The sequence below is a fragment of the Trichosurus vulpecula genome, chromosome 8, assembly GCF_011100635.1.
Source record: "Trichosurus vulpecula isolate mTriVul1 chromosome 8, mTriVul1.pri, whole genome shotgun sequence".
NCBI classification, from domain to species: Eukaryota; Metazoa; Chordata; class Mammalia; order Diprotodontia; family Phalangeridae; genus Trichosurus; species Trichosurus vulpecula.
The window spans coordinates 95860156-95969625 of record NC_050580.1 but is presented as its reverse complement, the minus strand read 5'-3'; the positions used below and the strand labels follow the sequence as shown (position 1 = coordinate 95969625).

The 109470-nt window shown below is 37.5% G+C and overlaps 1 protein-coding gene and 1 pseudogene across 2 annotated transcripts; both read right to left on the bottom strand.

Annotated features, from left to right (window-relative positions):
• Positions 1-1949: 1949 nt before the first annotated feature.
• Positions 1950-107623, bottom strand: PDZD8 (PDZ domain containing 8). Of its 2 annotated transcripts, XM_036737160.1 has the most exons (6): positions 106425-107623; positions 66259-66384; positions 48100-48202; positions 19598-19642; positions 9766-9928; positions 1950-6928 (listed from the first exon to the last, which is right to left on the bottom strand). In XM_036737160.1, exons 1-6 carry the CDS (start codon positions 107315-107317, stop codon positions 4773-4775), a joined length of 3486 nt encoding a protein of 1161 aa, XP_036593055.1. In that variant the 5' UTR covers positions 107318-107623; the 3' UTR covers positions 1950-4772. The 2 variants fall into 2 exon arrangements, with proteins under 2 accessions (XP_036593055.1, XP_036593056.1); XM_036737161.1 differs by lacking the exon at positions 19598-19642 and having other exon boundaries at positions 106425-107537.
• Positions 75969-76491, bottom strand: LOC118830238 (annotated as a pseudogene).
• Positions 107624-109470: the final 1847 nt, after the last annotated feature.

Genomic DNA, 109470 nt, shown 5'->3' with positions numbered 1-109470 from the left:
GTGTAATGTGGGATTTTACATGTGAATTAAACTATGTGCCTTTTTCCAAAGTAACAGCACATTCTGTGTAACAGTGGAGACTTGTTTACATATGGTTTTCTAAAATGTGCAAAGTGTATTTAGAGTACTGTGTATCAGTGTTGTGGTATACATGTGAAATGATGATAGTGGCTAATTTTACAGTTTTGTGATCGTAAAGCAAACAAAAGTAGCCAAACCTTAGTTATTGGTTGTTATAAAACTCTATGTTATAGACAGAGCAAAGAGCGAGTAGTTAATGAGCAAAACATATCTGATTTCATTATTTCTTATTCTCTAGGAGAGTTGCCAGTTACACTCACTACCCTTTACCTTATGGAGAGTTCATCAAGATAGTTCTATCTGATTAAAAGTTCCATTTCTCTGTGTGACATATTCAATAGAACAAGTTACCTGTCGTTTCTGATGTTGTACAAAACAGCCCAGGCGAAGCTTGGTTGGGGCTAAAACTGAAGGTCATCGTCATAAATTCTCTAATTGTGCACGGTTATACACAGGAGTGGGCCAAAAAAACCCATGAACTTTTGGGGGTTATGTGAAAGCAGCACAAAAACGAGGAACTGTACTTCAGCAGATATAATTAATTTTCTTAAGAGAACTAACTAGTCAACAGGACTTCTATCACTTACAGTCTGGGGACAGAAGATAGACATTTGAAGAGTATGAAAAATTCCAACTGAGAAAGCAAGTTAGTTAATTAAAAATAATTCTAATATTTCAGATTGGTAAGACCTGAAAAGAGGGGTACATTCCTAATTACTTACCAGAACAAAAAGATGCACCTATATATGTATGCATACATATGTATATGTTTACATATCATAATATATGTAAGCAAAATACCTTTCTCCCCACAACTGTTCTTGGAACAAAAGTAGGTGTCATGTTTGTAACTGGTTAAAAAATTGTGTTGATGAAAGTACAAGCTCATGACGAGGCAGCAGTGCACTTGTCTTTTTTTCAGAAGGATGAGCATACATGTTAAATTCATGTTTCAGTCAACAAGAAATAAATGGGCTCTGAATTCAATACTATGCCTATTTGCATTTGTTTTGGACACTGGGACAACTGAAGATTTTAAAATGAGTAACTTCATCTTGACCACACATATTTCCTTCTGGAATCTCTCCCGCATGAGGGTTTCTGGATTTGGATTGGTTTATCCCATGGTTTTAGGTTTCATACAATCGGATCATTAAAATTTGATCTCTTTAATAAGCAGCAAAGCTAAGACAAAGGTTGAGGCAAAAGACAGTTACATATCTGAATGGTCATGTTCACTGGTATGACTTGGTACAAAAAGATAAGTATTTATTAATTGATGGATGATTTTGTGATTACAATATCTAACTTTTAATAAAAGGTAATGCTAATCTGAGGGGGAGATGCAATATAAATTTTTAATTCAGAATAGGACATTTCTTATGGCGGTAAGGGCATAATGATATTAAAAGTGAAGATTGGAGATAGGGGGAATGATGCAAAGTTTTTGAGATCTTTTGGATAAACTTTTTAGATACTAACATTCAGAACAGGAAAAAAAAAATCCAGGCTATTCGTAGCTAAACTTCTAGTATTTAGGAGTCCCTCCCCTGTTATAAAATGTCTTCTTGCAACCAGAGGAAATGATCTGCATACTTCAATAAGAGTTAAGGAATATAAATATCATGCAAGATTGATATTTGGAGGCCAAGCAAATTAACAATTAAGTTACAAAAGTTCTGAGTCCAAAGATTATATAGCTTATCTGAAAATATTAAAATTTCACTTTTATTGATTTGGGTTAAATAATACCTTAGGAAAATTTAGCTAAATATTCTCCTTACTTGCATATAGTGGTGATATACAGAAATCATCCAGGACTTCCTGGATTTAGACAGTAATACATTGTATATATTTAAAAAAAAACCTTTTAAGCGGCTTAAAAAGATAGCTTTATTTAAAGAAATCAGACTTTATAAATGTTTGTTTTCATGACAAAATTCTAGTAGGAAGCAATCTCTGAAATATGTAACACCTACCAACTCTCTAGATGTCACAAAAATAAAAATATTCTTGTTTTCTGTGGTAGTCTTTATTATTATTTTTTTAGCTATTGATAACATAGCACGGCAGCAAAGATTACACATCAGTAATGTAATGTATTATAATTTCTCCCTCTGGAACCTCATGTCATATAACTTAGGTTAACTGGATTGTTGCTTTACCCTTTTCTTGAATATAGAACAGCAGTCCCCTTCTCCTAGTGTATATAAAAAACATTGCACTACATTAAATCTATATTTTACATATATCATTAGCAGCATTATATAAATAAGGTTTTATCTAGACTTTCCAGAGTCATTCTTCTACATGGTTACATACTTTCAAAACTTGCATGGATTTTCAGGAACCCAAAGTTTTCTGTTATTTCTACAGTTCCCTTAAACCAGGCAGAGATCTGATGGAATTCTTGGATGTCAATTAAAACTACCATGGTATTACCATAATCATAGTCACCAAAAAGACCCACAGCCCTGTTGGTCATTGATGGTAAGCTATTTTTAGGAGCCAAGATTTAGTAACAGTGTAGGACAGAATTTTATTTTGAATTTGAATTACTGAGTAATTTATAGTATATGTGAACTTTTAAGGAAATTTGTGTCTGCAACAGTATATGTACCTTTTTAATTACAGAACAGGCCTTTTAAAAAATTGGAATATTTTTCCACACACTTGGCTAACAAAGAATTTCATGTCCTAAACACCTTGCAATTATTAAAAGTCTCATGAATGAGAGCAATTGCTCATTGTGAGAGTAAAGTAGCAGTCTGTAGATTTGTGTTTCCCCTTTTCCCTTTCTCCTGGATAACTGCCTTATTAGGCTAACAACAATAACCATCTTGCATTTGTGTACTTTACTGTTAAATATTCTCCCATACACAATGTTTTCCTCACAACAATCCTGTGAGGTAGATAGGGTAGGTATTATAAACCCATTTTACAGATGGGGAAACTGAGGCACAGAGAGGTTATGTGACTTGCCTAAGGTCGTAGAGCTTATTGGTTGAAATGCTTGGACTAAAACTCGGGTTTCGACTCTTGGGTTAGTGCCTTTTCCATTGGATCATTCCAGTTTCTTCCAGCCTTAAAAGCTATCATACATAAACTATTTGTAAATTATTAACTTGTTTTATAGTTGACTAGTTTAATTTCCATTCGTTCTAAAAACCAATTCTCTTGTAAAGTACCTACCCACAGGGAAGAAAATATGCATATATGATTTCTATGTATGCAAAAAGATAAAACATTCAAAATATTTTAAGACAGCGGGGGGCGGGGAGAGAGAATGAATGAGAATACATATACATCTCCCATTAATTACATGGTAGTAAGGGATGGATAATCTGAATCCAGAGTCATCTCATCATTTCTTTTTCAGAGAAGCAGCCCCAATTCTATTTATCTATATTATATAAAAGCATTCTGAATGAGAAGACCCATTCTATTGGTCTAAATGCAATTTTGTGATATGGGAGACAAGCAAGGAATCAAACATGTTTTTGTACATCCTCTTTCCTAAAGCTTTCTTCAGTATAAATACAAACTTGTTTCTAAAACAAAACACAATTACCAACCCAACTGCTTTACAATCTTCTGAAACTTGACATCGTATTACACATTTTATTTTCTGCAGGATAAAGATTTTTAAGGTTCTAAATGTTTAGAACTTTAAATGCTTTTTAGCAGATACACCGATCTATAAAAGGTAAAGCATCAATATTTTGGAAGGTTAAATATCAACGATCTATTGGTTATATTTTTCATAATTTTAAAATTCTTAAATTGACAGGCAAAAAAATATTAGTGACTGGCTAGGAATTCTCGACCAAATGCATCAAATTGTACCTATTACTTTCTGCATTTCAACAGTGCAAGCTCTTCAAAGGAAGCACTGAATTGGGTCTTAGCATCACCATAATTCAATTGTACAACTTTTGAAAAGAACATTTTTTTAAAAAACAAAAGCATAGAAAAGCAAGCAACATCATATATAATAATATCTTTACTAAATCATCATAGACAAAATAAAAGCCACAGTGTTTGCTTTCATGTAATGTTTGGCTAACCCTCCCGCCATCCCCCTGCAAAAAGAAAAAATAAACCCATTCCAAATCCACCTCCAACATCTATCCCCCATTGTTCCCTTACCACACCCACCCCCCTGCCAAGAAAACATTCTACAACCAATTTGAGACAAAAAGAAATACAACATGATCAAAAATTTCAAAACCTGTTCCCTCAATGATTGCTGTGTTATCAGTTTGGGCATGCAGCAAGTTCATAACTATCACCATGATGTAAATTGAAACATTTTAAGAATTCTGACTATTTAACAGTAATTCAGAAACAAAAAGGAAAACAATATCAACATTAAATTTTAGTTTAGTTTCCATAATAGAAAAAGTTAGAAATAAATTAGCAAAAATAAATTCCCAGTATTAACCCCAAAACACATTATAATACAATCCAAATCAACCAATTTAGCCAAGTTAAATGGTCATACTTTTTGCTGGAAAAAAAACAAAACCAACTATCATTTTTTTTTTTTGCTGTTAAGATAGGCAAATAAAAGTGGAGAAGCAGGCCACACATATTATATGAGTGTTTAAATGGGGGTGTATCTGATGTATTTTAGTAAGTGTAATTTTTTTCCCACAATTGTTTAGAAGGTTAAATAGGCAAACAGTGTACTACAGAGGGTCAGAAGTGTCAAATAATTCATCTGATATGCTGGTAAAAGGCTGTGCCTCCATTAGTTCGCATATTTCATTATCGAGGTCTTCTTCGGCATCTTCTGTAGCCACTTTTTTGGTTTGATATAAAGACAGAGTTTCTAGTTCTAGATCTTCAATACCTGCTCTGTAGTGTATCATAAGAAGTGTTAGAGCTTGCAGTCTTTCACCTGATTTAGTCAAGGCCGTCGAAAGGAGCGCTTTTTTCTTTGAATCGGTCGCCTCTTTCTCTTCTCTAGCAAGTGAATTGTTGTGTTCCAGCTCCTGGTCAATTTCATTCTGCAGTTTATCTAACATGAATTCTAGCTTCTGGAACCTTTCATCATTAGGCAAACCCCTATAAAGGTCACGACCAATTTCTTTAACTGCAATGAAGACACTGTCATCTAGGCCGCCTTCTTTCCTTGCCAATTTGATTCCTGCGCTGTTTACCCGCTTGGAAGGACTATTTGGACCACCAATCTCTGTGTCACTGCCTTCATTGTCAGAAGTGTTTGGTGTTGGCTTGGGTGAGGGTTCTGCCAAGTCAGCAATGTGTTCAGCTTGGCTTCTTCTAACGCTTTGACGCAAGCTTAGGATACGAGAGCTAGTGTTCCATAAATGCCTTGTTATACCTGTACTTTTACCGACTGATTTATTAGAAGACATTCCTAACATATTTTCTTGTCCTTCTAGCCTAAAGGTTTTCAAGATTCGGTCCACTCGCTTCTCAGGTCCTGCACAAAGTGGAGTTTCAGCAAAGCATTTTTCTTGACATTTTTTGTGGCAAACATAAGCACAGAATATGCACTGGGAAGCTGCTTTAGTCCAAACTTTCTTCTTACAGTAGTCACACCATGTTGGATTCTGGAATTGAGTGTCTTGGAAACAATGTTTATTTTCTGCATAATTCATCTGTCCAACAAGATACTCATCTTTATTAAGGTCAGGAACATCCTCTATCAAATTGCTTTCTTTTTCCTTCTCTATAAGATTCATATATTGTTCATGTTCTCCTTCTCTCAAATATTTGAAATGTATAGCAACATCACCAAAGCAAAATTTTTCATTGAATCCCTTCTGCATACTCAGACTTCGCAATGCAGTTCTAGTAACCATAGCTTTAGGTTTAGGAGGATTCAATCTGAATTTCGTAAGATAATCCAAGTTTGAAGTAGCTAAACACCCTAACGCAATCTCTTCCAGTTTTATACTAACATGTCCTAAGCAGATGAGACCACCCACCTTGAAAGGATCTCTGCACCACAATGCAACATTCAGGTACTTATGGCAGCCTTCTATGTCAAATATACAAGTTCCTTTCTTTCTTGTCCATTTACCTACTTTATGGTGATAAGGAATTTCCTCTGATTCCCACGTTTGGTCATCTGCGCTGTCCTTATTAGCACTTTCTGAAACTGGCTCTTTTACCAGTTCCTGCTTTACCACGGATGGCTTTGACATGGATGTGTCTTCTGTAAGATTAGTATTTATTGTTAACTTTTCTGGTATTTTTTCTAACTGTGCAAGAGAAGGTGGTTTCTCTGTTTTTTCAACAGGTGTATCTGATTCTGCCTGGCTCTGAGTATCAGTAGATGGTGGAACAGATTTCGTTTGTGGCCTTGGTGACACAGAAGGCTTAAGAGATGTTTGTGATGCTCTTGTTGATTGTTGTGCTGGGTCTGAACTTTCAGAGACCCTAGGTCTTCCTAATTTGGGTGCATCTTTGAGTAGAGAACTTTGTGGTAGCATGTAACTGGATGATTTACGGTTTAAGATTGGTGAGACAGATCCGTAAGGCTTAAGGATTTGCGTTGTACTGCGTTTGGGACTCTGACTTGCTGATGGCACCTCATCTTTGGGCTCATTTTGTATCCTGATATCACATGCCAAATCTTCAAATTCTAAATCTATGTCTTTGTTATCCACATCCACTACCAGGCTAGATAAGTCATCTTCATAATTCGGCTGACATGAATTTGTCAGAAAGTTCTGATCTTCCAGTGGTGTAAAACTATCCTGCGGCACTGGTCCTTGGTTACTCTGACCAACAGGCCTTTCGTAATATACCATTACTCTGTCACCGGCTTGCTTGATGAGCTTTAACACTTGGATTGTAGATGTGATTTTAACTCCTATTTAGGATAAAAACAAAACAAAAAAAACCACAGTAAGTCACTGCCATAAGCATCATGTAAGTCTGCTGTACATGTTACAGTCAGCTTTTGATTATGTGCACTAATGGAGGGCTGAATGTTCTGGGATAATTAATAAGAAAACTTATTTGACTACGGGGTAGATTTTTCTGAAATCATAGAACCATTGCATCCAATATCAAAATACGAATAAGCAAACAGTTGAGAATTTATACTCTTTCAAACCAAAAAACATACTCAGAATTATTTTACTTCTTAAAATGTATTGAGAGAAAGGATAAGTGGCAAAAAGATACAAACAAAAAGTTCTCAAAAGAAATTACACACTATTAGCCTTCATGCGAAAAGACCACTTTGAATCACTAATAATAAGAAAAATGCAAATCTAAACACCACTTGAGGTTTTATTTGACACCCAGAATGTTGGCAAATATCACGAAAGATGGAATAGTCAGTGTGGGAGAGGCTGCGGAAGACAATCACACTAACATACCGTGGTAGAGGTGTGACCATTTTAGAAAAGAACATGAACGAAATCTAGAAGTAAGATGGTGTAACGGATAGAGCGCTGGCCACTGAGTCAGGGAGGCCTAGGTTCAAATCCTACCTCTGACAGATGTTGGTTATGTGGTCTCATACAAGTCACCCTAGATAACGCTTTAAAACTGTAAGTTGAAGAGCAGGTGACTTGATTTGGTAAAGGGTTTTGTCTTTTTTAAGCTGGCTATCACAAGAAAATCATAGGTTTGTTCCAAAAACAGAAATTGGAATTGTGCTTTTAAAAAAATGACTAAATTGACCCAGAGATCCCATTGCTAGGCATACACAGGAAGACAAAGGCAGAAAGAAATGTGCCATAAACAACAAACTGTCTATAGGAGAGCTTTTAGGAGTAGCAAAGAATTGGCCACCAAGTAGGTGCTGTGGAGAACGGTTAAATAAATGGTGGCACATAAATATAATGGAATTAGGTGGGCTATAAGATATAATTAATAGAAAGAATTGAGAAAAACATGGGAAACCATGTGAATTAACAAAGTAAACAGAACCCCAAAAAGCAACATAGACAATGACTACAATAAAGTAAAAGACAAAGAAAAAAAGGGAAGAAACGATGTGTAATTGTAATGATCGAGATTGTTCCTTGAAGAGATGGGAAAACATTCCCTTCTTTGAATATATGAAGGACTGTGGGTGTTAAATATTGCATATATAGTCAGACAAAGCTGGTGTGTGTGTGTGTGTGTGTGTGTGTGTGTGTGTGTGTGTGTGTTAGTAGTGCTGAGAGAGGGCAAGGGGGGAAAGCACAGTCCAGAGGATTGAGTTCCTGCTGGTAAGTTACCATCTGTGTTCCCCAAGAGATGGTGGCTAGGTAATTCTTGAAGCCAGCATGGGTAAAAGACAAGAAGCTATCACTCTGGTGCAGGGTTACAAAGTACTTCATGGGCTTCGGGAGAGATGAAGACTAACTCACTTGGAACAAAAAGGTTAACAAGGTATTATGGATAATAAGAGTATCATCACTGGATTTAACTTTCAAAACTAAAGCAAATATAAAATAGGGTGTAGTTTGCTTAAAAGATAAATTAGTCTCTGCTTGTCATTAGGTCTTACTCTGCTTAGTACCACTGCTTAAACAAAATAATTTATTATCTTTCCTGGAAGGAGAAAAGGGGCAGAGAGGTTTTTAAAAATTGGGCATACAGATCCTTGAACAAGGTGATCCCTTCTTCCTCCTAGATTTCTGTTGTTTATCCTAGTGTCTCAGGGCTAGTCTGAATAGGCCACAGGAATAGAACCTCCATCTAGCATGTGGGGCTCTGCCATTTGTGGCCTAACTGACTTTGACAGGCAAGTCTCCAGATCCCTCTGAACTTCAGTTTTCTCATGTGTAAACTGAGGGAGCTGGACTTAATACCTTTGTTATAGGATATGGTCACCAGAGCTTTGCAAACAAGTCATCCTCAAGTTTTCACTTCTAATTGTCATGTCAAAGTTGCCCACTTGAGGCCATATGTTTTCATATGAAAATATGGGCTAAACACTTATTCCTTGGGTAAAAATTCCACAGGATGATTTATTAATGGTCACTGAATAAGATTATAAATAAGGAAAATGAGATCATTTCTAAATTAGATAACTTGCACTTCCTGATACAGAAAACATGGCATTCATTCCTTGCTAAGGCAAATACAGCATTAGAATGTAAGTTCCTTGAGGAAGGGACCAACTTAACTTTATATTTTTCTCAGCAACTAGTACAGGATGCTAAATTTAGTAATGTTAATAAATAAATGTTAGCCGAATGCAGGTTTATCTGTATACATATACACGGTACTCCAAGATGATCTATATGTGAATGTCATCCCATTGTGCATCTTCTGCTAAATTGTTAGTCGAGGAGCAGGGCTAAGGCCTAGAGCCAAGAGGTACTATTCCCATTTATTCTCCTCACAGATGATAATTGCTTATTCTCCCATATAGTAGTGGTGGTGGTGGTAGCAGCCAGCAGCAATAGCAATTATGATACCCTGCATTTACGTAACATTTTTATATTAGGAGTCAGATATATTCTCATTAAGTTTGTTGGAAGGAGGAGAGTGATATAGGGGTGGGGGCAGGGAGGGAGAGGATGGGAGAAAAATGAATTGTGTAGTCAAAAGCTGATGAGGTGAAAAGGCAGGAGGGAAGGGAGTTGTGATACTGTGATACTGTGAATATCAATCCACTGGCTTAAAACCACGCACTAGTTTAAAAGTTATTTTTCTAAGTCAAAATCATTTAAGTTCATTGTAAAGAGCAACAGCAGAAATTACCTCCAATGGCTATAAGTCTGTCTCCCCGCTGAAGATCTGCAAGTGAAGCAGGGGAATTTGGCGCCACAGTCTCAATGACGACATGTCCACCATAGCCATCAGATGACTGAACCAGACGAAGCGTAAGTCCAACACTTTGTAAGTTTCCTTTTACTAACTCAGCCTTGATAAAGAGAAAATGTTCAAGAATGAATAGTGATACAATGGACTCATTGGTAATAACAGCTCATGTTCACATGGCACTCCAACCTTCTGCAGCAGGGTATAAAAAGGGGGATTATCCCCATTAGCAGATGAAGATACTGAGGCTCTGTACAGAGCTTTAAATGCCCGGGATTTCCAATTGCCTTTCTGATTGCAACGCCAGTATTTTGAGACAGGAAATTTATGTACAAGCCATGTTGGGTGGGGGCAGGGGAGGAGAGAGAGAAGAGAATGACTTCAACTGAAGAGGTAGAATTCTGGCTAAGAAACACTGTGACAGACTTACTGGGGCTGGGGGTGAGGGGACAGAGGACTTTACTATAGCAAGACAAATGAGCCTCAACCTGGGAGGTTAACTAAGTGGGCCTGGAGTAATCTGCACAAACCATCAATTACTTTTTGGTCAAATTATCTTCAATGAACCTTCCTAACCTCCAGAAAGGCACTAATAAAATGGGTGCCTAGCTTCCAAGGGCCTGTAGTGTTGAGGTGTGTGTGTATGCATGTGTATACATGTGTGTATGCATTGTGCACATACACAAACACATCTAAATATGTATGTGAATATTTACTCTGTATGAAAGGTTATTTGGTGTCATAACTGTCTTGCAATTGAAATTTTAAAGAAAACAAGCTGTGACAGTTAACTAACAATTATAATTGAAAAGCATAATGATAAATTCTTCATATTTGCAGAGTGTGTAACAAAAGACGTCTATGTTAACTTCAACCAAGTTGCCCTTTCATGTGCCCTTGTCCTGACATCTTGACATCATGGCTTGGAGGGCTGGCCCCAGCACTTCATTAGCTATTTGACGTTAGAGCCTCCACTTCCTCATCTACAGAATGTGGAAAATATCTACCTTGCCAACCTCCCACGGCTGCAGTAAAGATTAAAGAAGACAATGGACGTGAAGTACTTTGAACTATCAATAAGTGGTCCACTTTTTTCAACTAAAAATAAAGGCTGATAAAAATGGGATGTGTATGTGCACATGTATATTTAAGGGATGCTTTTAAATTAAGTAAACATAGTAAGATTTTCATTATCTAAAATGCTCTGCGTATGGGGATTAGGGTTAACTTTTCTGCTGGGCTTTAAGTTAGATGACATTTCCTTTTGGTTTGCAATCCTGTTGAAAAATTTTGAGATTTATGGGTCTACTGTTTTAACTCATTTCAAGAAGGATATAGTGTAACTGATGGAATCCTCCCCCACCCCTCCCCTTAATTGACTGAGGATCTTCCAGGTTTCAGAGTTATCATTCTTTAGAAGAGAGTTTCCATTTTAGACTGCCATAAAATTATAAAGCATAGGTAGCTGGGCTGAATGTGCCCTGATCTGAAGATATACCTTGAAGCTGAGGATGGGGAGAAGCAACTTGTCTGATTCAAATTCATTTATTATTATGTGCTTATTTTAATGTCATTTTTGTCTTCGTGCATAAAATTTACGTGTTTGAGAGGAAGCAAGTTCCAGTTAATCCTGGTTGAGTTTTTAATTTTAAAAAGTGATACATAATTGTTTTGATGCAATAAACACATGCCACACATGTTTAAACATGTTTACTTACAGAATATGATCCATCCAAAACAATTCATTGAACATTTAGATAAAAGAGAGGTGGATGGATTCTTTAATTATGACAGTACGCCACAAAAATTTTTATCAAGATTTTATAGGAAAAGAAATTCTTCAAAAAAACAAACCACACTGTAAAGAGCCTAGACCAAGAATCAGGAAGATCTGAGTTCAAATCCTGTCTCAGAGACTCACCTGTGTGACCCTGGGCAAGTCATTTAATCTCTTACCCACCATTTCCTCAACTGTAAAAGGGCAATAAAAATAGCTTGTATTTCATAAGGTTGTTGTGAGGATCAAATGAGGTAAAAAATGTAAAATGTTTTGCAAACCTTAAAGTATCACATAAATGTTAACTAGTATTATCATTTTCTTTATTCAAGCTAAACAGAACTTTATCTTTTTTTTTTTTTATTGCACTCTCCTTTTTCCAGTTTCAAATGATCCCTGACATAAATGTCAGCTGAAAAACTTCAGGTTTCCAAAGGATTAAATTTCCCAGAACAATGACTCAGTTTAGAGGAAATGTTAGATGAAATTCTGTTTGATCAAGTTTTCTTAGATACTGCTAGTGAATTCTCTAATGCAAAACTTGAAAAAGAAATCAGATACACACTACAGACTATACATTACAGGCTATGACTATATATGCTGTACCACTGTCAGACTACCTTGATTTTTTTCATCTGTCATAATGAATTCATACATTAATCTAAGAATCAATAACTCTACCACTATCATAATTTTAAAATGGCAAAGAAATTACAGCAGAAGCCTTGGTAACATGACCTCTTTCCATGCCAGAGAACATTAGGTTTATGTGACCACCTCCTAAAAGCTGGAGGATGGGGGGGTGGTGGGGGAAGGGTGACAAGTCAAAATAATACTAATTAAAACCTTGCTTGGCCTCTGAAAATTCTTTTGCATTAAAAAGGGGTAAAGTCACATGGTGCAGTTCTAGGCTGCTGGTCAGCTCCCCTCACATTCATGATACTAGATAAATAATGGGTGGCACACGCCCAACAGTTTCGTGCTTTGTTGCTCTATTCGATTTAACATCCATTTATTAAACTTCTACTACTTACAAGGCCCCAAGAAAGGAGAATTAGGCAATGCAGATACCAAAGCCAAAAGAAACCATTCCTGCTCTCAAGGAGCTTGCACTCTACTTGGAAGACAAAACATGGCCACCCGTTTAAATGCATACAAAGTAATTTCAAGAGGGAGAAGACACTAGCAAATGGGAAAGGCCCATGAAAGGCCTCATGTTGGAGCCTCTGAGGAAACTAAGCAGCTTACAAATGGAAGAGACTGCATTCCAGACATGGGGGATGATTTGTATAAAAGGCAGGAAGTGGCAGAAGTAATGTCATATGGAGGATACAACTAGTAGGACAATCTGATTAGAACAGAGATTGTGAAGGGGAATAACAGGAGAGGACACTGGAAAGACTAAAACGTTGTGGAGGTCTTTAAATTCCAGGCTGGGGGAATAACATGGTCAGATCTATGTTTAAGAAATACCACGTAGAAAGTAGATTTGAGGAGAGAAACACAGGGCAAGGGTACCAATGAGTAGACTATTGCTCTTATCCAAGAGGTAACGAGGGCCTGAGCTACAATGAGAAGAGCTGTTTGGGTAGAGATGGGGACAGATACGAAAGATGCTGTAGAGGTACAAGCAACATGACGTGGCACATGATTCAATATGGGGGTGGGTTGGAATTGAAGGAAGAAAGAGGTGGGGAAGACTTCAAGGTAGCAAGAGAGTGAACCTGGATGACTGGAAGGATGATGGTATCCTCAGCAAAAATAAAAAAAGTCTAAGAGAGGGAAGGGAATGTTTCACTGTGGACAAAATGAATGCATGATGCCTCCAGGACATTTAGGCAGATATATACTAAGTGAGCAGTTGGTAATGTGGTACTGAGTTCAGAAGAGAGATGAGGGCTGGACATACAGACCTGGGAGTCATCTGTATACAAATCCCCACAGGCAACTCAAACTCAGGAAATGCAAAATTGAAATCAACATTTTTTCCTTTTGCCAAACTTCCCTATTTCTACTGAAGACTCCACCTTTCCTAACATGATTCAAGATCTATGGTTAATCTTTTACTCTTCACTTTCATGTATCCTCCCCCCCATCCCCACCATGTCATCAGTTTCCAAGTCTTATCCATTCTCCCCCCACAGTACCTCTTCCCTGTTTCATCCCCTTCTCTACTCGGAAGCCCTCATTACCTCTCTCCCTTTTAGATGATTGCACTACTTTCCTAATTGAACTGATGGCATCCAGCTTATCTCCATTCTCCACACAGTTGCAAGATTGATATTTCTAAAACAAAGGACTGAGCATGTTAATCCCCTGGGTTAAGAAGCTCCAGGACCTTTTTGGTTTTTAGCTCAAAGGTAAAATATGAATTCTAGTTTGCATTTAGAGCCTTCTACATCAAGACTTTTTGCCCTTCTTTCCAGGCTGATTACCCTCTTACTTTCTCCCATGTACTGTCAAACTGGCCTGCCTGGTGTTCCCTGAACACTATATTCTACCTCATATCCTGTCTCCTGCCCCTGTGCTTTGGAACACATTGGCTATATCTGGAATGCTTTCCTTCTTCTCTGCTACCTCTTCAACTCCCTAACTCAGTTAAAGGCTCAATTAAAAGTTGCATCCTATAGAAAGCCTTTCCTATTTCATCAGGTGACAGGGGCAAGTAGGTGGCATAGTAGATAGAGCGCCAGGCCTGAAGTCAGGAAAGACTCATATTCCTGAGTTCAAATCCAGCCTCCAACACTTACTAGCTGTGTGACCCTGGACAAGTCATTTAACCCGGTTTGCCTCAGTTTCCTCATCTGTAAAATGAGCTAGAGCAGGAAATGGCAAACCACTCTGGTATCTCTGCCAAGAAAACCCCAAATGGGGTCATAAAGAGCTGGACATGACTGAAACAACTGAACAATGACAAAATTTCATCAGATGATAGTGCCATCCCACCTGAAATTATACAGATCTTACATTTACTTCTCCATGTATGTGTTGTTTTAGTCAAATGGCAGGATGGGGATCCAGCCTACAAGGGGCTGAGAAATGAATGAGAGGCGGATAGCAGATAGAAAATTGGACACAAAGGCAGAAAGACTTGGGTTCAAATTCTACCTCAAACACTTACTAGTTGTGTAATTTCCTCCAACCCTACCTGTAAATCCTCATCTGTAAAATGAAGAGGATTCATTTGATAAGCTCTAAAGTCCCTTCCAGCTCTATACCTACTGTGTTATAATCCCAAATAAAGAGAAGTACAAAGGACTCCAAAGGAATAAATATGAATCAAACATAACTGCTTTTGCGTTTACATTATTAATCTTAAAGGAAAATATCATTGGAAACAAGATTTAAATAAATATTACACCTTAGCTCAAATAAACGAGTGAGTAAAAAGAAGGCACTAATCACCTCTTCTCTCTTCCTGACTCCTGTTTATGTAGAAGAGAAATCTCTCCTACCCACAGCTCTCGGCTACCCTTTTCAATTGTTTAAAAAAAAAATTGTTAAGCACCTACTACATGCAATGTACTGAGGCAGGTACTGGAAGACATACAAGAGGAAAAAACTACAATCCTTGCCCTTGAAGAGTTTAGAATCTATTACAGTCTAGTATGTATAAGGTATGAATGTACACTCTCAAAATACAAATCAGCATCTAAGAGCATAAGATGAATACTAGTTTAGAAACCGAGGGGCATTTCCAGCTAAGGTATTAGGGAAAGCTTCCTTTATGGAGTAATCACTGGGGCTGGGTTTGAAGGACGGCCAGAATTTCAGTAAGCACTCTGGGCATGGGTCATTCTAGGAAGAATTAAGGAAAAAACATAGATTCAAAAGTATGGGATAAAAAGTAGTCAAATTTGCCTCAGCTGTACAGCATACTAGGAGAATTAGGAGGAAATCAGGTTGAAATGAAAAGGTAAGTTAGAGCAAGACTGTGTTGGCTAAGCAAGAAGAAGTTTGGACTTCAGTCAACAGGCAATGCGAATCATGTCAGGTTCTAACATGTAACAAACAAAACTACATGTCTTTAAGAATAAGGATAGCTGACATTTATATAGTGCTATAAAGACCGTAGAGGTGTGTGGGATAGAGCAGAAGAGACTGGAGGCATAGGAACAGGGAGGAGACTATGGAGAATGAGGTCTTGATTTAAGGTGGCAACAGAAAAAAAGAAAAGAAATAATGTAGAGACAGAATTCAGAGGCTCTAAGGACTGGCTGAATTTAGGGAGAGAAGGAATCAAAGATCACTCTTAAGTTTAGAGCATGAATGCCTTGCAGCAATTAAATCATGGACAGATGGAGAGAAGTACACAAGAACTGATGGGGGTAGAGTTTGGGGGTTGGGGAAGGGGAAGAGAAATGGACCATGGGAGCACCTTTTTAGTTTTAAATAAGATGGGACATCCAGAGAGGCAAAAGCAATTAAAAAAGGTTGGTGTTGAGGTACTCTTTGAAGTAGTTTACAGTAAAAAGGGAGAGAAGAGACAAAGATGGTAGGTTAAGGAAGCAATAGGGTGAAAGGAAACTTTTTCTTTTTTAAAAAGATAAGAGTTCTCGGCATGCACAGAGGGAAAGAATGACCTTTTAAGGTAGAGAAGCAATGACTGATGGGACCCGATCCTGGAGGAGAAAGAAAGGATGTGACAATGGGCCCCGTGGAAAGGGTTACTTACCCTGATCTAGAAACAGAAACACATTTTTCTCTCAAACCGGAACTGAGGTATAAAGGATAGGTAAGAAGACGGCTTCATGTTTCCAGAGTTCTTTGTAGCTTTGAGGTAGGATTGGAACCCTGAAGTTCAAGCTGGATAGTCTTGTCTTAATATACTAAGTAGGAAGTATGGTCATCTATGGGGAGCCAGAGGAGGTCTTTGGGGAAAAGCATAGGTACTGAGGTAACAAGTCAGCAGAGAAGGCCGAAGGAAGTCGGGTCACAGCATAGTACAATCAGGCAGCCAATCCATGAGGTGAAAAGAGGTAATCCTCAGTAGCACCAGGCCAAGAGAGAAGTGGAGAGAGGAAGACAGCAAACAGTGGTGGTGAAGAACTCCTCTGGCCACAGTTCCTACTTGACAGTGTCTGGTATACAGATCCAGCAGTCAATTATATCCAATTTGGGTATAACGATCTGTATACATGGATTTTGCTACTGGGCATCTCCAGAATATATTCAAGGAGAATAGGAAGTGTGTCCTATAATTATTTTTACCTTCTCAGACAAAGAACAGGTGCCTTTCACTGTCACTCTAATTACTTAACAAGGAAACCTAGAACTGCATATGAATTCCTACTCTCCAGGGGTGCTTCTAAACAGTCCATTCAGTCAAAACTTTCCTTTGCTGGGATAGAACAGAAAAGGAAAAAACACAACACATGCTGGGGCTTTCCTTTCTGGTCTATGCAAGTCTGACTCCAATCCCAATCCCCTGATGGTTTTCTCCAGTCAAGACAAGGTTACCTGAATAACTCCATTCTGAAGTACCTGCCTGCATTCCTTTTGAACTCCCCATCTGTATAAAAGCTCAATTATATTACTAATGCTAACAATATATAATTAGCTTCACTTCTGTAACTCCTGAGGTTTTCAAAGCTGGCTTTCTGCTTGCAGAAACTATTTCTTTCACAAGTCTTTCAACATTTTTACCCCTTCTGAATCTTTGAAAAATGCTTTTCAATGTAAGTTAGAAACTACCCACTGGCTTCCTCACAACCACTCTGCAGCATACCCAATTCCCAAGTCCACATGTGATAGAGACATATCCAGTCAGGAAGCAACCTAATAAAAATAAGCAAGCATTCCAACAAGGCTCTCAAAAATTGCCATCAATTTCTAATAACCTTCCAAAGGAATCTTCCAAAATGGATCCTTTTTTTGTCCAACTGTTTCCTTCCAAAATGAATCCTTTGTCTAATTATTTCCTACCAGAATGAGAGGCAGCATGCTATAGTGGAAAGAACATGGCATTTAGTTCTGCCACTTACTAGCTGTATATGCTCGGGCGAGCAAGTCAGTTCCAGGGCTCTTTCTTCATCTGAAAAATGAGGGCGTTGACTTTAGAAATCACTTCTAGTGCTAGAGCTATGATCCTAAGACCTGAGTCTGAATACTAGATTAGCAATCTACCTACTTGTGACCTTGAGTAAGTCATTAATCCTTAACTTCTGTGGGACTGCCTCCTTCTAAAATGAGGAGGTGAGATTAGATGATCTATAAGGTACCCCCCCCACCCTGCCCCGGGCAGCTAGTTGATGCAGTGGTTAGAGTACCGAATCTGAAGTCAAGAAGACTCATTTTCCTGCGTTTAAATCTGGCCTCATACACTTGCTAGTTGTGTGACCTTGGGCAAGTCACTTCACCCAGTTTGCCTCAGTTTCCTCATCTGTAAAATGAGCTGGAGAAGGAAATAGTAAACCACTCCAGTATCTTTGCCAAGAAAACTTCAAATAGAACATAGTCACACAAGCTCTAAATCTCATGGTCCTGAAAGAGAAGGGGGAAAGGGAAAGGGGAATAGCTTCGTTCTTGTCAAATTGACTGGAGTCTAAGAAGCCTCGTATATGGCTAACTGAGATGAGGGAAAATGCCTAACTGAAAACCTATACAGTCCAACAAACAGAATTGCTGAAAAGGATGTTCAAGGATCAATGGCTGGTAAAGTTGTATTCAAATGACAGGGACTTACAAGTAGGGATGTGAAGTTTGGGACTTACTGCCAAGAGCTGTGTGAGTATATGTGGAAATAAATCAATTCCAGTGAAATTAATTTACAGGGAGGTCTGGGAAAGAGAGAGAATTAATTCAAGAAACTAACACACAGGTAATAGATGATGTATTTAAAAAATCAACGATTTTATTTTGTTATGTTTTGGGAATTTGAGGTCAGAATTTTCAATAAAACCCCCAATTTTGAGATAACTGTCTTAAGAGTGCTACGAATGAAGACACAAGATGTATTCTTTAATAATTTAAAGATATCAAGAAGCAAAAATAGCTCTACTTAAGCCAACTTGTAAAATTTTATTTCTTAAATCTCTACCCATTGTTTATATATGTCAAAAGACAAACACGTAATAATTTACCAGCTAGCAGCATGAATATTTTGATATGAAAACAGATATAAAGTTTTCTGTGATCAAGTATCTAACTTTGTATATTTGATTTGGTTTTATTGTAGACAGGTCTACTTTCCACTTAGTGATATATAATGCGAGCACTTTTCTTGCTACAACAGGGAAAGACTAAATATAGCTACTATCTTTATAATGTTAGTGTTCTATGGCTTTTTATGTGAAGTTTTAAAGCCTCCATGAATGATATCTGCATCTCCCTGAATTCAATCAAATTAGTAAGACAGACTCAACAGACAACAAGGAGCCTTGACAATCTAATCTGCTCCCCCCAGACATAAACTATCCAGGTAGGTAGAGGATGCTTTATAAACCTTAAATTAATTAAAATTAAAGGAAAATATGAGGCTGTTTAAAACTAGAGACAGGTAAAAGAGGGACTCATTCATTCTATCTACTGAAAGCATACAAATTGTTAGATTTAAAAGACTTATCTTATTCCATTTGCAATTTCCATGGCTAATTTAAGAAAGGGACATACAATTTCAGGGGCTGGGATTTGTCTAAGACACCTTGATTGTAACTTTACCTTTTAAAAACAAACAAAAAAGCCATCTGAGAGTTTTTTCTTCATTATCTTGGAATGCTGATCCAAACTCAGTTTTTAAAAGTCTACTTTAGGATTTTTCTCACTCTAAACGAAAACTGAAAAGTGACAAAAATTTATAAATCAACGAGTTAGCTCTTCCCCTATTCTTTGTACTTATATCTTATCTGATAAAGTCAGACAAATCCAACTCAAATAGGAAAGAGAGCAGCTTTTAGAAAATTATTCCTTTAAGTCAATGCAATGCATATTGGTGCCTAACTATGGGGATTTTACTATAATTAGAAGTAATGATAATTTACCTTTGTCACTACTTACCCAGCTGCGTTTTCCATAATTTGTCACAGGCTCAGGGGAAGACCTCTGAAATAGTCAAGAATTTTTGTTTTAATCCACTAGATTTGGGGAATGGGGGGAAGGGTGGGACTGGGTCTTTAATTTTACTGGTACAGGGAACTTCCAGTGAGGAAATGCCCTTCACCAATGAAGAGCAGCAACTATGTTATAACTTTTAGCCATAGAGAGTCACTTGCAATCTTAAGAGTTAAGCAACTTATTGTCACACAGTCTAGTGTGTGTCAGAGGCAAAATAAGAACCTAGTCAAGTCTTTCTTCTTGACTACAAAATCATCTATATCATATTGCCTCTCATTCTATAATTATGTTGAATAATTTAATGGCAGGTATCTAACATAAACCTATGAGATAGTTTTATCGTCATTATCAGTAAAAAAAAATTTATAACTGAAAGTCATTAAATGACTACCTTGTGGACACAAGTTTCTTTATGAATGGTCACTTTTTTACATGATGCTCCAGAAAGAATGTAAACCCCTTGGTGACATAGACTGGTACTGCTTTTTCGCCCCCTAGGAAACTACTCTGGTACAGTGCTCTCAGGGCTTAATAAATGCTTATGTAATTCAACTGAACTCCCAAGAGTAACCTGGGGCATGTCACAATCCTAGGAAATGACAAGAGTCAGGATTCAAACCCGGGTCCTCCCGATATGAGGCCTAGTCACTAGGCCATGCTACTTCTTCACACAGACGACTATAGCCAATAACCAAAAGCTCAAATCAAAAATACTAAATAATGGGGCTATAGACTAAATTACAACATACTATGAAAACTATGGTGGCAAAGTATTTTCTATAACTGAGTGTCAGTATTATTTTTTTGAAATACTAGAAAAGAAGAAAGGAAAGAAAACTGTTTAGCAATTTCAAGAAGTGCTGATAGACATTAACTAAATAGCAATTATGTGAGCTGAATAGCAGAGTTAAACACATAAAGGGCAGTGGACAGCCTGCATTTAACTTCACCAATAATGTCAGAAGCAGGTAAAACCATTTCCAATTTTATGTGCATCTCTCCTAAGGAGAGCAATTTTGTAAAGATCCCAGTGTCAACAGATTGGCTTTAAGTGCTCTTACACACTGACACCCTTTTAGCCTTTATTTGCTCCAACTGTGAGGCTATATTTCAACTTAGCAAAAATGAATTTTTGAACATTGATTTTTATCCCTTTCCAAATTGGCATCAATTTATACAGTGGATGGGAAGATGATGCATTTTAATATCAGTGCTGTATGACTCATTTTTATTTTTCAAAAAGTTATCTTGTCAAGATTGGTTTATAAATAAAGACAAAAAGCCAAGAAAAAATAAACAAGGTTTTCAAAAAAGAAAAAAAAAATCTCTAAATTGGCCAAGCCTAGATTTCAGTTTTGAGTGTCCCTTTATCAGATAAGTTTTTGCAAAAGACATTAACATCATTTTCTAGTTTCCTTGGTTGGGTGGATAGTCAGGGAAAGAAAAAAAAGTAACAAAATATATAGTCTATAGCAACTAACAAATAGTATATTACAAGAGCAGAAATTTAAAATTAAAAAGCTTCATAAATCCAGACAATTATTCTTTTCTCTCAAAGAATACAAATTCTTCAGCTTACCAGCCTTTTAATAACATTACAATTTTTTCAAATTTCATGAATGTTATACAAACTACATATAATCTATAATTCAGGGATAGTGACCTGTGATTCTGTTGGTCTAGGGTAGAGTCTAGGTCTAATGTAGGTCTGCACCTTGTCTGAAACATACAGTCTTAGAGCACTGCCCACAGCCCTGGGAGAATGAGTGGCTTGCCCCAAGTAATACAGGCAGTCAGACAAATCAGTCAACAAGCCTTTACTGAGAGCTTACCATGTGACGGGGATTGTGCTAAGTGCTAGAGATACAAAAAAGGGCAAAAGTAGCCTTGGAGATGCTCTCCAGAAGCTCACATTCTAATAGGAGAAACAAAACATGAATAACTAGCTCCACCCAACATATATCCGGAACAGACTGGAGGTGATCTGATCTGAGTGGAGGAGGACTAGCAGCCAGGGTGGGCCAGAAAAGGACTCCTGCAGAGGTAGGGCATGAGCTTCCCAACGAAGCCTGGGGAGATATGAGGAGGGAAAATGTTCCCACTTTAAAGAATGACACTCAGTGCAATAGTGTGGAGCTAAGAGACAGAGTGTCATATATGAGGAGCAGCAGGTAAGGCCAATATTACTGGGTTGTGGAGAGAGTGATGGATAAAAAGATAAGGACAGCTCAGGTTATGAAGATCGTTAAATGTCAAATAGAGAATTTTCTATTTGATCCAGCTTCTACAGTTTGTTGAGTAGGAAGGTGACAAAGACAGATGTATACTTTAAAAAAATTACTTTGGAAATTGAGTGGAAAATAGATTGGAATGGAGAGAGACATAAAGCAGGGAGACCAATTAGAAAGGCATTGAAGTAGTCCAGGTGACCGCCACCTGTGCTAGGGTGGTAATTGTGTGAGTGAAGAGAAGAACACACATACAAACGACACAGTGAATGTAGAAGTGACAAGACTTGCGGAGTCAGTGGAAGTGAAGATCTGAGGGTGATAATTAAACTTGTAAGCTGGGTGGAAAGATAGTGATGGCTTCAACAGTAATAGGGAATTTGGGAAGAAACAATAGTTTCTGGGGAAAGATAATGAGCTCTGTCTTGGACATGTTGAGTTTGAGACAATCATAATAGCTAATATTTATAGAGTGTTTACTATGTGCCAGGTGTTGTGCTAAGCACTTTACAATTACTACCTCATTTAATCCTCACAGCTCAGGGACATGGGTGCTATTATTATCCCTATTTTATAGTCGAGGAAACTGAGGCAAATAGAGGTGTCCCAGTGAATTGCCCAGGATCACAAGCTAGTAAATAACTGAGGTGAAATCTGAGCTCAGGTCTTCCTGACTCTAGACTTGGCGCTCTATCCATTTTACCACCAAGATGCCCTAGATGCCTACAGGACATTCGGTGAGAAGTGTGACTACCTCAGGAGAAAGTTTAGAGCAGGGTGGATACGAAAACACACATATACACAGAGAAATCATCTGCAAAGAGAGATGATAATTGAACCTGTGGGAGTTGATAAAATCACAAAGTGATATAGTATAGGGCAAAAAGAGAAGAGGGTCTATGACAGAGCCTTGGAGAACACCCACAGTTAGTGGGAGTGATGTGAATGAAGAACCAGCAAAAGAGGATCAGAATGAAACATAAGACAGGTAAGAGGGAAAGCAGGGGAGAACAGTCACTAAAAACTCAGAAAGGATTGAATATCCAGGGGGAAAGATGACCAATAGAGTCAAATGCTGCAGAGAGACTGGGGGGAAGCCTTGAACCCAGGTTCTTCCTGGCTCCAAAGACAGTTCTCTATCTATTATACCATGTTGTCTCTCTCTGTAACCTATGATAAAAAAATAAACATGATGGCGACAATGTTTTCAGGATAATGTGAATACTATCACACAAGCTAATCTTAGAAATACAATGCTTGCAATAAATAACAGACCAAATATAGAATTACCTGAATAGAGATGGTGTGCCTAAAATGAATTCCTCTTTGAATGGAAAAAAGCACATAAGCATACTTTTTTTTTTCAGGGAAAGAGGTTCCAGACCAGTGATGCTTTTGGTGTAGGAAACTCCCTCTACTAATGCAGATGGGCAAGTGTTCTGTAACTTACAGCTGAAAGTTAAGAGACTTGCCCAGGCGGCACAGTCAATATAAATCAAAGGCACTGAACCCAGGTCATCCTGACCCAAGAGGTCAGCTTTCTGTCCACTACTGCCAAGTTGAAAAACAATAACATCATTATGGGTCACACCTCAGTTGAGAATGGTTGAAACAATATCAGTATGAAAAGGAAAGCTATCTGTAGGCTAAAAGGTGGACTCAAAAAGAAACTCAAACAACAGGAAACCCACCTCTGATTAAGTAACTTAAAAATTGCCTATGTAATCACTGTCTCTCAGCAACTGACAACTATTAAGTAACTGTATGTGTTAAAGAGATTTTATGCAGGTGATGGCAAGTTTGAAGTCTAAGTTATCTACTGTATGTTTCTAAGCCTTAGATTCTAAGGTCTTCCACTCAAGAACTACCCCAGTGCCTCATCACAGCATGGAGGGAGCTGTGAGAGCTCAAAGGCTATGACAAGATGACACAAGCACTGGCACATCCTACCAAGTGTAAAGGCTTGTGACCATTTTTGTGTCAGATGATAGTTTAACACCATTGCAGCTCAGGAGGATGGTCTACTTAAATCTAGAGGGTCTGCAGTCACATCACTGGCAGAATCATGAATACCTAAGGTATCTCCAAGGTATACCTGATGTATTCAATCCACTCACAGCACTTTAAAGAACAAATAAATTCCCACACTTTTTCAGCTCACATAGCTCCATGTTACCCTTCCCCCCTCAACACATCCTGATAAGGAGAGGGAAAATAAATTGAGATAATTATCTAACCATGATTACACCTTACTTAACCCTTAATTCTCCAACCTCTTCCCTGGGTTAGGGGACCCACACAAATGTTCCTGGTCTTGTTCTATACCACACAGAGATAATTTGAATGGGAAAGGTAAGCTAGAGAGAAGACAGGCTGGGGACTCTACTGAAACACAATTAGAAGCCCCCTAATCAATCTGGATTTGGAACAGAGAAATTAGCACTGGACAACTGAAGTTTCAAATTCAAACTAGTGTTTCTGCCAGCTGACTACAGAGAAAGAAGGAGTCTTGGATAAGGTTTTTTTTTCCTCAAGCACTAGGATCTTAAGATAGAAAATGGTGAAATAGAAAACCATACTCTTTTCTGACTCAATTTTGGTTTTTATTCTGCTAAATCTCTCATACTATAACAGTTCTATTTTTTATTATGTTCTGATACAAAGAAAAGAATATTTCAACTATGTTATAGTTCATTTTTGGAATATAGATATCGCTGTAAATTGTAGACAAAACTCCTAGAAGGCTCTCTAATCAAAGTAATTAAGAATAACTATGCTCCCTGTTACAGGGATGAACTAAGTTTACCTATTAATTGATGGTCTGATTATCACTTTTTGGGAGGTGAGAGGAAAGGTGAAGGCTAATGGATTCTATGACTACTGAATTTGGTACATCAGGAAGAAAAGCAGTTGGCAGTATTATTAAATATGTGAGAACACGGATTTAGAGTTTAAGAGGATCTTAGAAACAACCTAGTCTGAGTCTACTTTCCAGATGATTTTTCACCTCTTTAGTAATTACAAATGAAAGGTGAAGATTTCCAATAAAGACAACTTTATATCATTAAAAGAGAGGTTGATAAGCCCCTCAGGTTCCGGAAAATCGGCACTGTGTGCATAACGTACATAACAAGAAATTTATCATTCGATGTTTAGGACTTTGTGGTCATTTCAACTGAATACCCTGTGTCAGATCTATTTGTGTATAGTTATAGGGCACAAGTTGCTGCCAGGCATTAAAACAGTAGTTCACTGTCACTCTCAATTAGATGCAGATATAAACACAGTACACCTAAGGCCAGAGTTTCATATTGTTACCATTCATCACTTGTAAAAGTTTCTGTAACTGAAGACCTTTAACTAAATTAGTATAATACTGAAATCTCCAACACAGGAAGAAAAGGCAAGTTTATCTTATACACTTGGCAAACAACATTGCTTCTGTAGCAACTTCAAATATGTACGCAGAAGGGGGGAATCTGTTGGTTTGGAGGGGTTTGGAACCTTGGAACACATATGGAGGGAAATGAGAACAAAGATTTTCACAAAACCAATAAATAAACCACTGATGGAAAAGCAAAAAGTCTTTATTTGGCCCATTTTAACTCATATAAAGTACCTCTTATACCTATAAATGTAAGCTTTGAGTATTTTTGAGTAGGAATTCTTTTTCGAGTCATTTTTAAGGGAATAATGTGGCATTTGATTAGTTCATACATATTTACCATGTTGTACACACTGTTACTGCTATTTATTTAAGATGAACATGTCATGAAGTTAGCTCAAAACAGCTAAATCAAGCTTGAGATATCAACTGCAGGTCTGGTGATAGCTAACCAGCTAGTTTCCTGTCTTACCAGTTTTCCACTTCTGCCATTTGTTCTTTGATATGTATGTAAATCATTATCTCCCTTTATTGGTGCTTTGAAATTCCACAATCCGCATTCTGCTTATCTAACCAAAATCTATATAATATGGCTTAAAACTGCTGCTGCTCAGGGTTCACTGATTTGTAATGATGCCTGCCCTCTGAGCATAATAAACAGCAAGTTCCCATCACTGGTGGTGGTACTTAATCAACAGATCCTTGGACTATTTTTGTCAACTGCAACATATCTTTTTTTGGTCCTTTTAACATCATTGTCATTTCAGAAAGGCGGCTGCATTGTGAGGGTTACAAAGGTTTCAAGAGACATAATTTCTGGGTAATTTGATCATTTTATTAATGAGGCCAAGCAGGTTAACAATAAAAAGATGGTCATGTGACCATCTCTCTCAGACCAAAGACCCCTAACGGTGGTGGGGTCACAGTTCATATGCCCTCTGAAGAGGAGGTGTCTCCAAGGGGTGCCTACTCAACTCTGATTGGTTAATCAAATGGAAGGTGGGCTATCTTGAGGTACTGTGACTTAGGTTACTCAAATCTTGGTCAAAGAGACATCAATTTCCATATCACCTGTCTTGATAATAAGGAGAATCAATATTCTCAGACCCACCAGAGCAAACATAATGGACAGGAATACTCCCATTAGCCCAAACTCAAAACTTCTTTTACTGTCTGATTAGATTTTGGCTTGGGCAAATCTTTAAGAGAGATTTCTCACACTGGTTGGTTTCTGGATGATGGAAGTAGAAAAGGGGAAAAACCTTGATCCTAATACAATAATTAGTTATTAAATGTAAGAGAGAAATATTTATTTCTCACAGCACAAACTTAGGTGAAAATTTTTAGTTGAAAATTTTTAGTTGAACAGCAATCTGACTCATGTCATGTGGCAGTATGTTTGAGATAACTAAAACATTTAATTAATTTTGATCTCCAAATCTGAAATGTGAAGGCAGGACCAAAGTTTATTTTAATACTCCATAAAGAGAAAGATTTTACTATAAAAATTCTAATGTAAACTAGACAGCAGAAGGATGTTTAACTTGACCTGGAAAACAAACTAAGTACTTTAAGGAGCTTTTATTTGTATACATTTTATGTGCCAATTACAAGCCTACCTTACTGAAGTTAAGCTAGCCAAGAATTTGTCTTATGTAAGCTTCTGATATTCCTTTAAACCACTACAAAGTACCATGAATACAAAAGGGCATAATGTTTGTTTAAAGTCAAACAAGGCCTTGTTAAGCATAAGTTATAGTCTTCTTTGTTAACTCTCAGGGACAGAACTTTTAAATATTTCTGTATTTGCACAGATTTCTTAAACTAAGTTAACTAGATTTTATAAAATGCGCATTAATTGGATAGGTTATAATGTAATGTGAAGACTGAAAGACAGTTCAGAATTAAATTATACATGTAGTTCAACTGAAAGGAATTACAAACTATAATAATAATAATGATGATTAATAACTATTTATATTAATAATAGCTTACATTTAAAGTACTCCAAAAAGCATTTTTCCTCCATTAATACCTCTTATGTCACCTTACAACAACAAATACAAGAACTGAAATATGTAAACAAAAAAAGAAAAAAGTGATTGTAGATAATGTACACCAGTCCAGAAACAAGTAGATTCTTTAAAATGTGTTTATCTTAAAATATTATAACAAAAATCAAGCAGGTTCTGTGACCCCCTTTTGCACTTTTTACATATATTTGTCCAGATTTTGTTGCTGCTGCTGCTGCTTTTGAGTGGTAGGTAATGTATGTAAAGGTACAACCTTCATTCAATTTGTTTCTACAAACATCTATCAAGTGTGAACTTAGAAGGTCGTATGTGTATCAGGTTCAGTGCTAGGTACTGAAAATACAAAGACAAAACTAACCCCCCCCCCCAAAAAACCCTTGCCAATGACAATCCTTTCAGATTATATGAACCCCAATAATACCCAAAGCATCCAAACTGCTTTTGCTCTACTCTAAAAATGCCCCTTTCTGTGTCAGCAACTTCAAGACCAGATAAGATTGACAAGGAGTAACTTTCCTGTTGGTGACAGGATGTCTGTAACCACAACAGTGGGATTTCTCTTATCTTGCTGTTCTAGGGACATCTGCATCTTGCAATCATAATCTCTTAAGTGACACTACCTTGTCAATTGTATTGTTAAACTAAGAACATCCTTTCTTAAGATATGGAGATCACAAATGGAAGTTGGGATTGTTACTTAAACCTCGTCTTTCTTCTTTCAGTCAATCAGAAGTTTGCTTCCGATTCCATGATCATGTGTCTGCTAGCTTTAAGGGAATAAACTAAATGAATTTATATATCGCCTAGCCTGTTTGCCTCCTTTAACCAAACTTTCAGATCAACACCCACAAGGCGTTCATATTTTACTGATATGTAATATATTACCATTTGTCCAGACATTCCTAAATTATTAGGAGCATAATTTGTTTCTAGATTTTTTTTCCCATTACAAATAGCGTTGCCAGGAATATTTTTGTACAGTTATTCCTTTTCCCTCTGTCAATAACCTCATTAGGGAATAATGCTAGTAGGCTGATGCAATTAATGATATAAATACAGATGTGGTTTTTCCTGGATAATTCTGTATTAAGGATAAAGAAAGGATATGATTTCATTGATATAGGGAACAACCAGGTGAAAAAAACTCCTTCTACTACTGGTAGGTGGGCACTTTCTCTGAGCCTTAAGAGAGATGTCTAAAACAGTGGTTTCTATTTAAGGAATTCACAAAAATGGTTCGAGGGGTTCACAAACATGGACAAAGGGATTCAGGCTAAAAATTACTTAATGGCACTTTTTGTTTCTGTAGCCCTTGGAAACTGTCATGATCAAACTTACAATGACTTAAATGTTTGTGAAGCAGTTGTATCAATCTCTGCTTCTAAGCACAATATGTTCTCACAGTTTCTTGACTTGTCATCAAATTGTTTCCAAACAATCACAGGGGTTCTACAGTCAAGAGCAAACAGGCTGATCAGATGAAAAATGACTGAGTTTGCCCTCATTGGCATTCTGTACACTGCACCAGAGTAACTGCTTCATTCCCCTCTGTTTTTCTATAATTGTACCTCATCTGCTGTGTAACCATGTGATCAAAATGTTATGAATGGTTGTGTTCTTGCAGCACAAAAGTCAGGCTTTCTGAAAATTATGGTCAATGGGCATGTACATTAGAAGCTATTTCGAAACCATGTTAGACAATCATAAACTTTCTGCAAAAACAAATCTTATATTTCCTCTCACTGAAGCATTAGGGCTGTTTTTTAATTAAAACCCATCCTCCACTTATGTTTCTGCTCTTCTTTTTGGCAGATATTTCAAATGTACTAGCTGGCAACACTGATCAGTCATTTGGTAGAGCTTCTATGAGATTGTAGCTAAAGTACCAGTGGTAGAAGAGAAGAACATTGCATTTGAAAGAGACCCTTCTCTTACAAATACTAGTTTATACACACACACACACACACACACACACACACACACACACACACACGCACACATATATGTACATATATATATGTGTGTGCGTATGTGAGTGTGTATATATATGCATATACATATATACATATATGTATTTAAAAAGCAATATTTGCAGTTATTCTTTAAGTACAATTGTCATTTAATAAAGCACCTATCATTAGCCAGTAGAATGACAGATGTTTTATATTGTAACTAACTATACTATTTCCTCTGATTGGTTAGGTGGCTAAAAATAAAAATATGAATTTCCATCCTTCATCAAAAAAGCTTGGGTCTCCTACCATTTTTATCATGAATTTATGTAAGTGAGAATTTTTAATTTTATTCTTGTTCTAAATAAAAATGTTGAAATAAACTCAATGCAGAACCAGATTTAAGACTATCTGGTGTTGAGTTAAATATTGCAAACTTCTGTTTTAAAAAGTCCAATATTGAAATTCAGCTTATATATGATTATAATATTATGTTAAATATCTTTCAAGTTGTGCTTATTTCATTAAAAATGTTATTTATGTTTAATAAGATTTATAAAATAAAGAAATTTTGTAAAATCTTGTAGGTCACAGTTAAACATGAGTTCTTCCTTGATCACTTCTTTTAATTCTTATGGAATGTCCTACATTATTTTAAAATATTCATAATTATTTTATACTTAGGGTTGTGTAATTTTATGCTTGAGTTTTCATAATAATAGGTAAAATTAAATTTTATATTTCATAATTACATAATGTCAATTTTAATTTGGAGTTTTTGAGGGCAAAAGCTATTGCAGTCATTGTTAAGTCCTTAATGAATCCAACTAAAAGAAATACTATGAGAACTATATTAAATTACTCTGGAGGTTCACAACATATTTCTTTGTTGCTGTTGAAAGGTCTTTAGAGAACAAAAAACAATGGGAACCAATGGCTTCGAGCACTGAGAGGTTCAGCGAATTGCCCAGGGTCACAGAGGCAGTATTTTCTGAAGGCAGGAGATGCAAATTCTGATTTCTGATTGAAGACAGCTCTCCACTAAACCACACCTCTCTCATCACTATTCTGTAGTACCTTACAAAAAACCCCTGCCACTGGCCATTCTATCCCACAGAGCTACTGGGCTCACTTTTCACTTCCCTTTTCTGATGAATTCTGAGGAAAAATCGTATAGCTCATCTTTCCTTGACCCCTGTGCTAAGGCCTTCTTCCTTACTGTCTACCAAAGCTTCCTTTTCAAAAATCACCAAATCAAACGAATATTTTGTTCATGCCTCATTCTCCTTGACTACTCTAAAGTACTCCACTGCTGACCACTCCCTGCTTCCTTCAGCTTCAGAGACATCAATGTTCTTCTGGTTCTTCTATCTCTCTACTTGTTCCTTTCCTGGCTCCTCATCTTAACCCCCTTATAGTAGGTATTTCCTAACGTTTTGTTCTTGCCGCCCTTCTCTACTTATATACTCTTCCTTGGTAATTTCATTCACATCTAAGCCTTCAATTACTAACAATATGTAGACAACTACCAAATCTACTCTTAGCTCTGACCTCTGTTCTCCTGAGTTATAGAAAAATATTTCCAATGGTATCCACACCTCTACCTGGATATCCCAATGACCCCTCAAACTAACCAGGACCAAAACCAGGATTATTATTTTCCCCCCAAATCTCTTCTTTCTAACTTCACTGTTTCTCACAGTGACACCATCATTCACCTAGGCACTGTCATTAGAAACAAGGGTGTTAATTAAGCATCTTATCTTTGATTCTTCCTCTATCTTCTTTATTTTTGATACCAAGTCCCTGAAATTCTGCCTAGGCAATGTCTCTCACACACCAATTACCAGTCCTCTACACAACTGCAGGTAGAATAGAACTTTATTACTATCTGTCTGGACAAGTGCAACAGACTCCCAAAAGGCCTCTCCTTCCCCTAATCCATTTTTAATCCAATAGCTAGGCTAATGATATGATCATTTCCCACCAAGCTGCTCTTCCACACTTCAATATCTCCAGAAAATCATCATCCGACAAGATGTAATCAACCCTGTAACTCATACCTCCCCAGACCATTTCCCACTGGACCGCAGAACTTCATTGTACCAGGTCTTTGGAGTAGGGGTATGGGTACATGACCTTTCTCTTTTTCAGTTACTTGGTGGGTGTTGACTCATCCCCTTAAACTGTGAGCACCTTGGGGGCAGGGACTGTTTTATGCCTTTTTTTGTATCCCGACTGCTTAACACAGTACCCAGCACATAGTAGGCACTTAATAAATGTATATTGACTGATTCTGACCCATCCTACCAGTCATCCAGGCTTGCAAACTAGGAATCATCTGCTACTCTTTCTCCCCACTTTGGCAGTCAATTGTTAAGTCCTATTGATTCCACATAAGAAACATCTCTCACATACACTTCTTTACTGACACTACCACCACCCTGGTAGAGGTCCTCATCAGCTCACCTCTGGATTATTGCAAAAGCCTGCTAGTTGGTCTTCTTGCCACAAGTTTCTCCCCACTCCAATCCATGCTCCACTCAGTTGTCAAACTGATTTATCCTAAAGCACAGGTCTGATCATATTATCCTCCTGTTCAAAATTCCTTTATAACCTGGTCCCTTCCTACCTATCCCATCTTCTCATACCTTAGTCTCCTCTACATATTCGGAGATCCACTGACACTGGCCTCCTTGTATTTCCTTGCATAAAATATTCCCTTCTCCAACCTGACTCCTGGCTTTTCCGACTTTCTTCAGATACGGGATAAAATTCCACCTTCTGCAAGAAAACTTTTCTGATCCTGCTTAATCCTAGTGCCTTTACTCTAAGATCATCTCCAATTTATATTGCCTATATCTTGTTTATACATAGTTATTTGCATGCTATCTCCCCCTATGACATTGTGAACTCTCTGAGAAAAGGGGCTATTCCCCCCACCCTTTGTATTCCCTGCATAATGCTTTATAAATGCTGTCTGACTTCAGTTAAACTATTGACTTAAGTCAAATCTATTTAGATTATTTTTTACTTCTTTTTAAAAAAAATATTTATTTTATTTTTCATTTATGGAATAAAGCATTTCCATAACATAGTATAATAAAAAAGATGACTGCATATGAAACTGCAAATCTATTATGCACAACTTGCTATTCCTTCTAAATAAAATAGTTATCATATAAATTTATTTTCCCTCCCCCCCACCCTAGAGATGGCTATTATTAGACACAAATATGTATATGTGTGTGTGTGTGCGTGTGTGTGTGTGCGTGTGTGTATGTATGTAAAATCATCCTATACGTATTATTTATCAGTTCTTGCTATGGAAGCGGATAGTGTCTTCCTTCATATGTCCTTGGTAGTAAATTTGAGTATTTATAATAATCAAAATTATTTATTCACTCACAGTTGTTCTTAAAACAAAATTGCTGTTACTGTTTTGCTGTTACTGTTTACAGTGTCCTCTTGGTTCTCTTCATTTCACTCTTCATTATTTTGTGCAAGCCTATTCATGTTTTTCTAAGATTATTAAGCTCATCATTTCTTATAGCACAGTAGTATTCCATCAAAATCATATGCAACTTGTGCAGCCATTCCCAATTGATGGGCATCCCTGTAATTTCCAGTTCTTTGTCACTACAAAGAGAGTTGCTATAACTATTTTAGAACATGTAGATTGTTTTCTTTCTTTTCCCCAATCATCTTTGGAAACAGATCTATTAGCAGTATTGCTGGATCAAAGGGTATAGGCACTTTAATAACTCTTTGGGCATCATTCCAGATTGCTCTCCAAAATGGTTGGGTTAGTTCACAATTCCACGAACAATGAATTAGTGTTCCAATTTTTCCACATTACTGCCAACATTGTCACTTTTCCCTTAAATCATTTTAGCCAATCTGATAGGTATACAATATCTCAAGGTTGTTTTAATTTGTATTTCTCTAATCAATAATGATTTAAAGTATTTTTTCATATGATTATAATTGTTTTGATTTCTTCATTAGAAAACAGCCTGTTCATATCCTTTGACCATTTATCAATTGGGGAATGACTCATATTCTTACAGATTTGACAAAGTTCTCTCTATATATGAGCTATGAGACCTTTATTTAGATTATTTTCAGTCACATCAATAACATGGACCTGGTTTTAATGCCTGGAAAATGATCCAGGTGGTTCAAATTTTACACATTTGAAGGAAAAGTTTTGTCTACAATGTCTAACCTTTTATGACATCTGGCAAACAAAGATTTAAATCCATCTGTCTTGCTGCAAAGGATCTGACTTTCCCCCGCCAGATCTTCTAACAAATGTGTTTCTGTCTAGAATACTGACAATCTAACATTTATTAGACAACTTTACCTCCCCTTGCTAGTAAGGAAATAACCAAACATCACCTCACCACTGTTAAAATTTAGTTTAACTACATCTTGCATCACTGCTAAGAGCCCTCAATGAAGACTTTATAGGAAGTAACTTCTGATTAACACCAAGTGACTGTGTGAAATTACACACACATAACAACCACACACACACACACACACACACACACACACCCCCAGAAAGTTAAACTCTGTGTTCTACTAGATGACACTGATGATTAAACCATCAGACCAATGTTTACATTACCTGAAAATAGCTATGAGAACAAGTCCACCTTTTTACGTTGGCTTCTGATAAGATTCAAACCATGTAATAGCACTCTTTCTCAATCAAAGATAGCAATACTGTATATAATGATTAACTTAAAATAATTTTTAACCTTACTAGTCTTAAGATGAAGCAACTAGCAACCCTTTTTTTCCTCACAAGATTATACCACTTTATTCCTTCATTTGCTGTTTCTTTTTTTTTCAATTTTCATATTATTTAATATTTTTAGTTTTCAACATTGATTTCCACAGGATTTTGAATTACAAATTTCCTCCCCATTTCTATCCTCCCCCCACTCCAAGATGGCATATATTCTGATTGCCCTGTTCCCCAATCAGCCCTCCCTTCTGTCACCCCACTCCCCCCCCCATCCCCTTTCCCCTTACTTTCCTCTAGGGCAAGACAGATTTCTGTGCCCCATTCCCTATATCTTATTTCTTAGTTGCATGCAAAAAGAACTATTTTTGAGCATCTGCTTTTAAAACTTTGAGTTCCAAATTCTCTCCCCTCTTCCTTTTCCACCCACCCTCCCTAAGAAGGCAAGCAATTCAACATAGGCCACACATGTATCATTATGCAAAACACTTCCATAATACTCATGTTGTGAAAGACTAACTATATTTCCCTCCATCCTATCCTGTTCCCCTTTATTCCATTTTCTCCCTTGACCCTGTCCCTTTTCAAAAGTGTTTGTTTTTGATTACCTCCTCCCCTATCTGCCCTCCTTTCTATCATCCCCCCTTTTTTATCCCCCTCCCCCTACTTTGCTGTGGGGTAAAATACCCAATTGAGGGTGTATATTATTATCTCCTCAAGTCAAATACGATGAGAGCAAGATTCACTCATTCCCCCTCACCTGCCCCCTCTTCCCTTCCAACAGAACTGCTTTTTCTTGCCACTTGTATGCGAGATAATTTACTCCATTTTATCTCTCCCCTTTTCCCTCTCTCAACCCTTAATTTTATTTCATTTTTTTAAGATATCATCCCTTCATATTCAACTCACCCTGTTCCCTCTGTCTATATATATGTATATTCCCTTCAACTACCCTAATACTGAGAAAGGTCTCATGAATTACACACATCATCTTTCCATGTAGGAATGTAAAAAAAACAGTTCAACTTTAGTAAGTCCCTAACGATTTCTCTTTCTTGTTTATCTTTTCATGCTTCTCTTGATTCCTGCATTTGAAAGTCAACTTTTCTACTCAGCTCTGGTCTTGTCATTGAGAAAGCCTGAAAATCCCCTATTTTATTGAAATTCCTATTTTGCCTTGGAGCATTATACTCAGTTTTGCTGGGTAGGTGATTCTTGGTTTTAATCCTAGCTCTTTTGACCGCTGGAATGTCATATTCCAAGCCCTTTGATCCCTTAATGTAGAAGCTGCTAGATCTTGTGTTATCCTGATTGTGTTTCCACAATACTCAAATTGTCTCTTTCTGGCTGCTTGCAGTGTTTTCTCCTTGATCTGGGAACTCCGGAATTTGGCAACAATATTCCTAGGAGTTTTCTTTTTGAGATCTTTTTCAAGAGGTGATCGGTGGATTCTTTCAATCCCTACTTTACCCTCTGGCTCTAGAATATCAGGGTAGTTTTCCTTGATAATTTCTTGAAAGATGATATCTAGGCTCTTTTTTGATCATGGCTTTCAGGTAGTCCAATCATTTTTAAGATTATTTCTCCTGGATCTATTCTCCAGGTCAGTGGTTTTTCCAATGAGATATTTCACATTGTCTTCCATTTTTTTATTCTTTTGGTTCTGTTTTATGGTATCTTGATTTCTCATAAAGTCACTAGCTTCTACTTGCTCCAATCTAATTTTTAAGGTAGTATTTTCTTCAGTGGTCTTTTGGACCTCCTTTTCCATTTGGCTAAATTCTTCCTTTCAAGGCATTCTTCTCCTCACTGCCTTTTTGGAGCTCTTTTGCCATTTGAGTTAGTCTATTTTTTAAGGTGTTATTTTCTTCAGTAAGGTGTTATTTTCTTCAGTATTTTTGGGTCTCCTTTAGCAAGTCATTGATTTGTTTTTCATGATTTTCTTGCATCACTCTCATTTCTCTTCCCAATTTTTCCTCTACTTCTCTTACTTACTTTTCCAAATCCTTTTTGAGCTCTTCCATGGCCTGAGACCAATTCATATTTTTCTTGGAGGCTTTTGATGTAGGCTCTTTGATTTTGTTGACTTCTTCTAGCTGTATGTTTTGATCTTTGTTACCAAAAAAAGATTCAATAGTCTGCATCCTTTTTTGCTGCCTGGCCATGTTCCCAGCCAACTACTTGACCCTTGAGCTTTTTGTCAGGGTATGACTGCTTGTAGGGTAGAGAGTACTTTGTCCCAAGCTTTAGGGGCTGTGCTGCTGTTTGCAGAGCTACTTCTACTCCACTGTCACCACAAGTTCTGCCACACCAGCTCTCCTCCTCCCCCAAGAACCACCAACCAGGACCTCGACCCAGATCCAAGCAGGGCAAAGCAAGAGAACCCTGCCTCTGTGCCAGCAAAGCACTCCCTACACTCTGGCTCTGATCCGCCACTTGATTCCTCCCACTGTGTGGGCCTGGGGCCAGAAGTAGCCAGAGCTGGAGCTGTGGAAGCAGCTGCAGGAGCTTCCTGCTGCTGCTGACTCTATATGCCATCTCCACTGCCCCCAGGGCTGGGGCTGGACTGCTTTTAGCCTAAACCAGCAGTTTTCCCACTCAACTGCTCTGTGGTCTTTGGCTTGTGGGTTAACAAGCCTAGTAACTGCCACAGCTCAGTGATTCATGGCCCTAAGGCCTGCTCTCCCCAACTCCCGGTCTGGTTGGTCCTGGCACTGCCCATGCTGGGCTGCGCTGCGCTCCCAGCACTGTGCGATAGACCCTTCCCACAGCAACCATCCAGGCTGTTGTGGGCTGGAGACCTGCTTCCCTCTGCTATTTTGTGGGTTCCACAGCTCTAGAATTTGTTCAGAGCCATTTTTACAGGTGTTTGGAGGGATTTGGGGGAGACCTTAAGGGAGTCCCTGCTTTCCAGCCTCTATCTTGTCTCTGCCCCCTGAGTGAACCCTTTTTTATATGCTGTTAAGTTTTATCATCTACTGTGGGCCTAGGGTAGTGCCTGGGGGTACACCCAGAGTGTGGATACCAAAAGCAAAGAATACTGAAAAGGAGCAGGACCAGGCAAAAGGACCAAGAGAGAGCAGTGTCACAAAAACCCAGAGATTATCTAGGAGGAGAGAGCAGTCAACAGTGCCAAATGAAGCCAAGAGGTCAGAAAGGCCTAAAAAGAGGCCACCATCTTCAAACATACCATATGTTTTCTCGGTTCTGTGTTTTTGTTCATGCTGTTTGTCGTGATTGAAATTCCCTCTCCTATCGCCAACCTGCTGCCTCCCTAACCATCCTTTGAGCCTAACTCCTCTACCTTTTTCCTATCTACAATGTACTCACACAGGTTCAATTGCACAACAACTCAACAAATATTCACTAAGTCACCAACTGACTCTATGTGTTTGACCCGTGCTAGTGACTGATAGAAGAGCAAGAAAGAAAAAGAGCACCTGCTCTCAAGAAGTTCACATTGCTCTGAAAAAAGAAAAAGATCACAGTATAATAGAGACATGTGAGATCTCCTTTCTACAAGAATAGTATTTAAAATGCTAGTGCTTCCCAGTGCCAAGCATGGTACTCTGCACACAGCAGACATTTATGGAATGTTCTTGAACTTTAATTGTACATGTCTACCCAGATAAAATTTAAGTTCTCTGAGGGAAGGGGCCATTTCATTTTTCTCTGTATCCACTATGCCTAGAACACTGCCTGGCCCATATTAAGTGTTTGAATGAAGTGATATAAAATGAGAGTTTACTGGCCTCTCAGTGTGTATTTATGTGAAAGAGCCAGAGTACCCCAAAGCTTCAGTATTTATACATCACCTGGTAGAAGGCTAGTCTTTAATGAGTCATTAAAAACATTTTTAAAAGCTCATGAACAATAAAGTTCCCATCTAACAAATGTTCTTCACCCAAACTTATCTTCCAATTAAAACCAGCTCTCCTGCCTTCATGACTTGTTGATGGCCCCATAATTCTTTCAATCATTAAACCTTAGTGAGCCCCTGCTATTCACTCCCTCACTCTTTCAACTAACTAGGTGCAAAGTTCCGCTGATTCTGCCTCCAAAACAATTCTTACTTCTCTCCTCCCTTTTCATTCCCATTGCTACTACTCTAATTTAGGCTTTCACCACCAGATATTGCAAAAAGTCCCCTCATTCTGCTTCCAACTTCCCCTAGATACAAGCCATCCTATGTACTACCGCCTAGATTAATCTTTCTAAAGAATGACTAAGACTCAGTCACTCCTCTATAAAAAACCCTTTCATGATTCTCTACTATCCACTAAATAAATATGAACTAAGGAGGGCATTCCAAGGACCTTCTCAACTCAGGTCCCAACCTATTATTCTAGTTTTATTTCTTCCACATGAAGGTTGGATGAAACTGGATCACACAAAGTTCCTTCAGTGTCTTCAGTCATTCTATGTCATGAGCAGTCGCTCTGAAGCTGGGATGGCTCCCTTCCCCAGGCCAGTAACAACCCTATCCAGCCTTCAAGGTCCAGCTCAGAAAATACCTTTGTGAAGTCTGATCTCTAACGGATCATAATCTCTTCCTCCTCTAAACCTTAACTGGGCTTTTGGCCCTGATACAGTAATCATCACATTACAACTTAGACAAAGGTTATTTGAATACTTCCCCTTATCTACAAATGCAAACCCCTCTCCACCTCAACCCCTGTAAAACCTTACATTTATTTGTCTCTTTCCTTAAGATTTCTCAGTTATTACTACAAAAATCTTCCACTATAACATCACTGTAAGCAAGTTATGTATGTATTGTATCACCAGTGCCTAAAGTGATAGGCACTTAATAAATATTTGTTGAATAGTGAAATATTCAGAACATACATATGAGATGGACAGGCCAGTTAAAATCCCTGTTTTAGAGATGGAGAAACTGGTGCCTAGTAATACCAAATGATATATTCAAAGTTACACAGCTTTAAGTAGGAAGATCGGAATTCAAATACAGGTCTCAGATTACTTTCCAGTAAGCCACAGTTCCTCTCCTAGAAGCAAGAGTGAGCTTTTTGGGTGTTGGGAACAAGGTCTTTGTATCTAACAACACATCACACCTAAAATGCCTAACACAAGTTCCCTATATACACAAAATAAATACTTGTTGAATTAATTCAAGTTTCCATCATCTAGCAAAAGTTGCTTAACCTTTCAACATTACAAACACCTGAACTGAGAGCCAGAGTTCAATTTTTAACCAAAAATTTTAATGATAAAAGCAGAAATGCTATATAGGATTTCTTGTTAAAGTTCAAGAGCCTTCAATTTATTCATAAAAAAGATTACAGAATATCATATGTGGTTAAAATCTCAGTGCCCTTAATGTACTTGCAAATATTAGCAAATTGAACAAGACCAGGGTTTTCATAAAAAGTGACATTTTCCAAAAGCTTTATTTGCTTTAATCCTTCTTTTTCCTTTTGATAGGATTAAGCTTGTAAATGGCAAAACCGTTCAATAAGAACACCAAAATGCTAACTCCAAGGCGTTTGGCTTTAGGCAGCTAAATAAGCCCACCAAAATGCCAACTGTGAAGCATTTGGCCTAATGTACTCATAAATGAGTCTCTCAGACACTTTTGATTTTACATTACTGCATACATTACTAACAGCTTTTTTCAATGGTATGAATTTGCTGTACGTTAAAAGTGACACTAAAAAGAAAACTATTTCACAAGGTCACAGAATCCTGGAGTTGGATAGGACCTCAGTGATCTAATCCCATCCAGGTTCCCAAAAGAAAATGCAATCCATGTACTGGCGTGGCTTTGCTCAACTGTTTTTGTTGTTTTTAATCTTTGATTAAAGGGCAAGTTTCACAGGTAGGAGGAAGAAGATATTTAGAAATAAAAATGATGTAAAAATAAAAGGCATGTTTCAATAACGTCAAGGGCAAATTGTTTTTTAATTTAGAAAATTCTTTGAAATCTGTGGTTTAGTAAAGATGAACAGAATTTCAAACGTGCAAATTCTGACTTTGATCTACACGCTTTACTTTTTAAAATAACTTTAATAGGAAGTCATGTTCCCAATTGGTGAATTTAAATCTATATGCACAACAAGCACTGTCTTACTGTCATTATGCACATTCTCAATCAATAGTAATACAACATTTTTATAAGGGCAGCCCAGTATTTTTATATATTAAAGGGTCTTCAGACTTGAAAATGTTGAGTATCACAGCTAGCTTTTCATCAAATGCTCTCTATAAAATGAAGTTTATACTAGAAGTATTGATCTTATAATGCTATTTTCTAATGCCTATTTGGATTTGTCATGCACTCATAATTCCATCAAAAGTTATACTATCACACACTAGTAATGTTTTATAGTTTTTGCAGTAGTATTGCAATTCATTTCCTTAAGATTATGAAGTCTAGTCATGATGGCATTCGATGCCTTGCAGAAACATGTTATTGCTGACATTTTCAGAACTAGATCTAATTAGTAACTTAGATTCATTTTTCAAATCTAATTTTGACACTTACCAATATCTCAACTAATGGTTTCTGATTATAATAAATGTTGGAAAGATCTTCAAGTATTAAAGTAGTTTATTCATTTCATTTTTGCAAATAATATAAAGGAGAATAAAAATGGCTACAGCTGTGACCAAGTTACGAAGATTTTTTTTAAAAAACAGATTCCTCTGGTTAAAACTGTATGCTATTTGTTGAAATTATACATTTCAAATAAATCCTAAAATTAATCATTTCTCTGAAAAGTGACATCAAATGCTTTGGTTTAAAGTGTCTGTTAAAAGGGTAGTAGATTGTTTTCTCCCCCACTCAGGGAGGCTTGACAATTGGGAGAAAGGGGTAAAAAAACAGGGAAATAAAGGGTCCAGAGAAGGGTAACCAAAATAGTGAAGGGTCTTGAGTTGAAGACATATTAGGATCAGTTGGAGGAACTGGAAAAACAACAGAGGGGAACATGAAAGCTGTATGCTAATACTTGAAGGTTCACAATGAGGAAAAGAGATTAGACTTCTTTTGTTTGGACCAAGAGGGATGAACCAGGACCAAAGGGCAGGAGTTACAAAGAAGGAATGGAGATGTCAGCCAGGAAAATTTTCCTAACAATTCAAGCCAAAAAGGGTCCAAAACTAGAGGGACCTGCCTTTAGAGGGTAGTGGTCTCCTTCTCCTCTGGTCTCTTTAAGCAGAGGCTGAATGATTGTGTTTATGGGTTGAACAAGATGACCACTGAAACAGCTATCTTTCAACTCCTAAATCCTGTGGCTCTGCAAAGTGAATTTTCCTAAAATACAAGTGTATTTCCCTTTAATAGCCTCTCGCTCACTACTAGCTAAAGTCCTAATTCTCCAAGTGTGGAATTCTAGGCCCTCCCATGATTGCTTAGTGAAGTACAGAACTCACTAAAAGAGTAAGGAGACCTGATATTGTAGGATCTTCAATTTAGAAGTGAAAGCTATCCTGAGAGAACATCTAACACAACCTCCTCATTTTATAAAGGCCCAGAGAAGGTTGCGACTTGTCCAAGGTGACATATGTAGTAAGCAAACCTGGAATTTGAACACAGGTCCTCTTCTGATTCCAAATTTGAATTTGAGAAAATCCCAACCTCTTTTAGTCTCAGTTTCCTCATGATAAAAGAAGCTTGGATTGCACACTACCTCTAAAGTCCCAGTTTTGAATTTTTCCGATCAATTCCATGATTCATTCATATATAGGCTCATTAATCCCCCACACTCTTCTCCTTTCCTTTCCATCTCACCTTATCTCCTAACCTTTTCAGGACAGCTAGTAATCTCTTAATCTGATTAACTACAATAGCAAGTCTGTATCATGACTCTGACTGCAGCGTTGTGATATTTTATATGTAGTCTCGAAGTCATTTAAATCTTTTCTGCTATTATTTTTAGCATGAATGTATTATGTCCTATTTCCCAAATGAGATTTCAAGCTTCATTAGATCTAGCACCACATCTTATATTTCTCTGAATCTCCCCCTCCCCACAATTCTCCATGTCTTACATATAGATATAATAGGTGCCAATACCACTCCTTAGATCTGTATCCCAAAGAGATCAAAGAAAAGGGAAAAGGAACTACAGGTACAAAAATATTTTTAACAACTCTTTGTGGTGGCAAGGAATTGGAAATTGAAGGGATGGCCATCAAATGGGGAATAACGGCTCAACAAGTTGTGGTGTATGATTGTGATGGAATATTATTGTGCTATAAGATATAAGAGCAAAGTGGAGCCAAGATGGTAGAGGAGAGGCAGCAACTCAGATGAACTCTCCCAACATTTCCCTCCAAACAATTTTAAAAGAATGTCTCAAATCAAATTTTGAAGCGGCAGAGCCAATAAAAGGTCAGGGTGAGGCATTTTTCCAGCCTAAGACAACTTAAGAAGCTGGCAGGAGGGTCTATGACACTGGGATAGGAAGTGGCTTAGATTGAAAACAGTAGGAGCACCAGTGGTGGGCCTGAGAAGCGGCTGTGGCAGCAACAGCGACAGCAGCTTAGGGAGCTCTCAGCCCAGAGACAATAAGAGAATCAGACAACTGGATAGAAAGAGAATATAGGGGACCCTTTGTTGGCATTAACTGGCTATTCTGCTGCCTATACATAGTTCTAGGTCACAGTTTCAGGACAGAAAGGAGCATCTGTGATCAGTCACAAGGGAGCATGGACACTGGTTAAAATCCTAGAGCCAAAGGGAGTACTAGCACTTGTGGCTGCAGGGAAGCAGAGGCCCTTTCCTGGGTAAAGACCAGAGCACAGACCAGGAGAACATTGACCAAACCATTTTGCAGGCAATGGAAACTACAACAATGTGAACAAAAAGAACTATCAAAAACAGAATCAAGTGAATGTTGCAAAAGGAAGAACAAGTATAGCTTGAAAGAAAAGATAAGACATCTCTAACCTATCCCCTACCAAGAGTGAGAGGTCCACACGTGTGCTCATTGCATATACTGTGCGATTTCTGCAATGATCTGATGTGACTGTTTGGATATATTGATCAGTTTTGTTGATTTTTTTCTTGTCTTTTTTCCTTTTTAAAAATATTTTCTATTATACAGGATGGTTCTGGGAGGGGGAGGGGGAAGAATACTGGGAGAAATTCTGGTGATTAAAAAGAGACAGTTTAAAAAAAAAAACCCTTCCTCCCAAGCTTCCTCTTCTCCAAGCTAAACATCCCTAGTTCTACAAGCCAATCTTCATTTAGCACATGCTCGAGGTCCTTCAACACTATTATTGTCTTCCTCTGGATCCTCTCCAGTTTACCAATATCTATGCTTCCTAAATTGTGGTATCCAGAACGAATACTATACTCCAGAACAGAATACTGCGGGATTATCACCTCCTTCTTCCTTAGAAGGTATGTCTCTATTAATATAGGAGAAGAATACATTAGCTTTCTTGGCTGCCCTATCACACTACTAATTCATGATGAGTTTGCAGTCCATGAAGGCCCTCAGATTTTATTTCAGACATACTGGTACTTTGTCATCTCAGCATGCCTCCTATATCTTCCATTTGAAAAACCGATTTTGAAAATCTGCCTAAGACTTTACATTTATCTCTACTAAATTTCTTCTCATTAGATTTGGCCCAGCATTATAGCCTGTCAGGCTCTTTTTAAAAACTACCATCCAGTGTGTTAGCTTTCTCTCCCAACTTTGTGTCATTTGCAAACTGGATAAATGTGTCAACTATGCTTTTATCCCTTTTATACAGGACAGCCAGGTGGTACAGTAGATAGAGGCCTGGGTCTAGTCAGCAAAACCTAAGTTCAAATGGGATCTCAGGCATTTACTAGCTGTGTGACCCTGGTTGGCCAGGGTTGTTCTGAGGATCAGAGAAGATTTCTGTAATGCATTAAGGACAGTGCTTGGTGTACAGTAGGTGCTATATAAATGCTAAATATCATCATCATCAATGTTGTTGTTAATAATTCCAAGTCACTGAAAACAAAAATAGGCTTCACTTTTTATATGAGGAAATGTAAAATGTATGCCTAAGATTGTCATTACTAATTGGGTGGTTTGAATGGGGTAGACCTGAGTATGATGTGATTCTAAAAAGGTAAAAAGATTAATTATCTTATACAAATGAGGTACAAGAGGAAGAACTGACACAGAGGAATTAGGTCGGGGAGAAGTGCTGTTAGTTCTGGAATCCTACTCTCATCGGTTAAAAGGGGAACAATACATATGTATCTAGAAGGGAATAAAAGTATTCTGAAATAAAAGGTTAAGGAGATAGGGAGGAGAAGAGGATAAGGGAGGGATCTTTGGGGGGGGGCAGATTAAATAACAGGAGGGCAAAGTAGCAGGTAGAGAAGAAAAGTAGAGCAGTTAGGAGGGATAGAAAATAGGAGATATACACAAACATAAAATAAAGATCAGGAGTAGGATTTGTCAGGGTAAAAGGAGCAGAGGTAGTAATCATGATCTCAGACATTGTTAAAGCTAAAATAGGTGTAATCAAAAGAGAAAACTAGGGAAAACTACACTATATGTCAGTCATAATAATCAATATTGTTTTAGACTATTTAAAGTAACTAGACAGTATAAGGTTGGAATATTGCTGTGGTACAGGAAATAATGGGGACATATATATCCACACTTAACTGTAGCCTTCAGGGGTGGAGAGGAGGGGGAGGAAGGGGGGAAAAAGAACAACGTAAAAAGTGCACAGTAGAGGACAAAAGAAAACTTATAAGGAAGTAAAAAAAAAAGACGGACAGCTTGGAACATAGTGTGTAGTGTTTATTATATAGGCTTCCTTGAAATGCAAATTTATTGCTGTATATTTTGAATCCTCTCTTATTCTGCTGTGCACATGGCAATGCTTTTTTTTCTTTTCTTATTTTGTATTTAAGTTCACAATGTTTTTTTTTTGCTTTTCTTACTGTGTATTAAAGTTTTAGTATTTAAGTTTAAAATAAACTAAAAAAAAAAAAATAGAGTCCAGAACCACGCACAAATCCCTCCAAGCACTACACTTCCCATCTGATACTGAACTACTTTTCCTACAAGAATTATATGCTCTCCTAACTTCTACAGCATTTTCCTAAGCTATTAGTTTAGTAACTCCATCAAAAATGGAAATAGTTTAGTGTGGCAAAACCTGTTCTTAATAAAGGCTCTTTCTGATCCCAGTGTCTTCTCATTAACCATTTCATTCCTTTAGTAATACATTTTCGAATTTTTCCATGAATCAAAGCCAAGTTCAAGGGCCTATAGTATGTAGATTCTATTCTTTTCCCCCTTTTTTGAAACCTGCTACAATATATATGGTGTTTTCCAATTCTGAGGCCTTTATCCCATTTGCTGACATCCTCAACCATGGCTCAAACAATCCCACCTCCCCCCAAACACAGTTATTTATTTCAGCACCAGAAGAAGTAGTTGATCTGGGACAGAGAATCTGAACATACAGAGGGCAATTAAGTGCTCTATTACTATTTCCTTACTTACTAGCCATTATGGCCTATACTTTCCATTCCAAAGGTTACTCTCATTTAGCAGGGAAAAACAAAAGACAAAACACAAGCAAAATAAGGGCTGAACAGCTCTGATTTCTCTGGTGTCAGTATTTATCATCTCTCATACTGAGCAGCAGTCTTATTCCTTCCTTGAGTTTCCACTTTCATGCAATCTAGTATTTGAGGAAAAAGAAAAAAAACAAAACCTTTTTGTTGTCCTTAGTTTTCTTTGCCAGCCTCAGTTCATTCTGAGATTTATGACTCTTAACCCTACCCTTGTAATACCATGCCCTTATAATACTTCATAAGACTATAGCCTCTCCTGCTATCTGTTCTTGCTTTAATCTTCTGTACACAGTTGTGGGTTGAGGAAATTTAGTTGCTAAATACTCTCTATATCATTTCACTTTCTTTAGACAATTTCCCCCTTTTCTCTTTTCCAAAATTATATATCTTTGCATGCGGGATTTTCATTCTTGAAGGCTTCTGATCCCTCCTGGCCTTTCTCCAAAGGATGTTAAGTCTCTTGGGCCCGACCTATGTTTCCTCTGGTTCTACTTATCCTTTGAAATCTGTTCTCACCAAACCTAAGGTATATGCTAAATGATTCCTGACTTTCTTCTCTTCTGTCAGAAACTCCTAAAAGGTAGTGACTACTCCCCCCTCCAAGATTCCCATTATTTTCATCCCAGGAACCATTTCCTTCCTATTGGCAAGAATCAGATCTAGAAATGAATCTCCCTTTGGTGGTTCCTCTACCTTTTAAAAGATGAAATCATCCTTGAAGAAAGTCAAGAAACTATTCACTGGGGAAGTTATTTTCTAAGGAATAATTTAAATTGAAAATGAAAATTAAATGTCATTTTGTCTTCATGGAAACCAAGAATCCACTGTGGGTTATGATGGGCTCATGTGTTGCTATGTTTCAAGTAAAAGATGGCAAGACCACCTTCCAAACAATATAGCATCTCCTAAAACCTCTCACTGTGGTTCCAATATAGGAATTCCTTCTCAATTATTAGTTTAAAATATCTCTGAATGAGATGATACTGTGATATTGATGATGACTACTTTTCCTCTATTTGGAAATGATATTTTCTGTTTCTAAGATATAATTATGGGCTTGGTGATACTGCCACCAACTGTTAAAAATATGAATCACACTGGAGTTTCATTATAAACATGAAAAGAGAGACCATAAGCCTACAGTTTCATAAAATAATTAAAAAGAAATACTTTTCAAAGACTGTGTTTTTTAAAAAGGCCTCAAAGTCATTTAAGATGCTAAGGATTCTTTTCACCTATACAGTGACAAAATATACACTTAAGATATTTTGAAGTTTCTATACAGAATCCATAATCAATTTACATACCAAAATCATCACATGTATGAGAACTAAATTGGTCTTAACATGAATTTCTTGCTTGACATTATAAGTACCTCCTCTATTTCAAAGCAATTTCTTCTATTTCCAATATAAAACCCTGAAGAATTTTTAGAAAGGAAATCACAAGGGAGAGAGGAAAGAGGAAGGGAGAATTTGGAATTTTTTTTAAATGAATGTTAAAATGTTTTGTTAACACGTAATTGAGAAAAAAAATAAAATAAAAATTAGCCACAAAAAAGGAAACCATGTAATTCTGTAAATAATACACAGTAATAAAGAGTGCTGTGCTTTGGTCTTAATATGCTACTATAAAATATCAAGAAACACAGGCATTATAGATAATACACAGATATGTTAAAACAGTTCAGAATAATAGCCATTAGCCTACTAGAACAGGGCAATTAATAACTGATTACTTTCAGAACTGGATAACTTAAAATACGTGCATAAAATATAAGTCTTAAAAGTTTCTTTTGTACAAGGTCTGAAATTCTTACACTATAAGATAATAAAACATGGTGCTATTTGCTACACAAGCAACTAAGGAATGGAAGCCAGGCACTGTATTTTTAGGGCCAATAACAGATTTTCAAGGACCCTGGATGAACAGCTCTTCTTGTCCAATTTTTCCATTTAAAAATAACATCATTACACTTTACACTTTGAGAAGGAATCTCACATAAGATAATGTTTGTCATACAAGCAAACCCAATAATATATATTCATATGGTTCATTATGAATACTCTATATGTGATACAATAATAACATTGACATATATAGATATAATGTATAAAAAACACCTGATACATATTATCTCATTTGATCCTCATAACAATTCCTAACACTTAATATATATTATCTCACTTGATCCTTATAATAATCCTGTCTAGTAGGTGCATTATTATCCCCATTTTACAGATGTGGAAGCTAAGGGTGAAAGAGGTTAAGTGACTTGCCCAAGGTCACACCTCTAGTAACTATCTGAGGGTGGATTTAAGGTCTTGTCTTTCTGATTCCACACCCTATGGTCTAGCCTCTAAACCATCTCTCTGATCCTATGCACATGCACCCACATACATACTCTAAATATGTTTGATATTACTAATAGAATCAAGGGCACAAAGGAAAAAGGTAATTAACTTGAAGACTGTTTCTGATCAATTTATTTTAGTGATCCATAGCAACATTGACATTAAAAGTAGGTCTATATAAAGAGATTTTACCGTCTTAATAGAACTCCTTTGTTTCTCTTCCCAAACACCACTGCTCAACTCAAGCGTGCAATGAATATTTGTTTCCCTTTCATAGGACCCCAAAATCAGTAACCTGCAATATAAAAATGAAAAAATGGGCATGGGTTATTAGAGGAGTTATGCTCATTTTTACAAATCTTTCACACATCCATAAAGTACTCAACACAGTAACACACACAATCCTACACTTTATTTTTAGTTTAGGTAAACAGAATGTAAAATTCAAATCAAGTTCTTGTTGCACCCTCTAGTGGAAAAAAGATATACAACCAAAATTAGGCAAAGTTCACATACATATATAAAAGCTAAATTGGATCAAAATGTATTACTTACTTTTACAGCTAAGGTAGTGACTCCAACTAAGGTGAGTCATATCAATCATTTATTCAATAAACATGCACTTATTAAGTGGCTACCATGTTCAAGGAAGCTACTATGCTAGCCACTACAAAGGGAAAAATTAAACAGGCCTACCTTTCCTGAAGTATTGAGAGATTATTTTTCTCACTTTAAAAAAACACAAAAACAATTAAAAGTTGTTTTTTTTTGGGGGGGGACTCAAATTCTTCATAAAAATAGTATCTGGGGTTGGTACTGTTTGGAAGAATCTTTTGACTATCAGTGTTCCTTTTAGGGTAGCTACGCTTTATTCACACAGAAATCATAGTGGCTCCTGGACTGTGAAGAACTAAAGAAATGCTTAAATTTTCATATCATTCAGGTACACTGTGTTTCCTTCATAAAAACTAGAATTTCTGAATTGTAAATGTAACACAATGTAATAATTACTGTGCTTTTGGCATTAAAGGAAATAAAAAGTATGGAATACGTGAAAACTGCTAATCTTTTTAACTTCTATGCTATCTTTGAAATCACAGTATGTATATACCAGATCAAAGAATTAATTTGAGAATAATTGGGATTTTGAGAGTTAGTCTCTTAAAGTCTATGTGAATATTTTACTGTTACACAACTGTTTGAGGAGATAAAACATATTAGAAAAATAAGAGGAAGCTAGAAATTAAAAAAAAAAAGCCTTCACCATTTTCATGGTGTACCTAAGTGTTGAAATAGATAACATCCTAGAATGAAATGAGATGTAACATTTAGTCACAAGGAATCTGTGAGGCTGGTGCTTCAGGTTTTAACATTAAAGTATGATCAATGTGGCAGGTTAAATGCTCACAATAGCCATTATTTTCCATCTAAATACAAAATACCAGGGATTATATATCCTTTTTTTTTTTCCATTTTGCTCACTCAGCTGGACTCTGCTGCCACTCTCTGGTAAAAATAGTTAATGATCAAATGAACCATATAAAGCAGTCTTCTATACATTAGCCAGCTAGAGAAATCATGAAATCATTTGTGGTCTAGCTGATGAAGAATTCATATTAACTTCCAACATAAAAAGAAACATTGCTAAATATTTCTATAAAATTTGCTTTAATCTAGGAAAATTAAATAAAGCAAGGCTCTTTGGTGAGAACCTAGCTTTTGCCTTTTGGTAAGAACCTATCTAATCCCTGACAATCCTTTAAGCCTCAATTCAAAGGCCAGCTCCTTTGTGAAACCTTCAATGATTCCCTGACAAAAGTCAATTCAATATAATAGACAGTTTATTAAGCACCTACTGTGTGTATCAAGCACTGCTGACACTAAACAAGAATTACAAGTCTATGTCTTCAAGGAGCTCATATTTTATAGAGGATAAGCAAATACAAAATAAACATAATGCAAATTAAAAGTAATTTCATGAGGGAAGAAAAAGCTAACCAGTGAGCAAGGGAGGTGGTGATTGAAAGGCCTAATTTTAGGAAGTGGCACTTGAGCATAAGCCTAGGATGGAGGCTAGAGATTCCAAGAGACATTATGTGATGAGAGCATTCTAGGGATAGAGTCTATGAAGATTCAAGGAGGCAGGATATAGAGGGACGTACATAAGCAAGTTAGCCAATATGACTGGAATATAGAGTTAATGCAGGATGGGAAACAATGTGAACTCAAGATAGACAGGAGTCAGATCATAAAAGGCTTTAAATGTGAAAGGGAGAAGTTTGTTTTACCCTTGAGCTGGGATTCTTAACTTTTTTTGTATCTCAGTCCTCCTTTGGCAATCTGGTAAAGCCAATGAATCCCCTTCTCAGAAAAACATTTTTAAATAATTGAAGAACATGCTAAATTTCAGTTAGAGGTCAGTAAAAATAAAGATACGATGTTTTCCCTATCCAAGTTTCTATACCTATGCCAAACCCCTTATCCACGGACTCTAGGTTAAGAACCTCTACCCTGGGGGCAATAAAGAACAACTGACCTTTCTGAATAGGAAAATATAATCAGAACCATGTTCTAGGAATATCAGTTTTGCAGCTATGTGGAAGAGAGAACAATTAGAAGGCTATGTGAGTGGAAAGAAGGGGACAGATTCAAGTAGAACAAAAAAGATTTGGCAGTTAGCTGGAGTCAAGAAAGTAAAGGGCAAAGAAGAATCAAGGATGATTCTGAGACCCTGACTGACTGGATGGAGAGTGGTACTTGATAAAATATGGAGAATATAGGAAGAAGGGTACTTCAAGGGGTGAAGACTGTAAGTTCTGTTTTAGACACAACTTTGAGAAGCCTATGGAATATCCAGTTGGACATGTCTAACAGGTGGTTGAGTATGTGAGACTAGACCCAAGAAATGGATGAAAACTGGATTTGAAGGTTTGGGATTCATCTGCATAAAGATGAAATCTATGCCCTTGAAAACTGATGAGATCACTCAGAGTGTCAATGGGTGAGAACCCAAGACACAACCCTGAGGTACATTCAGGCATGGGTGTGGGGGATGATTGAGAAACTGTCAGACAGGTAAGTGGGGGAAATATGATCGAGCAATGTCATGAAAACTCAGAGAAGAAAAAATATTCAGGAAGAAGGCTGATCGACAACATCTAATGCTGCGGAGAGGCGAAAGATAAGAAAAGGCTGTTGGCATTAGCAACTAAGATACTTGGTAAAAGTAATTTCAGTCAAGTTGTGGGGTAGAAAGCCAGACTGCAAGGGGATCCCTGAGGCCATCTAAGCCAACCGGTACAGGAAGCCCTCTCTACGACATCCCTATCAGGTATTCCCTCAGTCTTCATTTGAACATCTCTAACAAGGGAAAGAAAACCCATTACCTCTTGAGTTAGGCCATTCCACTTTAAGACAGCTCTAACTGTTAGGAAATAGTAGGGGGTTAGGGTACTGACTTTGGAGACAGGAAGAACTGGCTTCAAATTCCATGATACTTTCCTACCAGTAGAACCTTGGGCAAGTCATTTAACCTCCCTGGGCCTCAGTTTCATTATTAGCAAACTAACTAGGTGAAATTCAAAGCAAAAAAGATGAAAGCAAAATGACACTAGATGACTTCAGAATTTCTTGTCTGCTCTGCATCTATAATCCTCAGATCATCCAAATGTCAGCTGCAGTCACTCGTCAACCTCTTCCTTCTCCTGGCTGTCCTACCCTTTCGGTTGTCTGTAAAGCTTGTCCGTGCTTTTTTCAGATGTGCCAAGTTAGCTCTCCTTCCTCTCTATACCTTTCTTATAGAACTTTCAGCTTATCATGTCTTTTTCATGGGGACAAGGACTCTTCCTTATTCTTCTTTGTATACCTCTAAAGTACTTTGTTTGATGCTTTGCACTCAAAACACATTTGGAATGAATACCACAGTTAGCAAAAGATCAAAGTGCCGAATAGTATCCCAGCATCTAGCATGAGATGTGTAGAATATACAATGATGCACCAATTTGTAGGGGCCCCTGGACAGAGGAACCCCGACAATGAACATATGAAATGCAGGTTACAACCAGGGTAGAGGTACCTGAGCTTATGAGAAAACTCATGGTGTGGAGTCATTATCAGGTAGAGCAGGGACATATATATTGAATACATCATGGAGGTAAGGCAATACAAAGGGGGGGGGGAACATATATATGTGTGTATATACATATATACACACAAATGCACATACATGCATACATATATAATTTGTATATGTATGTGTATATATTTTTATTTATAATAACAGGATATGTTTGTTCAATTACCTTTCTGAGGAAAAATTCTGAGGAGTTTCTTATTGTTCTTACTATTTACTGTATTACTTTATTACATATGTATTTTGAAGCAGATGCTGACTTATTCCACTTATGGTAATTACACAGTTTCTTGAAATGTGTCATGTACACACTGTCATGAACTTACTTATAAGGTATATTTATCGTGACATTTGAAATATTTTGTGTTGTATCAAATATTAACTGAATAGGGTTCTAAATAAGTCTTTAAAAAGTTGGTTGAATCACTATTTCAAAAGGTGATAATATTAGTTTAAAAAATTTAAAAATAACTGCTTGAAGACTATTGTATAAGGAATAGTCAAATCTCTATCATCATCATCACACATTTCTACCACTAAAGGAAAACCACAATTGCTAAACAAGAAAGTGGAGGAACAAGTATGGAAAGACCTTCCCCCCACTACCCATTGTGAATAACAAGTAGTTATTGATATTACACAAACTAAATCTTTTTAAAAAGCAAATATAAGTTTTCACAGTCTATGAATACACCATCTGCTTTTATTTTTAAAGCAGAGAAACAAAAAAGAAATATTTACATTACTTCATAAGACTTAAACATTTGAGAAAAGGCAATTAATTCTTAGTTCAAACTCTTAAGACTGTTTGCCTCCAGAAGCAATAAATTATCAAGCAAATACTACCTGGCACTAATAAAAATAAAAACAAATTTGACTGCTAAACTTTATTGGAGAGAAGAGTAAAACAGACATTATAAGTGTGTGAAACATTAACTGACAGAAGCATGGATATTAAAAGATTAGAATCTAAATAAACAGGTATACAAAGCTCTACTCTCCCTTGGAAATCTCAGTCTCATGGGTTAAATATAGATACAATCTACAATATATCTATATTTACATGGCTTAAATATATATACAATCTATAATATATCTATATCTACCTTTCAAATCTATACCTACAATTCCAGCTCTTATAAAAGGTCAAGTCCTCAGACTACAGACATTTTTACCTCTATCTTCAATCATGCAGGGATTTAAGTATTCCATTATCTTCCTGATGTCATGGTTCTCTTCGAGAACAAGGGAAAACCACAACACACAAGCATCCCTTCATCATTTCAAACTCAACATAAATCCTCATGTCCATACTCTCCCTGACAAAAAAAAGTAATCCAGCAACACATAAGCAATTCCCCCTACTCCTTGATTAATCCCATCTTTACTTATTGGTACATTCTTTTCCTAGCATCCAGGCACAAAACTTTGGCATCCTCTTTGACTCCTCCCCCTTTTCTCTTCATCCTATCTGCAATTACTAACAAATCATATCGATTCTTCCTCACTAATGTAATGTCTCCTGTGTTTTCCCCTTTCATGCCACTTCTACTATGCTATCACTCACTTCTATTACACTATCACCATATTTCAGGTCTCTATCAACTAATTCCCAATTCCTAAAAATCTAACTGATCCCTCTTCTTCCAGGTTCTATTCTACACCTAATTTATCCAAAACATCTACTGTCGGATGATTTTTTTTCTACCTGATTATACCACTTCACTATTCAAACTCTTCCTTGGTTTCCCATGGTCTACTAAATAACTCTGCATTCAAAGACATCCATGTGACCTCACCCCAAATAACCTTTCCAAACAAACCTACAACTTCAGCTAGAGTGATACATTGTGTTTCAAATGAGCCCTAAGCATTCCTGTTGCACCTAGCCTATTTTTCACTTTATGCAATAACCTTCTCTTACTATATTCACATCCCATTTACCCTTCAAGACCTAATTCAAACCTAATCTCTTCCCTCATCATGCAGCTCAATGATCTACCCCTCCTATGACAGCTTATAGTAGTTCTATTTGAACAACTCTTTTGGCACTTATTCCTTTGTACTACTATTTATCTTTTGGTCTCCATGTATTTTATCTTGTCTGAACTAGATTTTAAGTTCTTTACAGGCAACTAACAATATACTGCCTTGTGCTGGTGAAGCAGATGCTCAATGAATATTTAAGGAACGAATTATTAATTGGGGAGAGGGAGGTGAATATCTTCCTGTGTAAAACTTTGCATTAATATAGTACAATACGATAAAAATTTATTAAGTGCCTACTATGTGTCAGGCACTAAATCTACAGTACAAACATTATATTTAAAATATTTGCTTAATTTTATAGTATGATATTGAAATATTACGAGGTATAATGTCCTCATTAAAATTCATGTTTTTTAACAACAGATTTTTCAGTTAATTTTTAGAAATGTGTTAAGTCCAAATATACTGCAAGCCAACATCACAATGAGAACAGCAACATTTCTAGGTGTGGTATTTAAAAATACAAAAACTTAATTCTGTACCCTAAGTCCTTTTATTAGGTCTGGCACACAGCAGGTACAGGCTGTTGCTTGGCAAAGGAAGAATGTAAACTGCAATCCATCATTACAGTCAAGTGCAACAGAAAAACAATCATATAACCAAGAAACACTATTATTTTGAAATGTAACATGGGAGGAAGTGATTAACAAATTAAAACTGATGAAATTTCAAATTGGGAACTTCTTCAGAAAGCAGCTTTCAATCAAAATCAACGTGGTTACGTGAGAATAATTTGATTGTACCCTAGAAAAATTTTAAAGAAGACAATTCCAAAAAACTTCAGCATGCTGGTATAATTTATCTGCAAGTACAAGTAAACCAGACCCACAGGACTGGAGCAGGATTTTAAGATGACTACTAATGCATATCAAAATATTTGGATCTATATTATCTTTAAATAGAAGATTTAGAAGACCACAAAAGATTTCAAAACTTCTCTAGGTAATCTCACCAGGTGTCAAATGTCTGGGCCTAAAGCAGATTAAAATGTAATTGGGAAATGTTTAACAAAACTAAAAAAAATGCAATAAAACATAATGTTAATTTGTGATTTTCTAAGTCAACGTGTGACCCCTTAGGATCTGTTTAAACTTGAGTCTGAAACCACTGATCTTTAGTTTTCGAACAACTTTCACTGCCACCTTTTCTCTTTTCTGGCTTTATTTATTTTTGACCTAACAGACTAGTGGTCTGAACATGGTCTACAACTGACTCAGGAACAAAGAAACCTCTTCTAATTTAATTAGAAGGCTTTCCAAATCAAAACTGCTCATGACTAAAATCAACCTCTTACTGTTCTCTTTCTTACAGGGGAAAAATCTGAATCCTCATTATCAGCTATGTATTTCATACTACATGGATCCCAAGAAATACCTAGAAAGTTAAATTACTTAACAAATAAATTACCAGCTTAACTGGGTCTTTGAAAAACATTCACCTTAAATAAAGATGCAAAATTTCCGAACCAAAAATTTTAGTGTTAGTGCTTGCTCCTAAATATTATATATAAACAAATATTTATCCAGCTAAGGCTGCATAGTAGATAAGAGTGCTAGACTTGAAGCCAGGGAAATTTAATGATGCAGAAGTCATTCCTGACTCAGATGTCTATCTGCGGTCAGATGACCAATTTGCTAAACCAAAAATAAAAATTAATACAAAGCTAGAACAGAAAAAAAGTTCAATAAAAAATATGGAGTGCAATGAAAACAACTCTAATCTACTAAAACAAGTTATTCACTCCAAAAAGTAGGGAATGGATAGCAAAAAAGACACCAACACCTAAAACAAGATGTAGAAAAGTTTAATAAATGTCTATAAACTGTTAGAATTAAGGAGACCACCCCCCCCCAAAATCTAAAAAGTCCTCAGTCAGGAAATACCTGTTCTACCTGTTAAGTATAGAGAAAAGGCATCCAAGATTTAGGCAATTTTAGGATATAAATTCATTAGCAAAAATCTTATGGAATAAGATTACAAGGAAAGGAGACTCAACACCTGGAGACATATCATTTTACCTTTGGACAGTAAATATTGTTAGGAAGACGTTCCTGACATCAAACAAATTTGCCTCTCAAATCTTCACTCAATGCCAAGAGAAAGTGATCAAGGCCCTAGCAATTGAGGTGGACTTTTATGTTAAACACAAGGGAGGACACTAACAGAGATCAGAGAGCATGAACAGGCACGCATTTGTTGTAACCTGCACTGTTAGGCTGAAATAACAGATCCACTGCAGTGTTGGAATACTTGTTCAGTCATTTCACTCTAAACAGTAATAGGAAAATGGAAAGAAGAGGGGATGGGGGCGGGGGAAGCAAATGAGTTTTGTTTTTAATACGTAGAGTTTGAGATGACTACAGGACATCCAATTCAAGATACCCAAAAGGTATGTGTTTTATTTTTCACGACCCCACTGGGGTTTTCCTGGCAAAAGATGTTGGAGTGGTTTGCCTTTTCCTTCTCCAGCTCATTTTATAGATGAGGAGAATGAGGCAAACAGGATTAAGTAATTTACCCAGGGTCACATAGCTAGGAAGTGTCTGAGGTCAAATTTGAGCTTAGGTCTGACTCCAGGGCCAGCACTCTATCCACCGTGCCACTCAGCTGCTCCCTAGCTGGAGTATTACCAGACAAAAAGAATATTACAAAACTATCATCAAAACTTGGCTGAAAATTAGAAAAGAAAAATTAGTTTAGATTAGATCTACAAAACTAAAAATTAAACAGGCCAATGTTCAATAAACCCAAGATTACAAACTACTAGGAGAAGGACTTCTCCTTCAACCAAACTGAAAGACAGCATGGCGGAAAACTGGTTTAGACCATCAAGTTCCATGATATGCTACAAAAAGCTCCAGGTGAATAAGCAACCTTAACATAAAGGTCATATTATGGAAAAAAAATGTTTTGCTCAGAAGAAAAAAAAAAGGAAAGATCAACATTCTGTCAACGTTCTGTAATATGCATATTCAAGTCATTTATTTTGTTCAGTGATTATTTTTAACAGCAAAAATATAAGAAAAAAATATATCAGAAGTAAAACAGAACTCATATAACACAGCTTATTTGTCCTTTGGAATGTAATGTGCTCCACATATAAACATGACACATTATGGAAGCTTTATTTTCAGAGAACCTAGTTTCACATACCAACTGTTACTTTTACTACATGTGTGACCTTGCAGAAATTACTTAAGATGGCTATATCTTGGTTTCTACATGTATGAAAAAAAGGAGTTGGACTATATGACATCTAACAGTCCTTCTATGGGTCATCTAGGTGGCACAGTGAATAAAGCACTAGCCCTGGAATCAGAGGGACCTGAGTTCAAATGTGACCTTAGACATTTTTACTAGCTTTGTGACCCTGGGCAAGTCACCTAACCCCAACTGTCTCCCAAAAAACCCACAAAACCCCCCCAAAATAACCCTTCTAGCATTTGTCCTAGGATCCTATAACTAAATATATAACAGAGGCTTTATAACATTATCAGTTCTACCCTCTCAACACCAACATAAGGTTGTTTAATATACCTTATTCACGACAAGAAAAATTAATTTAGTTGTAGGCAATCAAAACAGGGAAAAGTATGAGACAAATCTCAAATATGAGAAATGTTTCAACTGATTTAGACTAGTAGGGCTTTTAAAAAAAGTCTTCTTTTAGTGGTTTTTTTATTAAATAGCTTTAGTTTTTTACATACTTATAGTTTTCCCCAGTATTCCTCCCTCTTATCCTCCTAGGGAACTATTCCATATAATGGAAAAAAAAGGGAAAAACTGGCAAAACCATTCAGTACATAGAAAAAGTCTGAAACGTGCAATGAACAATACTTGTGGACTTCCCACCTCCATGAGCAGATGGGTTGGGGGTGTCCTTTCATCTCCCTTCTTTTGAGTCATGCTTGATTTTTATCATCTTGCTACATTCACTTTTCTTTTTTTTGGTATGGTTGTTCTTTCCATTTGTGCTGTTGCAGTCATTGGCTGTTTTCTTGGCTCTACATACTTCACTGTACATCAGTCCATGCAGCCCTCCCCATGCTTCTCTGTATTCATCATTTCTTACAAAATAGTAGTATACCATTGTTGTTGTTCAGTCATCTTCAGTCATATCTGACTCTCCATAACTCCATTTGGGGCTTTCTTGGCAAAGACACTAGAGTGGTTTGCCATTTCCTTCTCTAGCTCATTCCAGATGAGGCAACTAAGACAAACAGGGATAAGTGACTTGTCCAGGGTTACATAGCTAATAAATGTCTCTGGCCACATTTGAACTCAGAAGTTAAGTGTTTCTGACTCCAGGCTCAACATTCTATCCACTGTACCACCTAGCTACCCACAATAATCTATTACATTCTTATATCACAATTTGTTTAGCTATTCCCCAGTCAGTGGGCACTTGTTTTGTTTCCAATTCTTTGCTATCATATAGAAGTGCTACTATAAATATTTTTTGGTATATATGGGGACTTTTCTTGGGATAGGAGCCAAGTAATGGAGGCTTTGAGTCAAAGGGTATGGACATTTTAATCACTTATTTAGATAATTCCAAATTGCTTTCCAAAATGGTTGTACTAATTCAGAGCTCCATCAACAATATATTAGTGTGCCTATCAACCCACAATCCTTCCAACATTGCCTATGGCCATTTTGGGGTCATTTCTGCTAATTTGCAGGGTGGGAGATGAAATAACTTTATGCTTGTTATGATTTGCATTTCTCTAGTTATTAGTGATTTGGAGCATTCTTTCATGTGCTTGTGAATACCATACAATTCTTCTTTTAAGAATTGTTTGTTCATATCCTTTGACCACTTATCTAATGGAGATAAACTAATTTTTAACATATCACATAGAAGTTTCAAAAAAAATTTCCATGAAGAAAATAATCTACGTTTTCCCAACCCATTTACTATCAATTTTCAAAATGTTAAAATTTTAAGTGCTCTGTTGTGATATAACTTTTCACTGTTTAAACACTTTATAATTTCATCATCCTTCTACTGATGCTGATGTCAAAGCCTCTATATCTTGATAGATGGTCTTAAACAGTGGTCAAACTCAGATAAAAAGATATCCCTGGAGCTACATAGTAACTTGGAAAATCACAAATTAACACTATTTATGTTGTGTTGTATTTTTATCTATATTGAAAAAAAATCTCTCAATTACATTTTAATTGGGTTGGGTCTTGACTTTGACAGCTGTGTTTGTGAAGACTAGCCAGGGCTATGGCATATTACTATCTAGATGATAAACCTTTCTGAACTGGCTAGGCTGGTTTCTCTACATACAATCTGTCAACTGAGCATATGCTATAATAGTTTAAGTGTGAAAAGTGCACATTTTAAAACACTCAAAATTCCAGTTCTCCCCAGCAACTCAATTTGGTAAAGCCGCCATAAAACAACATTATAGCAGCTACATCAAAGCATAACTTATTAACATTCAGTTGAAAAGACTTACACTACTGCCCATATATGAAATGATTAAAAAAAAACAAGTTTAAAACTAGTTTTGGCCACAATAAGCATGAGAAAATGTCCATCTGTGACACTCACTTGCACTACTGAATTTGGGACAGTGGGTTATTTTCTTTAGCTACCTATGTTTTATGTTTCTTCCAATGCCAAAATCTGTTCTGAACTCATAAAAACAATTTAGGAAAAGAGCCTGGGTGCCATTCATAGAAGTACACTGTAAAATTACTGCTAATAAAAAGATTCAATTTATTTTCACACGATATATAATAAAGGCATTGGAGATAGGCAAAAGTATTGATATATAAATTATCTGCTCCACATTTTATTCAAGACCAGTTTCTAAAAATCACAAAATGAGACATTCATAGAAAACCCCATGATAATGAAAGTAAATTGATCTATGTACCATTCTGACAAACTTGGTAATTTTTAAACAGGTCTTTGTTCAAAGAGGAGATGATGAATTATGAAAATGTATGTTTAAAAATTAATAACCCAGGAAACTATAGTCCATTCATTACAGAAAGCTAATTCAAAATAAGAGTATCCACCTTCCAAGTCTTTCCATGGCTCTTTTTCAAAATGTAATTGATCTTTGCTAATAGAAAAATTAGTCATTACAGCTTTACTCAGTAACATATTACATGCAATAATATTAAAGAAGCTCTCTTCCTCCTAAATGTTGTAAGAATTTAACATTGTATTTTGAAATTGTAGTGTATACTCACATATAGTCTTAAAATTATAGTTCTGAATAAATGAAAAAGCATTTACTAAGTGCTTACTCGGTCAACATGCATTTCTTAAGTCCCTGATATGTGCTAGTCACACATTACAAAGGCATATCGACAAAGAAAGGCTAGAAAACAGACCTGGAGCCCATGATAAAATGGTGGAGACAAAGGGCAAACAGTTTTATGCAAACGACACACAAAGGGTAAATTAGAGTTACGCCAGGGAGGATTAAGCTTCCTGCAGAAGACAAGACTTTAGATAGTACTTGAAGGAAGAGAAAGAAGCCAGAAAGTGGAAATGAGGAAGGAGAACATCCCAAGCATGGAGGATGGTCAGTGAAAATGCACAGAACCAGGAGACAGAAGGCCTCACGGAAGGAAGAGCAAGAAGGCCAGCGTCACTAAATCGCAGACTGTATCGTAAGATCTGAGAAGCCTGGAAAGGTAGGAGGGGGGCAGGTTAGGAAAGGCTTGGAAGACCAAACGGGATCCTGGAAGCACCTATAATGACAGTAATGATAACAGTAACAATGACACTGACCCAAAGCTTTAAGGTCACCTCACTCGATCCTCACAGCCTGAAAGGTAGACTCTTACTATTAACTTTCATTTTACAGATGACACAACTTAAGCAGAGAACAGTTAAGTGCCTTGCCCAGGGCCACGCTGCTAGTAAGTGTCTGAGGCTGGATCTGAACTCAGATCTTCCTCACTCCAGATCCAGGACTCTCTCCACTGCACCACCCAGGCTTTACTGAATGAGACGGTGACCTGTTCAATGGAGGATGGACTTGAGCAGGCTATTACAAGAGTCCACACGTGAGGTGACAGGGGCCAACACCAAGGTGCTGGATGCATTAAAGAAAGGAGGCATACATGTGACGTTCTGAATGTGGAATCAACAGGCCTTCCTTGGATATAGAGGATGAGGTTGGGGTGAGAAGCTGAAGATAACACCAGGTGGCAAGTATGGTGCCCTTCACCATATTAGAGAAGGCAGGAAGAGGAAAAGGTTTGGGGGGAAAGAGGGGTGGGGAAAATGATTTGATTTTGGACATACTGAGTTTAGGATGGCCATGAGACATTCAAGTAGAGACGTCCAATAGGTATTTGGAGATGTGAAACTGAAGGTTAGGAAAGGAGTCAGGGCAAGATAAGAAGGTCTTTGCATCATCTTCATAAAGATAACTGAATCCCTGGGAGCTGATTAGATCACCAAGTGAAATACTATGAACAGGGGAGGAGAAGAGGGGAGGGGAGAGGAGAAGAGAAGTTAGCTGCATCCTAAACACTTGAAAAAGCCTCAGACACTGAAACTATTTTGTATAGGTATGGCATATCTATGGGCAGCTAGGTGGCACAGTGGATAGAGTGCCCAGTCTGAAGTCAAGAAGACTCATCTTCTTGAGTTCAAATCTGACCTCAGACACTTACTGTGTGAGCCTGGGCAAGTCACTTAATCCTGCTTGTCTCAGTTTCCTCATCTGTAAGATGAGCTGGAGAAGGAAATAGCAAACCACTCCAGTATCTCTGAGAAGAAAACCCTAGACAAGGTAGGTCACAAAGAGTCAGACATGATTGAAACAACTGAACAACGTCATATCCATTTCCAGCCAACTAAATAGAGTATTTGTCAGAAAATATTGTGGAAGTATATTTTTAAAAAATCGTACTTGTTAACACTGAAAAAAATGAGAAAGGATATTTTACCCAAACTAATAAAAAGACTTCTTTACTTCCCAGTTTCAATCAATTTAAAGGGGAAAGGGTCTTTCATCGGTTAGTCGATTAAGAGTGATAACTTAGATAACACTAGATAAGAACAACACTGCCTTTTCCCATTCTTGTAACTGACAAGATATTCACCCATCTAAGGGTAATCTCCTCCTTCAAACACTAGAAGGGACAGTACTGGGGATCTACTCCATGGGGAAAAAAACCCTATTCATTTTGCATCCTCCATATAAGTATTTGGGAGAATCCTATTAATTCTTCTAGGATAGCAGTCTGGGAAGAAGGGGATAGAGACCTGGTTATTCAACTAGGAACTGTATTGTTACACTATCCTGATTTTCTCTTCTGTGTTTCTAAAAATGTTACTTAAAATTGTCTTGGAGAAGAAATATGTCAGAGGGCATGTCCATTTTAGATAGCTCCCTAAGTCAGAAATGACTTGGAATTAGATTAGTCTTAAATTAAATAAAATTATCTCTAGAAGACTGGTGCTTAAATGGAGAATACAGTAATTTTTTTTCTTTGATAACATCCAGAACTTACTCTGTGCCTCTGATGATGGATAAAAAGGAATATACTACTGTATATGTATCCAAGCTCTGCTATTACGCCTGGGGCCAAAGGGAAAAAATGGTAAAACTCTCAACTGAAGCCATTTTTTTTTCTTCTAGGTCTTTTGACACAAATAGAACTAAACTAGAGAATGACATCCACACATTAATGTGATAGCTCCTACAAAGTACAGATGTAACACCCAAAATGATGTGGTACTATGGGGTTGGGTGTGTGGGGGGGCCGGGGGGGGGGCGTTATTAGAGTAATAAAAACAACAAAAGCTAGCATTTACATAACAAGCAAGTATGAGGCTGGATTTGAACTCAGGTCTTCCTGAGTGCAGGTCCATCACTCTACCAACTATATCCACTATACCACCTAGCTGCCTCCTTTCTTCCACCTATCTAAAGGTCTCTTTCTTTGGTAAACCATTGCAATCCTCTTCTCATGGTTTTTATTCCACCAAAAGTTTAAGAGGATACAAGTTTCCAACTTTCTAAATACAATTCCATCTCTGAAATAATAAGCTTAGTACTCCTCAATAGGTGTTTCTAAGGGATTTTACTGCTAATAACGATAAGAAAACAGGCAAAGGTTAAAATTAGGAATCAAAGGTAGAATGCTACGAAGTTAGAGGAAATCTTGACTGCTTGTGTGAATAGATATCTCTAAACTCCATCAAAAAGATGCAAACAAAATCCTCTACCCTAAACACAAAATGACATCCTTTCTTTTCATTTTTATTCCCAGAGTTAGCTTCCTAGTCTTTCGAGCTTTATTCTTGGGGCTATTTCAAAATCACCAAAACGATTTTATGTTCATCTTCTTCAAAGAAGCAGGATTGAAACTCTGGCTCTGGTATACTTAGCAGCCTACTTAACTCCATTAGACCTCATCTGATCTGTAAAATCAAGATAATGGACTAAAGAGCTTCTGAGGTCCCTGAGTCTATGGCCCCATGGTCTTAGAATTTTGTTGAGAGGAAAAAAAAATACCAAGTCAAACCTCTCTGGCCAGCTTTAAAAGCCACAAGTGATCTGAAACACCTCTTAAGTTCTAAGGCAAGTAAAGTTGATATTAAATATTTAATTTAAAGCTTTATGATGGTGACCCTATTAATTTTAAGCAATTTATGATGCAATAGATTGTTTTTATGCATTGCATATGTGTTACATACAAGTAATTTTAGTAATGAAGTTACTGCTTACAGTAGATTAATTTAATTTATTATTACAATAATAATAGATTTATTGTCACAATAGACTCATTCAAGAAAGACCTGCATGAGATACAAAGATAAAAAAGATAACCCCTAACATTAAGGAATTTATAACCAGTAAGAGAATTAAGAAACATGACAAAGAGTAACACAATCTAAGAGAGAAAAAAAAGCACGGGGGGGGCTACAGCAAGGGGAATTTTATGAGAATTCTAAGAAAAAAGAAAAGAACTTCCGGGACTAGGAGCTGAGATGTGCCCCTCAGACACACGTGCTCCCCATGCAGGTGCCGGATATCTTTGAACTTGAGTCCACTCTCCCCAGGAAGGAACAAGAGGAGAGTATGCAGGAAATATTTAGTATGAAATGTTCTTATTTAGTAAATTTCTTTGCTAAATACTAATTCAAGCTACTGGCTGATGTCAATGCGACACACACCAGATAGGGTTGGCACACCAGAGAGTAAGTAGCAACCACCACTCTGGGGACTCTAATGAATATGGGTATAGGTAAGACAAAGTAGCCCCCAATGGGGCTGTTATACATGGGGTCTTCATCTGACATAATCTTGGTGTCACTAACATTTAAAATGACCCACTAGAAAGATTCACACCTGGGACTCTTATACACCACAGCTTTACATGATCCATTAGAAAAAACTGGCATTTTTCCTCTTCTTTTAGATTGCTATTGGTCAGTTTCTTTTTCCAGTGTGTTCCCTTAAAACTCAAACCTATTCTTTTGAGATAACTTTTGTTTGAATGTTGATGTATCGAAATCTGTCCAAGATCTTCCAACAATCACAAGTAGTGTGTCCAGTACACTGTAATAGCTCATGTATGTTTTTTTTTTCTTTTCTCTTAAGGTAATCTGAGCTTTGCTTGCTGGACTAGACAGAGCATTTAATAAGTGCTTACTACAAGCCCAACCCCATGCTAAATGCTGGGGATACACATAAAAGCAAACAAAATATCACTTGCCCTCAAGAAGCTTATATTCAAATGGAAGAAAACAACACATTAACAACACATTAAAGGGATACTAAGAGAGGAGAGGGAAGGGGAAAAATTTAGGAAGTGTCAGGGAGGCAAGGTTAGACAAAAACTCACCTGTCACAGCTTACCTATAAAACTCAAGATACAGAGAAATCAACTCCAAGTACTTAATCTCTTTTGGAGTTTACCTGATCTTTCTCTTTTTGTTAAAATAAGCCTACTCAGTCTAGTGAGGGATGAGTATGGACACTCAGCTGGAATTTCCCAGGTGATACAGGGATTCCTGGAGAAACTGTGGGTACCCTGTGTTGTTTTAGGGGGCCCAGAGGATTTGGGTGTGTTCCAGGTATGACGGGACACCTAGAGATGTTTCGTCCAGACCTCTACCTTGATTCCTCCTGCTTATGAGATCCTTGGAGAAATCCTGAGTGCCCAAGGTTGTTGCAAAGACTCAGAGGAATTTTTTAAGAGAAAGTATCATATCATGGGCCAGGTGGGCCTGTTCAGCAGCAGCAGTGATTCCATCACTGACAGCTTGCCCTGGAATGAATTTCATTAGGATCACACAAGGAAGAAAAACATCTTCAGAGGAAGACGTCACAAGGTAACCCTTGGGCCCACATATACCTCACTAACATTGTACTTTATGTTTGGTTAAGCCTATTCTCCCCAGGGAGAGAATGAGGGGCATGGTGAGCATGGGGAACATAAGGGACAAGGTGAGCATGGGGGGTATGTGCCCCTGGACTGACAAAAATGTTTTACATCAAGTGTTCTTGCTATAGTTTACCATTGAATCACTTTGCTAAAAGCGACAGAAGTTGTAAAGATTTCTGCTCTATATAAGGAAAACACTTAACAATTAGAGCTGTCCAAAAGTAGGATGGGCTGTTGGAGGTAGAAAGTTTCCCTAATTTTTCCCCCTAGAACATTTTTATATATTTAAACAAAGCAGCCAACATAGGTCAATCTCTCTCCTGGGTCAGTATTTTAAAATAAGTAGTTGTGTTTTCAGATGCATCAAGGGTAATGTTTCTCAATCCCTAATCCTGGCTATTAGTTCCCAATCTCTATTCCGGATTATTTCAAATTATTTAAAAAAAATTTGGGGTACCCCACTCACCAAATCAAATAACAATAATTAACATTCACATTAGTTTGGCAGGAGAGGATCTCAAACTCTACCAAGAGGATTTCATAACACAAAATTTTCTGGTGAACATTTCCCTAGAAATATTGTCTTTTCAGATCCTGTTTTCTGGGAAGCTACTTAGACTTTCATAAAATAAAAGAATTATTTTAACATGAGATTAAATTTAGGATTATAGTAATATAACAGATGAAGCAGCATAAATTAGCACAAAATTGGGTAAGTACAGATATTATTTAAATATTATTTACCTCATTTATCTTAGCTGAAATTCAGCAATGACAGAAAAACATACCTGCTACATTCTAGTAGGGTAATTTTAAGGCGGCCTTCTGTAAGTCCAAATTGTTGTATGTATAAATGATGTTCATTTTCCTCCTTTGTGGTTTGTGCGACTTGAAATGGGAAAAACGGCTTGAATCTGACAAAAATTTAGAAGAAAAAGGTATAAATTTCTGGTTTACAAAAACCTTGGGAATAACATAAAATATGCTAACATAACCACCTGCAATAAAAGACCAGTCAATCCATTCTCTCTTTAGGTCTTGTTAATATATTTTTTTATTCCACTGGGCCAAGATTAAATTCAGAACTCTAAAATGTGTATCTCAGGTTGTAAAACATTTACCTTTCCAAATCCAAACAAATCAACACTAAAGTCAAAAATAGAACAGAGATATGTTTTCTCCTAATTCCTTACTCCATGTCAAGATACCATGCTATCTCTTAGGAATACCTAAAAGCTCTCAAAGGTCCTGCAGATTAATATCATATTAGTTTGAATGTACTTAAGAATTAGTGACTCCTGGTGAAATTCTAACCTATATACTAGAAAGTCTAAATCTAATCTGTACAGGGTAAAGAGAAGAGGGGCATGGGACATTAGTCAACTACATCAAGCAGAGGGCACTTGTGCTGAGCACACTCCTCTCTCACCATTCTCTTTTCTATGAAGAGGAAATAGGAAGTAAAGTTAGGAAAAAGAATAAGATTACAAAATGGATGGAAATACAAAATTAACAATCATAATTATGAATGTCAATGGGATGAACTCACCCATAAAATGGAAGATAAAACAGACTAAAAAGCACAATCCAACAATATTTTGTGTACAAGAAATGGATTTAAAAGATATTCATACAGAGTTAAAACAAGGGTCTAGAGCAAAATCCACTATGGTTGAGCTGAACTCAAAATGGCACGGGTAGCAATTATGATCTCAAACAAGTCAACAACAAATACAGACTTGTTTAAGAGATAAACAAAGAAGCATACCGAAATGTACCAAAGATAATGAATTAACACCATATATTCCAAAGACACAGAGACAGACACAGATACACAGACACTCAGACACAGACAGACAGACACACACACACACATGGATCAAATGGCAACGCATCTAAGTACTTAAAGGAAAAGCTAAGTGAGTTACAAGGAAAAATAGACAGTAAAACTATAATAGTAGTAGTACTGGTACTCATCATTTGGTACTAGTTAAGAAATTAGAAAAGTAGATGAGTAGAACACACTAAATACACAAAAATCATAAGAAAATCAACACAGTAGTCTAGTATTTGAAGTTTAGTAGACCCAAAGATCTCAGCTACCAAGATAAGAACAAAATCATATTCAATAAAAATTTCTGGGAACACTCGAAAGCAATCTAGCAGAAAGCAGGCATAGACCAATATCTCACCACATATAGCAAAAAAACCTCTGAATGAATACGTGACTTGACACAAAGGGTGACATCATAAACAAATTAGAGGTTAGAAGGTTAGAGGTTAGAAGAAATTATTTTTCAGAGGAGGGTCTAGTTTCTGATAGATGAGAAACTGATTCAAATTTATAAGCAATTTCCCAACTGGTAAATGATCAAAGGATAAGAACAATTTTCTAAGGAAGAAATCTAAGCTATCAATAGCCAAAATCAGCTGTCAATAGGCATGAGAAAATGCGACCAAATCATTAATAATTAGAAAAATGCAAATTAAAGCAACTCTGAGGTCCCACCTCACATCCAAGATGTTAGCAAAATTGACAAGGATTGCAGGAAAATAGGCAGATGAATGTACTATTGGGGGAGCTGTGAATTCTAATGCCTTTTTATTTGTGGTTCATGACCCAGGCATCAAGAAAGTTTTATACTAGTACTGAATTCCTGCAAAAAGATCCTTATCCTTCATAAGAAAAGCATGTGTGAGTAGTAGCTGATGCCATGAGAAGCATTAGTCTCTCTCCACAAGGAACTAAGCAACAGTGATGGCAGTGGATCAGAAGCAGTAAGACCAAAAAATCAGAGTCTTTCTTGAGGTCTATAAGAAGCATGGATAAATTAAAAGACTCCTCTTATAATTAGAGGCAAAATAACTGCAGACAAGGGCACAAATATAGACAAAGTATTTCAGGAGACAGAACGGAGGACAAGAGATTGTATTTTTGTTATTGGTTAGAAGTCTAAAGTAAACTTGACTGAAGGATCCAAGTTGAAAGAATTCACTTATTTAAGAAAGTTTTATGTATGTAAACTTTTGCTTTTTATCACTATTTTTAAAATAGAGTATCCTAGTTTTGCTTATAAAAAGAGAGAATTTCCATGTAGAAATTTCCTTAGAAAATCATGTAATTGATGAGCAATGGCTAGAAAAAAATTTCACTGCTTTCAAGACTCTGGGGCTTTACATGTGCCACAGTAAGTAGAAAACTTTATTTCCTTTGTCACAAATATAGGACTATATAGGATCGTAAAATTTTAGCACTGGAAGGGGCATTAATAATAACCGACATTTATACAATGCTTTAACAACCTTGAGAGCTATTACAACTATTATTATTCCATTTTACAAATGAGCAAACTGGATGTCCAAAAAATGAAGTGAAGTAGCAAGAAGCCTTTCCCAGGGCTTCTTACTCCTTGTGCCTTCCCTCTGAGATTGCCCCTGATCTATCCCGGCTACAGCTTGCTTATATATACTTGTTTGTATGTTGTCTCCTGCATTAGACTGTGAGCTTCTTAAGAGCAGGCTCTGGTCCACCCACCCCCCCCACCTCTTTCTTTGTATTCACAGTGTTTAGCACCGTGCCAGGCACTTAGCAATTTTTTAATAAATGCTAGCTGACTGACTGACTCCCTTATGCACAGCTAGGAATCACCAAAGGCAGGATTTGTACTCAGGTAAGCCCAAAGGTCTTCACTATACCCTGTATTTTCCAGTAAGAGTTTGCCCAAGCATTCAGAAATCCATTTTATAATACTGGTGATGCTCATCTCTTATACTTTCCCTGACAAACTGCATGTTCTCATTTTCTATTCTGGGGAAGCTTTAATTATTAGAAAGTCATTTATACAAAGTCAGAAGCTCTAGAGGGCACATCGTTTAACAAAGCTCACATGAGAAGTTAGTGGAAAAGTCAGAGATAAAACAAAACTTCAGAAAATCCTATTATTTTAGGATTTTACTAAGTTTTTACCCTCTCTAAAAATCAGTGTTTGCAAACATCTTTATCTTTGCCTTGTGATGGGGATACTATGATCTGGCATTTAGGATACTTACATAGTACTACTTAAAAAATATTTTACTCAGCAAAAATAGTCTTTCAATTTTTTAAAAATATTTTTAGTGCTAAATGTAAGGAGGGACTTGGTAGAAATTTTTAGAATTTTGTTTTGTTTCTGTTTGCTATTGTTTATGGAAGACAATATTACAAAACACTGTCCCGAGAGGCCAGATACCTAGCTATAAGTGTCAGTTTTGCCACTAACTACAGTAGTATAACTAGGAGCAAAGGCCAGAGGTAGGGAGACCAACAAGGAGATTCCTATAAGGTGTAGAGAAGGCAGAGAGTGAGATAATTTGTTAGGCTCTCAAAAAGCACAAGTGAAAACAAGACAAAGGGGAACAGAATTCAAGGGAAGAGAAAAAGCATTAAATTGAACAGGTTAACTCTAGGGTCAGTATTCTGAAAAAGAGAAAAACCAGAGCAGGGATGATGAGAATGGGAAAATATAAAGGATTTTCATTTCAGATATTGTAGAAAAGATGAAGAATAAATTTTAAGAGGGGTGAGTAACAGAGAAAATTCAGAGTTTTAGATTGTGAGGTTAGAATCCTTGGAATGATGATGTGATCATGGATATGACTCTTTCTATGTCGAAGTGGAGTGAGTGTGTAAGTTATGGGAATTGGGGAGGTTGATAAACTGGATGACAAGTGTGAGAGAGGATGTCATTTTGCATAATGAAGTCACCAAGGGAAGTTTTTTTGTTCTGTTTGGGAAGTGGGAGTGGGGATTACAAACTAGGTACTGAGTTCTTCCCAAACAGAGGTAGAAATGAACTAGAAGCTTATAGACAACTGGCAAGAAGATTGGTGAGGATGAATAATTTGTATGGAATAAACCTTCAAGGAAGGGAGACTGCTGAGTGATGGCAGAAAGCTGCAGGTCTGGAAGCGGCAGTAAGAAAAATGAGGAGAGCTAGGCCTCCTCTGTCACAGCATTTTGGTGAACATCAGAAAAGAGTTAACCTAGTTTTGAAAAAGGTTGCCAGGCTTGTATTCTAATCTAGAGAAAGCCAAGTTTTTGTGACTGCAAGAAAATAGGAGCATGAAAAAAAGAGGTCTGAAAGGAAGGTCAGCTAGCTAACATGGGCTTCCAGGGGGCACAATGATAGTAGAACCCAGAACAATTCAAGGACACAGGAAGGGTAGGGGCCAAGGAGGGTGTGAATGAAAAAGCAGGGGAAGGTAATTTTTGTTTAAACTACCTTAGATTTCCTCAATTGCAGGAGGAGGAGAGGATTTGCTAGCTACAGAATTCTTACAAAAGTAGTTTGGTGTGGTGAAAAGGACATTTTAGTAGTACCTAGAGGCCCTTGGGCCCTAGATCCAACTCTGCCAATAACTAGCCATAAGATAATTAGAAGCTATGAAAACTATAATAACAATCATTAATATTGTTATTATAAATAAAATCAGAGTAATAGTCAAATTTTACACAGCACTTTAAGTTTGTACATCACTTTACATATATATTCTCATTTGATTTTATTTTAATTTCCCTGTCTACCTAACCTTCCCTTTTCCCCTACTTTCTCCTCAACAGCTGTTCTGAGAAACAGCTTGGAGTAGGGGAAAGGGCCCTAGACTTGGAGTCAGAAGACTTAGGATTGAATCCTACCTCAGATAATCACTAAATGTGTGACCACTGCCAACCTTTCAAGGGCTTTGCAAAATGAGGCTAACAAAACTTACAGTACCTATTCCTCCCAGGGTTGTTATGAGAAAAGCAGTGCTTCATATAAATATTAATTATCAAGCTTTTAAGTATTACTCAAATGTTACTTTGGTATTAACCTCTACTCTCATAGCAAATTTCACTGAGATCTTTTCAATATAAGAAGATACACTTAAAAAGTTCTTAATTACCATTTTAATTTCAAGATGGTGGACAAAATATACCTAAATATTTATCTTGATCATTTTTAGTAGGGTACTAAATTTCAGGGTAATCAACTCCTTCAAAACATGAGACAATCATGAAAAAGCAGCCAAGATGAAACACGGATCTGAATTCCAACTAATAAAACATAATTCAAAATAGATTTTTTATTTACTTAATGTGCTATTCAGACACCATTCACTATGGGACCCTATAGATGAGAATGGGTGAGATAATCCTTCCTCTGATCATCTCTGTAGTTACAACTTAAAAATAAATAGACATATTTCATCACTACTTGCAATAAATTTAGGGCTTTAGCTCTAGGGGGAAAAAACAGGAAAAAAGAAAAATCTTTGTGATAATTACCTGAAGGCATTTTTCTTCCAATTTTATAGCATTCATACTTAATATGTATTTTCTTTAAATATTCTCTAGAATCATAGTACTTGAATGCTGGAAGGATGATTGGAGATTTTGATGACTGGATGATTTTCTGATCTAACCTCATTTTAAAGATGAGGAAATTGGAGCTGAGGGGAAATAATTAGGCCAAGGTCACACAGCTACTGGAAAAGATAGAGCTAGAACCCAAGTCTTCTTATGCCAAGTCTAGTGTCTTTTCCACACTACACTACACTAACATCCTATTAGGCATCTGTTGAAAAAAGAAGACCAGACAGGATGAAGGAAACTTGCTCATAATGCAATAATCAGAGCAGGAGTTCTTTATTTTTTTGTGTGTCCTGGGCACATCTGCCAGGCAGGTAAAGCCTATGAACCCCTTCTAAAAATAATGTTTCTAAATTCATAAAATATATATAATTATAAAGAAAACCAATTACGTTGAAATAAAGATGTGGGTTTTTTTCCCATCCAAGTTCAAATACCCCTTGAAATCTATCCCCACATTCCAGGTAAAGAACTCTTCACTTACAGGCTTTGTGGCAAATGTAATGAAAATTGTCTACCTGGAGAATCTAGTATTAAGAACTGAGGTGATAACAGAAAATAGGGGATAATGTGGCATAATGCAACAAACCATAGTCCTGGAGTTAGAGAACCTGAGTTCAAATCCTACCAGTGGCATTTATTACTGGGCAAGTTAGTCACAATCTCCCTGGATCTGTTTCTTCATTTGCAAAATTAGGGTGGCCTCTAGAGTTCCTTCCTGCCCTATACCTACCATTCTACAAAAACCCTGTGGTCTATTGAAATTTAGCAAAATCTAACCTAGTTGCATTCTTTATACTTAAAATATTTAAGGAGAAGAAATGCTCTCAGAAACATTAGGGGATGAGAAGGAGAAAAGAGTGAATGATGAAATGAACCATAGTTCATAATTCTGCTCACCACAGAATGAAATACTAATAGGCATGATTACCTGTAACTAACCATAAAATAAAAGACAAAATAAAGAGTAAATGGACCACACGCAGAAGCAGCTATAGGATAGCTTAAATCTGCTGACAGACTACAGACAAAAAGGAACAAAAACAGAGATGAAGTTAAAAAGAACCAGTAGAAGAAATCGTGAAATTGATTAGGTCTTTAGAAGCAAAACTCTGAAAGCACAAATAACACAATTAATCGTAAAAACTAAGTAGGCTGAAGTAGTCATCTCAATCTTTCAAAAATTCTAAGCAAATCTTAAGTCATGCTATAATGAAGTAATAGCAATGGAAGGATGTGGTTTTTTTTAAATCCACATTCATCAATGATTTGTAGCTTTCTCCCCATTTGGTCAGGATTAATAAAGTTTAATGACTGACTTTAAAAGAATATTGTATGTGTATTCTTAATTCCTAGCAAAGTTCCTGACATACAGTAGGTGCTTAATAAATGCTTATTGATAGATTGATAAAATCTTAGTGTATTTGTCAAAATTCTTCCTTTTTTACAGCTAGATAATCCAATAATTCTAAAGATTTATTTTTGTTTGGCATATTTTTCATTTAAATTTGATTATAAAATTCTATTTAAGTTGTAGACAGACATGTTAAATTTAAGTGATCTTCAACATTATCCTAGGGAACAAGTGATACGGTATACAAAGTTTTATACAGAATGATTTTTATCTCAATATCTAGCCCCTTACAAAACAAATAAATCTCTCTTATTACAAGCAACTCTTATAGTCTTGCAAATCTGAAACCTCAGCTGTACCCTTCTAAAGCAATATATGCTAATGCTAACACTCTAGAGCTTTTAAATAAAGATCACGGTTGGTATGAAACTGGACCATTAGTACAGAGCTTTGTATTTAAAAGCAGTACATATGGGTATGCTATTGTCACAGTGTTCCTGCAACAATTCAACTTAGAGACTAAAGTGAGCTGCCTATCCAGATTCAAGTAAGCAGCAATTTAATTGACTAATTATGTGGCCAGTGAAGCACTTAAGGCTAGTTGTAGGTTAATGAATGAATCTAAATTGACATATAGGGTTGGGAAAGCATATAGTTAATCAGTGCAATATATAGTTTAATTTCCACAATAACTATAACTAGTTCAAATTTCCCTTTGACATCATGTTGTGGGAAAAAAAAAATCTTCCCCTTAAAGATAAACCAAAGAACCACAGTATGTCTCACATGTCTTATGTTTCATTTTGTAAAGCCTTTTGCAGATGCACTCTTCAGTTACTCCTAAACACCTGATTCATTGAAGAATTTCCTTTCTAATTCATCAATGCAAACTTAAGTTGGCTGAAGTAACCTAACAAAAGTACGATTATGTTCTGGTACTAAGAAAGTGACCTTTCAATAAAACTTTTGAAATGCATTGTCTGGAATGTTTTGTACATACTTAAAATCATCTCCAAACTGCCAGTTGGGTCCTAACAAGAACAAAATTCAGCAAATAATTTCTACTAGGTCCTGGTACCTGGTATGGACAAAAGAGCATTGACCTGGGAGTATGGAGTCTTGACTGCTATTTCAAGCCCTGTGAGACTATGTGACTACAGGTAACACTGGATTTTAGAACAGAAAGGACCTCCGAAATAATCAAGTCCAGTTGGTATTTGAAGAATCTTTTTTACATGCCCTGCTTAAAAAGACCTCCAGAAAAGGTGACCCAAAATGAAGTAGCCCATTTTACTTTTGGATAGCTCTGGTATGAAGTTTTTTTCTTACAACAAGATAAAATCTACCATTCTTCAATTTCCATTTTAGTGTTTCTACTTCTACCTCTGAAGAAGTAAAAGCCTGTGACAACTCTTGAAATACTTGTAGACAACAAAGTGTAGTTAAACTCTGGAGTTACATTTAAAGTCATGTAACCTAACTATACAATGGAAGTCAGCAGTTCTCTTAACTTTTTTGTGTCATGAATGCTTTAGCAACCCAATGAAAACCTGTGAACCTGTGGGGAGGAAAAATTTCAAATGCGTAAAATTTTTAAGATTACGAAGGAAATCAATATACTAAAAGTTATCAATATTTTGTTTATATATATATATATATGTATATTTTAAAATAACCCCAGGTTAAGAACCTGCTTTAGGTAAAATAAAGAGACCAAGACAGGCTGGAATTTGGCTTTCCGTACTGGCCACCTTTAATGTATTCACTGCCAAGAAAAAATGTCTCCTTGGGTTGTAGAGCATTTAGTAATCTATGGTGGGTAATAAAAGTAATATTGGGCCTCAGTCCTTCTACCTACTCAGCAATCTCAGGACTGGAGGCTTAAAGGACTAGAAATTATCCTTGGCTTCCATTGATCTTTTAATTTATTTCCCAAATAATCAGTTACATCCCAATACTTGGTACTACAGTTTATACAAAATTATAGGAATAAATATCAGCAGGCTGATTTTCCTAAAACAGTGATTTGGTAGAAACAAAATTACACTGTTCTTGGCTTACACAGGGTAACTTTTACCCCTCTTCATAGATTGCTATGACTATGGGGGGGGGGAGCTAATGATTCGCTAAAGTTTGTTTATTGGGTTACATTTAGGTTCATAAGAAAGATACTTTGTTCACATCATGTCACAAAACTACATTTTTGCTAATTTAACCCCTTATCTCCCTCTTCCCTCATGCCCATAAAAAAAAGGCATTTAACTTAACTGAAACAGCTACATTGCATAGGAATATTTACCAGTTTAAGAATCAGACTTTTTATTTTTCCATCATTGTTGGACTTTAAAGTGAATCGTTTCCCTTTGGTACTCTAAAATTGGTGGGTAACACCCATTCCATTTTTGGAATTAGAAAGCTTTATTGACAGTTATTCTGAGTTACAGTGCCTCTGAAGGCACACTTGAGCTTTGCATGATTATGGCCCACTGCTTAACAAATTAACAAGGAGTTCAAGACCTGTTTAAATGTCCTGCTGAGCAAAGTAAGTCCAAAAAAAGACCCATTTCTCCAAAAAAGTTTCCATTGAAATTCAGAATGTTTTCTATGTAAACTACATTTCTAATACATTCTTTGAAGTCATATTTAATTTTTTTTTTTTACAATTCTCATTCAGTTGTGTAGGCAAATGTAATTTTCTTCAATCACATAATCCAATCCTTTTACATTGGCAACATCTTCTAGGATCCATGGAACATAGTTAAAAATGCCAGTTTTTATTTTTCAAGACTAGAAAAATCTGGTCCACCTTTACTGTAGTTTCCTGAGATTTCTGCTCCACTGAAGCCAAAACCAGGGTTTTCTTTCTGGAATCTCTCCAGGGTAAGTTTGCTTTGCATTTGATCCTGTACCCAAGGATCAGCTGCATATTCAGTTTCTAAGAGATAGGTCCCACAATTTGCTGCATCTCTCTTTGTCTTGGTAAGTACTACGCGGCCCATTTTTCTGTCCTCTAATGTCCACATTCCCTCATCAGCTATTCTAGAATCAAAGAGTTTGCCCTTCAGGATCTCCTGGCCCTGCACAGCTAGCTCCACCTGTCAACTCTGCAGGCCGCACTGGATCTCTTCAGCATGAGTGCCCGGTGGCACCTGGACCTCGATAAACACCTCCCTCTAGGGTCTGGTACCACTGGCCCCAGGGCATCCAACAAGGCACCACCCTGCTTCGCTCTTCAAATGTGGCAGACATACTTCCCTCGGATCCCAGTGACCCTTTCTTAGTGCCCGGCAAAATTCTTCCTAACATAAAACATTCTTCTAAAATGTCACCAACTTTTCTATAAAACTCCTGGGCATAGTTAAGTCCCTTCACATAGGAATAAAAAAAGGGAATGTGATTACTTGGGGTAAGTACTACTTAATAGACTCCATGTTCCCCCACATAGAACCAAGTTCCACCAATACCCACATTTCTCCTCTGAAGATGAGAAGAAAAAAAAAATTAATGGAGGCATCTCACGTAAGACTTGTCTCTTTCACCTGCGTCCTAGGCATTCACAGATGCAACTGCACTAAATTTCTCTCAAAGGTTCCTTCCTATCTTATATATGAAGATTCTGTGTTTCTAATTTCTTATACCCCATTTGGAACTTCTTTTATCTTCATTGACTTTATATCTGTCTGCCTGCTATTCACACTTTAATTTATAATCACTTTAATTACCTCATTTCTTTTCTTCCCCTTTTCCTTCCCCTAGCCCCAACCTAATAAACAAATTCCTACTGGGGTGTCAGAAAGATGGCTGAACAGCAGGACACTGTACAGTAAATCCTCCACCCCCTCCCCACCAAAAAAAACCAAAACCAAAACCCCAAACCCTCTTCCAAACATACCTAGAAATGCACATAATCCTGATTAGGGAATTCCAAGAAAAAGTCATGAGTCATTTTTCCAGCTTGGCACAAGGTTGGCACAAGGACACAGAGAGGCAATGTGGACACTGGGGACTGAGTCTGACCAGCAGAACTACTGGTGGAGCATTCCAGCCCAGGAATAGGCTATACAGCAAAGCAAGTCAAGGTCCCACCATCAATACTACAGCACTACAATGGGGAGAGGTGCCAAGTAGAAGCTTTTTCTTTGACTACGCAGTTCCCAGGCACAGATCCAGAATAATCAAGGTAGAGAATTGTACCATTCTCCCTCCACCACCACCCAGGGATAGGCCCCGGAAACAAGCAACAGCTGTGGGGCTCAAACCCCAAGATCAGTTTCAGAAAAACCTGGGAAGACTTATATGAACGAATGGAGAGTAATGCGAACAAAATCAGGAGAGCAATTTATACAATGACAACAAAAGGGTAAAAACAAACAATTCTGAAAGACTTAGAACTCTGATTAGTCTAATTACCAACCTTGCTACCTACCTCTTAAAAGGTGAAAGACTCACTACAGAATGAGACATGTACATGTATATGCGTATGTGTTTACACATATATGTGTACGTGTGTGTGTGTATTATATACATGGCCGTGTAGAGAGGTTTTGTTTGTCTCTTGTTTTCAATGAAGGGGGTGGGATTTGGGGTGAGTGGGTGATATGGCAAATTTTCTGATTAAAAAAGTAAATAATTTTTTTTTTATTTCAAAGAACAAAGTCTTATTTCTAACAAGGTTCTGTGCTGAGCTGACCTTCATAGGGATTGCTGCAAAGTGAAATGAGCAGGGCCAAGTGAACAATATGTATGACTATGATGGAATCCTAATAAAGCTGCCCCCAGTCCCCATATTCTAATTTCCTTATAGGCCTCACTGAACAGCAGGTCTACTGCCCCTACCTAGTCACTCACTCCCCCCCAATATCCTAACTTCTTCATATATGCCTCACTGCTCACTAGAACAACAGGTGTGTCCATGAATTCATATTTCTCACAGAACAGTAGGTGTGCCCATGTGATGGGATTCCAGGCACTGCCTCTAGCTAGCCACTGCCCACAGACCCATTCCTCATATTTCCCACAGAAACAGCAGGTGTGTCCATGCACTCAACCATAACATCTAGTCTCAGGACCACAATCCTCAGCCAATCAGAAAGCAGCACCACCAGGATGCGGATCCCAAAACAACAGAAAGGACTTTCCCTAAGAAGGCACCTGTGCAGTGATACTAAAGAATTGACCTAGAGTGAATGTATGATGTAGAGAGGCTTATTACAATATCATTATCATACATACATACCCCCCCAATGGGTTTTTCTGTATGCACTGTGGGTAGTCGCATGTGCAGTTCCACTGTGGCTGGGACCCCTCCCCTATTACCTAATCCCTTAACAAACCCCTCTTGCCTTTTTAATATTCATATTTTTGTTATGTAATTGCATCTTTACCCTAAAAAACTCCGTCTTGCTTTCTCTGAAGCTTCTGGTTCCTCTTGGAACCAGACATCAGAGGTGTCAATCTCAATAAATGCCTACACTTGGATTAGAGGTGGTCTGACTCTGAATTCTTTGAGATGGTTCCACCACAACACATCATGAAACCACAACAGTTTTTGGCATCTCTGGGTGGGCAGCAACAACTACAACAATGTAAAAAAAGGCACAATGACCACAAAATAATTGAAAACGAAAGTTGCAAAATCATAACGAACAAAGGTTGGCACCAAAGTAATGAGAAAACTCCTCCCTCCCCCTACATTCATTTCCAGAATTAGGAAGGTGGACCCAGGGTCAGAAATATTGCATATATTTGTCAGATTTTTTTTTAATGTATCAACTGGTTTTGCTGATTTTTTTCCTCTTCTTCCTTTTCTCCCCCATTTTCTTTTTGAATAACTCTATGTTATATTGTCAAGGAGAAAAACGATGCAGCAAAAAAAATTATGCAATATGAAAATAAAAGATATTAATAAAAATTATCTGAAAAAAAAACCTAGGTTGCTTTTTGTCTTAATAGAATTAAGAATTGTACTTAATAGAATAAGAATTGTATTTAACAATTTTCCATCTTAAATGAGACTATAAAGTGAAACGGCCCAAAACCTGTGATCTCACCAGCATGGGTACTATCTGTACCAATGCAGATAGCAATGTATCCATGCCTCCTCATCCTAGGTCTGCTCTTTCTTAAATCAACCAAGTATGTTGGAGATCTTTCTCTGACTCTGTTAATGTTTTGTGGATATTAGTACATCTAGCTATTCTTCTATACTCCCTTATTCTTATATGAAAGACTCATCTTCTTGTCTATCTACAGAATATCTTTTATTATAGCATTTGCAGTTGTCATCAGTTAATTGCTGCAGCCTATTGCAAATCTTACCACGTCCCCTGGAATATCCATAAATGAGATTCTTAAAATGCCATGGTGTTCCATTATTCCAACCATCACGTATCAATGAGAGAATATAAATGTAAACTGATAGGCTTCAGAGATGGATAAAGGTTGGACTAGCTGAGATGCTATAATTTTGTGTTAGAGGCAACATTCCAATTCCAGAATCTCAACTCCAAATCTAGTACTCTCACCATGACACTTGACCTAATGTATGTTTTGGGAAGCTACAGTATAATCAAGGTTATCAAGAACCCACAAGGAACTAGCCATTTTTCAGAACAAAGCTTTTGACAGCATCAGTACTGTTTTAAATTTTAATCAATTGGTAGAAATCTGACATACTACATACTTCCCAGTTTTCTTAAATAATACTGCACATAATTTAATTTCTTAATTACTCAAGAATCAGCAAGAACCAAGGTCCTCAACTATTCCCACATATAAGCAACAGAAGTATCTTATGTCTTCAAAATTATTATGCTGTCTATAAAATTAATATTCATTAATATTACATATGCCACATCAATATTACATATACCACATTATATTGAGGAACAACAGATGGCTGTTCATCCTCCAAAATCAGATCACTGGATTATCTTCCATCTATCTCTTATTCCTGGATTCCTGTTTTTCTGTCAGGATTCTGCAATTCACTGCTTTGTCATTGTTTTAATAGATCACCAGCTACCCTCTTTAGCTTCCTTTTTTCTTGTCCTTTATTTTTCTTGATGTTTCTCCCATTCCTCAGCTTTTGCAAAAAGTGTTGGCCTTCTGTAGTCACCAACAAGGCACCAATAATGCTCTCCTGACAGGATGTAAGCCAGCCATAACTAGGAGTTGTGTAATGTATGATTTTTCTGGTATTCCATCTTTTCTCACATGTTACATGTGTTTAAGTGTTGATAAGAAAACAGGAGTCCTGACTATTCTTCTTCCTTCCTACCCTCTAAATCCTACTTTCAGATCAGAAATCATGGTTCCTCAGAGCTGGATTCTATATGATTAAGTACTTACTTACTAGGAGATTTTTTAAAATTATGCCCTTTGTGACAAAATCAATTTCTAAGTACAAAGAAGCAAAAATGCCAATGATAATAATTTTTAAGAGAAACACTTCTCTCCTAGCTGCTAGATGGCATTACAGATGGATTTACAGTCAGAGAAAGACTTGCTAAACAATGTGACCATTGGCAAGTTACTTAACCTCTCTGCCTCAGTTTCCTCATCTGTAAAATGGGAGTAATAACAGCTATAGAGTACTTACCTAGTAATTCCAACTTTTTGTAAAGATCAAATTAAAAAGTATATAAAGCATTTTGCAAACCTTAAAGTGTGATATATAGTTATAATTGTTATCATTACCATCATCATCACTATTATTACATAATTAATGTAAGACTAATCATTCCAAAATCACATATACTAAAAGCTTAAGGAAAAGCATAGATAATTCTCTTTAAGAAATTCCTTACTGTGGCTGATGAAATCCACTTCTAAAAGAAAGATTCTGCCCTCTGAATTCCACAGATGAGGAAAAAAACACTTCTTAATATACCTACAGAGCTAGTAAAACTGAAGTCTGCTTTTCTCTCTCTCAGTCCTTAACCTCTGCTGTAATCTAAATTACATCTCAATTGGGTCACTCTCATTGAAGCCCATAATTTGGTGCTGTTCTTTAAGCAAAAACCACAAAGACTAATAAGAATTGGATGAATAAAAACCAAATTCCCAAATGTCTCATAGCTTTTTAAAGTAATTTCTAAGTAATCCTAAGAAGGATAACAAAGCCATAACCGAATATTTAACACCATCTGACTCCAAGGTGAGTTATAATGATAGCTGATCCCTATCTGCACTGGGATAAGAGATCAAATAAGATGAGCTGCTCAGAGAAGAAAAAGAATTTTCTAGTTTTGTGTCCAATAAGCTTCTCATATATTTCTAGATTCATCACAACTACAACACGAAGGTCCACTTTTCAAACCTTCTACATGTCTTATTCAATTCCTCAAATTCCCAACTCCACAGTCAAAAACCAGAGCACAGTTGCCAAAAACATGGCCATAACCCAAACTCAATCCTCAACACTCTCAACATTCACATAAACAGCAGACTTCTATCTATTGAATCAAACAATACTGTGTACAAACAATGCCACAAGTCTTTAATTGGGCCTGTATATATCTAATATTAAAGCTGATCTGTTAAAAAAAAAAGCTAACTTGTTTAAATAAAATTCTCCTTCATACTTTTTCAAATTTGGGAAAAGCCATATGAAAGTACAATGGCCTCCTACCTCTAGTTATGAAGGTAGAATCAAATAGGTTAATTTACCCATCCCAAAGAATCCCTTTAAAATCTTCTAACTAGCCAGTGAACTAACTAGCCATTTTAAAATTTTCATTAAAACTGTCACCTAACCTATACTAGATCTGTATCCCAAAGAGATTAAAAAAGAGAGAAAGGATGTATTTGTACAAAAAGATTTATAGTAGCTCTTTTTGTGGTGGTAAAGAATGGGAATCTGAGGGGATGCCCATCAACTAGGGGATGGTTGAACAAATTGTGGTATAATTGCGATGGAATACTATTTTGCTATGAGAAATGACAAGTGAATTGATTTCAGAAAAACCTGGAAAGACTTACATGAACTGATGCAGAGTGAAGTGAGCAGAACCAGGAGAATACTGTACACAGTAACAACAACATTGTATGATGAACAACTGTGAATGCTTTAGCTATTCTCAGCAATACAATGATCCAAGATAATCCCAAAGAACTCATGATGAAAATTACTATTGAGTCTGAATACAAATTGGAACATACTGTTTTTCACTTTCCTTTTTTTTTTTAGCTTTCTTCCACAAAATGACTAATATGGAAATATGCTTTACATGATTGCATATGTATAACCTATATTAGATTGCTTACCATCTCAGGGAAAGGAGGAAGGATAAAATTTAGAACTCAAAACCCCAAAAAAAAAAAATGTTAAAAACTGTTTTTACATGTAATTGAGGAAAAATAAAATATTATTTTAAAAAAAACTGTTACCAAGTCTTTGAAGACAAAATTTCTTCTCCCCATACCAGAAAAAGCATGATCTGGAAAACTTCTGAGATAAGTCATTTATATCAAAGAAGATAAAGAAGGCTTCATTACGTATAGTTAGTTATGTCTTTACTGTATGACCTCTCTTCCCTAATCAGGGCAAAGTTTAACTAAGGGTACACAACTTTAACTTTTCAATGTTTAACTAAGGGTATACAAGTACACTTTTAATTTTGATCTTCATCATTAACATTTTCCATCTTCATCTTAAGTCTAGACAATCAACAAAGCTTCAAATTAATGTCTGGTTTGTAGCGTTCACTAATTTCCTGAGGTGTAAATTCTCGCATTGAAAATTTAATGATCAGTTCTTGTTGATACCACTGGGTGAAAAGAAATAACACACACACACACACACACACACACGGGATGAGATGGAAAAAGTGAACCTTGGAAGGAGTGAATGACTTGTATAAAATCATACCAAAGAAATGAACAGTAAAGTCAGGAATGGAACAGAGATGTCCTGTCTTTCAAACCCATGGTCCACTACAATAGACCAGACTCTGCTTCCAGAAAACACAGTATCCCAAAGGTTCCACAATTGATATCATGTTAGCTTTAATATATCTCAGATTATTAGTAAATTTTTTAAATTAAGTTTTATTTTTTCAATCAACAAAAATCTACCCTATCTCCCTCTTACCCCAAGTCTCCTCCCATTGAAAAGGAAAGCAAAACAAAGCCCTGGTATATAACCATGTACTATATGAGGGTATGTGTACACGTATATATACACACATATAAATGTCTCTGCACTGAGTCTTTCACCTCTCTGTCAAGAGGTAGACAGCATTTCATCATTAGTCCTCTGGAATCATGGTTGATCATTATGATGATCAGAATTCCTAAGTCTTTCAAAGCTGTTTGTTTTTACCCTATTGTTGTCATATAAATTGCTCTCCTGGTTCAGTTTATGTTGCTCTGCATCAATTCCTGTAAGTCTTCCCAGGTTTCTCTGAAACCATTCCTTTCATCATATCTTACTTCACAATAGTATTCCATCACATTTATATAACATAATTTATTCAGTCATTCTCCAATTTATGGACATCCTCTCAGATTCCCATTCTTTACCAACTCAAAAAGAGCTGCTATAAAAATTATTGTACATCTTTAGACTTTGTTTTGCTCAGGACTGACTCCTCTTCCTCAATTTACCCTCTCTAATAGCAATTTAGATTTGAAGATCTTTCCCACCCATTAATAGGCCATGTGACCTGCTTACATCATAGGAAGCCTAAGTCACATGTGGTAGGAAGAGCTTGCTGAGAGGAAAAGGAAGTTGTGTCACAGGAAATGCTGAGAGAGAAGTTAGGACAGTTAGAGCTGAGGGAAAGAGCAGGCGTGTGCTGTGCTGTAAGTCGGATTGTGGGAAGGCCCCAGAAGGGGGTTTTGGGATGGCGAGGCGCCATGCTGTGATGTTGTGTATTGAATTCTTTGCTGCTGGGATGGATTGGGCGGATGGCTTATGGGATCTGGTTCTCTGGTCTCTGAATAAATGGTTTATTTCTTCTACCTTCTATGTGGACAGTCTCGCATATTTTGTGATACAGAACCACACAGGCATTTTGACAATTATCATTTATATTGTGATTATTGCCTTGCTGACACAATTGCCTTGCCTCTATTCCTCTCCCCTTTCCTATTTTCCTGTTGAATGAAATGTATTTCTGTACCCAACTATTTGTGGATTATTCCCTCCTTTCACCAGTTTAGATGGGAGTGAGCCACTCCTTTCCTACTGTCTCCTTGTCCCTATAAGACTTCTCCTTGGGCACCCTGATTATGCAAGATAATTTTCCCTAAGCTTTTGTTTTTCTTCATCTCTCTTTCCACTCTTCTCTTAACATCCTCAGGATATAACAGAATGGTAGTAGACAGGCCTTATCTAATTAACATCCTTCTATGACACCTGATAACAATAGGACTCAGAAAGAACATGTGTATCCTCTCCCTATATTAGAATATAAGCAGTTTATACTTTTTGATTCAATGACCATTGATCATGTTCACTGTTTTATTTTTCTCTTTACTCCTACGTTTGAATTTCAAAGTTGCTATACAGTTCTGGGCTATTTCATTAAATGTCCATTCTTCCTCATGTAGTATTATGTTCAGTTTTGCTAGGCAAGTCATTCTATACTGTATTCCAAGCTCTCTGCTCCTTTATAGTAGAGTGATGGCTGCTAAATTGTGTGTGATTCTGACTGGTTCTTTGGTACTTGAATTCTTTCTAGATGTTTGCAGTATTTTTTTCTTTGGATTTAGATCTGGACTATAATGTTCCTAGGAATTTTTATTTATGGGGGTAACTGGAGAATTCTATTTCTACTTCATCCTCTAGTTCTAATAGATCTAGGCAATTTTAAGATTTCCTGAAATATGATGGTTAGTTTTTTTGGGGGGAGGGGCATCTATGATTTTCAGTAAGTCCAGTGATTTAAAATTTTTTTTCCTCAATCTGTTTTCCAGGTTAGCTGTTGTTCCTATTAGATACCTAACATTTTCTTCCATTTTGTTAGGACTATCGATTTTGCTTTAATATTTCTTTTTGTCTGAGTCACCGGCTTCTACTTGGTCCATGCTAATTTTCAGAGAGATTATTGCTAATTCTTTCATCCATAATTCTTTTTTTGTTCTTTTTTAGTGTTCTATTCTAGTGTTCTCATTTCACTGACAAAAAAACATTTTTAAACTCTTCTATTTCATCTTTTCAGGAATTCCAGATGAATCTGTAGCCAGCCATGTTTCTCTTTGAGGTTTTGCTTATAGATCTGGGAGTAACTCTCTACTTCTGGGTTTATGTCTTTGAGTGTCCCTTTCACTAAAATAGCTTTTAGTGGTGGGATTCTTTTTTTGTATTTACTCCTTTCTTCCAGCCTACTTCCTGACTTCAGATATGATGTTAGGACTGGGTCCTGGGCACTACTGGAAGGAAGATCTGGGTTGGACCTGTTGGTGCTTTCTTTGGGTGTTTGAGTGTTATATTGTTCTAGGTTCCCAGGGATAGCTCAGGCTGGGGATCTGCAAGCTTTCAGTGCTCCCAAAGGGGTCTGATGGCTGACCCCCAGCCTCAGCTCTCCAAGTTCCTGATCTGGGTTTGGATCTGAACAACAGCAGACTGCTGCTCAGTCAGCCAAAATGTTTTCTAGAACAGAGTGATAGAACCAGGGTTTTCCCTCAATCTGGGATTACTACTCTGTTTATTCCTCTACATTGGACTAGAAGTGTAAATTGAGACCCATGTCTCCTCTTGGGATCTGAGCTCCATAGTTGCTGCTGGCTTCTGAATTCCTTCTCCTCTGTAGTTAGATCACCTGGGGCCTGTAACCGCTCTTTACCGCCAGAATGCCACCACTGGGTCCAGGTCCTCTCCTCAGTTAGCCCCAGAACTGTTACCAAGAACAAGGTAATGAGTAACAAAGCTGCAAGCTGGCACCTGTTTCTGTACCCTACATGAGGTCCTAGTGCATAGCCTCTCCCCTGAGCTGAAATGTTTTGTACCCAAAACACTTTGACAAGGGCCATCTCTAGTGTTTACTAACCTCTTTGTCTCCCTATGCTGACCTGGCCTGCAAAAATGACCCACTGTGACTTTTTCTTGGACTTTCCCATCACAATTCAGTTTAATTTTTTTTTAGATCTGTCTGGAGGCATTGGGGGCAGGAGGGTGGGCTCATTTAACTTCTTATTGCTACTCCACTATCATACTCATTCAAATGAAGTTGACTACAACAGAACTGCTCTTATGTCAAATCAAACCTTGAAGAAATTTTTTTTTAATTTATCTGCTCATTGGACTAGATAAATATGGAATTAATATCCATATCATTCTCAACAACAGCTGCTACTACTACCTGGTAAACATTCAAACAATGCTGAATGCAAAGGATAGAAATTTTGTACATACATTATACATTAAAAAGTTCATTATTTACTAGAAAGTGAGTTATTGGGATGCAAGTACATAAAAGAACCAACCAACAGTAAAACATATACAACATACATTAAAAAAAGATTCTTTTAGTTAGCTACTAAATAAAAGAAAAGCTCTGTTAGCACTACTTTAAGATTTTGCACTTAGGCATGAAATCTGTCACTGGAGAAACATCTTATTTTATGGTTTTGATGTGGTTTTTTTGAAACCATATTTCTAGGACAGCTTCCTGATTTACTCCACTGTCCTTACTAACTCCCTAAGTATGCTTAAAGGGTAGCTAGTTAGTACTAGGGAAAATTTTCCTTCAAAGCACTTAGAGGCAAAAGTAGTATACTTAGCAGGAGCTGATTAGGCTGAGAAGTGGGACCTTTTCTAGATCTTTTTTTTCATTAAAATATATTCAAACCACTGAGTATTTCAGTACTCTACTCACATTATTAATTCCATTCCCCTTACAATAAAGAATGAGATTAGTCCTAAGCATAAATCTTTGATGTACTAATGGCAAAAACGCAAGACATATTTCTCTACACTAGAATCCTTCTTTCCCAAAAACTATGGATAAACTGTTTTATAAACATTAAACCATTATATAAACAAAACCATTTGCTGTAGTTGTAGTACCAGATTCTACTGTTATACATCTAGAAGATATAGAACATAATAATCTCCAAAGAATTGAATTGGCTATCATACAGAGAGAAATGGAGAAGCACATTGTGAGTTTAAACAGGCTGCAACAGACTAAATATGAAGAACTTCAAAGAACAGGAGTAAAAGATGTCTCCAGGCAAATCCTTTCCTTAGTTTCCTTTGCCGGTTTACCAGCTATACGTATCACGCCCCTCACTCGCAAGTATAACAAACACAAGGCTCTGTCCTAGAACCCCTTCTTCTCCCTCTTTTCCCTACTCTGTTAGTAACCTCATCAGCTCTCATGGGTTGGTTCAATTTTCATCTCTATGCACCTTGACTCTCAGATTTATTTTCCAGACACTGTTCTTCTAAGTGCTAGTACCACATCTCCAACGCCTGTTGGACACTGCAAACCGGATGTCTCATAGTCATTTCAAAATTAACATGTCTACAACAGAACCTTTACCCCCAAAACGATCCTTCTTTCAGATTTCTCCTTTTCTATTAAAATGCCCACAATCCTTCAGGTTATTCAGGTCTACATCTTTGGCTCCTCACCCAATCTTGTCACTTTTATCTCCACAATTTCTCCACTGCTTTCTCTACATACAGCCATTATCCTAGTTAAAGCCCTCATACTTCCTCTCAACTACTGCAATAGTTATTCCTTCCATATCACAGGGGTCAAGGATGTGGCACCCCCCACAATCTTGAAAATGTACATAGAATGTTTTGACCCTCTCTTGGTATCAGAGAATAAGTCTAAATTATTATGGCATTAAAAGATAAAATATGTTGATATTATATAATACTATACATATTTTATGCATTTCTGAGTTTTCAAACTTTTTCCTATGTCATCTGCAGCTTCCACAAAACTCCCCCCAAATTTCCATTTAATTTCTTATGCCAACCCAACCAGTAATACATCAAAACCATGATAGGGAAAGTCATAATGTAGAAGGGATAATTGTAGTCTCCTAACTGATCTCCCTTCCTCAAATCTCTCTCATCTCCAATCTATTTTCCAAAGAGCTGTCTTAAAGCCCAGCTCTCACTATCACACTCTGCTACTCTACCTCTAATAACTCCCTCTTGCCTCTAGGATCAAATATAAACTCCCTGGCTTCTCATTTAAAGCCCTTAACAACCTAGCCCCAAGTTACCTTTTCAATTTATTACACATTACTCACTTTCTGTGACCCCCAAGGAAAGTGACCAGAAGCTCTGCAACAAAAGGTAAGAATGGCTTACAGGGTTCTAACCTTTGTCATTAGCAAGCTGGAGCGAGGACCCTACCTGCTGACCAATGAAGAAAACACCTAGAAAGAGGAGACACAGGCTAGTGGGGGCTATTTCACCCAATGACTTTAGCCTAACAGAAGAGTTCTCTGCTATACACTTACTTCCAGTCATCTATAAAGTCAATAGAGATTCATAGAGGAATAAGAGAATTTATTAGATGTCTCTTCTCTGCACTTTCCCCCTCCCTTTCAATAGATAGTACTTGAAGGCTCCCTGTCAATTACTCGCTGGTACCAAGCTATTTAACACTTTGCTGAAAATGACTCTGATTCTGTCCTTGTGCAACAATGGTGCTTACCCCTCCAACCTCACTCTATGTCTTGAAAGAAAAGATGCTCACAGCTTCTCTCTTTTTTAAAGCAGATAGAAGAATTTACATCAAACTTACATGCAGTACCACAACTAGGATATTTCAAACCTGGGGCAAATGTCACAAAAAATGACTAGGATAAGTAACATGAAGATGACCTTAAAATTATCTTAAGACAAACTCAGCTGAAGGGGCTTAGGGGAAACATATCTTGGAACACAGCAAGGTGCCCCAGAAGGCCTAACTTGGAGGACAGTAGCCAGAGGGAGAAAGCAGAAGCCATCTAACAGCTTCCTATTTTAAAAAAATCAATCTTACTATTCAGTGCTAACTTCAACTGTTTCTGTACTGCTGAAGGAATGCAAATGTTGTCACAGTGCCCTCTAAATTTCAGCAGACACCATGCTCTACTTAAGAGTTGGTTGGTTTTCCTCTCTGTTGATTACTTTGATATAACAGAAAAAGCTTTTATTAATAAACTAAATGATGCATGTACATTTGTACATTGGTGAAAAAAATTCATTAAAATATTTTCTTATTTTGCTAAGAACTGGGTCATTAAGGTTACCATATTTGCCCACGTATAAGACGCACCTTAATTTTGGGGCCCGAAATTTGAAAAAAAATGTATTACATAAAGTTATCAAACTCAAGTTTTATTCATCTGCTCGTAGTTTTCAGGCATCTTTTGGGCAAGTCTGGTGCATGTACACATGCTTAGTCCATTCCTTTTCATGAACCTGAAGCACCAATTGTGTCCTCCTTTGAAACCATAACTCCTTTTTCATCAGCAATTCTTCTTGCCTCATGCTGAACCATCTTTGTGGACACAGGAATTCCAATTGCCCTTTGCTCTTCAATCCATATCTTCAATTACCTTTCTAAATCAGGCCATTTTGTTGACTTGCCTTTCATGGTCTTCTTCTGCCATGGCATTTTCAGTAAGGTTTCTTCTCCCATAGCCAGTCTTGGATTGTTTTCTCAGTTGGAGGAGGACCAAACTTAAGTTCAGCAGCATAATTTCCATTCAGTTTTGCAAACTGGATCACTTTTAACTTGAATTCAGCACTGTACGAAAATCTTTTCTGAGCCATTTCTGGGCAGAACATGGCAAAACGTAACCTAACATACCGGTAACAAATGCGAAACAATGAGCGCAAAGACAAGAAGTACAAAAAAAAAGCAGGAAATGCAAGTAAAAATATCTACAACAATGAGCACAAAAACAAGCGTGGAAAAGCGGGAAATGCAAGTAAAAAAATCTATAAGCACTGCATAAGATGCACCCAGTTTTTAAACCCCAAATTTTTCAGAAAAGGGTGTGTCTTATACAATATAATACAATAAAAACCCTACTAAATTTGAAGAATATAGGCAAAATAACTGTTGAATATCTAGTTAACAATTATACTGTACTAACTTTAGTCAAGTTTATAACACAGTAGTTACTTTTTGTATTGTTTCTACTTTTTGGTACAAGGAAGTACCTTGAATAAGCAGTATGTATACTATATTTGTGCCACAAAGCACTAAATGTATGTCAGATATTGACAGAAATTTGGCTTAAACCAATAACGTACATCATATTCCTCAAATTCAAAAGAGAGATGAGTGAATATTAAATATCATACCATTAAAAAATTAGAAGAAAAACATTATGTATCTTTTAATGCTATGGAGAGGAGATGAATTCTTAACAAAATACAGCATACAATTTTTAAAAAAATAGATAATTTTGATGATATCCAATCAAAAGGGTTTTGCACAAACAAAACGAACACATCTGTGAAAAGAAGGGAAATGGTCAACTAGATCTTTCTTAAATATCACCATTAAGGGTTTGGATTCCAAGATATATAAACAACAGAAACACACGAAACCAAAAATGATTACCAAATAAACAAGTGGTCAGAGGACACGAACAAACAATTGTCAAAAGAATAATTGCAAACTATTAATAATCACACAAGGGAATGCTCCAAATCACTAATAATAAGAGATGCAAATCTAAACCACCCCGAATCTTTATCTCGTATCCAGTATAAATTGGCAAAGATGACAAAGGATAAAAATAGTCAATATTGCAAGGAATGTGGAAATATAGGCTCATTAATGCATCGTTGATGAAACTGTAAGTAAGCACAAGTCTTCTGGATCACTTTTAAATTATGCAAATAACATGACTAAAATGTCCCTTCCCTTTGACATAGAGATTCCATTGCTATATCTCAAGGTGGTCACTGACAAAAAGTAAGGACTGATATCCACCAAAATAATTACAGTAACATTTTGTATGGTAGTAAAAAATTGGAAACAAAGTAAAGGTCCATCAATTGAAGAATGGTTAAATAAATTGTGGTATATGAACAGGATGGAATATTACCATGTTGTAAAAAGTGACAAACATGATGAACATAAAGAATGGAAAGACTTACACAAAGCAAAGTATACAGGGTGAGGAAAACAATACACACATCAACTGTGACGAAATAGAAAGAATCACAAAACAATTGAAAATGAATGCTGAAAAATGAGAAAAACTAAGCTTGGTTCCAAAAAAGGGACATAAGACACCCACCCCAAATCATGTACACGCATGAGGAGTACATGAGTATAAAGCTCTATATATGATGTCACGGGGGGTGGGGGGAATTGTGTCTTTCAGCTTTGTTTATTTATTCCCTCTTATTTTTCGTTAAATTTGTTTTTTGTAAGGGATGGTTCTCTGATAGGAAGTAAGAAGGATACCAAGGGGAAATCAAGACAATGTAAAAGCAACAATCAATAAAAACTGTTTTTAAAAATGTAAGCTATTATTATTTGAGAGGGTTTAGAATAGTACTGTATTGTTTTAAATTTTTTATGACATTTTAGTCAGTTATGATTTTTTTGGAAATAAAAACATAACACAGATCTTTTAGGAAAATACAATTCATTTTTACAACAATCCTTTTCTCCTTCCCTTAACAACTGTTTCTTTTAACCTACAATACAAATCTAGAGTGTGTAATTGTATCAATATGTTATATTCTATTTACAAATATCTAGATTCCATAACTTCAATGCAAATGTAAACATCTTAAAATAAGAAATTCAAGCTTGCGCAAACAAGAATAGAACACAAATTATTGTACATTGCAGAACTGCAAAACAATACTAGGGAAGGGTAAATATTATTCAAAAAGAATAAAATGGGTCAATGACAGTAGAGCAATTTGCAAAAAAAAAGAAAAGAAAAGCCCCCCCCCCCCCAAACAAACCAAGAACCAAAAAAACAAAATTAGATCATAGGTTAAAATAAATTTTAAAATTGATGAAAAAGGTTTTACACTCAAAAGAGAAGGAAATCGCCAAGCCTAATGCCAAAAAGTAGCAGGCACAACAAAGCATACACCAGTGATTCATGGGAGACGACATCAAAGAAAACTAGCAATAGAATCTATCATATTAGAGGCCTCTACAAAAATATACAATAGACAGGTAGTAAACAAGGTGAACTAGACAAATTTGTTCTCATAGGTACTGCTGTGATTTGGTGGGATGGAAGCCATGACTGGTCTCATGACCGTTTAAGATAATAGAAGGGCACATTAATTCAAAAGGATACAAAAAGATTAAAAAAATGAGTGGCAGAATTACATTGTATATGAGAAAGATACACTGTTTAAGGAAATCTAGGAACCTGAGGGGCGACACATGTGGAGATTACTGGGACCAACCTCAGAATCAGTATTGTCTCAGGTTGTGTTAAAGATCATATAGAAAAAAGGAGGAATTATATGTAAATCAAAAAATAAATCACAAACCTAACACAAAGTATGTTATAGTAATAGATGTCAACCTTCTAGACACATTCTGGAGTAGTCTCTCTGCCAACAGCAGAGAATCTGATAAATTTGTGACTTGCCCAAATGACAACTTCATTCTTCAAAAATTGGACATATCAGTGAGGTTACTATTCAGAGCTAATTCTGACCACTGAGGAAGAACTAAGCAGGAATAACATGATAGAGAAGGAATGGAAAGCTGGGCACAGCTTTAAGCTCAACACAATATGTAGATTTAAGGAGGGCAGATATCATAGGGAAAGGATAGGTATGATTCAAAAACTTAATGTTTTATAGAGCAAGTTATTCAAGAAGGGTGGGAGTTCTCAGAAACACAATTCTGAAAACAGAAAAAGAAACCATTCCAAAGTGAATTAGAGGGAATATATAAAGAAATTGATATGGTTACACATGAAACTCACTGACCAACTAGAAATAAAAAGACAGGGAGAGATGTCCAGATACAAGGGTAAGTGACTGAAGATAAATACCACACTGTAGAGATATCCTTTAAGAACACTGTCAGGAAAGCTGAAGCCTAGAATGAGCTAAGGCTGAGGAAACCCTAAGAGATGAGCACATTAAAATGTTTTTGTTTTTGTTTTTAAAGCTATTTTGGAGGCAAGAAGAGGATCAAAGAAGGGATAGGATTACAACTCAGGAGGGAATGAGATGATGATAATTGGACCATGGTGAGAAAGCTGAAATGCTTAAAACTTATTTTGCTTTTGTTTTTTGTTCTAAAGAGAATGCCTGGAAAAATGTTTCACAGGAAACAGAAATCCAAGATAAGCAAGGAAACATTAAATTCAATAGTTAGATGCAGTCAATGAGTTCCAGACAAACAAATGTTTATTACTGCAGTTAAAGTAATGTTTGAAAGATTTTAAGAAAGTGAAAAGGAAGGACAAATGCCTTGATGTTTACAAATGGGAAAATTTCTGGGGTGGGGGGGTAGATATATACAAACTACAAACCAATGAATTTAGCAGGGATATATTTTTGGTGACCATGAACAAAGGGAAGAAATGATATGCAAAAGACAAAACTTCATAAAGAACAAGTTGTTTATAGCAACATATGAAGAAGAAGCCTTTGACAAAATAGATCTAATATCTATAAATGTTAGAAACCCTAAAAAACACAGGTATGTCAAGGTCCTTAATATGACCAAAAATATATTTCTAAAGAGTGAATTTATTTGCAATAGACAAACACTAGAAGCTTTCTCAAGAAAAATAGCGCTAAAGGTAGAATGTCCCCATTCCAATGTTATTTGACATTTACTGGAAATACTAACTATAGCTAGCCAGTCCTAAGATGAGAATATGAAATTAAAAGTACAGGCCTAAACAAAGAGGATACAAAATTATCTCTTATCTAAATGATACTTTATTTTTTTTAAAAAAATAAGAGAAGAAATTAATTAAAATGATTTACAGCTTCAATAAAGTGGGAAGATTCAAAATAAATACACAAATCAATTTTTGCATTTGTGGAATTTTTGGAAATTGCATTCTAGGAGGAAATGGTAATGAGAGAAATCACATTCAAAATAACTACAAATTCATCTTGGAAGTAGTCTATCAAGATAAATGTAGGATTTACACGAAATAAAAATACAACCACAAAACTTCTTGTTCTGAAATAAGTGATGACAAATAACTTGATAGAGTGCTCAATTAATTGCCAGATTTAGTTCTCTATCAATCAAATTACCAAAAGGATATTTTATAGGACTAATCAGAACAAAATTCAACTGGAGAAAACAAAAGGTTTGGAAATGCAAGAGAAATAAAAGGGGAAAAAAAAGGAATCAAGAATCCATAACACTGTCGGACCTCAAACTATATTATAAAGTAGTAATCATCAAAATTATTTACTACCAGCTTAAAGAATAGAAAAGTAGATCAGTGCAACAGACTAGATAATGAAGAATATATTTGATAAATCCAACATATATTATTTGAAGGAAGGATTCCCTTTTTGACAAGAAAAACTGCTGGGAAACTAGAAAGCAGATTAGCAAAAATTAGGTTCAAACCAGCATCTGACACAACATACTACAAGTTCTAAATGGATACTTTACCCAATTTTTTTAAAGTAATATCATTAAAAAAAAATACAGAAGAATAGAAAGAAGTACCTATAGTTGGGGGAATAATTCTTAACCAAACAAGGAATCTTTTCCAGAAAGAAATGATTATAAGAAGAAAAACAGATTGTACCAATTACATACTATTAAAAAGCTTTTGCAAAATCAATGCAGATAAAGGAAAATCAAAAGGGAAAAACAATTTTGTATGGAATATTACTGATACAAGTCTGATAACCAAAATATATAAGACCAAAGCTATTTCCCAATAGATAAGGAGTAAAGTACATGAACACTTTTTCAAAAAGAAATGGGATTAATAACCATATATGAAAACTTATTTCAAATCACTAAGGAAAAAGTGAATTAAAACAGTTCTGAGGTATCATGGAAATAATCACTGTTGGAAGGACTTAGGGAGACAGGTACACTGATATACTGTTGGTAGATCTATGAACTGATTAAACCATTCTGAGAAATAACTGGAATTACACAAGAAATGTGATTAGGATGTTCATACTCTTCAACTCAGAAAACACACTACTGGATATGTAACCCAAGGAAGTTAAAGACAGAAAAAAAGGTTCCAATGTCAATCAATCAGCAGATTCAACATCTACTTCCTACCAGGCCCTGCGCTAAATGCTGAGGCCATAGTGACAAAAGGTACCTCAAGGAGATTATAATAAGGGAGACTATATAAACAACAAGTTTACATAAAATGAAAATACGAACCATATACAAGGTAACCTTGAAGGGAAAGACAGACCATTCCAAAAAGAGTCCTATCATTTTTATGATAATAAAGAGTTGAGAAGGACATGAATGACCTTTGAAATGGGCAAGGTAATAAAGTAGTATTAAACCATGTGCCAATTTGTATGAATTGGTAAGAGTGAAATAAGAACCAGAACAATAAACACAATGCTGCCAACAATGTAAATTAGAAACAAAAGGAACCTGAATTCTGAGTAAAGTGCAATATATAATCTTGATCCTGCAACACTGACAATGAAACAAACTTCCCATTACCAAGGCAGAGAAGCAAGGCAGTCAGTAAGCCATTTTTCAATTTAGTACTTTACAAAGTATGAAACTGTCTTAATGCCACCATCCCTCCTTCCTCTTAAAGCAATATATTATAAAAGAATATTGAGATAATCCTTTAGTCTGAAGTCCCTGATGCCAAATGAAACATTTTATCAAGTCTTTCTTTAGCTATCAATTTTAAAACAATGTCTTACACTGAAATCTCTTGAAAACCATCGAAGGTCTACCAGTTTCTGAAAGGAAAGGCCTGGTCAGCCCAGGAAAGACTCCATACCCTGAAATGATTATGGTAAGGATCAGTTCTTGACCTGTTTTGTGTCATAATCCTTTGTCAGTCTGCCAGATCCCTTAACTGCCAAATCTAAAATTCCCAATCTTCATCCTTCTGTACCTCTCTGAAGACTGACGCTGTCAATCACCCTCTCCTTGACACTCTCTTCTCTCTAGCTTTTCAGGAAACTACTCTCTCCTGGTTCTCTTCCTACCTATCTTACAATTCCTTTTCAGACTCCTTTGTTCATTTAAGTCATGCCTACTAACCATGGGTGTCCTACAGGACTCAGCCCTTGCCCTCTCCTTTTCTCCCTCTAAATTATTTTACTTGGTGACCTCAGATTCCATGAATTCAATTATTATCTCTATACTCATGACTCTCAGATCTCCTTATCCACCTCTAACTCTCTCCCAACTTCCAGTCTCCCATCTCCAATTACCCATTAAACATCTCTAACTGAATAGCCTATAAACATCTAAAACTCACAATATCCAAAATGGATGCATCATTCCTCTCAAACCTTCCTTTCTTTCTAACTTTTCTATTATTGTCAAAGGTACCATCATCTTCTCAGTTACCCAAGGTTTTCAACTTAAGTGTCATCCTTGCCTCCTCACTCTCACCTTTCCCCCTCTTCCCCCTCAGACAATCAACAGTCAGGTCCTATCATTTCCCATCTTCATAAAATCTTTCGTATTATATACCCCCTTCTCCCCTTTCACACTGCCACCATCCCAGGACAGGTCCTCATCACCTCATGCCTACACTACTGCTTCTGCCTATTGGTTAGCTCCTCTGTACATAAACAGGGAGACCAACCCGCTCCAGTCCACCCCCACCCCACTCCAGTCCATCATGCAGCTGTCAAAGCCAGCTTCCTAAAGTGCAAGTCTAACCATATCAGCCCCCACCCCATTCAATAAAACTTCAGTGGCTCCTTATCACCTATAGGTTTAAATATAAAATCCTGTTTGGTTTTTAAAGTCCTTCACAACCTAGCCCTCTTCTCCTTTCTAGTCTTCTTATACCTTAACCCTCCCTCCACATATTCTGTGATCCAATGATGCTGGCCTCTTTGCTGTTCTTCACACATCTCCTGACTCTAGGGATTCTCACTGGCAGCCCACCATGCCTGGAACTCTCTCCCCCCTCATGTCAACCTCCCGGCTTCCTTCAAGTCTCAGCTAAAATTCCACTTCTTGCAGGAAGCCTTTCCCAACCATCTTTAATTCTGGTCCCTTCCTTTGCTGGTTATTTCCTATTTATTCTATTCATAGCTTGTTTGTACATAGTTGTCTGCTTGTTGTTTTCTTCATTAGACTGTGAGCTCCTTGAGAACTAGGACTGTCTTTTCCCTTCTGTATCCCCAGTGCTTAACACAGTACCCAGCACATGGCATGCACTTAATAAATCTTTACTGACCAATGAAGCAAAGACCAAAATCAATATAAAGCTAGAAAAGAAAAAGACATTTAAAATTCCAATTAAAATTCCAACATGACCTATTAAAGCACGTTATTGATACCAAACATGGAAAATGGATAGAGAAAAGGACATCAATATTACAACAATTTCATATAAAAATTTAACCAATATAAATCAACTGTCATAAGATCAAGAGTGTGAACACTACCTCTTTCAGCATACTCCTGACCTGTCTGCAAAGTGAATAGATACAGCAGCCAAAACCATCATAATTTAGAATATGAATTTCTTTATAAAATTTTCTCAGGAAGAATGGCTGAAAAGTATAAGCACTATTGTCTTATAAAAGGACTTTGATTAAACAGTGAAGAGAAAAGATTCCGCTGCATGGAGATAGCTGAGTATGAAACCCAACTAAGCAAAGGCATCCCAAGGGTGTTCCATGATGAAATAGGAACAGCAGAAACAGGACCAGCCTAGACCTTCCTTCTAGAAGTGTGGCAGAGTCTAAGCCAAATATCAAGTCTGAAGTCAGGAAGTAAGTTAGAAGAATGGGCAAACAAAAAAAAGAGCCCCATCATAATGACCTATTATGGTGGCAGTAATGCTTAAGACACAAATGCAGAGGAAGAGAACATCTCCAAAACACCTATAAGCAATGCCTCAGAGGAAAACAGAGCTGGAGCACACACTCAACTGAATTCCTAGAAGAGATGAAGCAAGAATTTTTTTTTTTTTAAAAAGAGCTAAAGTGGTTTTTACAAATGAAATGAGAACACTTGAGGGAAAAATCAGAAATGATTACTATGGAAGAAAGAACGGGAAAAGAAATTTACAGGTCGGTGTTTCAACAATCTGGCTAGCAGCTGTTGTGGGGGTGAAGGACCAACACAAGCCCAACAACAAGCATGCTACCAGAACGCTTCAAAAGCCCAGGTTCTTTTGATCTGCTTTAGTAAGGAAAGCAACATTAAGGGGTTGACAAGTTTACTTTAATTCAGCATACAAATACCATTCACTTAGTTCAGGGGGAAAAGCCAGCACCCTGAACTTCAGAGCAAATACAAACAAATTACAAACATCGACAGACAGACCTTGTCTGATTCAAATACCAATAGTTACCAGAGTTTAACAAAGTCCCAGCATCCGGGTTTACGAGTTAGAGGGCTCTTAGCTACAGCTGCCCTGAGTCTCCACACCACCAAGAGTGAGAGCCCTGCACAAATGGCTCGTCTTCTCTTCTTATGCCATTTTGGACGTCATCAAACGTCATCTGAATGACCAGAACTTAGGCTCCTATGCTTGGCTCTTGAGTTAGCCTCTCCCCTTAGTACCCTGGGAGCTTCACACCCACCTAGGCTTAGTACCTAATAGGGTTTTGGGCCTGGGGCTTAGCACCTAGTAAGACTCAATGAAATACACTGAATTAATCAAAGGAAACAAAAGCCAAACTCTTCAAGGTCACTTGGTTGAACTGAGTGCTAAGAGCTCATTTTGCTTACCAACACAGTCGGAAAAAGAAATAAAAATCTTGCCCAAGCAATACACTCCCCGAAAATTAGAATGGAAAAAATAGATGCCAATGACTACATGAAATGACAAGAAATATCGAAACAAGGTCAAAAGACTGAAAGAATATTAGAAAGTGTCAGGGATCAAAGAGCAAAAGCAAATAACCTGGAAGAAAAAAATTATCACTGGAGCATCAGAACATCATGACCAAAAAAACAAACAGACATCCTATTTCTGGATCTTAAAAGAACTGTCCAGATTTCTGAGAACCTGAGGACAAAGTTGAAAAAGAAAGAATCCTCCAATCACCCTCTGGGAGAAACCCGCAAATTAAAGCTCCCAGAAATGTTACAGCCCAAATCCAGAGCTTTCAGGTCAAAGAAAAAATACTGCAAGCATCCAGAAAAAAAGAATTCAAGTGCCAAAGAGCTACAGTCAGGAACACACACAATTTAGGAGCCACCACTATAAAGGAGTAAAGAGAGCTTGAAGTACAATATTACAGAAGGCAAAGGGTATATAGGCTTACAGCCAAGAATAACTTATCCAGCAAAACTAGATATAATTCTACATGAGGAAAAATGGACATAATATGCATGCCCCCTCTGAGTCCTATTATAATCAGGTGTCATAGAAAGATGCTAATTAGATAAAAGCCTGTCAGCTACCAAGGACTGGTTCTGTTATGTCTTGATCTTAAGAATGCAAAGAGAGGAGAAAAGGATTAAGGGGGGGAGGAGAGATTTGGGGGTGGGAGGAGATTAGGGAAAATTATTTCATATAATTAAGATACACAAGTAGACATTTATACAAAGAAGGAGGGGGGAAGCAGCTGACACTTCAACCTCATTCTCAAATGAACTGGTTAAAGGAAAGAATGGAATACATACATACACATACTCATGCAAAGACTTGGGTACAGTAATAGATTTCATTCAACAGGGAAAGGGGAGAAGGAGGGATTAGAGAGAGGGTAGATTAAGGAAGAGGTCAGTCTTAGACAAAACAAAGTCTAAGGATATATAAATATATTTATAGATCTGTCTGAAGTGACAAAGAATGGGAATCTGAGGGGTAGTCAAAAACTGGGGAATGGATAAATAAATTATGGTGGATAAATAAATTATGGTAGATAAATGTAATGGAATATTATTGTGTTGTAATAAATGATGAAAGAGAGATGATTTCAGAGAAACTTGAGAAGACTTCTATGATCTGATGCCGAGTGAACAGAACTAGGAGAGCAATTTATATAATGACAGCAATATGGTAAAGGCAAACAACTTTGAAAGAATTAGGAATTCTTAACAGCTTAACCAAAAAAACCACGATTCCAGAGGGTAATGAAACATGCTATCCAACTCTTTATAGAGAGGTGAATGACTCAGAGTACAGAATAACACAAATTTTTTTTTGGACGTGGCCAAAGTGGAGACTTATTTTGATTGACGATACATTTATGAATAGAGTTTGTCTTTACGTATCAAATGTGCATGTGTGGAGGGGACTGGTTAGATAGGAGGGAAAGAAGGTTATCATGCTATCTTGATAACCAGGAATTTGAATTTGATGTAATTATTTTAGTATATTCTAACCTAAGCAAAGACATATATGTGTGTATATATATATATATATGTATATGTATATGTATACACTATACTTTTTAAAAAAGTATTATATATGGAGAAAAGAGAAGGAAAGTGGCCAGAAAGTAAATATATGATCTATACCTTATCTTAGATCTGCCCTGGGGGGTTTTAAGGAAAAGTCCCTCCAGAAGAGGAAGTTTCTCAGAGTTAAACCAAAACACTCAGTGAATGAAATTACCGATCACTTTGGTCTTCCAACCCATCCTAAATCCTAATGCCAGATTAATCTTCCTAAAACAGAGTTCTACTGTTCACTTCCCTGATCAAAAATCTTCCACAAGTGCTCACAGTCTACCTGAAGTCCAAACTACCAAGCTTCACTTTTGAAGTCCTTTGCCACATAGCCCCAATAGCTCAAAACATGCCCTTCATGTTCCAATCTAAGCACTTTTGCTTATGCTTTTCCCTCTGCCCAGAATGTCTTCCATGGTATCTCAATCTTTCAAAATCCCACTTGATGATAAGCTCAAAAGCCACCTTGTAATACAGGGGAAAAAAAGAGGACATCTTCTGTGCAAGAAGCTTTCCACTTTAAATTTAATTTAGGTCCCTTTGAAACATCATCTAGGCCTTCAAGTCTGGTGAAACCATAGTGTTCCTCAGGGTTGTGTCTTGCGTCCTCTTCTCTTTTCCCTCTGTACTACAGAAGTTGGTGATCTCATCAGCTACCACAGATTTAATTACCATCTCTATGTTGATGATGCTCAAACCTATCCTGCCTCAAACTCTCCAGCTGACCTCCAAACTCCTTGAATATCCAACCAGATGTTCAGTAGGTATCTTAAACTCATCATGTCCCAAACTGAACTCTTTACTCTGCACCACCCCCCCACCTCCTACCTATCCTATTACGGTAGAAGGCAACACCATCCTCCCTCAGCCTAACCAAGGAGCCATCTTGGATTCCTCATCACTCATATCCACTCTGTTGCCAAGGCCTGACTGTTTCACTTTTGCAACATCTCTTGAATACAGCCCCATTCTCTCTTCTGACACTGTCACCACTCCAGTGTGAGCCTTCTATCACCTCATACCTGAATTACTGGGTCAGCCTGTCAAGTCTCTCCTTACTCTAATCCACCCTCTGTGCAGCCGCTAAAGTGATTCACCTAAAGCTCAGGTACATTCCCTACTCAATCACTCCAGTGGCTTTCTACGGCTTCCAGGAGAAAATACAAAATACTTTTTGGCATTCAAACCCTTCATAACCTAGCCCCCTCCCACCGTTCCATCTTCTTAAACCTTACTCCCTGACACATATCCTTTGATCCAATGATACTGGCATCCTGGCTGTTCCATGAACAAGACACTCCATCTCTCTGCTCTGGGAATTATTTCTAGCTATCCCCTATGTCTAGAACACTCTCCCTAGTCACCTGCCTGGCTTCCTTTAAGTTCCAACTAAAATCCCACTTTTTACAGGAAGCCTTCCCTAACCCTTCTTAATCCAGTGCCTTTCTTCTGTTAATTATCTCCCATTTATCTTGTACATAGACTGCTCTGTATATGTTTGTATGTTGTCTACCCCATGAGACAGTAAGATCCCTGAAGGCAGGGATTGTCTTTTGCTTCTTTTTGTATCCACAATGCTTAGCATGGTGCCCAGCATATAGGAGGTGCTTAATAAATGTTTACTAACAGACTGATCAAAGCACTTTCTTCACAACCCTGTGAAGTAAGCAATACAGATATTATCCCCATTGTGCCTATAGTCACATATCTAGTAAGTGATGGGCGTGAAATTTGAACTTCCGTCCTCTATGCTACAGACTCTTCATGAATGCTTATGTAAATAAATGAGTATGTAAATGGAGGGAGGTGGTGAGAGGAAGAAGAAAGGGAGGGAGGGAGAAAAAGGAGAGGGAAAGAGACAGAGAGAATAGATAATGATTAGGGGGAACTAAATTAATTCAACTCATTAACATATTGTCCTTTTATGGAGAACTACAATGTTTTTCCTATCACAATTAACATTTGAAAAATTCTCACAAGTACAGAGCAATTTATTGAGTAAAAAAAGTAATACAGTGCAAAAGAACACATTCATTGTTTGTGGAGTTCAAAGATATGAGCTCAAATTCTAGCTCTGATACTTGGGGGGAGAAGGCAGGGTAAGCATTAATATACTGTCTATGTGCCAGGTGCTTTACAACTATTATCTCAGTTGATTAGGTAGATACTGTTACTATCCCCATTTTACAGATGAGGAAACTAAGGCAAACAGAGGTTAAATGACTTGCCCAGGGATATATAACTAATAAACAAATATCTGAGGCCAGACTTTAGTTCATGTCTCCCCAACTCCGTCCAGGTCCAGTGCTCTGCCCACCTCAGTACCAAACTCTCTCCACTCTGTGATGAACTTGTGATCCTAGACAAGGTGGCTTAACCTCCCTGGACTTCAGTGGCCTCTTCTGTAAAATGGGAATACCAAACATCTAAAGCTGTGAGGAAACTGAAGAAATCATCTAGCCCTAACCTTCATTTACAAAAGAGGGACCTCTAATATGTACCTCTCAACACAGCTGCTGTAGGAAAAGCAGGTTGTAAATTTTATGGCACTGAATAAGTTTGTTAGTATTATTGTTATTAAAGTAAAAGAGTTCGAGGAAAAAATGCCTGTAATCTCTCTCAAATCTCTTTTCCATTTCCACTACCACCCTTGTTCAAACCCTCCAGACCTCTCAAACTATCAAATGAACTTTCTGAAAAGGATCACTACTAAATCAGAGGTTGCTCATGAACAGATCTGATCACTTCATTCCCCCTGCTCAAAACTCTTCGATGACTTCTCTAAAGTCCAAACTCCTTTATTAACTGGACTAAGTAGATTAGATAGCTAAATGGATGAATTAGCAAGACCTATTTAGAAACTGCAGCTGTCCAATGTTTAAATCATAAGGATTAACATGGCAGCCACCAAATAATAAAACAGTATTTAAGAGAATCAAGTAGGAGAATCAAGCTTCCTGTTAGTGCCCATTCCAGTTTCCTTACATTTTCAGTTAACACAGACTATATACTCAATGAAAATCTATCTTATGCTATTGCCTAAAAACAAATATTTGTGCACTTAACTAATGAGTTTCCTTTTAAATTATAAAGCACATATTATCATGTTATTTAGGTACTATATTTTAGCTCATCTTAGAACTCCAAGTACTCAGCCAGTTCAAATGGTCTGCTGTTCAATGATACTTTTAAATTAAAAGTATTCGAGCAATTTTGCCCCATTTTAAATGGCATACTTCTTGTTTAAAACAAGTTCACTGAATTGAAGGAAATCTTTAAATAGTGTCTAACTTATACTGCTTACTCTTTCCAGTCATAATTGTCTAATTTCTTTGAGACCTATCTAAAAGCCAGACTTAGTCAGACTATATCAGCTTTGTGGGCTTTATCTCTGCCACATGCCATTTTGCAAAGAATAAAAAACTAATGGCCTAGTTAGGCAATCTTTATTTGCCTGAAGTTAAAGTTTGCCTACTTCTATCCTAAGAAGACAAAAGTAAAAGTTGCTTCTTAGGATAGCACTGGTTTGAGAGGTGGAAGGAACTCAGAGTTAATCTAGCTATTTCATTTTAGAGATAACAAAACTGAGTCTCAGGGCAAGTGTAAGATTACAGGTAGGTAGTAGCGAGCAGCCCAGAGATTAAAACCAGGTCTTGGACAAATTAACTTCTCTAGGCCTCAGTTTACTCAACTGCAAATGAGGAAGGGGAGGGAGAGTTTGGACTAGATGACCCCAAAGGTTCCTCTCAAATCTATATCTCTTGATGCTGATTACAAATCTAGCGCCCTGTCTACTAAACTATACTGCTTTTGGATTGTCAAAATCTTGCTCAGACTCACTCAGGAGCTACAACTTTCCATGATGAAGAACTTAATGTTAAACAAAAGAACCAATTTGTGACGTACACAATTAAAGCATAAAGTAGTAAAGAACAGAAGTTTTAAAGAATTAAGATTTGTAGGAAGTACATATGGGCGGAAAAGGGACCCTTTGGGAACTATCTATTCGAATTTATTCTACTTCAGGGGTGTAGTATGATAGAATTCTGCTAATATAGAATACAACATAATTAGTCAATTCTATGTAAATCTTTAGTCTAAACTATATTCCACCTATCATCTGTCATATGTTCATGTTTTCAATCTGATGACAACTAGTGTGCTCTAAAAATGAAAAAAATTTAATATTAGCATAAAATACATTTGCCTACCAAAAAAATCCCAAAGCACTACGAAAGTTCTAGATTACCTGTGCCATTGTCCCTTTAAATAGTACAGCTAATAGAGATCTGACTATATTTTTGCCATCCTGATGTTCAGTTTACTAAAACTGATCTAATATGGGTAACAGGCTGCTAGGTGGTATACTGGTTAGAGCACTGGGCCTGGAGTCAGGAAGACCCCAGTTCAAATCCTGCCTCAGACACATACTGTGTGACTCTGCACAAGTCAATAACCCATTTGCCTCAGTTTCCTCATCTGTAAAATGAACTAGAGAAGAAAATGACAAACCACTAGAGTATCTTTGCAAGAAAACCCCAAAATGGGGTCACTGAGAGTTGGACATGACTGAAAAACAACACGGGTGACAAAGTGCCTACATATTTCTGGACAGAGTCAAGAGAGCTGTTACCCAGGGGACAGGCTGCACAAAGATCTTATGATGCATGTTATTATCACATTATTTTAGCATTCTATGCTATAATTTTAAAAAATTATGTACAAAGCTCAAGAGTTGAAGATAAAAACAAACTTTAGAAATGACTTTTTTAAAAAAAAGAATGACTAACATGAAATCAAAAGCCTCTTCGAATTCCACCCAATAAAGGTAATCTTCCCAGAGTAAACACATGGGACATGCATTTAATCCCCATACATGCTTTCCCTACATTATTCCCTTTAAGTTTATTAAAAGAAAATGCCACAAATGAGAAATAAGATGAAATCAAAGAGATCATTCTGCACATGCAATGAGACAACAGCTAGAAATGAACTTGGAAAAGTTAAAGTCATTGTGCAAAAGTAAGGTTATCTGTATGCTGGCCCCAGTACGTATATTTGTGTATTATATACATCAGCAGCAGAGAGTTAGCTCTTGAGGTGCTATGGACGATGACCCACATATTTTACACAGTAGCTACACCTGAGGACAAGAAAGATGATTACAAAGGTTCTTATTAATTTTGGAGGGGGCAGGGAAGGAAACTGCATCCTTAACTGCTATCTGCACTGCCTTCCACAAGTGAAAGCACAGCAGGATTCAAACGCAGTTACAAAATACTCTCAGGGTGCAAATCGGTTACCCTACGCTTAGGTACGTCTTTCACACCCGGAATCTTGTCTTAGTGCAATTTCCCAAATGAGGTGATGCAAAAACCGGTGATACTGCCGTCCTCAACGCAGTGACCACATCCAGAAATAGTTGCTGGGCAGACCCAGAGCCAACTCTTACGGCGCCGGGACAGCCCGTCAATAGCAGCTATTCGGTCTCCATCCATACCCAAAGCAACACCCTCATAACAAGGGGCACGTCTATCGTTGCAATGGGTGAGCCTGTACTTGTTACCTGTACTTGTTTGTAAACAACCCTGGACGCGGCCGTGCAATGTCCTTCAAGCTTACAGCACACCTGCACGCACTCATTCATTCATTATCCGTGCTGCCCCGACCAAGTGCCCTAGGGCAATGCTCCTGCCTCCCAGCCCCCGCAGCCCACCCCTTTCTCACCTGATCTTGTAGTTGGGTAAGGTGTGCTTGCGCCTGAGGACCTTCTTGAGCTGGTTAACGATGAGGAAGGTGAGCTGCGGCATGGGGTGCCCCTCGAACTGGGAGCGCACCTCTAGGTCCATCACCGGCTCCTCCACGAACGTGAAGGCCCAGTGGGTGAAGGGCAAACGGGTGAAGACGAGCCGCATCTTCCCCACCATGTGGGACAGCTTGACAAAGAGGTAGGCGGACTTGCCGAAGACCAGGTCCACGTCTATGGCCAGGTGGAAGCCCCCGTTGTACTCCACATCCAGCTCGAAGATGAGCTCCTCGGGGCTGGCGGTCGGGAGCTCGTCCGCGCCGTCGATGACCTCGGCTTCGCTCGCGAACGAGGGCACGACCGGCTGCAGGAGGCGGATCGTCTTGATGTAGGGCATGGAGTGGCCCAGGGACACTTCCCGCAGGCCCAGGCCCTCCAGCAGCCGGCCGGCAGTCTTGCTCTGCAGCAGCTCCTCGAACTCCACCCTGATCTTCTTGGTGATCCAGCGCCGGGCCACGGCCGTGTCCCGCAGCTCCCGGAACAGGAACAGGATGATCGCGTTGAGGAAGTAGCAGGTCTCCACGGAGCGCGGCTCCACCGAGTTCGGGCCAGGGCCGCCGCCGCTGCTCCCGCTCCCGCTCCCGGCGCCGCTGCTGCCCTCAGGGGGCTTCGACGACCGGCCCGAGCTGCCGCCATAGAGGTAGTCGCGGAGGAGAAGGCCCGGCACCGGGGTGACGTAGTCGATCCCCCAGTCGGCGGCGGACGGCCGGTACAGCTGCTCGGGACCCCTTTGATAGAGCAGCAGGAACTGGGCTAGGAGCGTGAGGAAGGAGCCGACGAGGGCCGACACCGCGATGATCACGAGCAGCTCCATCCCGCCGCCGCCCAGGCACCTGCTCCGGCCCGGTCCCGGACACCGCCGCCTCCTTCACGCCGCCCTCGCCCCCGCTGCCTCCATCTTGTGGACATCGGGCGTCGTGCAAGGGTCGTGGTCGGGGCGATCGATTCCCCCGGCCTCGTCCTCAGGCCCGGGCCAAGGTGGTCGAGCCCTGGCCGCGGCCGGTGTCTTCCTTCGGGCTCCCCGGGCTGGCGGTGGGGGTGGCCGCGGCGGGGGCGGAGGGACGGAGGGGAGGGGAGGGAGCGGGGCAGGCTGCCTCCCTCCCGCCCGCGCTCATTGGATGAGCGGCACGTTGCGTCGGCAGCCCCGAAGAACGGGCTAGTTCCCCGGCGTCGCTAGGGAGCCGCCCCCTTTTCGCGCGTGCGCGCAGGACGTACACCTTTCTCACCTCCGGGAGGTCGAGTTTCCCTCGCTCCGCATCCCCCTCCCACCCCACCCCCCGCCCCCGGCTGTTCCCTCCCTCTTCCTCCTCCTCCTCCTCCACTCAGCCGAGGGAGCGCCGGGTGCCAGCGGTCCCTCTCTGGGGTAGATCTTGAGAGAAGCAGCCAAATTAGCAGAACCTGGTGGAAGTGGGTCAGCGTGTTATTAAAAAAATATATAAACAAACTATTCCCTTCTCCCCCCACCTTTAGGTTGGAAGCTCCTCCTGGGAAAATCCGAGTGTTTACTCAGCCGGGAGCCGAAGTGGGTGACCTCTCTTGGCCGAGTGGGGCCCCAAAGGTTCTGTGCAAATAGATGCATTTTCAGAAACTTCCCCCCCCAAAAAACGAGGACAAAGGGACAAGGGTCTTGGGGCAAGGCGGAGACCAAATTAAATGAAATAACCGACTGTTTAGAAAGCACTTCTTTTTTTTAAACCAGGTGGTCTGGGAAACTGCCCAGAGCCCTGATTGTGGAGTCAGATGTCCTCGGTCTACATCCCAGCTTGGCCGCTTTGTACCTGCCTAGGTTGACCTTGGGTGAATTCACTTCTCTCCGGGTCTCGGTTTCCTCCTCCATATACCGGGAGAAGCTGAACTAATCTCTCCAAAGTACTTTCTAACCTAACTCTAGGATCTGTTGTGTGGGGCGCCCTTCTAGGTGCTCGCTACAAAAAAAGCATAAAACGAAATCCTCTCCCCAAGGAATCGGCACTTCAGTGGGAAGGATTTACAGCCGCTCGAAGGGACCATGGAGTTCTCTACGATAAATGAGGGGTTTGAACAAGGCTCTCTTAGCTCTGCATCTACGATCCCACTCCCCACTGTGAAAACGTCTACGTTAAAAAAAAAATCCTCAGTTTACAAATCATAGGTTAGGAATGGAAGGCCCAAAGAAGTGAAATGAGCTGAGCTGCCCAAGGTGACATAAATATTAATTAGTAGAGCTAGATAGCCAAAAAGCAGACTGTCTGATGCTAAATTCAGTGCTCTTTATACTATACTGAACTTCCTTCTCTTTCTATTCGTTTTGGTTTACCTCGAACCCCACATTTAACCTAAGTCATTGTTTCCTAAGCTAAATTAAGGGGAAAAAAAAGTAGATGGTGTTTAAACTAATCATTTGTTCATGTCAACATGTGAAGCCTTCAGATAACTAAAGGAGAGTAAAACATTTAAATTCAATGATATTCATTCCCCCCCAAATCCCAACAACAACAAATACAATATTAGAGGGGGGTTGTGTGATTAATTACTGCATGTTAGGTATTAAGTGCTGTAGAATTTTAAAGGTGTGGAAAAACCAATAACAAGCTGAGGAGGGGTCAAGAAAAGGCTTCTTGGAGGAGATGGGATCTGAGTTTTGAAGGTGTGTAGTCTTTGATACTAGGAAAGGAGAGAATATGGGTTTGTTTTCAGGGATGCTAACTGAAGGGGAAAGTCTGGCAAAAGCAAAAGTGCAGAAGTAATTATAGACCCCAAGAAAGACAGACTTACCCAACCCTGGAATCCTCACTTCTTCTACACCCCACTCCAGCTGCATACTTATTACATCACAAATGCTATGACTGAGCCCCTCCAATCCCATGGGCACCAACAACACTTTTAAGTGCCAAGGGACTTCAGTCACCCCAGTCATAAAGAGCAGGTCAGTTCTGGTCTGGCTCTGGCATTCCAGGGCCAATTTTATTCTCTGACTGTAGGTCCATC

What these genes read in the sequence shown, in the direction of transcription:
- PDZD8 (XM_036737160.1), bottom strand. Translation starts at nt 107,317, where the DNA reads ATGGAGCTGCTCGTGATCATCGCGGTGTCGGCCCTCGTCGGCTCCTTC. An exon ending in ACCCTACTAGAATGTAGCAG is followed by an intron (nt 48,203 to 66,258) that starts GTATGTTTTTCT and finishes TTTATATTGCAG; the next exon opens with GTTACTGATTTTGGGGTCCT. An exon ending in AAAGGAGTTCTATTAAGACG is followed by an intron (nt 19,643 to 48,099) that starts GTAAAATCTCTT and finishes TGACTATTTCAG; the next exon opens with AGGTCTTCCCCTGAGCCTGT.